At 40.2% G+C, this 144,179-nt stretch overlaps 3 protein-coding genes across 17 annotated transcripts in view; 1 reads left to right on the forward strand and 2 right to left on the reverse strand.

The window, feature by feature from the left end:
- Nucleotides 1-36,199: 36,199 nt before the first annotated feature.
- ClpX (Caseinolytic protease chaperone subunit) lies at nucleotides 36,200-98,387 on the reverse strand. 2 transcript variants are annotated; one of them, XM_070099142.1, is made up of 13 exons: nucleotides 98,301-98,387; nucleotides 92,990-93,182; nucleotides 86,299-86,529; nucleotides 80,534-80,676; nucleotides 79,077-79,245; nucleotides 69,300-69,548; nucleotides 68,292-68,456; nucleotides 67,510-67,610; nucleotides 60,194-60,349; nucleotides 51,215-51,382; nucleotides 44,829-44,957; nucleotides 43,397-43,489; nucleotides 36,200-37,939 (listed from the first exon to the last, which is right to left on the reverse strand). In XM_070099142.1, the coding sequence occupies exons 2-13, from the start codon at nucleotides 93,069-93,071 to the stop codon at nucleotides 37,769-37,771; spliced, it is 1,857 nt and encodes a 618-aa protein (XP_069955243.1). In that variant the 5' UTR covers nucleotides 93,072-93,182; nucleotides 98,301-98,387; the 3' UTR covers nucleotides 36,200-37,768. The 2 variants fall into 2 exon arrangements, with proteins under 2 accessions (XP_069955243.1, XP_069955244.1); XM_070099143.1 differs by lacking the exon at nucleotides 98,301-98,387 and adding an exon at nucleotides 98,203-98,220.
- A 314-nt stretch (nucleotides 98,388-98,701) lies between these two features.
- Nucleotides 98,702-116,555, forward strand: LOC128704120 (vacuolar protein sorting-associated protein 33B). 4 transcript variants are annotated; one of them, XM_070099154.1, is made up of 8 exons: nucleotides 98,752-98,999; nucleotides 100,362-100,652; nucleotides 101,756-102,071; nucleotides 103,345-103,497; nucleotides 108,186-108,341; nucleotides 108,843-109,020; nucleotides 113,046-113,093; nucleotides 114,558-116,555. In XM_070099154.1, exons 3-8 carry the CDS (start codon nucleotides 101,908-101,910, stop codon nucleotides 115,707-115,709), a joined length of 1,851 nt encoding a protein of 616 aa, XP_069955255.1. In that variant the 5' UTR covers nucleotides 98,752-98,999; nucleotides 100,362-100,652; nucleotides 101,756-101,907; the 3' UTR covers nucleotides 115,710-116,555. The 4 variants fall into 4 exon arrangements, with proteins under 4 accessions (XP_069955253.1, XP_069955256.1, XP_069955255.1 ...); XM_070099152.1 differs by lacking the exons at nucleotides 98,752-98,999; nucleotides 100,362-100,652 and adding an exon at nucleotides 98,702-98,745; XM_070099153.1 differs by lacking the exon at nucleotides 100,362-100,652.
- Nucleotides 116,556-120,403: 3,848 nt separating this feature from the next.
- Nucleotides 120,404-144,179, reverse strand: part of LOC128704118 (uncharacterized) — a 44,131-nt gene continuing 20,355 nt past the window's right edge. For all 11 annotated transcript variants that reach the window (XM_070099163.1, XM_070099156.1, XM_070099167.1 and 8 more), the window contains 5 exons: nucleotides 129,276-129,380; nucleotides 126,667-126,753; nucleotides 125,028-125,529; nucleotides 123,744-123,874; nucleotides 120,404-122,787 (listed from right to left, as the gene is read on the reverse strand). In XM_070099163.1, the coding sequence (XP_069955264.1) occupies nucleotides 125,416-125,529; nucleotides 126,667-126,753; nucleotides 129,276-129,380 (306 nt within the window). In that variant the 3' untranslated portion in view covers nucleotides 120,404-122,787; nucleotides 123,744-123,874; nucleotides 125,028-125,415. The remainder of the gene's footprint in view (nucleotides 122,788-123,743; nucleotides 123,875-125,027; nucleotides 125,530-126,666; nucleotides 126,754-129,275; nucleotides 129,381-144,179) is intronic.

Consider the following 144,179-nt stretch of genomic DNA (forward strand, 5'->3'; position numbering starts at 1 on the left):
GCTGTCCGGAAACACTGCTGCGAATCCGACGCCGTCTGAAGACTTAGAGCCATCTGTGTACACAGCGGTGGCATGAGAATGAGAGTGGAAGTGATCAAGAAAAAGAGAGCGGGAAGCCACCGTAGGCAGTTGAGCTTTCGAGCAAGGGAGTGAGAAAGAACAGACCCGAACAGCTGGAACTTCCCAGGGGGGTAGGGAAAAGTGAGATGCTACATGAACATATAAAGGTGGTAACTGAAGGGAAGACAAGAGTGAAAGTAGGCGAAGAGAAAAGGGACGGAGCAAACAGGGGCGGCGAACGAATAAAGAATGTCTACTAATATCGGTGACCATTCTATAAATGGAAGGATTGTGTAGATCGTGAGAGCGTACATAGTAACAAAGGCAATGGGCATCACGGCGATCAGACAAGGATGGAACATTTGCTTCTGTATAGAGGCTCTCAACAGGGGAAGAGCGAAAAGCACCAAGGCACAAACGTAAGCCTTGGTGATGGATAGAGTTAAGGCTAGAGAGAGTAGCAGGAGAGGCCGCGGAATAAATCTGGTCACCATAATCGAGTTTCGATAAAACGAGGGCTGAATGTAGGCGAAGCAGAGTTCGACGATCAGCTCCCCAGGAAAGATGAGCAAGGGTTTTAAGAAGGTTTAGCCGGCTGTGACAAGTTGCCTTCAGAGAGGTAATGTGAGGTTTCCAGGTTAACCGACGGTCAAAGAGAAGGCCTAGAAACCTGACTGTATCACGTTCGGGGATACGGGAGCCATAGAGATACAAAGGATGATCGGAGATAACAGAGCGTCTAGTGAAAGTAATTTGGTGAGTTTTGGTACTTGAAAATTTAAACCCATGTGTGGTGGCCCAAGTGGAAACACGGTCGACCGCATGCTGGAGAGAAACTGCAATAAGGTGACAGTCAGCGCCTGCACAAGCAATAGCGAAGTCATCAACATAGAGTGATGACCAAATATTGGGTGGAAGAACAGAGGCCAAATCATTTATAGCAAGGAGAAAAAGTGTTGTGCTTAGAACACATCCCTGAGGGACACCTTCAGCTTGGACAAAGTCCGGGGAAAGAACATTATTGACTCGAACACGGAAATGTCTGTCAGTTAAAAAGTTCTTAAGGAAGGATGGTAGATTGCCTCGGAGGCCTAAGGAATGGGCCTGGGCCAAAATATTATACCTCCAAGTTGTGTCATATGCCTTCTCAAGGTCAAAAAATATGGCAATAACTGAGTGATTATTCGCAAAGGCATTACGAACATACGTATCCAAGCGTAGTAAGGGGTCTATGGTAGAACGACCCTTACGAAAGCCATATTGACTAGCGGAGAGACTGTTGTGAGTCTCTAAATACCACATTAAACGTCGATTTACGAGGCGTTCCATCACTTTGCAAACTGCACTTGTAAGAGCGATGGGGCGATAGTGGGAGGCATCATGTCCTGTAGTACCCGGTTTGCGGAAAGGGAGAACAATGGCAGATTTCCACAGCTGGGGAAGAACTCCTTGTGCCCAAATAAGATTGAAGAGGTGTAAGAGGACTACAAGGGCTGACCGATGTAAATGTTGTAACATACGAATATGAATGTCATCAGGCCCAGCTGCCGATGATCGGCAAGCTGAGAGCGTTGCCTCCAGTTCTTGAAGTGTAAAAGGCACATTATACTGTTCTTCTCCGAGAGAAGAAAAGTCCAAGGGTACTAACTCTCTGGCAGACTTTGAGGAAAGAAACGAGGGGCATAGATGGAGCCCTCGGGAAATACGGACCAGATGTGTGCCAAGTTCAATGGCAACGTCGAGAGGGTTTGCTATATCAACACCAGTGACCCGTAGAACAGGAGCCGGGTCAGGAGAGTATTTACCACTCAATTTCCTCACTTTTTTCCAGACTGCACTCATAGAAGAAGCAGAGGTGATGGTGGAAACATAGTCTCGCCAACAAGTGCGTTTAGCTTCACGGATGACACGGCGAGCGATCGCACGCTTCTGCTTAAAATCAACAAGTCTCTCAGCGGTTCTATTGTACCGGTACCTGCCCCATGCAGCACGTTTCAAACGTACTGCACGAGCACAAGCAGGAGACCACCAAGGCACGCACTTCTGAGAATGCCTGCCTGAGGTTTGGGGTATAGAATGAGAAGTTGCGGTATAAACTGACGTCGAGAAGATGTGTAGGAGCTCATCAATGGAGGATGAAGAAGGAACCTCACTAAAAGCAGTGAGGTGTGAGTAAAGATCCCAATTTGCCCGATCAAATTGCCAGCGAGGGCTACGGAAAGGTGGTGAATAGGAAGGAGAAGTAAGAATGATCGGAAAATGATCGCTGTCATGTAAGTCTGGTAGAACAGACCAGGTGAAGTCTAGTGCAGTGGAGGAAGAGCAGACTGATAGATCGATGCAAGAGAGAGTATGAGTACGAGGATCAAAATGGGTGGGAGTACCCGTATTTAAAACATGGAGGGGGTGAGAGGCGAGAAAAGCCTCCAACTGGATGCCACGTGAGTCACAATGAGACCCCCCCCCCCAGAGGAAATGGTGGGTATTAAAATCACCAAGTAACAGAAGTGGTGGTGGTAAGGATGAAACAAGAAAGGCAAAGTCTGGGATAGAAAATGCTCGAGAAGGAGAGAGATATAAAGAACATATTGTAAACCACTTATTCAAGTGGATACGGGCTGCAGTGTAATGCAGCGAGGTATGGACAAATAGTTGACAGTATGGAATATCATTGCGTAGAAGAAGGGCACTTTCATTAAAGGTCCCATCTGAGAAAGGATCCGAAGAATACAATAAATTATAGCCTGAGATAGGTTGGAAAACAGCCGAGCGTAATTTTGGTTCTTGTAAGCAAGCACCAACAGGGGAAAACCTGGAAAGCAACATCTGAAGCTCACCCCGATTACCCCTGAGGCCGCGGATATTCCACTGTAAATAGGCCATGATTGGCGATGAAGAAAATACCAGGAATCTGTAGGTAAAGGCACCTACGGACTAGAGGGGTTAGAAAAGTCAACGTGTGGTGGCATTGGAAGACGTTCAAGCAGCGAAGGAACGGAGCGTTGCGAAGAATGGGGTTGTGAAGATGGAGGAGAGGGAAGAGAAGGAACAGGAAGTGAATCAGTGTCCATTGAAGGTTTAGTCTCTGCAATATATTCTGAAATGGCTTCAAGTGTTTCTGAATTCAAAGATGTATGAGAGACCATATTGGAGATAGAAGGAGGAGGGTGAGTAAAGATTGGGACAGTAATGGACTGTACCAAAGTAGAGGGGGAGGGAAGAGTGTAAGGGACTGGAGATGAAGTGTGGGGGGGGGGGCAGAAGAGGCAGATTATTATTATTATAATCAAAAAGAAGCGCTAAGCCACAAGGGCTATACAGCGCTGCAGGGTAGGGAAGGAAGCAAGGGAATTGGATGGCAGAAGGGAGGGGGGATGATCAGCAGGTTACAGAAAACAGCGGGGCGGGGGATAGTACGGGGGTAGAGGGTAGCAAGAGATACAAGTAGAAAGGGCTGAAAGTATCAGAATTTGTGAAGTAAGTCAGTCGTTGTCAAAAAGTCAATGAGAGAGTCCGGATGAAAGGTGGGTCCATCAGCGAGAAGGGAAGGTAAAGAGAGAGCAGCGGGGCGAAGACGACGACAGAGGTAAATTCTGCGTGCTCGTTGATAAAGTGGGCAGTCCAACAGAATGTGGCTGACTGATAATGGAGCTTGGCAATTCTCACAGAGAGGAGCAAGACGCCTCTCCATGAGATATCCATGAGTAAGACGAGTATGGCCAATGCGAAGACGGGAGAGAGTAGTCTCCCAACCTCGACACTGGTGATAAGAAGACGGCCAGTAACCTATACTCGGTTTAATAGACTGAAGTTTGTTGCCGAGCATAGTAGACCAACGTTGTTGCCAACGGGTGTGAAGGTGGGAAGATATTACAGCAAAATAGTCCGTACATGGAATACCTCTATAAGAAACTGGTAGGTCATGTACTGCTGACCGCGCAGCAGTGTCTGCCTGTTCATTGCCCTGTACGTCAACATGACCAGGGACCCAACAAAAAACAATATCTTTATGCTTAGTAAAGATGCGGCGTAGCCAAAGTTGGATACGGAGGACTAAGGGGTGAGGTGTATCAAATTTTTGTATAGCCTGTAAAGCACTAAGGGAGTCTGAGACAACCACAAATGATGACACAGGCATAGATGCAATACGGATAAGTGCTGTAAGGATGGCATATAATTCAGCAGTAAAAATACTAGCTGAAGATAGTAAATGCCCTTGTACGACGCTGTCCGGAAACACTGCTGCGAATCCTACGCCGTCAGAAGACTTAGAGCCATCTGTGTACACAGCAATGGCATGAGAATGAGAGTGAAAGTGGTCAAGAAAAAGAGAGCGGGAAGCGACCGTAGACAGTTGGGCTTTCGAGCAAGGGAGGGAGAAAGAACAGACTCGAACAGCTGGAACTTCCCAGGGGGGTAGGGAAAAGTGAGATGCTACATGTACATAGAAAGGTGGTAGTTGAAGAGAAGACAAGAGCGAATGAAGGCGAAGAGAGAAGGGACGGAGTAAGCAGGGGCGGCGAACAAATAAAGAATGTCTACTAATATCAGTGACCATTCTATAAATGGAAGGATTGCGGAGATCATGAGAGCGTACATAGTAGCGCAGGCAATGGGCATCACGGCGATCGGATAAGGATGGAACGTTCGCTTCTGCATAGAGGCTTTCGACAGGGGAAGAGCGAAAAGCACCAAGGCATAAACGTAATCCTTGGTGATGAATGGGGTTAAGGCTAGAGAGAGTAGCAGGAGATGCCGCTGAATAGATCTGGTCACCATAATCAAGTTTCGATAAAATAAGGGTGGAATGTAGGTGAAGGAGGGTTCGACGATCAGCTCCCCACGAAAGATGAGCAAGGGTTTTAAGAAGGTTCAGCCGGCTGTGACAAGTTGCCTTCAGAGAGGTAATGTGAGGTTTCCAGGATAACCTACGATCAAAGAGGAGGCCCAGAAACTTGACTGTATCACGTTCAGGGATACGTGAGCCATAGAGGTACAAAGGATGATCAGAGATGACAGAGCGTCTAGTGAAAGTGATTTGGTGGGTTTTAGTGCTGGAAAATTTAAACCCATGTGTGGTGGCCCAATTGGAAACACGGTCGACTGCATGCTGGAGAGAATCTGTAAGGAGGTGACAGTCAGCGCCTGCACAGGCAATAGCGAAGTCATCAACATAGAGTGATGACCAAATATTTGATGGAAGACTAGAGGCCAAATCATTAATAGCAAGGAGAAAAAGTGTTGTGCTCAGAACACATCCCTGGGGGACACCTTCAGCTTGGACAAAGTCCGGGGAGAGCACATTATTAACCCGAACACGGAAATGCCTGTCAGTTAAAAAGTTCTTAAGGAAGGATGGTAGATTGCCTCGAAGGCCTAAGGAGTGGGCTTGGGCTAAAATATTATACCTCCAAGTTGTGTCATATGCCTTCTCAAGGTCAAAAAATATGGCAATAACTGAGTGGTTATTCGCAAAGGCATTACGAACATACGTATCCAAGCGCAGTAAGGGGTCTATGGTAGAACGTCCCTTACGAAAGCCATATTGACGAGTGGAGAGACTGTTGTGTGTCTCTAAATACCACACTAAACGTCTATTTACTAGACGTTCCATTACTTTGCAAACTGCACTGGTAAGAGCAATGGGACGATAGTGGGAGGTTTCATGTCCCGTAGTGCCTGGTTTGCGGAAAGGGAGAACAATGGCGGATTTCCACAGCTGTGGAAGAACTCCTTGTGACCAAATAAGATTGTAAAGGCGTAATAGGACTGCAAGGGCTGACTGATGTAAATGTTGTAGCATACGAATATGAATGTCGTCGGGCCCAGCTGCCGATGATCGACAAGCTGAGAGTGTTGCCTCCAGTTCTTGAAGTGTAAAAGGCACATTATACTGTTCTTCTCTGAGAGAAGAAAAGTCCAAAGGTGCTAACTCTCTGGCAGACTTTGAGGAAAGAAATGAGGGGCATAGATGGAGTCCCTGAGAAATACGGACCAGATGATTGCCAATTTCATTGGCAACATCTAGTGGGTTTGCTATATCAACACCGGCAACCCGCAGAACAGGAGCCGGGTCAGGAGAATATTTACCACTCAGTTTTCGTACTTTTTTCCAGACTGCACTCATAGAGGAAGCAGAGGTGATGGTGGAGACATAATCTCGCCAGCAAGTGCGTTTAGCGTCACGGATGACACGGCGAGCGATCGCACGCTTCTGTTTAAAATCAAGGAGTCGCTCTGTGGTTCTATTGTACCGGTACCTGCCCCATGCAGCGCGTTTCAAACGTACTGCACGAGCACAAGCAGGAGACCACCAAGGCACGCATTTCTGAGAATGCCTGCCCGAAGTTTGGGGTATAGAATGAGAAGCTGCGGTGAAAACGGAGGACGAGAAGAGGTGTAAAAGCTCATCGATGGAGGACGAAGAAGGAACCTCTTTAAAAACAGTCAGGTGTGAGTAAAGGTTCCAATTTGCCCGATTAAATTGCCAGCGTGGGGTGCGAAGAGGTGGCGAATATGAAGGGGAAGTAAGAATGATTGGGAAATGATCACTGTCATGTAAGTCCGGGAGAACAGACCAAGTAAAGTCTAATGCGGCGGAGGAAGAGCAAACTGAGAGATCTATGCAAGAGAGAGTATGAGTCCGAGGATCAAAATGGGTGTGAGTACCTGTATTTAAAACATGGAGGGGGTGGGTGGCAAGAAAAGCCTCTAACTGAATTCCACGGGAATCACAGTGAGACCCTCCCCAGAGGAAATGGTGGGCATTAAAATCACCAAGTAACAGAATCGGTGGCGGTAATGACGAAACAAGGAAGGCAAAATCCGGAATAGATAATGCCCGAGAAGGAGAGAGATATAAAGAACAGAGCGTATACCACCTATGTAAGTGGATACGGGCTGCTGTGTAATGCAGCGAAGTATGAATAAATAGCTGATGGTACGGAATATCAGTGCGGAGAAGAAGGGCACTTTCATTAAAGGTCCCATCAGGAAAAGGATCTGAAGAATACAATAAATTATAGCCTGAGATGTGAGAAATAACAGCAGAGTGTAATTTTGGTTCCTGTAAGCAAACACCAACAGGGGCAAACTGGGAGAGTAACATCTGAAGCTCACCCCGATTTCCCCTGAGGCCGCGTATATTCCACTGTAAAAAGGCCATGATTGGCAATGATAAAGATACTTGAAATCCGCAGGTAAGGGTTCCTACGGACTAGAAGGGTTAGAAAAGTCCACATGCGGAGGCAGTGGAAAATGTTCAAGCAGCGAAGGAACGGTGCGCTGTGAAGAAAGGAGTTGCGCAGATGGAGCAGAGGAGAGAGAAAGAGCGGAAGGTGGATCAGTGTCCATTGATGGTTTGGTCTCTGCAATATATTCAGAGATTGCTTCAAGTGTTTCGGAATTCAAAGATGTCGTATGGGAGACAATATTGGGAATGGTAGGGGGAGGATGAGTAAAGATTGGAACTGTATTGGACTGTACCAAGGTAGGGGGGGGCGAAAGGGTGGAGGGAACTGGAGAAGCGTGGCAGGGGACAGAAGAGACAGGAACCTGGGAGGTGGCAGAAGAGGAAGAAACTTGGGAGGGAACAGGGGAGGAAGGTACATTACGAGGAGGAGGGTGAACCTCTGCACTTGTAACTGAGCCAGTGAGAGGGGAAGAACTAGGGACAGAGACAGGGAGGGTAAAATGAGGAGGTGGAAGATGGGTAGGAGGTGTTACCGGACCTTTTTTTGACTTTTGAGAAGTAGAGGGACGATTGGGAAGAGGTGTCGTACGAGGTCTCGTCGATACTGAGGCTTGTAAGAGAGAACTCGAAGAAGCGAGATTAGACTGAGGCGTTGAAGTAGGGACGTCTGAGCCGAGGACAGCAAAAGGATTAGATACAGGAGTGATTATGGGAGAGGTAACCACAGAGGTGGGTGTAGAAGATGGGATACCAGAAGTGGGGGGACGTTTTGAAACACGGGAATAAGAAACACGTGGGAGTCTCCCTTGGAGGCGGAGATGAGAAACTGCCATGGCATAAGGGAGACCTTCTGTCTCTTTGAGGTAACGGATTTCCCGCTCGTTTAAATAGACCTGACAACGGCGAGAGTACGAAGGGTGAGCCTCATGACAGTTAAGGCAAGAGGGAGATCGATTGCAAGACGTATTAGAATGGTCATCGGCACCACAGACTGGGCATTCGGCGATAGATCTGCAATATTTCGCTGGATGGCCAAATCGCCAGCAATTTCTACACTGTTGTGGTGTAGGGATCACCTTTCGAACTTGTAACCGATGTCCTGCTATATAAACGGAGGATGGGAGTTCTCGGCTGTCAAAAGTTAAACGAGCCACATTGCTAGGGTATCGTCTCCGCCCACGGGCAGGAAGAACGTAAGTGTCTACCTTGAGGATTGGGAGATCTTGGAGTTCCAGCTGTTCTAGAATGTCGGTGCCACATGTCTGGAAATTTTGTTGAACTATGGTATGGGGTAGAATAACGGTACCACTACAAGAATTGAGGGAATGATGTTTTTCAAGGGTGACAGGAACAGTATCTATATGGGAAAGACGAGAGAGCTCACGAGCCTGGGTAGCATTCTGTACGGTAATGATGCGCGTACCGCTCTTAAGAGCATGAAAAGAAATATCTTTACCAACATGGCGTAGGAGTGCCTTGCCAATACTATGGTCAGAAAGATAGGCAGTAGAGGAAGTTGGTCGTAAAGTGAAGAATTTAGTCCACTGTTCAGTCTGAAACTGAGCGTGGAAAGGTAGTGAAGGACGTGTCGATCGTTTCTGAGAAGAACGAGAAGGTGAAGGTGGAGAAGTATCATCAGCAGGTAATTGTCGTTGACGTTTAGGCGTGGGACCAGAGTTGGTCCGACGTGGAACGGGTCGGCGATTTGAAAATTGCCGCACCGTAGAGGGAGAGGCCGGAAGCATAGTCAGAGGAGAGCGAAGGTCTGATAAATCGAAGGAGTCAGTCGAGGCCTCAGTACCTGAAGCGGGTGAGGAAACAGCACCGGCAATAGGTACAGAGGCATGAGGAATGTCTGAAGAGTGGTCCAAAGACGAGGCGGGGTCAGAACGGGGTGCGGTATCAAGAAGGGGCCCGGGGGTACCAGGTTCATGGACTAGGGCTGCCATGGTTAGGTTACTTCTTTCTTTTTGTTTTTAAGAAAAAAAAAGAAAGAAGAAAAGAAAATAAAAATAAAAAAAAGAAAAAAAAAGGGGGGACCGGGGAGGGATAGTTCCTAGGAGGAATGAAAGGGCCAGAAATCTCCCTCCGCGCCCAAGAGGACTCGACACCGCTAGTAGCGCAGATGCAGCATGGAACCCGTGCCATACCCTACCCTTCATGCCAGTAAACCAGCAATCTGGGATAGCAACCTCACATCTGCCGAGCTACCTCGGTGGACAAAAGAGAGGGCGGCCGGATATCCGCCACAAAGCATACCTCCTTCAGCCACCACCCCCGGAATCCGAAAGGTGGCTTCCAGAGATACACCCGTCGCCCAAAAGACACCCAAAGCTACTCCGGGATACCGGAGAGGGATCGGGACATCCCTAGGCAATCCAGATTCCACGGCAAACTACGCCACCGCCAAGAAACCTCAACGGAATGGGATGGACCCCGGTGTCCTTTCCCCCACCTAGGAACTAGCGCGCCTGTGGGAGAAATCACGAAGGCTAAAAAGAGGAAGGGCAAAAGGGAGGGGTGAGGAGGAGGAGGAGGAATGGAAAAAGGGGAGGATGGGGAGGATGGGATAGGGGAGGGGAGAATGGGGGGTAATTAGGTTCGGTCTGAGGAAGAAGACCGACAGGGCTAATTCCTCAGACCAAGAGCCTCTTCACCACGCTAAGGAGCCCCCCTTGAAGAGGAGAAGAGGCAGAAACCTGGGAGGTGGCAGAAGAGGGAGAAACTTGGGAGGGGATGGGGGTGGAAGGCATAGTACGAGGAGGAGGGTGAATCTCCACACTTGTAATAGAGCCAGAGAGAGGGGAAGAACTAGGTACAGAGACTGGAAAGGTAAAGTGTGGAAGGAAGGGGCAAAGAAGATTTGAGCAATGTGGATTTTTTAGACTTCTGAGTAGAGGGGCGATTGGTATTAGGTGTCGTACGAGGTCTTGTCGATACTGGGGCTTGTGAGGAAGGACGCAAAGATGTGAGAACAGACTGAGTTGTAGCCGGGACGTCAGAGCCAAGGACAGCAAAAGGATTAGATGCCGTAGTGGCTATGGGAGGGGTAACAACAGAGGAGGCTGCAGAAGATGGGACCCCAGAAGTGGGGGGATGTTTGGAAACACGAGAATAAGAAACACGGGGTAGTCTCCCTTGGAGGCGGAGATGAGTAACTGCCATAGCATAAGGGAGACCTTCTGCCTCTGAGGCAACAGATTTCACGTTCATTTAAGTAGACCTGGCAACGGCGGGAGTACGAAGGGTGAGCTTCATTACAATTAAGGCAAGATGGAGGTTGACTGCAAGATGCATTAGAATGGTCGTCGGCACCAGAGACTGGGCATTTGGCCATAGATCTGCAATATTTCGCTGGGTGACCAAAACGCCAGCAATTTCTACATTGTTGCGGTGTAGGTATCACCTTTCGAACTTGTAACCTATGTCCCGCGGCATATACAGAGGACGGGAGTTCTCGGCTGTCAAAAGTTAAACGAGCCACATTGCAAGGGTAACGTCTCCACCCCCGGGCAGGAAGGACATAAGTGTCTACTTCGAGGATTGGGAGATCCTGGAGTTCCAGCTGTTCAAAAATGTCATTGCCACATGACTGGAAATTCTGTTGGACTATGGTATGGGGCAGAATGACAGTACCACTACAAGAATTGAGAGAAAGATGTTTTTCAATAGTGATAGTAGTAGTATCGATATTCGAAAGGAGAGAAAGATCATGAGCTTGGGTAGCATTCTGGACCGTGACGATGCGTATACCGCTCTTGAGAGCATGAAATGAAATATCTCTACCAACATGACGCAGGAGCTCTTTGCCAATACTATGGTCAGAAAGGTAGGCAGAAGAAGAAGTCGGTCTTAAAGTAAAGAATTTAGTCCATTGTGTGGTCCGAAACTGAGCGTGGAGAGGGAGTGCTTGACGTGTCGGTCTTTTCCGAGTAGAATGGGAAGGTAACGAAAGAGCATCATCAAGAGATTGACGTTGGCGTTTAGGAGTAGGACCGGAGTTGGTCCGGCGTGAAATGGGCGGGCGATTCGAAAATTGCCGTACCGTAGAGGGAGAAGCCGGAAGCATAGTCAAAGGAGAGCGGAGTTCAGACAAATCGAAGGAGTCGGTCGAAGCCCTGGTACCTGAAGCGGGTGAGGAAACAGCACCAGCAAGAGGTACAGGGGCATCAGGAGTGTCCGAAGAGTGGTCTAAACACAAGGCAGGGTCAGAATGGGGTGCGGTATCAAGAAGGGGCCCGGGGGTAGTGGGTTCATGGACTAGGGCTGCCATGGTTAGGTTACTCCTTTGCTTTTTGTTTTTAAGAAAAAAAAAAAGAAAGAAGTAAAGAAAATAAAAATAAAAAAAAGAATAAAAAAAGGGGGGAGCAGGGAGGAATAGGTCCCAGGAGGAATGAAAGGGCCGGAAATCTCCCTCCGCGCTCAAGAGGACCTCAGCACCGCTAGTAGCGCAGATGCAGCATGGAACCCGTGCCATACCCTACCCTTCATGCCAGTAAACCAGCAATCCGGGATAGCAACCTCACATCTGCCGAGCTACCTCGGTGGACAAGAGAGGGCGGCCGGATATCCGCCACAAAGCATACCTCCTTCGGCCACCACCCCCGGAATCCGAAAGGTGGCTTCCAGAGATACACCCGTCGCCCGAAAGACACCCAAAGCTACTCCGGGATACAGGAGAGGGATCGGGACATCCCCAGGCAATCCAGATTCCATGGCAAACTACGCCACTGCCAAGAACCTCAACGGAATGGGATGGACCCCGGTGTCCTTTCCCCTACCTAGGAACTAGCGCGCCTGTGGGAGAAATCCCAAAGGCCAAAAAGAGGAAGGACAAAAGGGAGGGGTGAGGAGGAGGAGGAGGAATGGAAAAAGGGGAGGATGGGATAGGGGAGGGGAGAATGGGGGGTAATTAGGTTCGGTCTGAGGAAGAAGACCGACAGGGCTAATTCCTCAGACCAAGAGCCTCTTCACCACGCCAAGGAGCCCCCCTTGAAGAGGTCAATTTCACATATTGGTAGTTTCTGGTATAACTGCCACCCCTTCACAATATATCACTGTGTTCACATATTTATTTCTATTATAATCTGGGAAGAATTAAATCTACAAGGGACATACAGCACTTGGGAAGCATTCACATTCAATCCAAGGGCAACAAGATATTTGTTCCTTGAATTAAGTGCCCCTTGCTGGCATAAAGACCTTTCCCTTGAGAGGAACACCACAATAAGTTAAAACAACCTGTAGGAGGAAGAAATCTCAGATTGTATTTATTAGTTTATATATAATTTTGAAACCAAAATATAAAATTTAACCTTTGAATTGTAATGCATATTTACTTTGTTGAATGAGCAAAGGGTCACTTCAAATTAGCAATCCACTGCTAATTTTAAATGCAATTCTAGTTAGATAATGTTTTGCAAAGCTTTGAAGAGAAATAGCTGTAATAATGATTATATATACTATCACAAAAGCAGCATCAACTATTTATAATCTACTGAAGAGTCAGAATGGCAGCATTGTATATAAAAGGCCAAAAGATGATAAGAACCTATTTTGAGAATACATTTCAATTAATGTGTCCAATCCATAGTGTATTAATTCACCCTTAAGGGAGGTTCCTTGAAGCCAGTAAGGTTCTTGATTCAAGGGATTGAATCTACCTCATTAACGCTAGTCACCGACGCCATAGAATGTTATACTGAAAATTTCTAAAACATTAGCATACATGATAGTGAACCAGGCGAAGCACCAACAACACAGGAGTCACATGATCCCACTGTCTATCCATTTTCATCCCAATATGGCATTCTTTAGGTCACCATGCATCACGCCTCACTCTCCACATATATAGTCTTTTTAACCTCTATGTTAGAAGTGATCAAGGTCCCAGGACAAATATTTTCTATGTCCCAGTGTTTGCTTACGTGTTTTTCTAAACCAGTTTGTCGATATCTATTACCGAGTATTATACCAACTTAAAAATTCCAAAATAACAAAGTAAACATTTCTGGCACTAAAGCATCCACTGTTTCTTAATGTTCCCAGGCCTCTCCTACATTACGGTTGCCTTATATTTTGAATTCATAATCACAAAAAAATAGATTTTCTCATATTATTATTATTATAATCATAAAGAAGTGCTAAGCCACAAGGACTATACAGATTTTCTCATAAAATGTAACCAGGAATGATCGGTCATGGTTTACATTGCACCAATACTTGAATCAGACCTATTAAAACCAACCAAAATCATCTTTCTGCAGCATGTTTTCCACTCTTTCAAATAAAACCATAAAAAACATCAGGGGAAACACTGCAGTTGCTACTTTAACCATATACAAAGTTTTGCTTTCCCCGTCATGCACCACAAGGGGCAGGATTTTTGTTTATACTCTGCACGCTCACCGCACAGGCCCATTCCTTCATATGTATGCCAAAATTTGCTGCTCACAGCTTATCAAGAGTGAGCCAAGCTCATGAGGGACCCTGGCCTTAATGACAGTTTGTGATGGCCATTGAAAGGGTTAAGGAACCTCCCTAGAGGGTTTTAAAGCCCAAAATTGCTTTCAAACTATTTTAGTTGCCATATACATAAAACATTTACGAGTATAGCTCAATTTAAAGGACACATTACACTTGTTATGAGATATATCCATTTTACTAAGAGTAGAAAATAAATTTATTATATTCTTACTAATGAACATGCACATTACCAAATCAGGAATTTATAAATTAAATGTGATATATTTACATAGACCTAAAGAATAAGTGCAATACAGTCAATGTGGGAATATGAATTTTAAATAAGCCTGTAAAAGTAAGTTAAGTGTCAATTATAATTTCATTACGTGAAAGTTATGCAGGGATATTTTAGGATGTACAGCACTTAAATTTAGATTGAGAAAACAAGTTAGAATGTTAACTATGGTAATTTTGGTCACAGCATGTACAGCTACTCTAACTGGATATATAGTATACTGATGTAATAATTATCAGTGTTTTGTCATTATCTTCCACACAATTACAAGTCTCGCCCTTTAAAATTGGAAAAGGAGAAGTTCCTGTGTTCACGGTGTTGGGAGGTACTCGCCTAGGATGGTAAGTGTTTTGAAGGAAGAAAGATACTTCAGTACTTTCCAGTCATAGAGATAACTATTACTGCTACTACACTATCAACTTATCTACAGCAGTATAAGTAGCTTCATAGACTAGGGTAAGGTACTGTGCTTCACAATCACACAACAAATCAGTCTTCCACTCAGCCCTGTACATTGCTACTGCTTAAGTGACATTCACATTTATTGTTTTTCCTCAGAATAGGTGCTCTTCTAGGTTATCTAAAAATTGAGTACATTTTCATTACTCCATCCATCTAATCATTATTATTATAATAAAAAAGAAGTGTTAAACCTACAAGGGTCATACAGCGCAACAGGATCTACTTAATCGATGTTACTACAAATGAAATTTTGTTGTATTCCACCACTTAACTATCCCTATTGACAAACAACCTGCATACAGGAGACAAATATATATTTGTCTATGTGCATGTTATTTGTGAACTGTTCCAGTCACAGTATTGTGCTTCTTTTATATCTATATAGTATATATATATTTTTTCAATGCGTTAGCCATCTCCCACAGAGGCAGGGTGACCCAAAAAAAGAAACACTTTAGCCATCATTCACACAATCACTATCTTTACAGAGGTGCCCAGATACAACAGTTTAGATGTCACTCCAAACCCCTCTTTTAAAGTGCAGGCATTGCACTTCCCACCTTCATTATATTCTCTTACTACACCTGTTCCTCAACTACTTATGTATACTAATCCAGCTCTGAATTTTTTCACTTACCACCAGTTTCAAACCTGTGCATAAGAATTAGAATAACCACTCCTTTGAATAAACCTACAAGTGCATCCCTGCCAATCTCATTCTTTCCAATCAGGGCTCTCATTGCATTAGTCAATTTAAACTTTGCCCAAATTTTTTCCTGGCAACTGCACACCCCAGTTTTTTAAACTACAGACTAGAACTTTAAATCCTGATTTACCACAATTGCCTTTTGTATTATTATTCACTGATACACAAGTTCTTCAGAAAATGTCACTTGCATAAATTCTCATACTCCAATCATTTGTACAATGAACCACCACAAGGACACAATGCACTGAATTAGTGAATTTGTTATATAAATGACATTTATATAACACATTCAGTGCATTTAAATATTTATGATTATTATTATTATAATTAAGGGAGAAGCACTAAACCCATAGGATTATACAGCACCTGTGGGGGGGATTCAGGAAAGTAAATATTTATGAAAAATAGTAAACTTATAGGAGTCCTTCATTACAGCAAGGTACAGAAGGGGGTTCTCATCTCGAGCAGATGTGCAGTAGCCAGAATGCTAAGAAATGTAAAAAGTAAAATGAAGAGTTCAGTAGCTAGATTTTGGTGAGGGGGTACAACACCTTGGTAGGGTATGGCCAGTGTGGTTTAAATGCCAAAACCAGAACCTGCATTGAAGTGAGACTTTCAGATGAGGATAAGACAAACATGTCAGGATGTTTGAAGGAGAGGCTGCAAAGAGTAGGCATATTTTGTTAAATAGGTAAATCATCAAAGCTGAACTGTCCGTAATCTGGCATGTTACATTAAGGGCACCCAGCCCCGTGTAGCTGGGTGCCCTAATAAGGACTATAGGTCAGTTTTGTGTGACCAATCAACAGTCCCGAGAGCAGTTTCCTACAACAATGAAGGAAGGATGGCTAGAACCCAAACTATGGTTTAAAAAGCAGCTATTGCACACCAATAGCATTGGTGATCTCGCAAGTGCAAAGGAAGGACTAGGAGGATGAATAATGGTGTTTGCCTGTGTAAAGTTGGGTCTCCAGGTGTAGTTTGTAAGTAAGTCTTAATGACTTACCTTGATAATCAAGAGGGTTAGTGATTGGCAAGATTTTTTTTAATGTGACAACCATGAACTGGATACAAGTGGAGTGTTTGCACTGTAACAAGAGCATGACTACAGAAATTTCTGTTAGGCATATGTTTATAATTAATTTAGGTTAAGAAAGATAAGTTTGTCACTGTTCACAATATGGCTGAAGACAGTTGCATATAACTGCACTTGAAATGCATGCATTACTATGATTAAGAAAGTATGAGTCCAAATCAGAAGTCTTTCAGGAAAGGAATACTAGTTGAGAAGGCTAATCACATGATTTCCAAGAGTAGGAGAAATAAAGATGAACACTTGAAAGATGAGGTAGACAAAAGCCTGAGGAATGGGAGGCAATTAGCTTTGAATAAAGGGGAGAACAAACTCAATTCCTTAGATCAAGAGCCCCTTCTTTGATAGGATGGATGGGGGAAGATCATCCAAAGTAACAGACGCATAAACCTTTGATAATGGCTAATATCTAACAAGGGAAGTGTAAGAAGTAAACTGTAATGGGCATTTTTCAAATCGACCATCTCTTAACCTCTTTGCTCCTTTTATGTACCTGGTACAGTACGGAGCAATATCTGTTTAGAGTCCAAGATTGTTGATTACACATTTCTGACATTCAGAAGTTTAACCCCTCAAGGAAGGTGCTTTAATCTAAGGAGTTTAACTTGTCCTTCCTTTTTCTTTGATCAAACCTGATTGTTCTCATTTCCCAAGGTGCTGTGTAACCCTTATTGGTTTAATCACTCTCCCCCAATGTAATAATAAAGTTCATGCTGAAGTCTCTGGTGTACATATTACATAAAAACTCTTTTGAGTCACTGTGTGATCTGAGAAAAATATCACGTCTCTTAAGCCCAGCTCCCTCTACACAACTTGAGAAATAGTACAGTGTGTGGCAAAAGTTTTTAATACAGTTAAATATCAGCACTGAAGAGAAGACATTCAGAATTATTGCATGAAATTAATATCCCAATTTCAATGAGTGGCAAATTTGCATCTACATAACTTAAAACCAATTCGTCGTTTCCACTAAATGATACACCATTCTCTAGTTACCTCAGACAAATATCCCAAAATGCACCATCATTTCAAGTTTGAAGCCACTCACAAAGTTGCTGAATTCACAAATTACACTTGTTTCAGTTTACATTTAAAAATATGTTTCTAACTACATATGTACTGTAATCTTGGGACGCTAAATTTGAATCTAAACTTAATTTTGGCCCCACACAATTTTTGTTAAATAGAACCCCACTGTGAATGATTTGACCAAGTCCTAGCCATCATGGAGAAGAGATCCTAGTGGCTTTCTTTATGCTTAACAATATTTTATTACGTGTAAATTACATTTTGTATACTGCAGAAAGAAAGAAGTAAAGAGATAGGGAAACTTGATTATCAGGTTGATGACTGACTACTGGTGGACACTGGTCTTCAGTATCATTTTCCTGCATAAGTGAAAAATTTGAAAACAGGCAGATATTTGCATGGCTGGAAATTTTTGTCATGTATCTGTTTATAGCTAATTTAGGTTAAGAAAGATAAGGTTCCATCACTGTATGTACCACAGTTAATATCCATGTTTCGCCTTTTAAATTTAGTAATATATACAGGAGAAGGGGTTACTAGCCCCTTGCTCCAGGCATTTTAGTTGCCTCTTACGACACGCATGGCTTACGGAGGAAGAATTCTGTTCCACTTCCCCATGGAGATATGAGGAAGTAGACAAGAACAAGAACTAGAAAGAAAATAGAAGAATACCCAGAGGGGTGTGTATATATATGCTTGTACATGTATGTGTAGTGTGACCTAAGTGGAAGTAGAAGTAGCAAGATGTACCTGAAATCTTGCAAGTTTATGAAACAGAAAAAAGGACACCAGCAATCCTACTATCATGTAAAACAATTACAGGCTTTCGTTTTACACTCACTTGGCAGGACGGTAGTACCTCCCTGGGCGGTTTCTGTCCACCAACCTACTACCTATAATACCTATGGTTGTTGGTAACATACATCATGTGGTTCTTAAACCTTAAATAGCCAAAATATTTTTCATAAGAAAAAACCTTACATGATAGACTAAAGCTGAGATTTGTGATCAGCACAAAACAACCAATTTGGTTTATAAATTAGAGAAAAAATGCTTAGTGACTGGATTTAGGAGAAACTAAAGAAATATGTGCCACTTAATTTCCTTGTGATATGTAAGAAAGGCTTATCTTACTATAAAAATGTGAGCAGGAAGGAAAACCTACAAACAAGTGTACCTATAGTCATGGATGGTTAATCATTTCGGAGTATTCAATGAGCTTCCATAAAGTTCAGTGCTGAGAATTCCTCTGCTGACCATACAGCAACAGAGAATTTTCATGGTGTGACCTGATAAGGCCATGCCATGCCTCTCCAGTAATGCCAAGCTACTTAATTAAGCAGCAACCACCAGAAGTTAAGGTAAGAATATTCACATTGCTTGACTATTAGGTTATGCTAAGTTAAATCCTCTATCAAACTCTAATAACATACTTTAGTGTGACCATAACATCTACATGCCTTTTAAAATCATTGTACAATACATAGTTTATTGTTTAAGGTGAATTATGTATTTTAAACAAAAATTGTTTGACCTTTTGTGGAAGTGGCATGGAATGTAACCCAATTTTTTCCCATATGATGTTCACTTCACCTTTCATGTTTTCAAGTAGAACTCAGTTTTTCTGGAACATAACTATCATGAAAGATGGTTGTCTGCTGTATTCAAAATACAAAACATTAACTCTTACTACCGTGCATACTACATATACAAGACCATACAAATATAAACTGAGTTCTAAAGCTCTTTCCAGAAAGCTGTAACAGAATTCACAGGCACAATACAAGAAACAAACACCTCTTTGATGTCCCCAGTGTTCAACTCGACCCAAGTTAAAACTATGTGCATATAAGGCCCCAAAATCTGGAAAACTACCAGAAGATTCCAAAAGTTTTCCCCATCTTCCAACAACTTAATGTGATTCACAATAATAGTATATACAAAGTCAGACACACTAAAACCTGCCTACTGAGTATTCTTCCAGCACTCACTTTTGTATACCCATAAATTGTACCACTGTATGTTACAATCCTTTCATTTTCAAATACCAGCTGTAACAGTAAAGTGTTATTACTGATAATATTCACTGTACTTAAATTAATTTACATTTATATTATCTATGCATAGTATAACTATCCAGTCCTCATTCTCCAAGTACTGCATGACCACTCTGGGTTATCACTACCCCATAAATACAGTATAAGAATAATACATGTCAATAACTTTGAAGCTTTTGTGCTCTTTGAAGTCTGTCAGGAAGAGAGCGGCCAGTTTCATCAAGATACTGCGAAGACAGGTAGAGCAAGAAATGGAGTAAACAATGAAGGTATCAGTAATGAGGAGAAGTACAAACAAGATTAGTGTGAAGGGTATTAAGATGATGAAAAGCAAGTTTGACAGCTAAAGGATGGAGGGTGCTGGTAAAATTTTGAAGATTGGAAATGCAAGGAATAGGAGATTTCACAGGACAAGCATACCTAAAAAGAGAGAGAGAGAGAGAAAGGACAAGAAACAGCTGGAGTCTGGTACTGAAGGTTTGGAATCTCCTTAATTTATCAAGCGACACTTAAAATTGGTTTCTGTTGGCAAAATAAACTACATTCAATGAACTTTTCATTCACTAACACACAATCACTATATCTGCAGAGGCACCTAGTTTAGATGTCACTATAAACAACCAATATCCTAAACCCCTCCAGGCATTGTACTTCCCACCTCCACTCCACTCCACTTCCACTCAAATCCAGCTAACTGGTTTTCCTGAATCCCTTCACAAAATAATACCCTGCTCACACTCCAACAGCTCATCAAGTTCCAAAAACCATTTGTTTCCATTCACTCCTATCTAACATGCTCACACATGCCTGCTGCATGTCCAAGCCCCTTACACACAAAACCTCTTTTACTTCCTCCCTCTAGCCTTCCCAAGGATGACTCCTACCCCTCCACTACAAATTTATACACCCTCCAAGTCATCCCATTTTGCTCTATCCTCTCGAAATGACCAAACCACCTCAACAACCCCTCTTCAGCCCTCTGAATAATACTTTTAGTAACTCCTCACTTCCTCCTAATTTCCACACTACGAATTCTCTGCATGATATGTATACCACATATTGCCCTTCGACACATCTCAACTGCCTCCAGCCTTCTCCCTGCTGCAGCATTTACAACCCATGCTTCACAACCATAAAACAGTGTTGGTACCACTATATTCTCGTACATTCCCTTCTTTGCCTCCATAGATAATGTTTTTTGTCTCCACAGATACCTCAATGCACCACTCAATCAGGATATCATTATATATAAGACGAAAAGGGGTTTTAATATTATTATTATAATCAAAAAGAAGCGCTAAGCCACAAGGACTATACAGCGCTGCAGGGCAGGAAGGAAGCGAGGGCATCAGGTGGCAAAAGGGAGATGGATGAGCAACAGGTTACGGATAACAGCGGGGCAGTGGATGGTGAAAGGGTAAAGGGCAGCAAGAGACTGAACCAGAAAGGGCTGAGGGGAGTGTGAAAAGTATCATCAGAGTTTGTGGAGTAAATCAGTCGTTGTCAAGAAGTCAATGAGAGAGTCAGGATTAAAGGAGGGTCCATCAGCAAGAAGGGAAGGTAAAGAGAGAGTAGGAGAACGAAGACGACGTTGGAGGTAAATTCTGCGTGCTCGTTGATAGAGAGGGCAGTCTAACAGAATGTGGCTAATCGATACTGGAACTTGACACTGCTCACAGAGAGGAACAGGGTGCCTCTCCATGAGATACCCATGAGTAAGACGAGTGTGGCCAATGCGAAGGCGGGAGAGAGTGGTCTCCCAACCTCGGCACTGATGACAAGAAGACGGCCAGTAACCTATGCTCGGTTTAATAGAATGAAGTTTGTTACCGAGCAGAGTTGACCAACGTTGTTGCCAACGGGTGCGAAGGTGGGTAGCTATTGCAGCAAAATAGTCTAGAAATGGAACACCTCGATAGGAAATTGGTAGGTCATATACTGCTGACCGCGCAGCAGTGTCTGCCTGTTCATTGCCCTGTACGTCGACATGACCAGGGACCCAACAAAAAACAATATCTTTATGTTTGGTAGAGATACGGCGTAGCCAAAGTTGGATACGGAGAACTAGGGGATGAGATGTATCAAATTTTCGTATAGCCTGTAGAGCACTAAGGGAGTCTGAGACTACTACAAATGATGACACAGGCATAGATGCGATACGAATAAGTGCTGCAAGAATGGCATACAGTTCAGCAGTAAAAATGCTAGCTGAAGATAGTAAATGCCCTCGTACGACGCTGTCCGGAAACACTGCTGCGAATCCGACGCCGTCTGAAGACTTAGAGCCATCTGTGTACACAGCGGTGGCATGAGAATGAGAGTGGAAGTGATCAAGAAAAAGAGAGCGGGAAGCCACCGTAGGCAGTTGAGCTTTCGAGCAAGGGAGTGAGAAAGAACAGACCCGAACAGCTGGAACTTCCCAGGGGGGTAGGGAAAAGTGAGATGCTACATGAACATATAAAGGTGGTAACTGAAGGGAAGACAAGAGTGAAAGTAGGCGAAGAGAAAAGGGACGGAGCAAACAGGGGCGGCGAACGAATAAAGAATGTCTACTAATATCGGTGACCATTCTATAAATGGAAGGATTGTGTAGATCGTGAGAGCGTACATAGTAACGAAGGCAATGGGCATCACGGCGATCAGACAAGGATGGAACATTTGCTTCTGTATAGAGGCTCTCAACAGGGGAAGAGCGAAAAGCACCAAGGCACAAACGTAAGCCTTGGTGATGGATAGAGTTAAGGCTAGAGAGAGTAGCAGGAGAGGCCGCGGAATAAATCTGGTCACCATAATCGAGTTTCGATAAAACGAGGGCTGAATGTAGGCGAAGCAGAGTTCGACGATCAGCTCCCCAGGAAAGATGAGCAAGGGTTTTAAGAAGGTTTAGCCGGCTGTGACAAGTTGCCTTCAGAGAGGTAATGTGAGGTTTCCAGGTTAACCGACGGTCAAAGAGAAGGCCTAGAAACCTGACTGTATCACGTTCGGGGATACGGGAGCCATAGAGATACAAAGGATGATCGGAGATAACAGAGCGTCTAGTGAAAGTAATTTGGTGAGTTTTGGTACTTGAAAATTTAAACCCATGTGTGGTGGCCCAAGTGGAAACACGGTCGACCGCATGCTGGAGAGAAACTGCAATAAGGTGACAGTCAGCGCCTGCACAAGCAATAGCGAAGTCATCAACATAGAGTGATGACCAAATATTGGGTGGAAGAACAGAGGCCAAATCATTTATAGCAAGGAGAAAAAGTGTTGTGCTTAGAACACATCCCTGAGGGACACCTTCAGCTTGGACGAAGTCCGGGGAAAGAACATTATTGACTCGAACACGGAAATGTCTGTCAGTTAAAAAGTTCTTAAGGAAGGATGGTAGATTGCCTCGGAGGCCTAAGGAATGGGCCTGGGCCAAAATATTATACCTCCAAGTTGTGTCATATGCCTTCTCAAGGTCAAAAAATATGGCAATAACTGAGTGATTATTCGCAAAGGCATTACGAACATACGTATCCAAGCGTAGTAAGGGGTCTATGGTAGAACGACCCTTACGAAAGCCATATTGACTAGCGGAGAGACTGTTGTGAGTCTCTAAATACCACATTAAACGTCGATTTACGAGGCGTTCCATCACTTTGCAAACTGCACTTGTAAGAGCGATGGGGCGATAGTGGGAGGCATCATGTCCTGTAGTACCCGGTTTGCGGAAAGGGAGAACAATGGCAGATTTCCACAGCTGGGGAAGAACTCCTTGTGCCCAAATAAGATTGAAGAGGTGTAAGAGGACTACAAGGGCTGACCGATGTAAATGTTGTAACATACGAATATGAATGTCATCAGGCCCAGCTGCCGATGATCGGCAAGCTGAGAGCGTTGCCTCCAGTTCTTGAAGTGTAAAAGGCACATTATACTGTTCTTCTCCGAGAGAAGAAAAGTCCAAGGGTACTAACTCTCTGGCAGACTTTGAGGAAAGAAACGAGGGGCATAGATGGAGCCCTCGGGAAATACGGACCAGATGTGTGCCAAGTTCAATGGCAACGTCGAGAGGGTTTGCTATATCAACACCAGTGACCCGTAGAACAGGAGCCGGGTCAGGAGAGTATTTACCACTCAATTTCCTCACTTTTTTCCAGACTGCACTCATAGAAGAAGCAGAGGTGATGGTGGAAACATAGTCTCGCCAACAAGTGCGTTTAGCTTCACGGATGACACGGCGAGCGATCGCACGCTTCTGCTTAAAATCAACAAGTCTCTCAGCGGTTCTATTGTACCGGTACCTGCCCCATGCAGCACGTTTCAAACGTACTGCACGAGCACAAGCAGGAGACCACCAAGGCACGCACTTCTGAGAATGCCTGCCTGAGGTGTGGGGTATAGAATGAGAAGCTGCGGTATAAACTGATGTCGAGAAGATGTGTAGGAGCTCATCAATGGAGGATGAAGAAGGAACCTCACTAAAAGCAGTGAGGTGTGAGTAAAGATCCCAATTTGCCCGATCAAATTGCCAGCGAGGGCTACGGGAAGGTGGTGAATAAGAAGGAGAAGTAAGAATGATCGGAAAATGATCGCTGTCATGTAAGTCTGGTAGAACAGACCAGGTGAAGTCTAGTGCTGTGGAGGAAGAGCAGACTGATAGATCGATGCAAGAGAGAGTATGAGTACGAGGATCAAAATGGGTGGGAGTACCCGTATTTAAAACATGGAGGGGGTGAGAGGCAAGAAAAGCCTCCAACTGAATGCCACGTGAGTCACAATGAGACCCCCCCCAGAGGAAATGGTGGGCATTAAAATCACCAAGTAACAGAAGTGGTGGTGGTAAGGATGAAACAAGAAAGGCAAAGTCTGGGATAGAAAATGCTCGAGAAGGAGAGAGATATAAAGAACATATTGTAAACCACTTATTCAAGTGGATACGGGCTGCAGTGTAATGCAGCGAGGTATGGACAAATAGTTGACAGTACGGAATATCATTGCGTAGAAGAAGGGCACTTTCATTAAAGGTCCCATCTGAGAAAGGATCCGAAGAATACAATAAATTATAGCCTGAGATAGGTTGGAAAACAGCCGAGTGTAATTTTGGTTCTTGTAAGCAAGCACCAACAGGGGAAAACCTGGAAAGCAACATCTGAAGCTCACCCCGATTACCCCTGAGGCCGCGGATATTCCACTGTAAATAGGCCATGATTGGCGATGAAGAAAATATCAGGAATCTGTAGGTAAAGGCACCTACGGACTAGAGGGGTTAGAAAAGTCAACGTGTGGTGGCATTGGAAGATGTTCAAGTAACGAAGGAACGGAGCGTTGCGAAGAATGGGGTTGTGAAGATGGAGGAGAGGGAAGAGAAGGAACAGGAAGTGAATCAGTGTCCATTGAAGGTTTAGTCTCTGCAATATATTCTGAAATGGCTTCAAGTGTTTCTGAATTCAAAGATGTATGGGAAACCATATTGGAGATAGGAGGAGGAGGGTGAGTAAAGATTGGGACAGTAATGGACTGTACCAAAGTAGAGGGGGAGGGAAAAGTGTAAGGGACTGGAGATGAAGTGTGGGGGGGGACAGAAGAGGTAGAAACCTGGGAGGTGACAGAAGAGGGAGAAACTTGGGAGGGGACGGGGGTGGAAGGCATAGTACGAGGAGGAGGGTGAATCTCCACACTTGTAATAGAGCCAGAGAGAGGGGAAGAACTAGGTACAGAGACTGGAAAGGTAACGTGTGGAGGTGGAAGAAGGGAAGGAAGGGGCAAAGAAGATTTGAGCAATGTGGATTTTTTGGACTTCTGAGTAGAGGGGCGATTGGTATTAGGTGTCGTACGAGGTCTTGTCGATACTGGGGCTTGTGAGGAAGGACGCGAAGATGTGAGAACAGACTGAGTTGTAGTCGGGACGTCAGAGCCAAGGACAGCAAAAGGATTAGATGCCGTAATGGCTATGGGAGGGGTAACAACAGAGGAGGCTGCAGAAGATGGGACCCCAGAAGTGGGGGGATGTTTGGAAACACGAGAATAAGAAACACGGGGTAGTCTCCCTTGGAGGCGGAGATGAGTAACTGCCATAGCATAAGGGAGACCTTCTGCCTCTTTGAGGCAACGGATTTCACGTTCATTTAAGTAGACCTGGCAACGGCGGGAGTACGAAGGGTGAGCTTCATTACAATTAAGGCAAGATGGAGGTTGACTGCAAGATGTATTAGAATGGTTGTCGGCACCACAGACTGGGCATTCGGCCATAGATCTGCAATATTTCGCTGGGTGACCAAAACGCCAGCAATTTCTACATTGTTGCGGTGTAGGTATCACCTTTCGAACTTGTAACCGATGTCCCGCGACATATACAGAAGACGGGAGTTCTCGGCTGTCAAAAGTTAAACGAGCCACATTGCAAGGGTAACGTCTCCGCCCCCGGGCAGGAAGGACATAAGTGTCTACTTTGAGGATTGGGAGATCCTGGAGTTCCAGCTGTTCAAAAATGTCATTGCCACATGACTGGAAATTCTGTTGGACTATGGTATGGGGCAGAATGACAGTACCACTACAAGAATTGAGAGAAAGATGTTTTTCAATAGTGATAGGAGTAGTATCGATATTCGAAAGGAGAGAAAGATCATGAGCTTGGGTAGCATTCTGGACAGTGACGATGCGCGTACCGCTCTTGAGAGCGTGAAATGAAATATCTCTGCCAACATGACGCAGGAGCGCTTTGGCAATACTATGGTCAGAAAGGTAGGCAGAAGAAGAAGTTGGTCTTAAAGTAAAGAATTTAGTCCATTGTGTGGTCCGAAACTGAGCGTGGAGAGGGAGTGCTTGACGTGTCGGTCGTTTCCGAGTAGAATGGGAAGGTAACGACGGAGCATCATCAGGAGATTGACGTTGGCGTTTAGGAGTAGGACCGGAGTTGGTCCGGCATGAAATGGGTGGGCGATTCGAAAATTGCCGTACCGTAGAGGGAGAAGCCGGAAGCATAGTCAAAGGAGAGCGGAGTTCAGACAAATCGAAGGAGTCAGTCGAAGCCCCGGTACCTGAAGCGGGTGAGGAAACAGCACCAGCAAGAGGTACAGGGGCATCAGGAGTGTCCGAAGAGTGGTCTAAACACAAGGCAGGGTCAGAATGGGGTGCGGTATCAAGAAGGGGCCCGGGGGTAGTGGTTTCATGGACTAGGGCTGCCATGGTTAGGTTACTCCTTTGCTTTTTGTTTTTAAGAAAAAAAAAGAAAGAAGAAAAGAAAATAAAAACAAAAAAAAGAATAAAAAAAGGGGGGAGCGGGGAGGAATAGTTCCCAGGAGAAATGAAAGGGCCGGAAATCTCCCTCCGCGCCCAAGAGGACTCGACACCGCTAGTAGCGCAGATGCAGCATGGAACCCGTGCCATACCCTACCCTTCATGCCAGTAAACCAGCAATCCGGGATAGCAACCTCACATCTGCCGAGCTACCTCGGTGGACAAAAGAGAGGGCGGCCGGATATCCGCCACAAAGCATACCTCCTTCAGCCACCACCCCCGGAATCCGAAAGGTGGCTTCCAGAGATACACCCGTCGCCCAAAAGACACCCAAAGCTACTCCGGGATACCGGAGAGGGATCGGGACATCCCTAGGCAATCCAGATTCCACGGCAAACTACGCCACCGCCAAGAAACCTCAACGGAATGGGATCGACCCCGGTGTCCTTTCCCCTACCTAGGAACTAGCACGCCTGTGGGAGAAATCACGAAGGCTAAAAAGAGGAAGGGCAAAAGGGAGGGGTGAGGAGGAGGAGGAGGAATGGAAAAAGGGGAGGATGGGGAGGATGGGATAGGGGAGGGGAGAATGGGGGGTAATTAGGTTCGGTCTGAGGAAGAAGACCGACAGGGCTAATTCCTCAGACCAAGAGCCTCTTCACCACGCCAAGGAGCCCCCCTTGAAGAGGAGGGGTTTTAATAGTTATAAAGAAAATCAGGAATTTTATTCACTACTTTGTGTGTGTGTGTGTATGTACAGTGTATATAAATATAATATGCACTTTCCTAAATTCTGTACTTTTAATTCATTTCAACAAACTTGCATGGATGGCACAAATATAAATGAAGTATAAAGGAACTAAAACTACATCACTATATATAAAAAAAAAATGAAGGAAATGTAGCAACTGAGAAATCTTGAATTATATTTTAGCTCCACAAATATTAGGGGAGATTAGTAGGATGATTTGAGTGTCTGCATGTAATTATCTATTGGCAGGATTGAGTTCTGGTGCCTGGGCACACTCCTTTTAATGTCCAGCTGACTGATATGATTTAGCTGTCATATGTAAATACTTTAGCTATTTATGCTTGTGAGGCAAGAGCTCTAGCTTTTGGGCCCACCTCTTATCTTTCAGCTGACTGACATGAATTAACATTTGTATGGAATAAATGTTTAGTGTCACTATCATCCTCAATGAAGATGCCTCTACACCAGTGAAGGTCTCTTAATCAAAGGAATTGGAGTTACCTTAACCTTCCCTGAATTACATCTGATTGACACTCATTCTCCAAGGTGCTAAAATCCCTATAGTTTTGGCACTCCCAATGAAATAAATAAATACTGTAACTCATGCCACACTACCCTTACATTGAAATATTTCTGCAGCTTAACTGAAGTGTTTGCTATTATAGCATTTACCGCCTGCTTGTGACTTCATGTATAATTACCCACGTGTAAATATTGAACCTACTTGACTTTGCAGGAAGAACATTCTGGCTTCTGAGTATGTAACTGGAAAATGCCAGGAAGGAGAGAAGAAATTCATACCTAGAAGCAGAAGCACAGACAAGAACAGAATGAACCTGATACCAATGAAAGAAATGTTAGATCATGCTGATGACTAACATTTTTCACTGACTGTCCTGTTCATCAGAAACCTTCACTGCCTAGTCTGTTCTTCTCTCTAGTAGTGTCACTTTTAATGCAATTCCCTCTTTGGCTTCTAAACTAAAACTGATTTGTTACAATCGTTCACTGGAAAACAAATAGTCTATTTAAAGGACGGACTGATATTTTGCATGTCATCATTTCCCCAATAGTTCTTTGTTCCTTCAGTGACATAAAGCAGAAGTTTTCCATTCTTTGTGATACCCCTTCCTCAAAGGATGTTCCTTGAAACCAGCGAGAGGCTCTTCATCCAAGAAACTGAACCCTGGGTATTATTATTATTATAATCAAAAAGAAGCGCTAAGCCACAAGGGCTATACAGCGCTGCAGGGTAGGGAAGGAAGCAAGGGAATTGGATGGCAGAAGGGAGGGGGGATGATCAGCAGGTTACAGAAAACAGCGGGGCAGGGGATAGTACAGGGGTAGAGGGTAGCAAGAGATACAAGTAGAAAGGGCTGAAAGTATCAGAATTTGTGAAGTAAGTCAGTCGTTGTCAAAAAGTCAATGAGAGAGTCCGGATGAAAGGTGGGTCCATCAGCGAGAAGGGAAGGTAAAGAGAGAGCAGCGGGGCGAAGACGACGACAGAGGTAAATTCTGCGTGCTCGTTGATAAAGTGGGCAGTCCAACAGAATGTGGCTGACTGATAATGGAGCTTGGCAATTCTCACAGAGAGGAGCAAGACGCCTCTCCATGAGATATCCATGAGTAAGACGAGTATGGCCAATGCGAAGACGGGAGAGAGTAGTCTCCCAACCTCGACACTGGTGATAAGAAGACGGCCAGTAACCTATACTCGGTTTAATAGACTGAAGTTTGTTGCCGAGCATAGTAGACCAACGTTGTTGCCAACGGGTGTGAAGGTGGGAAGATATTACAGCAAAATAGTCCGTACATGGAATACCTCTATAAGAAACTGGTAGGTCATGTACTGCTGACCGCGCAGCAGTGTCTGCCTGTTCATTGCCCTGTACGTCAACATGACCAGGGACCCAACAAAAAACAATATCTTTATGCTTAGTAAAGATGCGGCGTAGCCAAAGTTGGATACGGAGGACTAAGGGGTGAGGTGTATCAAATTTTTGTATAGCCTGTAAAGCACTAAGGGAGTCTGAGACAACACAAATGATGACACAGGCATAGATGCAATACGGATAAGTGCTGTAAGGATGGCATATAATTCAGCAGTAAAAATACTAGCTGAAGATAGTAAATGCCCTTGTACGACGCTGTCCGGAAACACTGCTGCGAATCCTACGCCGTCAGAAGACTTAGAGCCATCTGTGTACACAGCAATGGCATGAGAATGAGAGTGAAAGTGGTCAAGAAAAAGAGAGCGGGAAGCGACCGTAGACAGTTGGGCTTTCGAGCAAGGGAGGGAGAAAGAACAGACTCGAACAGCTGGAACTTCCCAGGGGGGTAGGGAAAAGTGAGATGCTACATGTACATAGAAAGGTGGTAGTTGAAGAGAGGACAAGAGCGAATGAAGGCGAAGAGAGAAGGGACGGAGTAAGCAGGGGCGGCGAACAAATAAAGAATGTCTACTAATATCAGTGACCATTCTATAAATGGAAGGATTGCGGAGATCATGAGAGCGTACATAGTAGCGCAGGCAATGGGCATCACGGCGATCGGATAAGGATGGAACGTTCGCTTCTGCATAGAGGCTTTCGACAGGGGAAGAGCGAAAAGCACCAAGGCATAAACGTAATCCTTGGTGATGAATGGGGTTAAGGCTAGAGAGAGTAGCAGGAGATGCCGCTGAATAGATCTGGTCACCATAATCAAGTTTCGATAAAATAAGGGTGGAATGTAGGTGAAGGAGGGTTCGACGATCAGCTCCCCACGAAAGATGAGCAAGGGTTTTAAGAAGGTTCAGCCGGCTGTGACAAGTTGCCTTCAGAGAGGTAATGTGAGGTTTCCAGGATAACCTACGATCAAAGAGGAGGCCCAGAAACTTGACTGTATCACGTTCAGGGATACGTGAGCCATAGAGGTACAAAGGATGATCAGAGATGACAGAGCGTCTAGTGAAAGTGATTTGGTGGGTTTTAGTGCTGGAAAATTTAAACCCATGTGTGGTGGCCCAATTGGAAACACGGTCGACTGCATGCTGGAGAGAAACTGTAAGGAGGTGACAGTCAGCGCCTGCACAGGCAATAGCGAAGTCATCAACATAGAGTGATGACCAAATATTTGATGGAAGACTAGAGGCCAAATCATTAATAGCAAGGAGAAAAAGTGTTGTGCTCAGAACACATCCCTGGGGGACACCTTCAGCTTGGACAAAGTCCGGGGAGAGCACATTATTAACCCGAACACGGAAATGCCTGTCAGTTAAAAAGTTCTTAAGGAAGGATGGTAGATTGCCTCGAAGGCCTAAGGAGTGGACTTGGGCTAAAATATTATACCTCCAAGTTGTGTCATATGCCTTCTCAAGGTCAAAAAATATGGCAATAACTGAGTGGTTATTCGCAAAGGCATTACGAACATACGTATCCAAGCGCAGTAAGGGGTCTATGGTAGAACGTCCCTTACGAAAGCCATATTGACGAGTGGAGAGACTGTTGTGTGTCTCTAAATACCACACTAAACGTCTATTTACTAGACGTTCCATTACTTTGCAAACTGCACTGGTAAGAGCAATGGGACGATAGTGGGAGGTTTCATGTCCCGTAGTGCCTGGTTTGCGGAAAGGGAGAACAATGGCGGATTTCCACAGCTGTGGAAGAACTCCTTGTGACCAAATAAGATTGTAAAGGCGTAATAGGACTGCAAGGGCTGACTGATGTAAATGTTGTAGCATACGAATATGAATGTCGTCGGGCCCAGCTGCCGATGATCGACAAGCTGAGAGTGTTGCCTCCAGTTCTTGAAGTGTAAAAGGCACATTATACTGTTCTTCTCTGAGAGAAGAAAAGTCCAAGGGTGCTAACTCTCTGGCAGACTTTGAGGAAAGAAATGAGGGGCATAGATGGAGTCCCTGAGAAATACGGACCAGATGATTGCCAATTTCATTGGCAACATCTAGTGGGTTTGCTATATCAACACCGGCAACTCGCAGAACAGGAGCCGGGTCAGGAGAATATTTACCACTCAGTTTTCGTACTTTTTTCCAGACTGCACTCATAGAGGAAGCAGAGGTGATGGTGGAGACATAATCTCGCCAGCAAGTGCGTTTAGCGTCACGGATGACACGGCGAGCGATCGCACGCTTCTGTTTAAAATCAAGGAGTCGCTCTGTGGTTCTATTGTACCGGTACCTGCCCCATGCAGCGCGTTTCAAACGTACTGCACGAGCACAAGCAGGAGACCACCAAGGCACGCATTTCTGAGAATGCCTGCCCGAAGTTTGGGGTATAGAATGAGAAGCTGCGGTGAAAACGGAGGACGAGAAGAGGTGTAAAAGCTCATCGATGGAGGACGAAGAAGGAACCTCTTTAAAAACAGTCAAGTGTGAGTAAAGGTTCCAATTTGCCCGATTAAATTGCCAGCGTGGGGTGCGAAGAGGTGGCGAATATGAAGGGGAAGAAAGAATGATTGGGAAATGATCACTGTCATGTAAGTCCGGGAGAACAGACCAAGTAAAGTCTAATGCGGCGGAGGAAGAGCAAACTGAGAGATCGATGCAAGAGAGAGTATGAGTCCGAGGATCAAAATGGGTGTGAGTACCTGTATTTAAAACATGGAGGGGGTGGGTGGCAAGAAAAGCCTCTAACTGAATTCCACGGGAATCACAGTGAGACCCTCCCCAGAGGAAATGGTGGGCATTAAAATCACCAAGTAACAGAATCGGTGGCGGTAATGACGAAACAAGGAAGGCAAAATCCGGAATAGATAATGCCCGAGAAGGAGAGAGATATAAAGAACAGAGCGTATACCACCTATGTAAGTGGATACGGGCTGCTGTGTAATGCAGCGAAGTATGAATAAATAGTTGATGGTACGGAATATCAGTGCGGAGAAGAAGGGCACTTTCATTAAAGGTCCCATCAGGAAAAGGATCTGAAGAATACAACAAATTATAGCCTGAGATGTGAGAAATAACAGCAGAGTGTAATTTTGGTTCCTGTAAGCAAACACCTACAGGGGCAAACTGGGAGAGTAACATCTGAAGCTCACCCCGATTACCCCTGAGGCCGCGTATATTCCACTGTAAAAAGGCCATGATTGGCAATGATAAAGATACTTGAAATCCGCAGGTAAGGGTTCCTACGGACTAGAAGGGTTAGAAAAGTCCACATGCGGAGGCAGTGGAAAATGTTCAAGCAGCGAAGGAACGGTGCGCTGTGAAGAAAGGAGTTGCGCAGATGGAGCAGAGGAGAGAGAAAGAGCGGAAGGTGGATCAGTGTCCATTGATGGTTTGGTCTCTGCAATATATTCAGAGATTGCTTCAAGTGTTTCGGAATTCAGAGATGTCGTATGGGAGACAATATTGGGAATGGTAGGGGGAGGATGAGTAAAGATTGGAACTGTATTGGACTGTACCAAGGTAGGGGGGGGCGAAAGGGTGGAGGGAACTGGAGAAGCATGGCAGGGGACAGAAGAGACAGGAACCTGGGAGGTGGCAGAAGAGGAAGAAACTTGGGAGGGAACAGGGGAGGAAGGTACATTACGAGGAGGAGGGTGAACCTCTGCACTTGTAACCGAGCCAGTGAGAGGGGAAGAACTAGGGACAGAGACAGGGAGGGTAAAATGAGGAGGTGGAAGATGGGTAGGAGGTGTTACCGGACCTTTTTTTGACTTTTGAGAAGTAGAGGGACGATTGGGAAGAGGTGTCGTACGAGGTCTCGTCGATACTGAGGCTTGTAAGAGAGAACTCGAAGAAGCGAGATTAGACTGAGGCGTTGAAGTAGGGACGTCTGAGCCGAGGACAGCAAAAGGATTAGATACAGGAGTGATTATGGGAGAGGTAACCACAGAGGTGGGTGTAGAAGATGGGATACCAGAAGTGGGGGGACGTTTTGAAACACGGGAATAAGAAACACGTGGGAGTCTCCCTTGGAGGCGGAGATGAGAAACTGCCATGGCATAAGGGAGACCTTCTGTCTCTTTGAGGTAACGGATTTCCCGCTCGTTTAAATAGACCTGACAACGGCGAGAGTACGAAGGGTGAGCCTCATGACAGTTAAGGCAAGAGGGAGATCGATTGCAAGACGTATTAGAATGGTCATCGGCACCACAGACTGGGCATTCGGCGATAGATCTGCAATATTTCGCTGGATGGCCAAATCGCCAGCAATTTCTACACTGTTGTGGTGTAGGGATCACCTTTCGAACTTGTAACCGATGTCCTGCTATATAAACGGAGGATGGGAGTTCTCGGCTGTCAAAAGTTAAACGAGCCACATTGCTAGGGTATCGTCTCCGCCCACGGGCAGGAAGAACGTAAGTGTCTACCTTGAGGATTGGGAGATCTTGGAGTTCCAGCTGTTCGAGAATGTCGGTGCCACATGTCTGGAAATTTTGTTGAACTATGGTATGGGGCAGAATAACGGTACCACTACAAGAATTGAGGGAATGATGTTTTTCAAGGGTGACAGGAACAGTATCTATATGGGAAAGACGAGAGAGCTCACGAGCCTGGGTAGCATTCTGTACGGTAATGATGCGCGTACCGCTCTTAAGAGCATGAAAAGAAATATCTTTACCAACATGGCGTAGGAGTGCCTTGCCAATACTATGGTCAGAAAGATAGGCAGTAGAGGAAGTTGGTCGTAAAGTGAAGAATTTAGTCCACTGTTCAGTCTGAAACTGAGCGTGGAAAGGTAGTGAAGGACGTGTCAATCGTTTCTGAGAAGAACGAGAAGGTGAAGGTGGAGAAGTATCATCAGCAGGTAATTGTCGTTGACGTTTAGGCGTGGGACCAGAGTTGGTCCAACGTGGAACGGGTCGGCGATTTGAAAATTGCCGCACCGTAGAGGGAGAGGCCGGAAGCATAGTCAGAGGAGAGCGAAGGTCTGATAAATCGAAGGAGTCAGTCGAGGCCTCAGTACCTGAAGCGGGTGAGGAAACAGCACCGGCAATAGGTACAGAGGCATGAGGAATGTCTGAAGAGTGGTCCAAAGACGAGGCGGGGTCAGAACGGGGTGCGGTATCAAGAAGGGGCCCGGGGGTACTAGGTTCATGGACTAGGGCTACCATGGTTAGGTTACTTCTTTCTTTTTGTTTTTAAGAAAAAAAAAGAAAGAAAAGAAAATAAAAACAAAAAAAAGAAAAAAAAAGGGGGGACCGGGGAGGGATAGTTCCTAGGAGGAATGAAAGGGCCAGAAATCTCCCTCCGCGCCCAAGAGGACTCGACACCGCTAGTAGCGCAGATGCAGCATGGAACCCGTGCCATACCCTACCCTTCATGCCAGTAAACCAGCAATCTGGGATAGCAACCTCACATCTGCCGAGCTACCTCGGTGGACAAAAGAGAGGGCGGCCGGATATCCGCCACAAAGCATACCTCCTTCAGCCACCACCCCCGGAATCCGAAAGGTGGCTTCCAGAGATACACCCGTCGCCCAAAAGACACCCAAAGCTACTCCGGGATACCGGAGAGGGATCGGGACATCCCTAGGCAATCCAGATTCCACGGCAAACTACGCCACCGCCAAGAAACCTCAACGGAATGGGATGGACCCCGGTGTCCTTTCCCCTACCTAGGAACTAGCGCGCCTGTGGGAGAAATCACGAAGGCTAAAAAGAGGAAGGGCAAAAGGGAGGGGTGAGGAGGAGGAGGAGGAATGGAAAAAGGGGAGGATGGGGAGGATGGGATAGGGGAGGGGAGAATGGGGGGTAATTAGGTTCGGTCTGAGGAAGAAGACCGACAGGGCTAATTCCTCAGACCAAGAGCCTCTTCACCACGCCAAGGAGCCCCCCTTGAAGAGGTGAACCCTGGGTAGCCTTCCCTTCCTAGGATCAAACTTGAATGCTTCCAATTCCTCAGATGTTGTATGACCCACAGAGGTTTAGCTATCCATCATGATCACCTCATTATTACTGCAGTTATCCCTGAAGCATGATATTCACTAAAAAAAAAAAAATAATAATAATGATTTTAGCTTCATATATTCTCCAATGCCTTGACCCAACAAGACAACTGAAGTACTGCATTTATCATATCACCTGACACATCACCCACTATATCTGTTGCCCTCCTTCCTTTGGTGTACAATCTGCTGATGAAGTCTCCAACTGGGAGCCAAAATATAGTCTCAATTCCATTGCTGTTTTCTTGTATACACGTGGGATACCCTTCGGCATACACTAGGAACAAGATGGGACTCAACACTAATACTTGTTAAACCCAAAAAGTTACACTACAGTCTTAACATTTCATCCTTTATACAGCAGTAGCTCAGATTTCAATTGTTCAACTTTCCCTTATCCATGTTACTGTTCTGCCTGTTACCCCAACTTGCTTCTTCAGTTTAATAAGTAGTTTTTTATGTGACTCCACATAAAAGGCTTTGTTACATTCTGAGAATATGCAGTCCATGCATCCCTCTCCTTCCTGACCTGTCTTATCAGTGGTACCCAACCTTGGGTCCTGCCTGAGGGTAGATAAAAAAGGTTGTTTCAAGTTAGCAAGGTAAAAGTTAAAAAGTGGAACCAAGAGCTTAAGCTAACCTCCCACAAACTCGAATAAGTAATTACACACCCACCATATGTATGTGCATACTTTATGAAGATCAGCATTTTGTATACTACACCATACAAACCTAAATAAAAATAAATAAGGATTACAACTAGTCTTTTGCACTGTTAAGCCACATGGCCTTTTTTGATGCTAGCAGCTATAGCATATACTCACAATATAGGTACTCCTCTTCTATTTGAGGTTTCTCTAACATCATAGAATTAGTGACTCTATCCTTATCATACATGCACAGCATGACTTTTTTCCTAAGGCTGCAGCTTGTTGGAAAGTACAGTACTAAGGTTTAGATACTGACAGCACAACAGTAACACAGGTAGTTCTCATAGTATTTTTATTATTATAATTATTATTATTTTGGGAAGCACCAATTTGATGACAAACCCACAGTCATCACAAACATTGCTAAGCATTCTAGTGAAGGTCATTTTTACTCATGGTAAAATTAGTTCTTTCAAAATTGCTATATAAAACCCATATAAATGAGTAGTTACAGTAAATCCCTAACTTAATAGACTAATACGCAAAAGAAGGTGGCTTGTAATGGCTATAGTAGTGGACAGAGACAAAATTGTTTTGCTGTAATTGTGACATAATTCACAATTCTGCAACCAACATTATTTATTTATGAACCAATTGACCCAGCGGATTTTGTCCCAGAATTCCTAAGTGGACTAAATCAATGTTTATTAAATTGAGAGTTTATTTTTTTATATCACACCGACCACTTCCCAAAATAGTGCAAATACTGACTAACATAAAAGAATGTGTAGTCATAAAACCCTGTATTAATTCAAACCTTTCAGTTGATTTCAGAAAGTGAGACATACTTTCAACATGGGCATGTCAAATCATTACTGTACATAAAACTGAAACTTGCCTTGGCCTGTCCTACACACATGAGGTGCTGTCTGCATCTAGGTTGGTTTCTGTGTGTACATTTGTGGAAAGATGTACATATGTTTAATTGCATTTACAATTCTGAGAATTACCTTTCAAACTTAGCTACTGGAATTATTCTGCCATGATATCTCTTAGTAATTAGTCAAAAGATCATTCGTTTTAACCACAACTTCACAAGAGGACTACATGTTTAAATACTTTTAGATATAGTGTGTCAAGATATTAAGTTTATATTACTTGGCTAGTCCTTAATCATTTGAGCTGCACCTATTCCCTGACTTTACACAAACAAGCCTGGATCACATTTCTTCTTTTGCACTAAGCCAAACATTTCCTGTTCCAGCTTTTTTGCAACATTTAAAAAATACCTACTTCAAAAATCATAAATGAAAAATAAGATTAAACCAGTACTGTATATATATTTTTTTTTCAACAAGTCGGCAGTCTCCCACCAAGGCAGGGTGACCCAAAAAAGAAAATCCCCAAAAAGAAAATACTTTCATCATCATTCAACACTTTCATCTCACACACATAATCACTGTTTTTTCAGAGGTGCTCAGAATACTGTATATATAAATATATATTTATTTTCTAACTAGAACACCTTCAGGAAATATTAATAATATTAGAATAAAATTGTTTAGAGGCCACAGCATTGGTAATAGTTGAACCACCAGACCTGATTAACTGGCAATCTCACCTATTTCTAAGCACTACATAAACCATGGCTAATTTTTTTTTAACCTAACAGTCACTTAGCAGCATTTTTGCAATCTGTTTTAGAAATGTAAGGAATAAAGGATTACTTTTCTCACAACCCCAAGCACAGAATGCACTCACAAATTCTCAAAATGTACCTATGTGGCAAGCTACCACTGCTCTTACTAAACTATCCACACAATCAGAAGCAAATACTAATTAATAGTATGTGAATATAGTTATATACATGTAGGAGAATGTATTAGCTAAAGCTGCCCATTGCTCCTTCACTTGGCCTGAGCCAGTGCTTGCTCCTCCTCTTGATCATCCTCAGACATAACTGGTTGACCGTGGATGTAAATGGGTGATGCTTCTCCCCTCACCGCTTCAGCAGTCAGGTGCACACTTACAATATCTGAGCCCGGAACTTCAAACATGGCATCCAAGAGGAGATTTTCCTGGAAAGATTATATAAATTATCATTAGAATTTCTCCCTAAAGAGAAAACATTCCTTTATGTTCACAAGGAAGTGTTAAATACATAAGGGTCATACAGTGCTGGGGGAATGGTAGTAATCAGGTGCAATCCAAGGGATGGTAGAAAGCCCCAATTCCTAGGATCAAGTGCCCTAAGATCAAGGCTCCCTCCATCCCTTTGAAGGGAGAGAAAGCTTAATTTTCTTTCAGCAAGACTACTTCCCAGTCAAAGTAGTCTTAGACAGGAATGTGTAATGTCACCATGGTTGTTTAATATATTTATAGATGGGGTTGTAAAAGAAGTAAATGCAAGGGTGTTGGGGAGAGGGGTGGGATTAAATTATGGGGAATTAAATACAAAATGGGAAGTGACACAGTTACTTTTTGCTGATGATACTGTGCTTATGGGAGATTCTAATGAAAAATTGCAGAGGTTAGTGGACGAATTTGGGAGTGTGTGTAAAGGTAGAAAGTTGAAAGAGAACATAGAAAAGAATAAGGTGATGAGGGTATCAAATGATTTAAAGAAAAATTGGATATCAAATTGGAGAGGAGCATGGAAGAAGTGAATGTTTTCAGATATTTGGGAGTTGGCGTGTCAGTGGATGGATTTATGAAGGACGAGGTTAATCATAGAATTGATGAAGAAAAAAAAGTGAGTGGTGCATTGAGGTATATGTGGAGGCAAAAAGTGCTATCTATGGAGGCAAAAAAGGGAATGTATGAAAGTATAGTAGTACCAACACTCTTATATGGGTGTGAAGCTTGGGTTGTAAATGCTGCAGCAAGGAGGCAGTTAGAGGTAGTGGAGATGCCCTGTCTAAGGGCAATGTGTGGTGTATATATTATGCAGAAAATTCGGAGTGTGGAAATTAGGAGAAGGTGTGGAGTTAATAAAAGTATTAGTTCAGAGGGCTGAAGAGGGGTTGTTAAGGTGGTTTGGTCATTTAGAGAAAATAAGTCAAAGTAGAATGACATGGAGAGCGTATAAATCTGTAGGGGAAGGAAGGCGGGGTAGGGGTCGTCCTTGAAAAGGTTGGTGGGAGGGGGGTAAAGGAGGTTTTGTGGGCGAGGGGCTTGGACTTCCAGCAAGTGTGCGTGAGCGTGTTATAGGAGTGAATGGAGGCGAATGGTATTTGGGACCTGATGAGCTGTTGGAGTGTGAGCAGGGTAATATTTAGTGAAGAGATTCAGGGAAACCGGTTATTTTTATATAGCCGGACTTGAGTCCTGAAAATGGGAAGTACAATGCCTGCACTTTAAAGGAGGGGTTTAGGATATTGGCAGTTTGGAGGGATATGTTGTGTATCTTTATATGTATATATTTCTATATAGCCAGACTTGAGCCCTGGAAATGGGAAGTACAATGCCTGAACTCTAAAGGAGGGGTTTCGGGATACAGTGGACCCCCGCATAACGATTACCTCCGAATGCGACCAATTATGTAAGTGTATTTATGTAAGTGCGTTTGTACGTGTATGTTTGGGGGTCTGAAATGGACTAATCTACTTCACAATATTCCTTATGGGAACAAATTCGGTCAGTACTGGCACCTGAGCATACTTCTGGAGTGAAAAAATATCGTTAACCGGGGGTCCACTGTATTAGCAGTTTGGAGGGATATGTTGTGTATCTTTATACGTATATGCTTCTAAACTGTTGTGTTCTGAGCACCTCTGCAAAAACAGTTATTATGTGTGAGTGAGGTGAAAGTGTTGAATGATGATGAAAGTATTTTCTTTTTTGGGGATTTTCTTTCTTTTTGGGTCACCCTGCCTCGGTGGGAGACGGCCGACTTGTTGAAAAAAATTTTTTTTTTTAAAAACAAACCAAAACAGATTTAACTAAAATCATTCCCTGATACATGATATATATCATATCAGAGGTATAAAAAAGGATATCCATATTTGCCAAACTAGTGATAATTAGGTTCTCATTCAGTTTCATACAAAATGCTGTAAATACAATATGCAAATAACCTTCACATAGGAGAATGAAACTTATGACGATGCTTCTGTCCCACTTTGACCATTAACTAGTCACACGCTAACACGTGAAGGTAAGGAGCCAGTACAGTAGGGCCCCACTTTATGGCGTTTCGCTTTACGGCATTCTGGTAATAAGGACATTTCAAATTATGACCAAAACTCGCTATACGACTCCCCCCAACTGACTTTTTAATACAGTCACCACGCCCCACCTGGTTTGTTTACATTCTTTGTGAGCACCACATCTCTCCATTATGTCTGGAAACTTTTCAAAATTTCAAATGTTTTTAAAAGCATTTCATATTTTATATATGCTCTGATACTTATGTATACCTGTACCTAAATAAACTTGCACATTGTGCTGGCATGCAGGTACACATTAACCCATAAACGGTCCAAACGTATATACTGTATATGTTCTCTCCCGTAGTGCTCCAAATTTTTGGAGAAAAAAGAAAAATCTTTTTTTTTTAATAGGAAAAAAGAGCATATGGAACCCAGGCATCCCCAATTATTTTAATATGGTGCACAGTGAGTGCGCACACCCATTCTCTCATGTCTAGGCGACTCAGGCTTATCGTGGCAATGTTGAATGTATGACAAATAAAACATATATATACATTTGGGGCACTAGCGGTAAACATGTATATATACGTTTGGACCGTTTACGGGTTAAAATCAGTAAGTGTATCTTATGTCTTGAGACACTATTAATAATGATAATAATAATCACTGAGTCTCATTAAATGTTGTATATTACGTTAATATGCACATTTTCAATAATCTATGATATTTTTTCAAAATTATATAATAAACACGATACATAACATATCAACATGATAAATACATCCCATAGTAGAATAAATTAACATATATATCAGATGTGGTAGCCAGACGACTTGTACAAGTGATGGCAAGAATAAAGTTTTCTCTAGTCCAACATCAGAAAAAATGTGTACACTATAATATTACTGAGAGTAACTGTAGAAAATTATTCCTTTCATATGCCTCACTCATTTCTTCTAAAAATGGTGTTACATGAGAATGGAAGTGTTGTTCTTTATTTATTCTACTGTATCATCGTGGAGATAACCTGTACACAAACCAGACGCGTTTGCCTTGTGTGTTTACATAACTCCATGCCTGTCCTCTCTCATGTACTCATTCTCTCTCTCTCTCTCGTTTACTCACCTCTGACCCTACATAAAGACTAAAAATATTTTAGGGTAAGTAATGAATGAACTGTATATGCATTTTATCACTCTGAGACACTTAAATGTCATAGAATATTATGTGTGGGTGGAGTGGCCTGGTATGGTAGCCTGGCTGGCTACCATACATACCACACTTGATTTCTTACAATAAATACTACTCATCTCACCCTACATTAAGACTACAATTTTTTTTTTTTTTTTTTCAACAAGTCGGCCGTCTCCCACCGAGGCAGGGTGACCCAAAAAAAAGAAAGAAAATCCCCAAAAAGAAAATACTTTCATCATCATTCAACACTTTCACCACACTCACACATTATCACTGCTTTTGCAGAGGTGCTCAGAATACAACAGTTTAGAAGCATATACGTATAGAGATACACAATATATCCCTCCAAACTGCCAATATCCCAAACCCCTCCTTTAAAGTGCAGGCATTGTACTTCCCATTTCCAGGACTCAAGTCCGACTATATGAAAATAACCGGTTTCCCTGAATCCCTTCACTAAATATTACCCTGCTCACACTCCAACAGATCGTCAGGTCCCAAGTATCATTCGTCTCCATTCACTCCTATCTAACACGCTCATGCACGCTTGCTGGAAGTCCAAGCCCCTCACCCACAAAACCTCCTTTACCCCCTCTTTCCAACCCTTTCGAGGACGACCCCTACCCCTCTTTCCTTCCCCTATAGATTTATATGCTTTCCATGTCATTCTACTTTGATCCATTCTCTCTAAATGACCAAACCACCTCAACAACCCCTCTTCTGCCCTCTGACTAATGCTTTTATTAACTCCACACCTTCTCTTAATTTCCACACTCCGAATTTTCTGCATAATATTTACACCACACATTGCCCTTAGACAGGACATCTCCACTGCCTCCAACCGTCTCCTCGCTGCTGCATTTACCACCCAAGCTTCACATCCATATAAGAGTGTTGGTACTACTATACTTTCATACATTCCCTTCTTTGCCTCCATAGATAACGTTTTTTGACTCTACATATACCTCAACGCACCACTCACAAATATTTTAAGGTAAATAATGAGTGTACTATATGAATATTTTACTTTTTTATTGGTTTATAATGCCTAGTTCTGTTGCTAACGATATATGTTAGTGTAAACTTGTTATCTAGTATTTACGTGCATTTATAAGTGGAATAAAAGGGCGTTCCACTTTACGGCGGTAGCCTGGAACCTAACCTGCCATATAAATGGGGCCCTACTGTATATATACTGGCCCTCTTACCTTTGTGTGTTAGTGTGACTAGTTAATGGTCCAAGTTGGACGGAAACATCATCCTAAGGTTCTTTCTCCTATGTGAAGGTTATTTATGTACTGTTCCAGACACAGTGTTGTGCCTTTTTGTTATTTGCTGTATATACAATCTTTTTAAAATAGGCTTGAAACTAGAGACATTAATCAAGTTGATATTACACAGTAAAATGCAATAATTTAAGACTATACAATGCAGTATACTGACTATCATTAACCAGAAAAAAACATTCTCCGTGGTATGAAGTGACATAAATCATAGCCCCAATCATTCAAAACTTCTTTAGCTCCCTCCCTCCAATCCTTCCTGAGTTGTCCTCTATCCCTCCTCCTGTATACTCCGGATTTATACACCCTCCTATGTTCTCTCAATTACACCTTGTATATTCCCAAAATCTTCAGTGGAATACAGCCACTTTGTCAAAAGAAGAAGACAATCCCCAAACTGTCTTTGACCTGTTATGTTATCTTCTGTTCACATCACACACTAACTTCAAACTTGACATCACTGCCTAATCCTCACTGTATTCATTTAATATATGTTAATATTAGACTCTTGAAAGTCAACTGTTAACCCTAGCTTTCATCCATATCTATTAAATTAGTTAAAGACTGATCTTCAGCACTGACTAAAATGATCAAACAAAGTTTTGGAATATTTTTTTTCAAATATGATTGGCGTGAGAAATACCAAGATGACCATAATAACTTCAGCCTATTGGATTAACAACAAGAGCATCCATAAGATATTCATGGATTTCAAGATAATGACAGAGTAAATATGCAACAACTGCACATGTGATATTAATGACAGGAATTAAAACATTTGAACAGTCAGAGAGATGTACTAGTTTTTTTTTGAAAGTTTGTTTAATCCTTCCATTCACCACTTCACACCCAACAGTTCTTTATACTTTCATGAATTCATTCCCCCACAAATTGGTAAACTACCTACCATGATAGCACGAAGACCTCTGGCCCCTGTCTTCCTCTCCATTGCTTGATGGGAGATGGCTTCCATGGCATCAAGAGTAAAGCTCAACTCTACCTGCAATAAAAGAGCCTCAGGTAATTTTGTACTTTGAGATTTTAACGAGGAAATAAAAACATTAAGACATCATTAGCAGAGTACCCCCTTCTAACTTTTTAAATTAAACACATAATATCATACAAGAAAAGTGTGTATGTATAGAGTATTAACAAAAAGCTAAAATACTGCTTCAAAAACCCCAAAATGATTTAAGCAATATTAGTAATTTTCATATAAAATAATTTTAACTACTAAATAAACTATTTAAAGGTTGCAAAGTCAAAACAAGAGTTTTCTGAAAACTTTATTGATAAGGATTATTTACAATGTTCATTATTAAAGTATGCTGGCCCTCTCTAAAATCACAACCACAAAATAGGTTGTCCCTGTAGTTTAGGACATTCCTTAGCCATCTAGGAAGTAACGAACACTCATTCCACAGGGTTTCATGGGGTAAATTCCATCACAGCTCGTGGATGGCACCCTAAAATCGTTGGAGTCGGCTGACATCCTTTCTTTATCAGATCATGCTCTATAACAGCCCAGGGATTCTCAGTGGGGTTCAAGTCTGGGGAATATCCTGGAGAGTCACCAAAGAAGAGTACCTCACAAGCATGAAGCCAATGGACAACAGATTTTGTGGTCTGGCAACGAACACTATCTTGCATAACAACCTTGTACTACACCATGAAAGATTCGGGCAATCAATAACAGCAATTTTAAGCATGTTATTACAGGCAACATTAGTGGGGATGTTTTGTAAGGCTTCCCTGGACATGCTTTTGGTGTGGGGATGTTATCAACAGTTCTCAAGGCACTGACCCAACCAGGTCCTCACTGGACACTTGTAAACATCAATGGCTTCTACTATTTCCTGCACTTCATGGCCTGCCTTATGTAATCTGAAGATATGTGCAATTGTCTCACATGTCAAGTGACTCACTCCTGCCCATATTAATCTGTCAATAACCAAGAATGCCTGACAAACTTTGACCTCGATCACATAGCACAGGAGTACCACACAAGCCTAGAAGGCACTTAAGATGCAGCCAGTAGCCTTTGGGAATCCTGCGACATCCTGCTCCAAGTTGCTAGGACAAAATAACATTTTGTCTTGTTGTCAAACCTACCAGAGTAGGGTAGTACTTTGGACATCGAAGTATGCTGGATTCCTTTCACCTGGTGTACTTTAATGACAAATACTATATGTATAAGTGTAAATAAGCATCTGAACTTGTACGTGGGGCATTTGCCCACTCTCTTGTTGAGTACAATATCTGCTTTGAGCTTCCTGCTACTGTACAACATTATGACTTCCATCACACCTACTGTACATATTAATCTATGATCATCTTACCTTGTCCATTCCGAAGAGCATCTGGAACTGTGGGACGAGAGCATTCTTGGGCTCGGTTAGGATCTTCACCAGCATGGAACCAGTTAATGAGTGGAATGGCACTAGTACAGGAAAACGACCCACAAACTCCTACATAAAAAAATAAACAATCAGCATCAGCATTACGTGGGGCCAGCAGTAACAGCCTGGTTGATCAGACCCTGATCCACAATGAGGCCTGGTCTCAGACTAGGCGGTGGGAGTGTTGACCCCCGAAACCCTCTCAAGGTAAACACCTCTTCTCACTTTCAAGAGGTGAGGAGACACTTACCCAAAGATAGAATATAGAAGGGCATCATTATAATATTCAAGCAACAAAATGCTAACATTGCAAGGGTCATTCAACACTGAGGACAAGAACCTTAGATATAATCAAATCAAAGAATTTAAAAAATGCATACAATTTCTCATTTCTTTCACCTGTTTTTCATATCATACATTTATGACTAGTACAGTGGTACCTCGAGTTATGAACTTAATTCGTTCCAGAAGGCTGTTTGAGTGCTGATACCAAATGAAATTAATTTGTTCCCATTTCAGACTCCCAAAAATACTTTTACAAAAGCACTTACAAAAATATACTTACATAATTGTTCGAGTTGGGAGCTGTCCGAAACTCGAGGTACCACTGTACTACTATTACAGATTAGCTATCCAGCACGTTTTACTTTTTATATATTGTATAGTACAGTACTTTTATACAAAGCATTTATACTTTAAATTTTTTTTTTTTAACAAGTTGGCTGTCTCCCACCAAGGCAGGGTGACCCAAAAAGAAAGAAAATCCCCAAAAAGAAAATACTTTCATCATCATTCAACACTTTCACCACACTCACACATAATCACTGTTTTTGCAGAGGTGCTCAGAATACAACAGTTTAGAAGCATATACGTATAAAGATACACAACATATCCCTCCAAACTGCCAATATCCCAAACCCCTCCTTTAAAGTGCAGGCATTGTACGTCTCATTTCCAGGACTCAAGTCCGGCTATATAAAATAACCGGTTTCCCTGAATCCCTTCACTAAATATTACCCTGCTCACACTCCAATTGCTCGTCAGGTCCTAAATACCATTCGTCTCCATTCACTCCTATCTAACATGCTCATGCACGCTTGCTGGAAGTCCAAGCCCCTTCCCACAAAACCTCCTTTACCCCCTCCTTCCAACCTAGTAAAAATTATTCTTTTTAGTAATTATTACAGGAAAAGGGGTTACTAGCCCATTGTTCCTGGCATTTAATTTGACTTTTACAACACGCAAAAATTTTTTTTAGCAGACCATCTTGCAACCAGGCAAATTAGTAATTTTCATTCATCAAAATTTTTGTATTCTGAAGTGTGAGGGGGCATTCTGAGTGGCTAGAAAGAGCATTTTCTGATAAGTAAATATTGGCAGCGACCACCAAAATTCTTTCTGAGTATACCAGGAAAAGTGTACGGTAGGGTTATAATTGAAAGAATTAGAGGTAAAACAGAATGTAGGATTGCGGATGAGCAAGGAGGCTTCAGAGTGGGTAGGGGATGTGTAGATCAAGTGTTTACATTGAAGCATATATGTGAACAGTATTTAGATAAAGGTAGGGAAGTTTTTATTGCATTTATGGATTTAGAAAAGGCATATGATAGTGGATAGGGGAGCAATGTGGCAGATGTTGCAAGTATATGGAATAGGTGGTAAGTTACTAAATGCTGTAAAGAGCTTTTATGAGGATAGTGAAGCTCAGGTTAGGGTGTGTAGAAGAGAGGGAGAATACTTCCCAGTAAAAGTAGGTCTTAGACAGGGATGTGTAATGTCACCATGGTTGTTTAATATATTTATAGATGGGGTTGTAAAAGAAGTAAATGCAAGGGTGTTCGGGAGAGGGGTGGGATTAAATTATGGGGAATCAAATTCAAAATGGGAATTGACACAGTTACTTTTTTGCTGATGATACTGTGCTTATGGGAGATTCTAAAGAAAAATTGCAAAGGTTAGTGGACAAGTTTGGGAGTGTGTGTAAAGGTAGAAAGTTGAAAGTGAACATAGAAAAGAGTAAGGTGATGAGGGTATCAAATGATTTAGATAAAGAAAAATTGGACATCAAATTGGGGAGGAGGAGTATGGAAGAAGTGAATGTTTTCAGATACATACTTGGGAGTTGACGTGTCGGCGGATGGATTTATGAACGATGAGGTTAATCGTAGAATTGATGAGGGAAAAAAGGTGAGTGGTGCATTGAGGTATATGTGGAGACAAAAAACGTTATCTATGGAGGCAAAGAAGGGAATGTATGAAAGTATAGTAGTACCAACACTCTTATATGGGTGTGAAGCTTGGGTTGTGAATGCAGCAGCGAGGAGGCGGTTGGAGGCAGTGGAGATGTCCTGTCTAAGGGCAATGTGTGGTGTAAATATTTTGCAGAAAAAATCGGTGTGTGGAAATTAGGAGGTGTGGAGTTAATAAAAGTACAGTGGTCCCTCGTTTTTCGTAATTAATCCGTTCCTGGAGGAGCTACTATAAACGAAATTTACGATTTGCGAATCAATTTTCCCCATAAGAAATAATGTAAATACAATTAATCCGTTTCTGACACCCAGAAGTATTAAAACAAAAAAAATTTTTACATGAAATATACATGTAGTACATAAACAATACAATGGGAAATGATGAATGAAACATTAACAGCATAACACTTACCTTTATTGGAGATTCTTCTTAGTGTATGGGAGACTGGAGGAGGAGAGAGATTGGATTGTTTACAGTTTGGAAGGGAAATTCCCTTCCAGCAACACCTCAGGTACCAATTGCTTCTCTGGGGTTGCTTCTCTTCTCTGTTTCTTAATGCCACTAGGACCACCTTGAGAGTCACTCTAGTCCTGTCTCACAAAGTAACTGTGGAGAGAGCTCTGTTTCTGGCATCTCTTTAACACTTCCCTAAAATGGCCCAAGACTTTGTCACTGTACATATTTCTCACCTTCTTTACCACAGGCTTGGCACTAGGAGCTTTCTTTGGAGCCACGGTAGCTTATTTAGTACTTGCAAGCACTGAAATGAGTGGAATATTATGAAATATTTCGTAGGAGCTCTTGAGGGGACCTTCACTCACTGGTAAACAATGCCAGACTGGCTGGGTAAGGAGGCCTCCCCGGCTCACACCGTGCGTACGCGTCCCGGATGAACTACTATTTGCGAGTCAACCCATGAAAAGCGAGTCCATGTTTATACGAAAATACCCCTATGATTGGCGAAATTTACGATTGCCGAGAACTACGAAAAGTGAGGGACCACTGTATTAGTCAGAGGGCTGAAGAGGGGTTGTTAAAGTGGTTTGGTCATTTAGAGAGAATGGATCAGAGTAGAATGACATGAAGAGCGTATAAATCTGTAGGGGAAGGAAGGCGGGGTAGAGGTCGTCCTTGAAAAGGTTGGAAAGAAGGGGTAAGGGAGGTTTTGTGGGCAAGGGGCTTGGACTTCCAGCAGGCGTGGATGAGAGTGTTCGATAGGAGTGAATGGAGACGAGTGGTATTTGGGACCTGATGCTCTGTTGGAGTGTGAGCAGGGTAATATGTAGTGAAGGGATTCAGGGAAACCGGTTATTTTTATATAGCCGGACTTGAGTCCTGGAAATGGGAAGTGCAATGCCTGCACTCTAAAGGAGGGGTTCGGGATATTAGCAGTTTAGTGGGATATATTGTGTATCTTTATACGTATAAGCTTCTAAACTGTTGTGTTCTGAGCACCTCTGCAAAAACAGTGATTATGTGTGAGTGAGGTGAAAGTGTTGAATGATGATGAAAGTATTTTCTTTTTGGGGATTTTTTCTTTCTTTTTGGGTCACCCTGCCTCAGTGGGAGACGGCCGACTTGTTAAAATAAGAAAAAAGAAAAAAATAATACTCAATAATAATTACCAAGTCTCATTAAATGTCATATATTACGTTAATATACACATTTTCATTAATCCATCTAGTGTGACTTTGTCAATGGTCCCCCTATCCACAGGGTGGATAGGGGGGCAATGTGGCAGATGTTGCAAGTGTATGGTGTAGGAGGTAGGTTACTGAAAGCAGTGAAGAGTTTTTACGAGGATAGTGAGGCTCAAGTTAGAGTATGTAGGAAAGAGGGGAATTTTTTCCCAGTAAAAGTAGGCCTTAGACAAGGATGTGTGATGTCACCGTGGTTGTTTAATATATTTATAGATGGGGTTGTAAGAGAAGTAAATGCGAGGGTTTTGGCAAGAGGCGTGGAGTTAAAAGATAAAGAATCACACACAAAGTGGGAGTTGTCACAGCTGCTCTTTGCTGATGACACTGTGCTCTTGGGAGATTCTGAAGAGAAGTTGCAGAGATTGGTGGATGAATTTGGTAGGGTGTGCAAAAGAAGAAAATTAAAGGTGAATACAGGAAAGAGTAAGGTTATGAGGATAACAAAAAGATTAGGTGATGAAAGATTGAATATCAGATTGGAGGGAGAGAGTATGGAGGAGGTGAACGTATTCAGATATTTGGGAGTGGACGTGTCAGCGGATGGGTCTATGAAAGATGAGGTGAATCATAGAATTGATGAGGGAAAAAGAGTGAGTGGTGCACTTAGGAGTCTGTGGAAACAAAGAACTTTGTCCTTGGAGGCAAAGAGGGGAATGTATGAGAGTATAGTTTTACCAACGCTCTTATATGGGTGTGAAGCGTGGGTGATGAATGTTGCAGCGAGGAGAAGGCTGGAGGCAGTGGAGATGTCATGTCTGAGGGCAATGTGTGGTGTGAATATAATGCAGAGAATTCGTAGTTTGGAAGTTAGGAGGAGGTGCGGGATTACCAAAACTGTTGTCCAGAGGGCTGAGGAAGGGTTGTTGAGGTGGTTCGGACATGTAGAGAGAATGGAGCGAAACAGAATGACTTCAAGAGTGTATCAGTCTGTAGTGGAAGGAAGGCGGGGTAGGGGTCGGCCTAGGAAGGGTTGGAGGGAGGGGGTAAAGGAGGTTTTGTGTGCGAGGGGCTTGGACTTCCAGCAGGCATGCGTGAGCGTGTTTGATAGGAGTGAATGGAGACAAATGGTTTTTAATACTTGACGTGCTGTTGGAGTGTGAGCAAAGTAACATTTATGAAGGGATTCAGGGAAACCGGCGGGCCGGACTTGGGTCCTGGAGATGGGAGGTACGGTGCCTGCACTCTGAAGGAGGGGTGTTAATGTTGCAGTTTAAAAACTGTAGTGTAAAGCACCCTTCTGGCAAGACAGTGATGGAGTGAATGATGGTGAAAGTTTTTCTTTTTCGGGCCACCCTGCCTTGGTGGGAATCGGCCGGTGTGATAATAATAAAAAAAAAAAAGCTTCTCTCTTTTATGTGCGGGTTATTTGTGTATCGTTCCAGTCACGGTATTGTGCCTTTTTTTGTTATTTATTTGTGTATCCATCTATGATATTTTTTCAAAATTATATCATAAACGCAATATGTAACATATAAAGATGATAAATACACCCCACAGTAGAATAAAGTAACAAATATGAGATGTGGTAGCCAGACAAATTGTACGAGTGACGGCAAGAATAACGTTTTCTCTAGTCCAACATCAGAGAAAGTGTGTTACTGGGGGGTAACTGTAGAAAATTATTCCTTTCGTATGCCTTTACTCAGAGCGTTATTTCTTCTAAAACTGGTGTTACACGAGAATGGGAGTGCTCCTCTTTATTTATTCTACCATATCAACATAGAGACAACTTTTACACAATGTAACATGTACACAAACCAGACTTGTTCACCTGGTTTGTTTACAAAACTTGCGTACGCCTGGATTGTTTGCTTAACTCCGTGCCTGTCCTCTCTCATGTACTCATTCTCTCTCTCTCATTTATTCGTTTTATCTCATTTGCTCACCTCTGACCCTACATTAAGACTACAAATGTTTTAAGGTAAGTAATGAGTGAACTGTACATGCATTTAATCGCTCTGGGACACTTAAACGTCATAAAATATTACGTGTGGGTGGGGTGGCCTGGTATGGTAGCCTCGCTGGCTACCATACATACCACACTTGATTTCTTAAAATAAATACTACTCATCTCACCCTAGATTAATACAACAAATATTTTAAGGTAAGTAATGAGTGTACTACATGTGTATATTACTTTTTTATTGCTTTTAATAGGTAGTTCTATTGTTAACTTAATATATGTTAGTGTGAACTTGTTATCTAGTATTTATATGTATTTATAAGTGAAAAAAAGGTGTTCCACTTTACGGCGATTTATGCTTTACGGCAGTAGCCTGGAACCTAACCTGCCGTATAAGTGGAGCCCTACTGTATATGAGAAAGAGACCTTTCCAACAGAACAAATTGCAGTTTCACAAACATGTCAACACTTACAGGAATCATTCCAAATTCAATGAGGTCCCTTGCTTCTACTTTGGTTAAGAGAGCATCTTTTTCCTGATTGTCTTCCTCTGCATCTGTGCTGGCAGTTAGGTGAGCCACATCTGCCTGTGATGCTGCTCGCCGACCAACTGACTGGCCTCCGATGCCGAAGCCTAGGTACTGCAGAGAAGCACAAAAAATTCTGATGAGATACTTAAGAAAAAATAAGTTTCAAAGATGATGAGGTTTGCTTCATAAGATTTGAAATATAGATCACTGATAAATAACTAAATAAGTTTATCTTAACTCTGATGGTCTTCCAGTAAACAACGGGGGAAAAAATATTCAGAGCCAACAACTGTATAAGCTATTCCTTAACCTTAGATTGATGTCGAATGTTAGGTCAGTTTATGAAGTACAAAGCCAATGATTCCACAAGGGTCATTAAGGTTGCAATTCACATGTACACTACCACTCAAGAAAACCTTAATCCCTAAAATAGGGATTAAACTTATCAAGGAATGGAAAGGATTTGATCCAAGACAAGGCTAGCTAAAAACTCTTCCCACTAAGCATATTTCTATACAATAGGAAGGTCATTTCACGGCACCACTGCAACTACAAATGCAGGTTTTTATGGACAAATCTCACACCAACATAGCTATGGAGAGATCTAACTCAAGTCCCTTTAAAGTCATTTTTTGCAAAATTGTAACATGATCATAAACAACTCGGGAAAGGACAAGACCTGACCCATGGCAAGACAATCCTTAAATTAAGCAAACACTTTTCCCATTGTACAATGTCAGCCTAAGAAAATTCATTACACTAGGTATACCTCTATATACTACTATGAAAGAAAGCCTGGGACACCACTATGACCATAAGAGCAGGCCCTTAAGAAGGAATCTCACACTAGCATACATTAAAATAAACAAGTCACAATCACATTTCAATGTTACAGTCACACATCTGACGGTCTTAAAGCGACATACAGAAAGTGACTAGGAAAATAAGCTGAGACTCCTTTTTTATTTTTTTTTTTTTTAACAAGTCGGCCGTCTCCCACCGAGGCAGGGTGACCCAAAAGAGAAAGAAAATCCCCCCAAAAAATACTTTCATCATCATTCAACACTTTCACCTCACTCACACACACTCACTGCTTTTGCAGAGGTGCTCAGAATGCAACAGTTTAGAAGCATATACATGTAAGATACACAACATATCCTTCCAAACTGCTAATATCTCAAACCCCTCCTTTAAAATGCAGGCACTGTACTTCCCATTTCCAGGACTCAAGTCCGGCTATATAAAAATAACTGGTTTCCCTGAATCCCTTCACAAAATATTACCCTGCTCACACTCCAACAGCTCGTCATGTCCCAAATACCATTTGTCTCCATTCACTCCTATATAACATGCTCATGCACGCTTGCTAGAAGTCCAATCCCTCTCCCACAAAACCTCCTTTACCCCCTCCCTCCAACCTTTTCAAAGATGACCCCTACCCCGCCTTCCTTCCCCTACAGATTTATACGCTCTCCATGTCATTCTACTTCGATTCATTCTCTCTAAATGACCAATCCACCTCAACAACCCCTCTTGACTAATACTTTTATTAACTCCACACCTCCTAATTTCCACACTCCGAATTTTCTGCATAATATTTACACCCCACATTGCCCTTGGACAGGACATTTCCACTTCCTCCAACCACCTCCTCGCTGCAGTATTTACAACCCAAGCTTGACTCTTTGGTTATGTACAAATAAATTCTCAAATGCTGGGTGTCTTTACAAATAACAATATTATTTAGCGAATTACACTAAACTTTGCATATAATGGACTTCAGAAATACGTAACAAAATCTACTGGGTTAATCGATTTGGAAATAATGGACAAAGTCAGTTATAGAATTGTAAATCATTGTTACAATCATGGAGACAGAGAGTAGGATAGCAGATGAACAAGGAGGCTTTAGGAAAGGTAGGGGATGTGTTGACCAAGTGTTTACAATGAAACATATAGGTGAACAGTATTTAGATAAAGGTAAAGTGGTTTTTGTGGCATTTATGGATTTGAAAAAGGTGTATGACGGGGTGGATAAGTGGCAATGTGGCAGCTGTTGCAAATGTATGGAATAGGAGGTAGGTTACTGAAAGCAGTGAAGAGTTTTTATAAGAACATAAGAAAGAAGGAACACTGCAGCAGGCCTACTGACCCATGCAGAGCAGGTCCCCCCCCTGGATTAGCCCAATGACCCACCTAGTCTGGTCACTTCCACTTAAGGAAGGAGCACGGCATCAGACCTAGTAGCACAAGCTAGTCAGGTCCAACTCTCATCCACCCACACCCACTCACGTATTTATCTAACCTATTTTTAAAACTACACAACGTTTTAGCTTCTATAACTGTACTCAGGAATTTGTTCCACTCATCCACAACTCTATTACCAAACCAGTGCTTTCCTATATCCTTCCAGAATCTGAATTTTTCCAACTTGAAACCAATGCTGCGAGTCCTGTCTTGGCTGGAAATTTTCTGCAAACGTGTGAGCATGTTCAATAGGAGTGAATGGAGACAAATAGTTTTTAGGACTTGACGTGCTGTTGGAGTGTGAGCAAGGTAACGTTTATGAAGGAATTCAAGGAAACCAGCAGGCCATACTTGAGTCCTGGAGATGGGAAGTACAGTGTCTGCACTCTGAAGGAAGGGTGTTAATGTTGCAGTTTTATAACTGTAGTGTAAGTGTGCCTCTGGCAAGACAGTGATGGAGTGAACGATGATAGTTTTTCTTTTTTGGGCCACCCTGCCTTGGTGGGAGACAGCTGATGTGTTAATAAAAGAAAAAAGTTACAATCACAGCAATCTCTTCTCTCTACACCACAAATGCCATTACTGGCCACCTGCTCTCCCCAATTAATCCATTATATGGAGAGTTTGTGTTGTATATGCTTCTAAACTGTTGTGTTCTGAGCACCTCTGCAATAACAGTGATGATGTGTGAGTGAGGTGAAAGTGTTGAATGATGATGAAAGTATTTTGTTTTGGGGGATTTTCTTTCTTTTTTGGGTCACCCTGCCTCGGTGGGAGACGGCCGACTTGTTGAAAAAAAAAAAATGGAGAGTTTACTTTATTATGGTTTGTCCTTACTTCTACTTCTGTCTTTTCATGCCTAAACTGTATATTTGTTAACAAACTATAAGATAACTTATTCCTTTATTCTTTTCACACCTTTATTTCTTAAATTATTTGATAAATCACAGTGCAGAATTCTTCATTAAATCACTGAGAATTTCTGATGGGAGTCTGCATTCACATTACAGTGAAAAAATTATTCTCATGTTTCTTAAGGCTATCACTCAGTCTATGATAAAATATAGAGATTATTATTATTATTATTATTATTATTATTATCAAGGTGGAGAAACTTAGCAAATGCAATGTGTGGAAAAGATTCTGTAGGTACTGTACAACAACAATTGTGAAACAAGTTGAATCATAAGCCTCCCCCCTCCCCAAAAACATGAATCATAGAAAAAAATACCATCTACCAGTAATTAAATGGAGAGAGAGAAATGAACAGAAATTTCTAGAAAGAGAAAGACATTCATGATATTTAAAAGAAAAAATAAGATAAAATTTAGCTCACAGGAAAAAATACATTGCCTGTCATTGCAACAAGCCATGCACAGACCAACAATTATTTTCATACACATTAGAGAAATATGGATGAAGACTGCCTATGTAGGAAAATGGTGTGCATGATATGCATAAAAGTACTTTAATCTTAAATTGGAAATGGTAAACAAGGAAGAAAATTAAAGCAAAAACAAAAGATAGAGCGAATGTAAAGCAAACACCAAAATGGAAGACAGCTATATCTGAGTCCTGGAGGTGGAAGTACAGTGTCTGCACTCTGAAGGAGGAGTGGGGATGTCGCGGTTTGGAGGGTCATCTGAGCTGCAATGTTATTGTGCTTCTGGCACGACAGCAACTGAATGAGTGACAGTGAAAGTGTTTTCTTCTTCATCGGGGCATTCTACATCAGTGGGACACAGCTGGAGTGTTAAAAAAAAAATTTGAGAGTATGCAGCGTATTGTTGCATCATACAGTTGTCTCCTATTTTGGTATTTTGTCTATAGACCTGTCCACAATCTGGGTAGTAGACAGTGGAGTTGTATATTATGCATCATCAGTTTGTTGAGTGCTGGGATCAGAAAGTAGATAAAACTGACCATCACCAAGAGGAGGGACACATCCATTTCTACTGCCTTGAGTCACTAATATCAACCATTTATTAATGATGGTTATACAAATGTACAAGTGATTAAAAATAATAAAAAAAAAATATTTCTTAAAACTGTTCCAGACTTACTTGAAACTGTAGCATGAAAAAAAGAAAGTGTAAACACGATATGAGAATATTTCAGACAAGCACGTTTATGCGTTACAGTTAACACAACTGCTTAATTTAGAGGTAAAATAATAAGCAAAGGCAAGAGTTCAATGACAGATTCATACAACAATAACTCTACATTGATTATATTGTATATGCATTTTATTAGAAAACTACTGTCTATGGCAAATACCTATGTCCATCTCTATCATGTCCACCTTTTCCCACACTGAAGGCAAGGGGTTACAGGCAGTCTTCCTCAAACATTTCAGGTGCTAACAATCTTGATATCTGCAAGTATCAACACCTAAAACATTTTCCAAAGACTTCTGATTTGGCTATCACTTATGATTTTTTGCAGATATAAACACACAAAAGACAATAACAAAACCCTTAGCATTGAGTCAAACAAGGAAGAGTAGGAATGAAGAAACTGAATACTGTACATAATAGTCAAAAAAGAACCTATGAAAAGAGAAACTAGCAATATTGAAGAACAGTTTGGTTTAAGATAAGAAAAGGAAAAGGTAACCCTTAGTTTCTCAACTTCCATCAGTGGCTGGCCAACAACAGTAGAATATTTCACAAAATTTTAATGAATAATAAATAAAAATCTAAAATTAAGTGAAGGCACTAATCTTATTTTCAATTTAGAACACATACCCAACATAGAATTAGTTTCCATTTCGTACTTAAATGATTGTAAAATGTATGATTGCTACAAGTCAAATTGCCAGTTTAAAATTATGAAGATGAAGTTTTATGGATGACATGACTGCACACATGCTAAACAGTACTTATGTACTGTACTGTATTATAATCCATACATAAGAAAAAACTTCAACTAGCATCTGTTGTGTCACAGACTTGCTCACAACACACATGCAGTACTTCAAATGCTGTTTATGTTATGAACACAGCAGCCTTCAACAGAGTAATAAATGTTGAAAATGGTATAAAATACCAACAAGGTAATAATTAAGACATGCACAACAGATAGGTATCTTTATTATATCATGTCACCCACTGCTGCTGTATTTAACTGGAGAAGCCTACTGTGTAGGCTAAACATTTCAACAATAACAATACCCAACTGCTGCATATGTGTCTTAATCATTAAAGTAATAAATCGCATTCTTATTTCTCCTATCCAAAATTCAGTCTTGCAGAATCTGAGTGAAAATATAAAATTTTATTATTTATTAACACAATGGCCGATTCCCACCAAGGCAGGGTGGCCCGAAAAAGAAAAACTTTCACCATCATTCACTCCATCACTGTCTTGCCAGAAGGGTGCTTTACACTACAGTTTTTAAACTGCAACATTAATACCCCTCCTTCAGAGTGCAGGCACTGTACTTCCCATCTCCAGGACTCAAGTTCGGCCTGCCGGTTTCCCTGAATCCCTTCATAAATGTTACTTTGCTCACACTCCAACAGCACGTCAAGTATTAAAAACCATTTGTCTCCATTCACTCCTATCAAACACGCTCACGCATGCCTGCTGGAAGTCCAAGCCCCTCGCACACAAAACCTCCTTTACCCCCTCCCTCCAACCTTTCCTAGGCCGACCCCTACCCCGCCTTCCTTCCACTACAGACTGATACACTCTTGAAGTCATTCTGTTTTACTCCATTCTCTCTACATGTCCGAACCACCTCAACAACCCTTCTTCAGCCCTCTGAACAACAGTTTTGGTAATCCCGCACCTCCTCCTAACTTCCAAACTACGAATTCTCTGCATTATATTCACACCACACATTGCCCTCAGACACGACATCTCCACTGCCTCCAGCCTTCTCCTCGTTGCAACATTCCTCACCCATGCTTCACACCCATATAAGAGCGTTGGTAAAACTATACTCTCATACATTCCCCTCTTTGCCTTCAAGGACAAAGTTCTTTGTCTCCACAGACTCCTAAGTGCACTGCTCACCCTTTTCCCCTCATCAATTCTATGATTCACCTCATCTTTCATAGACCCATTCGCTGACACGTCCACTCCCAAATATCTGAATACATTCACCTCCCCCATACTCTCTCCCTCCAATCTGATATCCAATCTTTCATCACCTAATCTTTTTATTATCCTCATAACCTTACTCTTTCCTGTATTCACTTTTAATTTTCTTCTTTTGCATACCCTACCAAATTCATCCACCAACCTCTGCAACTTCTCTTCAGAATCTCCCAAGAGCACAGTGTCATTAGCAAAGAGCAACTGTGACAACTCCCACTTTATGTGTGATTCTTTATCTTTTAACTCCATGCCTCTTGCCAAGACCCTCGCATTTACTTCTCTTACAACCCCATCTATAAATATATTAAACAACCACGGTGACATCACACATCCTTGTCTAAGGCCTACTTTTACTGGGAAATAATCTCCCTCTTTCCTACATACTCTAACTTGAGCCTCACTATCCTCATAAAAACTCTTCACTGCTTTCAGTAACCTACCTCCTACACCATACACCTGCAACATCTGCCACATTGCCCCCTTATCCACCCTGTCATACGCCTTTTCCAAATCCATAAATGCCACAAAAACCTCTTTAGCCTTATCTAAATACTGTTCAATTATATGTTTCACTGTAAACACCTGGTCCACACACCCTCTTCCTTTCCTAAAGCCTCCTTGTTCATCTGCTATCCTATTCTGTCTTATTCTTAATTCTTTCAATAATAACTCTACCAGGCTGGCAACTTCACAATTTTAAGGATGTTCATGGATGACTGCAATAATTTCACCAGTGAGGGGGTGCACTCTATATTGTACGCACACTGAATCACATAAACAAAATGAATCAACTTTAAACGTGTATTTTTACATTAATTTTTTAAAAAATTCTCCACGGGGAAGTGGTGAAGAAGCCTTCCTCTGTAAGCAATGAGTGTTGTAAGACGAGACTAAAATGATGAGAGCAAGGGGCTAGTAACCCCTTCTTCAGAAATCACTAAATGTAAAAAGAAGAAAAACTTTATGTGCCTTAGTTGGAGATGGCCAGTGTGTTATTTTTTTTAAATATGTTCTTTATAATACCACTTTTATTGTTGTTTAATATGTATATGGTAATGCAATTTATGATGAAAGATTTTAGAAGGAGGTCCAGGTATTCTCTATGTGAAGGATCCATTTCTACTGCAGTGTTTGACACGATGAAAATAAATGGTATAAAATACCGACACAATGGAAACATAAACACATATGCAGTTTAATGTGATCCTTTATTGACAATGTTTCACCCACACAGTGGGCTTTTTCAAGTCACACACAGATCTACCTGGGGTGGAAGGTACGGGAGTATTTATAGTCATGTTCAGAATGTTGAGGTCAGGTGGAGAATGCCGCATCTGATGCGGCATTTATAGTGAAAGGAAATACTGCATAACTCAGATTTAATGTGACAACCCATATGAAAATCGGTAATAAAATAATTATCATAATGGATGCACCGGTTTCCCTGATTCAGGGAAACCGGCAGGCCGGACTTGAGTCCTGGAGATGGGAAGTACAGTGCCTGCACTCTGAAGGAGGGGTGTTAATGTTGCAGTTTAAAAACTGTAGTGTAAAGCACCCTTCTGGCAAGACAGTGATGGAGTGAATGATGGTGAAAGTTTTTCTTTTTCGGGCCACCCTGCCTTGGTGGGAATCGGCCGGTGTGATAATAAAAAATAATAAAATAATGGATGCACATGTTCTTGTTCCTGAAAACTTCTTGAAGTTGTACTTTTTAAACCAAACAAGAGAATGGTGTCAGATTTCAAAAATGCAACATTTCCACACATGCATTAGTCAGAAGAGATAAACATTATGGTACTGTATTAAAATTAATGCAAATTTTCTCAAACACTTTTCCTATTTTCTCACTTTTATAGGACTCCAAGTGACAATCTTCATTGAAGATATGGATACACGTGCAACAACTGTGTATCTCACACAGTTGTTGCACATATCTAGTTCCTTGCATATATAAAAATACCCAGCTGTTGCACGGGTATCTAATTCTTCAACTTGTCGATATCATGTACCATTAATGTTATAATACAATCTTCAATCTTTCCATCTTTAGATGGAAAGATTGTGTCAATGCCTTCACTTTTTTTTTCTTAGACAAACTAGTAGGTGGATTTTTTTTTTTTGCATATTTAAAGTTATTTTTAAAATGCCTTTAACACTTAATGGGAATTGAAATACAAGGGCAAGATAATACAAAGCCCCCTGCTCTCCTCTCCTCCTGCCCCTGAAGGCCGAGACATACCTAAAGGAAGCAAGAAGACAAAATTGGCAGACAGGAAGTAAATTCACCATTATAAAAAAAAAAAATGGCATGTGAAAAATAAACCAAAATTCAGTTAAACTAAACAAAAGCTCTATTTTACTAATGTATTTACCCATGCCTTCACTATGGACAAATTCAACCAACATTTATAAGCTAGACTGGGCACTTCACACACAGCTAAATACAAACTTACATATGACTGTATTAGTAAAGTAAAAAATAAATGAAACATTCAATTTGACATGCCTGCATGAAACCTGCAAACACAATGTACCTGTACAGAAATCAACTTACATGAAAGTTCTTACCTTCTCGTTATTTCTTCTTGATATGACACGGTCGAGACCATTGAAGGCTCCAGAGGCAACAAAGAGAATATTGGTAGTGTCCACTTGCACGGTTTCCCCACGCAGCTTCCGTGGAGAGTTGCGCTCTGGCACGTTAACAACAGTGCCTTCAAGCATCTGCAGATGAATAACAAATCAATAAACAACAACAAAAGCTATAAATTTCTAAGTTCAGTACTAAGAAAAAATGGTATGAATTTTTTTTTTTACTGTAGTTCCTTGGGCTATGAAAACCTTTCTACAGGTTTCAATGAACAGTAAAATGCTTTACTAGTAAAGTATATGGATAAGGCAGTTTTCATGCACTATAGTACATTTCTCATGGGCTAAATGTGTATACACACACACACCAATGAACCACCAAATTTGCAAACTCTGTAATTTGGACATTTTAATTATCCAACTTTTTTTTTTAATGCGGGGCCAATCATGAATATCTTATCTATTCACAAGCTTACATTTTCTTTTGGGGGATAGGGGGGACTATCAAAAATATTTTAACTTGAAGCCTTTAGCTCTTCTTTTCATACCTAAACATCTACTGCTGTCTAAACTGCCTATACCCAATTCTTATGTTTACCAGGCTCCAGTGTATTTCTAATTCAGTACCACAATTTCCTGAAGCTCTGCTTTTGAGAGATCAAAAACCTAAAGGTATCAGATTCTGTTTCTTTACATTAAACACTTCCTTTCTCTCTTATCATTTGCATATTCAGTGTTGCTCCTAGCCCTGTTCCTTTAATGTAAATGAAATAAATTTACTTCTCCCAATATACAGTAAACCTTCAATTTGACAAACCTCCATTTGATGAATTCTGGAAATCTGGGACAAAATTCACTGGGTCAGTTACCAGTGATTACAAAACAAGTGACAGTCTGTTAGTTACAGAATAATGTTACTGTTATGATCATGGCAAAACAATTTCATCTCTATATGCCTCAACTATTACTACCTGCTACCCACTCTCCCACATTACTTCATTAAATCAAGTGTTTACTGTATTTATACCACATCAGTCCTTTTCCAACAAGGTAGGGTGACCCACAGATGGAAATATTCACCATTTTTTATTAAAAAATTAAATACAACTAAAACTCAATTTAATGAATGAATAAGGATGAGACTAGTGTGCCACAATAACAATAATGGCATGTCTGCAACCAATGGATGCTATCCTGTGTTTCTGAATTAAGAGATTCAGCAGATCTAATCTTATACTTCTTAAGTCTGTTATATCAAAGATATACTGTATTAATATAAAGGCTATGTTGCTAAGCAAGCACTGGGAAAATCAGCAATCAATTCTGGCAGACAAAAAATATTGATTTTTTTTTATGCCATGCGTGTTGTAAAAGTCAACTAAAATGCCGGGAACAATGGGCTAGTAACCCCTTTTCCTGTAAAGATTACTAAAAAGAATAAGAAGAAGAAAATTGTCAAAGTGGGAAGTCTGAATGTGCATGGATGTTGTGCAAATGATAAGAAAGAGATGATTGTGAATGTTATGAATGAGAAGAAACTGGTGGGGGGGGAGAGTTTCAATGGAGAGGAATAAATGGGATTAGGTCAGGGGTTTCAAATAGAGTTAGAGCTAAAGAAGGAGTAGCAATAATGTTGAAGGATAAGCTATGGCAGGAAAAGAGGGACTACAAATGTATAAATTCAAGGATTATGTGGAGTAAAATAAAGATTGGATGTGAAAAGTGGGTTATATTAAGCGTGTATGCACCTGGAGAAGACAGAAGTGTAGAGGAGAGAGAGAGATTCTGGGAAATGTTGAGTGAATGCGTGGGGAGTTTTGAATCAAGTGTGAGAGTAATGGTGGTTGGGGATTTCAATGCTAAAGTGGGTAAAAATGTTATGGAGGGAGTAGTAGGTAAATTTGGGGTGCCAGGGCTAAATGTAAATGGGGAGCCTTTAATTGAGCTATGTGTAGAAAGAAATTTGGTAATAAGTAATACATATTTTATGAAAAAGAAGATAAATATGACTCAAGAAATCGTAATGACACAATTGCAAACAAACCATACCCCCGGCCGGGATTGAACCCGCGGTCATAGTCTCAAAACTCCAGCCCGTCGCATTAGCCACTAGACCAGCTAGCCACAATAAGATTCATCCAACTAGGTATATTTCTACACCATAGGAAGGTTAGCACAGGCACCACTGTGACCACAAATGCAAGTTTTTACGGCAGTGAAGGGACTTGAGATAGAGTTCGTCACGGCCACGCTAGCTGGAGATTCGTCTGTAAAAACTTGCATTTGTGGTCACAGTGGTGCCTGTGCTAACCTTCCTATGGTGTAGAAATATACCTAGTTGGATGAATCTTATTGTGGCTAGCTGGTCTAGTGGCTAATGCGACGGGCTGGAGTTTTGAGACTATGACCGCGGGTTCAATCCCGGCCGGGGGTATGGTTTGAGGATAAATAAATATACAAGGTATGATGTAGCACGTAATTAAAGTAGTTTGTTAGATTATGTATTGGTGGATAAAAGGTTGATGGGTAGGCTCCAGGATGTACATGTTTATAGAGGGACAACTGATATATCGGATCATTATTTAGTTGTAGCTACAGTTACAGTAAGAGGTAGATGGGAAAAGAGGAAGGTGGCAACAACAAGTAAGAGGGAGGTGAAAGTGTATAAACTAAGGGAGGAGGAAGTTCGGGCGAGATATAAGCGACTATTGGCAGAAAGGTGGGCTAGTGCAAAGATGAGTAGTGGGGGGGTTGAAGAGGGTTGGAATAGTTTTAAAAATGCAGTATTAGAATGTAGGGCAGAAGTTTGTGGTTATAGGAGGGTGGGGGCAGGAGGAAAGAGGAGTGATTGGTGGAATGATGAAGTAAAGGGTGTGATAAAAGAGAAAAAGGTAGCTTATGAGAGGTATTAACAAAGCAGAAGTGTTACAAGAAGAGTAGAGTATATGGAGAGTAAAAGAAAGGTGAAGAGAGTGGTGAGAGAGTGCAAAAGGAGAGCAGATGAAAGAGTGGGAGAGGCACTGTCAAGAAATTTTAATGAAAATAAGAAAAAAATTTGGAGTGAGTTAAACAAGTTAAGAAAGCCTAGGGAAAGTATGGATTTGTCAGCTAAAAACAGAGTAGGGGAGTTAGTAGATGGGGAGAGGGAGGTATTAGGTAGATGGCGAGAATATTTTGAGGAACTTTTAAATGTTGAGGAAGAAAGGGAGGCGGTAATTTCATGCACTGGCCAGGGAGGTATACCATCTTTTAGGAGTGAAGGAGTGAAGAATGTAAGTGTGGTGGAGGTACGTGAGGCATTACGTAGAATGAAAGGGGGTAAAGCAGCTGGAACTGATGGGATCATGACAGAAATGTTAAAAGCAGGGGGGATATAGTGTTGGAGTGGTTGGTACTTTTGTTTAATAAATGTATGAAAGAGGGGAAGGTACCTAGGGATTGGCGGAGAGAATGTATAGTCCCTTTATATAAAGGGAAGGGGGACAAAAGAGATTGTAAAAATTATAGAGGAATAAGTTTACTGAGTATACCAGGAAAAGTATACGGTAGGGTTATAATTGAAAGAATTAGAGGTAAGACAGAATGTAGGATTGCGGATGAGCAAGGAGGCTTCAGAGTGGGTAGGGGATGTGTAGATCAAGTGTTTACATTGAAGCATATATGTGAACAGTATTTAGATAAAGGTAGGGAAGTTTTTATTGCATTTATGGATTTAGAAAAGGCATATGATAGAGTGGATAGAGGAGCAATGTGGCAGATGTTGCAAGTATATGGAATAGGTGGTAAGTTACTAAATGCTGTAAAGAGCTTTTATGAGGATAGTGAGGCTCAGGTTAGGGTGTGTAGAAGAGAGGGAGAATACTTCCCGGTAAAAGTAGGTCTTAGACAGGGATGTGTAATGTCACCATGGTTGTTTAACATATTTATAGATGGGGTTGTAAAAGAAGTAAATGCAAGGGTGTTTGGGAGAGGGGTGGGATTAAATTATGGGGAATCAAATTCAAAATGGGAATTGACACAGTTACTTTTTGCTGATGATACTGTGCTTATGGGAGATTCTAAAGAAAAATTGCAAAGGTTAGTGGATGAGTTTGAGAATGTGTGTAAAGGTAGAAAGTTGAAAGTGAACATAGAAAAGAGTAAGGTGATGAGGGTATCAAATGATTTAGATAAAGAAAAATTGGATATCAAATTGGGGAGGAGGAGTATGGAAGAAGTGAATGTTTTCAGATACTTGGGAGTTGACGTGTCGGCGGATGGATTTATGAAGGATGAGGTTAATCACAGAATTGATGAGGGAAAAAAGGTGAGTGGTGCGTTGAGGTATATGTGGAGTCAAAAAACGTTATCTATGGAGGCAAAGAAGGGAATGTATGAAAGTATAGTAGTACCAACACTCTTATATGGATGTGAAGCTTGGGTGGTAAATGCAGCAGCGAGGAGACGGTTGGAGGCAGTGGAGATGTCCTGTCTAAGGGCAATGTGTGGTGTAAATATTATGCAGAAAATTCGGAGGGGTTGTTGAGGTGGTTTGGTCATTTAGAGAGAATGGATCAAAGTAGAATGACATGGAAAGCATATAAATCTATAGGGGAAGGAAAGAGGGGTAGGGGTCGTCCTCGAAAGGGTTGGAAAGAAGGGGTAAAGGAGGTTTTGTGGGTGAAGGGCTTGGACTTCCAGCAAGCGTGCATGAGCGTGTTAGATAGGAGTGAATGGAGCCGAATGATACTTAGGACCTGACGATCTGTTGGAGTGTGAGCAGGGTAATATTTAGTGAAGGGATTCATGGAAACCGGTTATTTTCATATAGTCGGAATTGAGTCCTGGAAATGGGAAGTACAATGCCTGCACTTTAAAGGAGGGGTTTGGGATATTGGCAGTTTGGAGGAATATGTTGTGTATCTTTATACGTATATGCTTCTAAACTGTTGTATTCTGAGCACCTCTTCAAAAGCAGTGATAATGTGTGAGTGTGGTGAAAGTGTTGAATGATGATGAAAGTATTTTCTTTTTGGGGATTTTCTTTCTTTTTTTGGGTCACCCTGCCTCGGTGGGAGACGGCCGACTTGTTGAAAAAAAAAAATAAATAACACATTTTAAAGGTAGTAGGTTGGTAGACAGCAACCACCCAGGGAGGTACTACCGTCCTGCTAAGTGAGTGAAAACGAAAACCTGTAATGGTTTTACATGATGGTAGGATTGCTGGCGTCTTTTGTCTGTCTCATAAATATGCAAGATTACAGGTATGTCTTGCTACTTCTACTTACACTTAGGTCACACTACACATTCGTGTACTCACCTAGTTGAGGTTGCAGGGGTCGAGTCCAAGCTCCTGGCCCCGCCTCTTCACTGATCGCTACTAGGTCACTCTCCCTGAGCCGTGAGCTTTATCATACCTCTGCTTAAAGCTATGTATGGATCCTGCCTCCACTACATCGCTTCCCAAACTATTCCACTTCCTGACTACTCTGTGGCTGAAGAAATACTTCCTAACATCCCTGTGATTCATCTGTGTCTTCAACTTCCAACTGTGTCCCCTTGTTACTGTGTCCAATCTCTGGAACATCCTGTCTTTGTCCACCTTGTCAATTCCTCTCAGTATTTTGTATGTCGTTATCATGTCCCCCCTATCTCTCCTGTCCTCCAGTGTCATCAGGTTGATTTCCCTTAACCTCTCCTCGCAGGACATACCTCTTAGCTCTGGGACTAGTCTTGTTGCAAACCTTTGCACTTTCTCTAGTTTCTTTATGTGCTTGGCTAGGTGTGGGTTCCAAACTGGTGCCGCATACTCCAATATGGGCCTAACGTACACGGTGTACAGGGTCCTGAACGATTCCTTATTAAGATGTCGGAATGCTGTTTTGAGGTTTGCTAGGCGCCCAAATGCTGCAGCCGTTATTTGGTTGATGTGCGCTTCAGGAGATGTGCCTGGTGTTATACTCACCCCAAGATCTTTTTCCTTGAGTGAGGTTTGTAGTCTCTGGCCCCCTAGACTGTACTCCATCTGCGGTCTTCTTTGCCCTTCCCCAATCTTCATGACTTTGCACTTAGTGGGATTGAACTCCAGGAGCCAATTGCTGGACCAGGTCTGCAGCCTGTCCAGATCCCTTTGTAGTTCTGCCTGGTCTTCGATCGAGTGAATTCTTCTCATCAACTTAACGTCATCTGCAAACAGGGACACCTCGGAGTCTATTCCTTCCGTCATGTCGTTCACAAATACCAGAAACAGCACTGGTCCTAGGACTGACCCCTGTGGGACCCCGCTGGTCACAGGTGCCCACTCTGACACCTCGCCACGTACCATGACTCGCTGCTGTCTTCCTGACAAGTATTCCTTGATCCATTGTAGTGCCTTCCCTGTTATCCCTGTTTGGTCCTCCAAGCATATACGTGTATATACACACCCCTCTGGGTTTTGTGCTATTTTCTTTCTAGTTCTTGTTCTTGTTTATTTCCTCCTATCTCCATGGGGAAGTGGAGTGTTGTAAGAGGCGACTAAAATGCCAGGAGCAAGGGGCTAGTAACCCCTTCTCCTGTATATACGTATTACTAAATGTACAAGGAGAAACTTTTGTTTTTCCTTTTGGGCCACCCCACCTCGGTGGGATATGGCCGGTGCGTTGAAAGAAAGAAAGACATAACACATTTCTAATTAATAACACCTGGGATTGTGAAAACAATCTTCACTCAGGAAAAAGAAGAGACAATAACTGCTCTCAGGTGTGTGAATAATTACTTCTACAGGCAATTGAGGAAAGGCTAGATGAAGCATCTAAACCCACCTACCACGGGCGGAAATTGAACCCGCGGTCAGAGAGTCTCAAAACTCCAGACCGTCGCGTTAGCCACTGGACCAGCTAGCCACAATAAGATTTGTCCAACTAGGTATATTTCTACACCTATACTTAGTTGGACGAATCTTATTGTGGCTAGCTAGTCCAGTGGCTAACGCGACGGTCTGGAGTTTTGAGACTCTCTGACCGCGGGTTCAAATCCCACCCGTGGTATGGTTTGTTTGCAATCGTGCCATTATGATTTCATGAGTCATGAAGCATCTACTATGGTTACATACATCTGCATTTAACACATTCTATGTACTTTTCATGTAGTGTATACAAAATCAGATCAATATTTCATTCAACAAATTTCTTTCTTTGGTGAAAAGCAATGAGAATATAAAGAAATATTTCACAAAAACAGGCAATGAAATATTGTGGGTAGAGGCCTCTAATAAGAGATTTGTGAATGGCAAAAAGATAATGAAAAACCCCAACTATATCAAATAAAATGCTGACCTTGAGCATACCCTGCTGAACTCCTTCCCCACCTACATCTCGCAACTGGTGAATCCCCGGCACTGCTCCAATCTTATCCACCTCATCCAAGAATACAATACCTAGTAATAAAGGAAGAATTGCTGACAATATGTTAGGTAAAAGGGCACGTGCAACTAATGTGACATTTTATTGTAGCAATGTTTTACTCTCCAGGAACCTTCTCAAATTGTTACTAACTTGACAAAGCTCCTGGAGAGCGAAACGTTGCCACAATAAAATGTCACATTAGTTGCATATGTGTCCTTTTACTTAACAATACAATACTTGTATAGACAATACAAACAAAACTTGAAAAGTATTATACTATATAACAAATAAGTGTGGAAATTAAAAGACAATGTGGGGTCACCTAGGGTACAATGCAGAGGGTTCAGAAAGGGTTGCTGAGATAGTCTGGAGAGGAAAAAAATTGGGAAAGAGGGTGTATAAATCTAGGATGGAATGGTTGGAGGGAAGAGATAAGAGGCTTTGAGTTTTAAGGGCTTGAATTGTGATGTCAACACACTTCTGGAAAGACAGTGATTGAACGAAAAAACACAGAATATATACATGAAATTTTTATCCTCTGTATGACAATGATAAGGATCTCGTCAAATAGACATGTTATCCAAAAAAGTTTTCTGCAAATATGTCTTTTCTTCAGTATTGTTGGTAGTATACCATTTGGATACAATTACAAACAAAAACAAATTGGTAAAATATTAGATTTCACCACTTACTGAAATGTTTTAAAAGCTTACCAGTCTGTGCCTTCTCTACATTGTAGTTAGCATCCTGAAGCAATTTTGCAATCACAGATTCTATGTCCTCTCCCACATAGCCAGCTTGAGTCAGAGTCGTGCAGTCACAAATAGCAAAGGGAACATCCAAACACTGAGCTATGGTCTGAGCTAATAAAGTTTTACCTGTAAAATTAAAACATAAATCATACATACAAAAAATGCTAACCTTGCAACTCTATCCATAAACATTACAAGTGGTACAGTAGGACCTCCATATCCATGGGTGCAGTTTCCATGGTTTCAGTTATCCACAGTTTACCCTGGCCTGAAAATAACCCTTAATTTTGCTTAATAATGACACCAAAGTGCAAGAGTAGTAATGGTGACAGTTCTTCAAAGCCTAGGAGAAATTGTGAAGTGCTTCCCATCAGTGAAAAAGTGCTAATTTTCGACTAATTTTGTGTAATTTATCAATTAAACTTTCAATAAAAGAAAAATTACTTAAATATAGGGTTTGCTACTATCCGCGGTTTTGGGTACCCACAGTAGGTCTTGGAATGTATCCCCTGCGCATACAGGGGTTCTACTGTATTTGGAAAACAGCCACCTAGCATGAACATGCTGATTCAAAGAGCAATTGTCATTATTATTTTTAACCAGCATTTTTGGACTTGCATCATACTCATTGTTACTACATGGAACATGTGTATACATATATCAGTATACCCTCATATGTGGTACACATGTTCTTGAAAACTACCTGTAACACAAAACTGTGTTTTTGTTTTTTTAAACACTCTGGCAGATAAAGGATTCTCTACTGTACTGTCTTCTGGCCAGCAGAAGGTTACAAAGAAAAATAATGTAAACTACTTCCCCTCAGAAACAAAGTTCATTCAGTTTAGACTTCTCTGTATGCTGGAGTATAAGAATGATCTGAAGTGTAACATTACTACTAGTACCCTAAGACAAGAATCCATTTATAAAGAATTTTTTCCCCATTTATGTAATGAACATCCACTATACCTGATCCAGTGGGGCCAAGAAGCAGGATGTTACTCTTCTCTAGTCTTAAATTGTGAGTGGTTGCATCAAGGATGTCAGAACCATGGGAGTTACTGGACATGGGCCGTTTTGACTGCTGCTTTTGCTGCTGCTGCTGCTCCATTTGTTGCTGAGGGTCTTGCTGTTGCAAGTGCTGGTGTTGGTCTGTATTCTGGTAACCAGTGACTCCTAATGCATGGCTCTGGCTGATGCCCGCAATGTGCAGCAAATCTGACAGAAAAACAATTAACATAGGTAAGACATTTCTGAATTTCAGACGAGACAAACAACATGCTGCAGCAATGCTTATCATGAATAAATACTATCTTAAATTAGTCCTGAAATATTTGCAGGTTAATATTTTAATACAAAAATAACCTAAGCTGAAAAAATGAAATTCCACACTACAGTGAATAGTATAACAATATGAATATTAGCAGCTTAAACTCATGAATCGCAGAACATGCAGAGCATGTTGAAACCCAGAACTCTTGCTGAAGTCACAGGGCTGTGATAGGCTATTTTACCTTTTTTTAACACATCAGCCATTTCCCACTAAGGCAGAGTGACCCGAAAACTTTTATCATCACTTAATCCATCACAGTCTTGCCAGAGGTATGCCGATACTATAGCTCAAAAATGGCAACATATCACCACCCCTCCACAAATTATGACCACAAACCATCTTTTACTCTTAACACCCAGGGCCAACTTGGATAGCCAAGCTGGCATTTCCTTATTAACTATGAATGTTTTTAACTTCTGTAACTCAGAAAACCTCAGCATTTCTTTTAGCTCAAGTGACCAGGATTAAGAACTAGTTTCTATACTAAAATACTCTGTACACTTATCTTTTTATTCAGCCACTGGCCATTACCCATTCAAGGAGGCTGACCTAAAGAGACTTAATCATGCCACTCTCTAGCTGTCTTTTCCAAAGAATATAGATATCAGTCCATTATTATTTATATTCATGGAGAAATATTACATTAGTAGTAATCATATAGCACTCTGAATAGGAGATAATCAGGTTTGATCTAGGGAAGAAGATGGCTTCAATTCCTTTAATCAAGAGCCTTTCACTAGAATTAAGTCACTCACCTTGAAGGGCATCAATTTCAATGTTGGCCCACTGTACTAAACAATCCCTATTCCACTTTTAGATCACAGGTATACTTCTCAATCTATGAAATTCATCTGGCTTGCTAGTCTATTTAAAGCCTGTCACAAAAAATGAAAGCAACAGCACACAAAGTACCAGAGTGCTTGTCTATGATTCAAGCCTGTAGTTTAAGGGTCCTTTCTTGGTAGCTATTTGAAAATATTGTAGTGGCACAATGTTAGCCATGTTTATCAATTTACCCTTAGTAAGATCTCTTGATTTCCAGAGGTGACATCATAACTGTTCTGCTAATTTTGTTAATCTATTATGATATCCTGTCAGGTCATGTTACTTTTTTTTTTTTTTTGTCAATACCCAATAGGACAGAAGTTACTTCATGTCATTTCTGGATATTTTAAGGAGCTCAATTTCATTTTCCTGGCATAGATTCAATCTGCTTCAGCTGATGTATCCTCTAGTGTAAACAGACATGGAACTCTATATTTAGTAGCTAATGCATCTCATCCAATTTTATTTTTTCATCATTCTTGATTGTCCTGATTCTGTCTTCAACATTTAGTTCGACTATTACAAACCTGAATAAAAGATTTGGCTCCATATTCCCCTGGTATATTCTGGCATCTCTGAATCCCGAGTAGGTCTCTGGAAACCCTCCAGCATTACGCATTATTCCAGTCTTTACTGTAAAACTATTTAACCTAATTTGGAATGAAGTGTTTGTTTTTGTTTTCATGCAAACTGCAGAGCACTCAATATAGTAATTTGTCTATATCTGTCATTTATAATATTTTATTCCATTTTTCTTTCTCTAAAATACTGTTATTAGATCATTTTCTTTTAATGTTTTTAATGCAATCAAGCCTCTTTAAATCATAGCATGCAATTTATGTTATTTCCAACATATGTAACAAGATCAATTAGCGAGTTTAGATGATTTACAGATAGGTTCTCCTCGACTTATAATGGTTTGGCTTACGATATTTTGACTTTACAATGATGCAAATTAAGGAGATGAAAATTAAGATAATTGCCCATAATGAAGGTGGGAAGCCTGTAACTTCTATTCATTTATTTACTTTTCAATACTGGTATTTACAGTAATTATTTGTTAATTTATTTATTCACTGACAGTAGTTATTTACTTGCACCTGTATGGCATTCTTTTTGCTTAGCAATTGCTAAATCTGGATCAGTACTGACACTATGTTACCTTTCCTTGCTTAAGTCATCTGTTTAATTGTGCCGATTCATTAAAAACATGTCACTGTATCGAGGAATTTTGTTGATATTTTGTTTACTACTCCAGTCTCAATTGCTATCAACGTTATTTCCTTGTATTGAAATCTATAATTACAATTTTGTTCTTATTGTTTAACTGGTATTTTCAACTACATATATGTAAATATAAGTTATTTAATGTTAGGTTAGCCTAACCTAGGCTAACCTGGAAGAATTATATAATGTTTGGCACTGTCAATAATGTAGAAATTGACACAGTAATACATTATGTAAAAAAAATGAATGCTCTATTTGGAGTATAAGCTTAATTCAGGAAAGACAACTAGAAAGAATGTGATTTTTTTTTTGTTTGGGCCATCTGCCTTAGATTAAAATAGCCTGTTTTAAGAATAATACATACTGGACACATACCTAATGTCCCAATTTCTAGCAGCAATGAATAAAAGCTTAGTGTTAGATGCTAAGCTGACAATAATAAAAAGTACACAAGCAAATAATGTAGTTACTAAGTAAAACAAGCTGAGTAATAAATGTAGCAAAATATAACTCAAAAGTTGCAATTGTATCAAAATATTTTTACTTAATATTGCTTTTTGCTATCATTGCCAATAATGACTGTTATATGTTATATACCTATGTAACCCTAAATGTTTTTTATTAACCCGTAAACGGTCCAAACGTATATATACGTTTTTTCAACATTTGAAAGTATGTAAAAAAAGTAGATCTTTTTGTTTTTCTACATTTGAAAATGTGTAAAAAAGCTTTGATCTACTTTTTTTGTTATATTTGAAAATATGTAAAAAAACTTAGATCTACTTTTGTAGCAGTACACGTGAACGTAGATCTGCTTGGACCATTTACGGGTTAAATGCATCAAACACCATTTTGCAATATATAAATAATACAATGGGTTAGCTCATTCAATGATGAAAGTCCTCTTGCAGGGTTGAGCTAGTCTCTCAAAAAGTTGATTATCTTTGGCTATTGCACTCAAACAGCAAAAGTGTACTATTTGTCTTACCTTGCACAACTGTTTTCAATGACTTCTGTGATATTTTCTCACTACTCTTCTATGTGTATAGTGCATATTTACTTATCCAACATCCATTTTTCCTAGTATTCCATATGCCTGCAGTGGCAACTGTGGCAATTAACTTCAAACCAGCACAGGGAATTCTTTGTTCCTACAAGGCATTTAGTGACTAAAAGCAGCTACATCTGCATTAAGCCAACTCTTCCCATGAGGTCTTGAGGATATTCTTATAGAAAACAAATCATCAAAGGATACCACCAATGTTAGTATGTGCAATGTACAGGTAGTATCATGTCAAACATCAGGCATAAGGGTGACCAAATCATGCATCGAACTGTATATCTTCAATCAAAAAGAAAAAGATTCCAAAGTGCATATATTAAATTAGGTTGAGGAAAGAAGTTAAGGTTTACAGAGTGCTTGGATTAATAAGTCATTCAGTGTTCATCAATAAAAGGAGTACATACACCCACAAACCAAAATTAACTATTCATAATACAAATAAATCACAACAACATGCATAAGATAAAATGATAAATACTCACAATTAAATAAAAACATTCAACTGATTAACTTTAATAAAACAAGACATAAAATTTTCCCAAAGTTCCCATACAAGTACCGTGGCAATAATGAAATCTCCACTGACCACAAACAAACCATCAAAATATGTGTCAAAGCCTGTGGCCCACATTAATGGAGGGAAGTAGGGAGCACTTAACCTGAAAGGGGTCATACAGCACCTGGAGGAATGGGAGGTAATCAGGTTCAATCAAAGGGAAGGCAATCAGGTTTAATCCAAGGAAGAGGAGTTCAGGTTCAATCCAAGGAAGCAAAATCCAGGTTCAATCCAAGGAAGGGGAGTCCAGGTTTAATCAAAGGTTTAATTTCTCAGATCAAAAGCCTTCAACAGTATCATGGTACCTTCTATGATGGGTCAAGCTACAGAGAAAGGGGTAAATGGCTGTGAGCAAGAAGTGAGCACCTTATCCTTAATTTGCAAAATCATTTTTTAGAAATGATTCTTGTGAAAGGAGGGGTCATTCACTTCATGCCAAACCTTGTACAGCTTGGTTTGACCAACTGGACCTCCCATTTCCCAGAAGGCTGCTAGTATTATTAACTCATCTCCCACTGAGGTAAGGTGACCTAAAGAATAACACATTAACTCGACTGCCGTCTTTTCGGAAGAGCGCTGACATCACAATCAGATTAACCCATGACTCCAACATCCCCACCCTCTTTCAGGGTGTAGCACTGCCCTTCTTACTTCCAGGACTCAAGTCTGGCTAACCAATTTTCCTGAAACAAATCATGAAATTTACCCTGCTCACACTCCAACAGCAAGTCCATTAAAAGACATTTGTTTTTTGTTCTTGTATCTCCTGCTGCTATTTTTTCTTTTAACATGTCAGCCATTTCCCACCAAGGCAGGGTGACCCAAAGAGAAAGAAAAAAAAAAAGAAACTTTCATCATTCAACACTTTCACCATCAATCATACATAATCACTATTTTTGCAGAGGCGCTCAGATATGACAGCTTAGACGTCCCTCCAAACTGCCAATATCACAAACCCCAGTTTGGGATATTGGCATTGTACTTCCCATTTCCAGGATTCAAGTCCAGCTAACTGGTTTCCCTGAATCTCTCCACAAAATATCACCCTGCTCACACTCCAACAGCTCGGCAGGTCCCAAAAACCATTCATCTCCATTCACTCCTAAGACACTCATGCACACTTGCTGGAAGTCCAAGCCCCTCGCCCACAAAACCTTCTTTACCCCGTCCCTCCAGCCTTTTTGGGGACAACCCCTACCCTGCCTTCCTTTCCCTACAGATTTTACATCTCCAAGTCATTCTACTTTGCTCCATTCTCTCTAAATGACCAAACAACTTCAACAGCCCCTCTTCAGCCCTCTGAGAAATACCTTTAGTAACTCCACATCTCCTCCTAACTTCCACACTACGAATTCTCTGCATAATAGTACTTACATCAAATATTGCCCTTAGACATGCCATCTCAATGCACCACTCGCCTTTTTTCCTTCATCAATTCTATGGTTAACCTCATCCTTCATAAACCCATCTGCTGGCAAGTCAACTCCCAAACATCTGAAAACATTCACTTCTTCCATACTCCCACCCTCCAATGTGATATCCAATTTTCCTTTATCTAAATCGTTTGATAAAGTCATCACCTTACTCTTATCTATGTTCACTTTCAACTTTTTACCTTTACACACCCTCCCAAAACTCATCCACTAACCTTAGCAACTTTTCTTTAGAATCCCCTGTTGCTGTTATGTTTTTTTTTTTTAACAAGTTGGCCGTCTCCCACCGAGGCAGGGTGACCCAAAAAAGAAAGAAAATCCCCAAAAAGAAAATACTTTCATCATCATTCAACACTTTCACCTTACTCACACATTATCACTGTTTTTGCAGAGGTGCTCAGAATACAACAGTTTAGAAGCATATACGTATAAAGATACACAACATTTCCCTCCAATTGCTAATATCCCAAACCCCTCCTTTAGAGTGCAGGCATTGTACTTCCCATTTCCAGGACTCAAGTCCGACTATATGAAAATAACCGGTTTCCCTGAATCCCTTCACTAAATATTACCCTGCTCACACTCCAACAGATCGTCAGGTCCCAAATACAATTCGTCTCCATTCACTCCTATTGAACACACTCATGCACACCTGCTGGAAATCCAAGCCCCTCGTCCACAAAACCTCCCTTACCCCTTTCTTCCAACCTTTTCGAGGACAACCCCTACCCTGCCTTCCTTCCCCTACAGATTTATACGCTCTCCATGTCATTCTACTTTGATCCATTCTCTCTAAATGACCAAACCACCTCAACAACCTCTCTTCAGCCCTCTGACTAATACTTTTATTACTCCACATCTTTTCCTAATTTCCACACTCCGAATTTTCTGCATAATATTTACACCACACATTGCCCTTAGACAGGACATCTCCACTGCCTCCTCGATGCAACATTCACAACCCAAGCTTCACACCCATATAAGAGTATTGGTACTACTATACTTTCATACATTCCCTTCTTTGCCTCCATAGATAAAGTTTTTTGTCTCCACATATACCTCAACGCACCGCTCACCTTTTTTTCCCTCATCAATTCTATGATTAACCTCATCCTTCATAAATCCATCCACCGACAGGTCAACTCCCAAGTATCTGAAAACATTCACTTCTTCCATACTCCTCCCCAATTTGATATCCAAATTTTCTTTAAATCATTTGATACCCTCATCACCTTACTCTTTTCTATGTTCACTTTCAACTTTTTACCTTACACACACTCCCAAATTCGTCCACTAACCTTTGCAATTTTTCTTTAGAATATCCCATGAGCACAGTATCATAAGCAAAAAGCAACTGTGTCAATTCCCATTTTGTATTTGATTCCCCTTAATTTAATCCTACCCCTCTCCCAAACACCCTAGCATTTACTTCTTTTACAACCCCATCTATAAATATATTAAACAACCATGGTGACATTACACATCCCTGTCTAAGACCTACTTTTACTGGGAAGTAGTCTCCCTCTCTTCTACACACCCTAACCTGAGCCTCACTATCCTCATAAAAACTCTTTACAGCATTTAGTAACTTACCACCTATTCCATATACTTGCAACATCTGGCACATTGCTTCCCTATCCACTATCATATGCCTTTTCTAAATCCATAAATGCAAAAAAAAACTTCCCTACCTTTATCTAAATACTGTTCACATATATGCTTCAATGTAAACACTTGATCTACACATCCCCTACCCACTCTGAAACCTCCTTGCTTGTCCGCAATCCTACATTCTGTCCTACCCCTAATTCTTTCAATTATAACCCTACTATACACTTTTCCTGGTATACTCAGTAAACTTATTCCTCTATAATTTCTACAATCTCTTTTGTCCCCTTTTCCTTTATATAAAGGGACTATACATGCTCTCTGCCAATCCCTAGGTACCTTCCCCTCTTTCATACATTTATTAAACAAAAATAACAACCACTCCAACACTATATTTCCCCCTGCTTTTAACATTTCTGTCACTATCCCGTCAGTTCCGGCTGGTTTACCCCCTTTCATTCTACGTAATGCCTCACGCACCTCCCCCATACTCACATATTGTTCTTCACTCCTAAAAGATGGTACACCTCCCTGGCCAGTGCATGAAATTACCGCTTCCCTTTCTTCGTCGACATTTAAAAGTTCCTCAAAATGTTCTCGCCATCTACCCAAAACCTCCATCTCCCCACCTACCATCTCCCCTACTCTGTTTTTAACTGACAAATCCATTCGTTCTCTAGGCTTTCTTAACTTGTTTAATTCACTCCAAAATTTTTTCTTATTTTCATTAAAATTTCTTGACAGTGCCTCTCCCACTCTATCATCTGCTCACCTTTTGCACTCTCTCACCACTCTCTTCATCTTTCTTTTACTCTCCATATACTCTACTCTTCTTATAACACCTCTGCTTTGTAAAAACCTCTCATAAGCTAACTTTTTCTCTTTTATCATACCCTTTACTTCATCATTCCACCAATCACTCCTCCTTCCTCCTGCACCCACCCTCCTATAACCACAAACTTCTGCCCCACATTCTAATACTGCATTTTTTAAACTATTCCAACCCTCTTCAACCCCCCCACTACTCATACTTGCACCAGCCCACCTTTCAGCCAATAGTTGCTTATATCTCACCTGAACTTCCTCCTCCCTTAGTTTATACACTTTCACCTCCCTCTTGCTTGTTGTTGCCATTTTCCTCTTTTCCAGTCTACCTCTTACTCTAACTGTAGCTACAACTAAATAATGATCCAATATATCAGTTGCCCCTCTATAAACGTTTACATCCTGGAGCTTACCCATCAACCTTTTATCCACCAATACATAATCTAACAAGCTACTTTCATTACGTGCTATATCATACCTTGTATTTTATTTATCCTCTTCTTCATAAAATATGTATTACTTATTACCAAACCTCTTTCTACACATAGCTCAATTAAAGGCTCCACACTTTCATTTACCCCTGGCACCCCAAATTTACCTACTACTCCCTCCATAACATTTTTACCCACTTTAGCAGTGAAATCCCCAACCGCCATTACTCTCACACTTGGTTCAAAACTCCCCATGCATTCACTCAACATTTCCCAAAATCTCTCTCTCACCTCTACACTTCTCTTCTCCAGGTGCATATACACTTACTATAACCCACTTTTCACATCCAACCTTTATTTTCCTTGAATTAATACATTTATAGTCCCTCTTTTCCTGCCATAACTTATCCTTCAACACTATTGCTACTCCTTCTTTAGCTCTAACTCTATTTGAAACCCCTGACCTAATCCCATTTATTCCTCTCCACTGAAACTCTCCCACCCCCTTCAGCTTTGTTTCACTTAAAGCCAGGACATCCAGCTTCTTCTCATTCATAACATCCACAATCATCTCTTTCTTATCATTTGCACAACATCCATGCACATTCAGACTTTCCACTTTGACAATTTCTTCTTCTTATTCTTATTATTGCTGTTATTATAATAATATTTATGGGAAAGCATTAAACCCACAGGGGGTCATACAGTGCTTGGAGAATGGGAGGCAATCAATTTACCCTAATAAGGGAAGGGTAGTTCCAATTCCTCAGATGACGAGCCCTTCACCAGCACGAAGGCACTCCTTCCCTATCAATGAAGGACCCCAACATGGCTAAAGCATCCACAGAACTCCATGTCCTTATGCAGGTGTGGAGAAGAGTATGTCCCTCCTAAATCTTGTGCCACAGGATGCACTGGACTGCATATCATAGCATCCCAAGTTCAAATGACTGGTGAACTGGGATCTTGACTCTCAAGAATGAAGATCATAATCAGGTGGCAGAGCCTGGCACTTTGGCTTCTCTAGCCACTGCCAACAAAGGCATATCAGGGTTAGTCCTGGAAGAACTAACTTAAATAACACAAAGGCACAATACCATGACTGGAACAAATCACAAATAACCCGCACATAGGAGAGAGGAGCTTATGACAACGTTTCGGTCCGACTTGGACCACTTACAAAATCACACTAACAGAAAGGAGAGAAGGAGGGAGTATATACAGGCCAGCAGACACGGATGGGACAAGAGAGGTAGTGCTGGCCTATATATACTCCCTCCTCCTCTCCTTTCTGTTAGTGTGACTTTGTAAATGGTCCAAGTCAGACGGAAATGTCATTGTAAGCTCCTCTCTCCTATGTACAGGTTATTTTTGTAGAATTAATTTAAATGATAAGTACTAAACCAAACCTTTTCAAACACATATACTAGATTACCAAGTCTTACCCCTATTGGTAAGTCCCTGAGGTATAGTTGCTGAGTCAAGGTGTAGAGGATCGGTTTTGGTCTGTGGTATATTATGGTAGATACGTTTGTAGTGATTGTACACAGCTACACTTAACACCTTCTTGGCTCGGTCCTGACCAACAACATGCTTGTCCAAGTAGTCAAAGATCTGAAGATTAAAAATAAGGAACTTTATTTATATGTTAAGCTAATAAATATACAAATTCTTTACTTACTCTTACAAATGCAGAGCTGCTTGCTTATAAAAATGGCCTATATTGCTAACTAGGTATAGCTTGATTATATTACAGTATAACAATTCAGTTTAGAAACCATGAGCTCTAACCCCCATTTGAAACACAATGCGTATACATTTTCCATAAAATGAGGAAAAAATCCTAAACCTTTTCTTTCTTCTAACCCCCTTATCTCTTGCTCTATAACACTACCTCCTCCCTATCCATCTTTCCATCCATCCATCTTCTCACTCTTACTCCGTTATTTTTATTTACACATGTTTTTGTAGGGTTAGGTTATGAGTTCCTACCTTTATTTACATGCTAAGAGCTATTACCTACTTCAGCTCATTTGAAAGCTTTATTATGAAACATACAAATAGGGAACAAGACGAAGTCAAAACCATCTGTGGGACAGTGATTTAATTTGATCGACTGACTTAATTTCATCAATGTTATTTTGCTGTACAAACGTGTTTCAGAGTTGAGTCATTCCAGGAATGAACAATCTCAGATTAAGTGATGTTCTGAAGAATGGTACAGCCTGAGAGTAGTTGGTATTTCCTCTCTAGGATAAGTAAATGTCAGAGCACAGTCATCTGCACAGGCATGGGATTCTGGGATGAGTTAAAGGTCATTGAAACTGAAATAGGCATTCCACAACAATGGCCCAAGCACACTTCCCTGTGGAACACTGGCACCCATTCAGTGTCTTGTTGACTTTGTCCCATCGAAAACTATGGAGGCAAAGTGCAGAGCCAGACTCCTAGTGCTTGCAGTTTGGCCAAGAGTTCCTGGTGCTATACTCAGTCAGAAGTGCCAGCAATGTCCAATGATACTACACAGCTGGTCTTAGATTCATCCAGCAACTGGTGCCACATAGTGAAAAAGTTAAACAGCAGATCAGAAGCAGAGCAACCTTTTCTGAAGCCATAATGAAAGTCACAAAGAAGCAAGTGGTAGTCAAAAGATGTTGTCATTTACTCCGAGATTATTGTCAAAAGAATCTTGCCAGTAACTGACAAGAGGGACACTGTTCTGTAGCTGCTCTGCTCTTTATTTTGAGAACAAGAACTACTCCCTTCCATCCCTCATCTTTCAAAATCACAGAATACTCCTACCTCTATTGTTTACATAACAAAATAGTGTTGAATTTATAGTGTAGTTCATATTAGACAAAATTTAAGAAATAAACTGACATAAAATCATCATGGTACCAACCTTCTTCGGGGGCGGCGGAGGTCTACGGCTAAAGCTGGTCCTCTGATCATCTCTCTTTTCTTTTTTCTTCCGCTTAGAGTCTGCCTCCGACAAAACAACAAAGAAGTGGTGGCATTTCTCACACTTTACAAAACGGGTAGAAGCTGCCAAAAAGATAAAGAAAAAACAAGTTCTGTGAGCCTGAAGTACAGTACTTCTGGCAACTTTCAACACTATTATACATTGTATATCAAATATTTCACTACAATAAAGCTCCCATTTACTTTTCCTGTGGACTGGTCAAACCGAGGCAGGGTGCCCCAAAAAGAAAAATGAAAGTTTCTCTTTTTAAATTTAGTAATTTATACAGGAGAAGGGGTTACCCGCCCTTTGCCCCCGGCATTTTAGTCGCCTCTTACAACACGCATGGTTTACGGAGTAAGAATTCTGTTCCACTTCCCCATGGAGGTAAGAGGAAATAAACAAGAAGTAGTAAGAAAATAAAAGAAAACCCAGAAGGGTGTGTATATATATGCTTGTACATGTATGTGTAGTGTGACCTAAGCGTAAATAGAAGTAGCAAGACGTACCTGAAATCTTGCATGTTTATGAGACAGAGAAATGACACCAGAAATTCTACCATCATGTAAAACAAGTACAGGCTCCGGTTTTACACTCACTTGGCAGGACGGTAGTACCTCCCTTGGCGGTTGCTGTCTACCAACTACCTAGGTATACTCTATACATATATAGTATTTATTTACTGATACAGCATACATTTTTAACTCAATAGCCAAGTCCAACTAAGACAAGGTGGGGAAAATAAAAAAAAAGCACATTCACCATCATTAACCCTTTGACTGTCACAACCCCAAATCCTGAGGTGTCTCCTGGTGTTGCAAAATATTTGGAAAAAAAAAAAAAAAAAAAAAAAAATCTTATGAAATGATAGAGAATCTTTTCCCGATGGTAATGGCACCAAAAGTACGAAATTTGATGGAAAACAAAGCTTACAGAATTACACTCTCGCAAAGTTAATGACCTCGGCGATATTTACGAATCAGCGATTTCGCCCACTTTGAGCCCTATTTTCGATAAATTCCATTGTTCCAGTCAACCAAACTCATAACTATTTCTTTGGAATTCCATTTGTTCTATTGATTGAGTACAAGAAACTGTCCATTTACCAATTTCAACTACCCAATAAAGTGGTCAGAAATTGGCAATTTGGCCAATTTCACGCAAATTAAAAAATATGCTAATTTCAAAACAGTGTCCAGAATGAACAATGCAGACATTCCTGGCTCTAAAATAACATTTTCTTTATTCATCAGTCACATCTCCAGGCTCCTCTGATTTTACTCTTGCTTTCTATTTTGAATTTTTATTCAAAAAAAAAAAATAGAAGATTTACTGTTATGCAGACTACTGCAATATTGTAGAAATTATATAAATAACATCAACCCATTCATGACTACATATCAGAATGGATAGTTGGACATTTATTGGACAATAACATCATTTGTTTACTCTTGAACATCAGCAAAAATCAAACATTTCCTCTACTTTGAGCTACAGTACAAGGTCCTTTTCATAGTAAAACCAATCAAAATCACCTCTATTTCTATAATGTTTTCCATTCTACCAAATATGACTACAAAAATGAGAATACTGTATAACCATAAAAACTACACAAAAATACACCTCAAGGTCGGCGTTTTAATCCAAAAACACGGTCGGAGTTTTTTTTCTCATTATGCACTGCATGCTGCAGGATTTTTTTTTGTCCTTGGAGGCAAAGAGGGGAATGTATGAGAGTATAGTTTTACCAACGCTCTTATATGGGTGCGAAGCGTGGGTGATGAATGTTGCAGCGAGGAGAAGGTTGGAGGCAGTGGAGATGTCATGTCTGAGGGCAATGTGTGGTGTGAATATAATGCAGAGAATTCGTAGTTTGGAAGTTAGGAGGAGGTGCGGGATTACCAAAACTGTTGTCCACAGGGCTGAGGAAGGGTTGTTGAGGTGGTTCGGACATGTAGAGAGAATGGAGCGAAACAGAATGACTTCAAGAGTGTATCAGTCTGTAGTGGAAGGAAGGCGGGGTAGGGGTCGGCCTAGGAAAGGTTGGAGGGAGGGGGTAAAGGAGGTTTTGTGTGCGAGGGGCTTGGACTTCCAGCAGGCATGCGTGAGCGTGTTTGATAGGAGTGAATGGAGACAAATGGTTTTTAATACTTGACGTGCTGTTGGAGTGTGAGCAAAGTAACATTTATGAAGGGATTCAGGGAAACCGGCAGGCCGGACTTGAGTCCTGGAGATGGGAAGTACAGTGCCTGCACTCTGAAGGAGGGGTGTTAATGTTGCAGTTTAAAAACTGTAGTGTAAAGCACCCTTCTGGCAAGACAGTGATGGAGTGAATGATGGTGAAAGTTTTTCTTTTTCGGGCCACCCTGCCTTGGTGGGAATCGGCCAGTGTGATAATAAAAAAAAAAAAAAATGGTGCACACTGACCACACAGACCCATTCTCTCACATGTGGGCCTACCAGCTTTCTCCTGCTTGATTTGAAGCCACTAGAATTTTTGAGTATACATGTATATACGTCAAACACATTGGCTCGTAAGACGTATATATACGATCGAAACAGTCAAAGGGTTAACTCAACTGCTGTCTTTCCAGATGCGTGTTGACTTCACAAGATTACCCTCCAACTGCAACAGCCCCACCCCTCCTTCATGGAGCAGGCACTGCCCTTCCCACCTCCAGGACTCAAGTCTGTTAAACAGTTTCCCTGAATCCCTTCACAAAAGTTTCCTTACTCATACTCCAACAGAATGTTCATTAAAAACCATCCAACATTATATGCAATTTATCATTGCTTAGATTTATTGTTACCCATATCACTTTGTTCTTTTCTACATTCACTTTAAATTTCCTTCCTTTAATTACCAAGCTCATCCACCAGCCTTTGGAATTTCTCCTCAGAATTCCCTAAAAGAACCGCATCACCAGCAAAAAGTAACTGAGATAACTCCCACTTTCTATCAGATCCAATGTCTTACAATCCCATACCCCTTCCTAACAACCTAGCATTTACTTCTTCACAACCTTATGTATAAATACATCAAGCAGCCATGGTGATTTCAAGCATCCTTGTTGAAGCCCTACTTTCACTGGAAAATAGTCCCTCATCTCTTCTATGTCCCCTTACCTGAGCTTCACTTTCTGCATAAAAAACCAACTTCTTTCAGTAACCTACCTCCTATTCCATACATCTGCCACACAGTTGCCCTATCCATCTTATCATGGTTCCATATCTGCCCAATGAAGGGTGATCAAAAAAAGGAAGAAACACTTCTACCGCAACTCATTCAATTACAATCTTACCACAAGAATGTTGACATTATAGTTTAAAAGGTCATACTTTGCCATGGGAAAGGGAGGTACAGGGAATCAGGTTTGATCTGAGTAAGAGGACAAATCCCATTCCTTAGATGAAGAGCCCTTCATCAACATTCAAAGTACGTACCTCCCCTGAAGGGTGAAGTAGCAATCCTTGGAACTATAAGATACACTTCAATTTTGTTTGAAAATATTTTAATATGACATTTCCCAAACTCTCCTCCAACTTTATTTTGCCAATTTTATTTATCTAAGTTCATTTGTTAATTTTCATCTTTCCTCATGTAAGCTTTTAAAACTTACAGCTGAATTTGGAAACTGGAGTAAACTACACTATCACAGAAAGGATATTCCCTAATGAAGTATTTTAAATTTAGTGAGATTTTCCATTTTGTTCACCTAGTAAATGGATATTATTATTATGAGATTAATTAATAAAGGAAACAAAACAAAATGTTCTTTGAAGGCAAAGAATTAGGGGGGATATGATTGAGGTGTATAAATGGAAAACAGGAATTAATAAAGGGGATGTAAATAACGTGCTAAAAAATATCTAACATAGACAGGACTCGCAGCAATGGCTTTAACCCTTTCAGGGTTTCCGACGTACTAGTACGCCTAAATTCTAGCGCCTTCAAATTTAGCGAGAGAAAGCTGGTAGGCCTACATATGAAAGAATGGGTCTATGTGGTCAGTGTGCACAGTATAAAAAAATCCTGCAGCACACAGTGCATAATGAGAAAAAAAAAACTCTGACCGTGTTTTTGGTTAAAAACAGTGACTTTGCAGTGTATTTTCATATGGTATTTATGGTTGTATTCTAGTTTTTCTGGTCTCATTTTATAGAATGGCAGACATCACCAAAATTAAGATGATTTTGGTTGGTTTCACAATGAAAAGTACTTTAAAATTGAGCTCAAAGTAGCAGAAATGTTTGATTTTTACCAAAGTTCAAAAGTAAACAAATCATGCCACGTGTCCAATACACGTCAACTGGTGAGTCTAATATTCTTTCACAAGCACATTGATATTATTTATACCATTTCTACACTAATGCAGTAGTCTGCATAACAGTAAATCTATTTTTTGTGAGAATAAAAATTCAAAGTGGAAAGCAAAAGAAATGTAAGAGGGGCCTGGGAATGTGACTAATAAACAGAGGAAATTATATTTTAATGCCAGGAATGTCTGTCTTATCTATTCTGAACCCTATTTGGAAATTGAGATCTTTTGAAATTTGTGTGAAATTGGCAAAATTGCTAAATTCTGACTGCTTTATTGGATAGTTGAAATCGGTAAATGAGTGGTTTCTTGTACTCAATCAATAGAAAAAATGGAGTTCTAGCGAAATAGTTATGATTTTTGTCGACTAGTACACTGGAATTGGCCGAAAATACGGCTCAAAGTGGGCAAAATCACCGATGCAAAACCATCGTCGAGACCGCTAACTTCGCAAGAGCATAATTCTGTAAGTTTTCCATCAAATTTCAAACTTTTGGTGTCATTATGATCGGAAAAAGATTCCCTAACTTTTCATAAGAAAAAATAATTTTTCCGAAAAATTTTCGACCCTGAGAACGAGTTTAGGAGAGGGCCTCTCAACCCTAAAAGGGTTAAATTGGAAAAATTCAGATTCAGGAAGGATATAGGAAAGCACTGGTTTGGTAATACAGTTGTGGATGAGTGGAACAAACTCCCGAGTACCGTCATAGATGCTAAGATGTTGTGTAGTTTTAAAAATAGGTTGGATAAATGCATGAGTGGGTGTGGGTGGGTGTGAGCTGGACCTGACTAGCTTGTGCTACTAGGTCGGATGCACTGCTCCTCCCTTAAGTGATGTGTCTGACCTCAGTAGGTCAAGGCATTGGCTTAAGCCGGTGGGAGAATTGGAGCTGCCTCATATAGGCCAGTACACCTGTTGCAGTGTTCCTTCTTTCTTATGTTCCTGAATCTGACAAAAAAAAAAAAAAAAAAAAAAAAAAAAAAAAAAAAAAAAAAAAAAAAAAGCCATCTTAAAAACTCATTACTAGTCTTTCTATTTTACTCTACTTTGCATCATCCTTATTCCTGTAGTTTATCACAATGACATGCCTAAGATGATACTAGACAGCTGTAGCAATGACATTTTTCATTATTAAACACATGGTACAAAGTGCAAAGATTTTCGGGCAAAACTAAATTTATAGTTGGGTACTCAATAGGGCTGAGCTTGTTTCACAAGCTGCAGAGTTATAATTCTCTTTGTTGGTCATGACTGTTATGTTATTTTGCAAAAGCAAAACAGAAAAGTCTACTCTCCAGTTAGTGTTTTCTTTATCTACTCAACCAAAAATTGGAGTTACTGTACCGGAAACAAGGACTTAACAATTATGAAACCACTATACTTACAAACAAATGTTTCCACGTGTGTACATGGGTCACCACATTTAGGGCAACATAACTGGTTCTTCTCATTCTTTTTTTTCTCTGTGTCCTTATCATTACCATCGTCACCACTGCCACCATCTGTTGGGGGACCAGTAGAGGTCTGGCAGCACAGAGGAGCAGAAGATATAGGTCGTACAAACACCCAGGAACATCTCTCAGGCTGACATTCTGTCATTCGCACAAACATCAAACCTGAAAAGACCATCAAGCAGCATTATTATTATTATAATCAAAAAGAAGCGCTAAGCCACAAGGACTATACAGCGCTGCAGGGCAGGAAGGAAGTGAGGGCATCAGGTGGCAAAAGGGAGATGGATGAGCAACAGGTTACGGATAACAGCGGGGTAGTGGATGGTGAAAGGGTAAAGGGCAGCAAGAGACTGAACCAGAAAGGGCTGAGGGGAGTGCGAAAAGTATCATCAGAGTTTGTGGAGTAAATCGGTCGTTGTCAAGAAGTCAATGAGAGAGTCAGGATTAAAGGAGGGTCCATCAGCAAGAAGGGAAGGTAAAGAGAGAGTAGTAGAACGAAGACGACGTTGGAGGTAAATTCTGCGTGCTCGTTGATAGAGAGGGCAGTCTAACAGAATGTGGCTAATCGATACTGGAACTTGACACTGCTCACAGAGAGGAACAGGGTGCCTCTCCATGAGATACCCATGAGTAAGACGAGTGTGGCCAATGCGAAGGCGGGAGAGAGTGGTCTCCCAACTTCGGCACTGATGACAAGAAGACGGCCAGTAACCTATGCTCGGTTTAATAGAATGAAGTTTGTTACCGAGCAGAGTTGACCAACGTTGTTGCCAACGGGTGCGAAGGTGGGTAGCTATTGCAGCAAAATAGTCCAGAAATGGAACACCTCGATAGGAAATTGGTAGGTCATATACTGCTGACCGCGCAGCAGTGTCTGCCTGTTCATTGCCCTGTACGTCGACATGACCAGGGACCCAACAAAAAACAATATCTTTATGTTTGGTAGAGATACGGCGTAGCCAAAGTTGGATACGGAGAACTAGGGGATGAGATGTATCAAATTTTCGTATAGCCTGTAGAGCACTAAGGGAGTCTGAGACTACTACAAATGATGACACAGGCATAGATGCAATACGAATAAGTGCTGCAAGAATGGCATACAGTTCAGCAGTAAAAATGCTAGCTGAAGATAGTAAATGCCCTCGTACGACGCTGTCCGGAAACACTGCTGCGAATCCGACGCCGTCTGAAGACTTAGAGCCATCTGTGTACACAGCGGTGGCATGAGAATGGGAGTGGAAGTGATCAAGAAAAAGAGAGCGGGAAGCCACCGTAGGCAGTTGAGCTTTCGAGCAAGGGAGTGAGAAAGAACAGACCCGAACAGCTGGAACTTCCCAGGGGGGCAGGGAAAAGTGAGATGCTACATGAACATATAAAGGTGGTAACTGAAGGGAAGACAAGAGTGAATGTAGGCGAAGAGAAAAGGGACGGAGCAAACAGGGGCGGCGAACGAATAAAGAATGTCTACTAATATCGGTGACCATTCTATAAATGGAAGGATTGTGTAGATCGTGAGAGCGTACATAGTAACGAAGGCAATGGGCATCACGGCGATCAGACAAGGATGGAACATTTGCTTCTGTATAGAGGCTCTCAACAGGGGAAGAGCGAAAAGCACCAAGGCACAAACGTAAGCCTTGGTGATGGATAGAGTTAAGGCTAGAGAGAGTAGCAGGAGAGGCCGCGGAATAAATCTGGTCACCATAATCGAGTTTCGATAAAACGAGGGCTGAATGTAGGCGAAGCAGAGTTCGACGATCAGCTCCCCAGGAAAGATGAGCAAGGGTTTTAAGAAGGTTTAGCTGGCTGTGACAAGTTGCCTTCAGAGAGGTAATGTGAGGTTTCCAGGTTAACCGACGGTCAAAGAGAAGGCCTAGAAACCTGACTGTATCACGTTCGGGGATACGGGAGCCATAGAGATACAAAGGATGATCGGAGATAACAGAGCGTCTAGTGAAAGTAATTTGGTGAGTAATTTCGAGAGGGTTTGCTATATCAACACCAGTGACCCGTAGAACAGGAGCCGGGTCAGGAGAGTATTTACCACTCAATTTCCTCACTTTTTTCCAGACTGCACTCATAGAAGAAGCAGAGGTGATGGTGGAAACATAGTCTCGCCAACAAGTGCGTTTAGCTTCACGGATGACACGGCGAGCGATCGCACGCTTCTGCTTAAAATCAACAAGTCTCTCAGCGGTTCTATTGTACCGGTACCTGCCCCATGCAGCACGTTTCAAACGTACTGCACGAGCACAAGCAGGAGACCACCAAGGCACGCACTTCTGAGAATGCCTGCCTGAGGTTTGGGGTATAGAATGAGAAGCTGCGGTATAAACTGATGTCGAGAAGATGTGTAGGAGCTCATCAATGGAGGATGAAGAAGGAACCTCACTAAAAGCAGTGAGGTGTGAGTAAAGATCCCAATTTGCCCGATCAAATTGCCAGCGAGGGCTACGGGAAGGTGGTGAATAGGAAGGAGAAGTAAGAATGATCGGAAAATGATCGCTGTCATGTAAGTCTGGTAGAACAGACCAGGTGAAGTCTAGTGCAGTGGAGGAAGAGCAGACTGATAGATCGATGCAAGAGAGAGCATGAGTACGAGGATCAAAATGGGTGGGAGTACCCGTATTTAAAACATGGAGGGGGTGAGAGGCAAGAAAAGCCTCCAACTGAATGCCACGTGAGTCACAATGAGACCCCCCCCAGAGGAAATGGTGGGCATTAAAATCACCAAGTAACAGAAGTGGTGGTGGTAAGGATGAAACAAGAAAGGCAAAGTCTGGGATAGAAAATGCTCGAGAAGGAGAGAGATATAAAGAACATATTGTAAACCACTTATTCAAGTGGATACGGGCTGCAGTGTAATGCAGCGAGGTATGGACAAATAGTTGACAGTACGGAATATCATTGCGTAGAAGAAGGGCACTTTCATTAAAGGTCCCATCTGAGAAAGGATCCGAAGAATACAATAAATTATAGCCTGAGATAGGTTGGAAAACAGCCGAGTGTAATTTTGGTTCTTGTAAGCAAGCACCAACAGGGGAAAACCTGGAAAGCAACATCTGAAGCTCACCCCGATTACCCCTGAGGCCGCGGATATTCCACTGTAAATAGGCCATGATTGGCGATGAAGAAAATATCAGGAATCTGTAGGTAAAGGCACCTACGGACTAGAGGGGTTAGAAAAGTCAACGTGTGGTGGCATTGGAAGATGTTCAAGTAGCGAAGGAACGGAGCGTTGCGAAGAATGGGGTTGTGAAGATGGAGGAGAGGGAAGAGAAGGAACAGGAAGTGAATCAGTGTCCATTGAAGGTTTAGTCTCTGCAATATATTCTGAAATGGCTTCAAGTGTTTCTGAATTCAAAGATGTATGGGAAACCATATTGGAGATAGGAGGAGGAGGGTGAGTAAAGATTGGGACAGTAATGGACTGTACCAAAGTAGAGGGGGAGGGAAAAGTGTAAGGGACTGGAGATGAAGTGTGGGGGGGGACAGAAGAGGTAGAAACCTGGGAGGTGACAGAAGAGGGAGAAACTTGGGAGGGGACGGGGGTGGAAGGCATAGTACGAGGAGGAGGGTGAATCTCCACACTTGTAATAGAGCCAGAGAGAGGGGAAGAACTAGGTACAGAGACTGGAAAGGTAACGTGTGGAGGTGGAAGAAGGGAAGGAAGGGGCAAAGAAGATTTGAGCAATGTGGATTTTTTGGACTTCTGAGTAGAGGGGCGATTGGTATTAGGTGTCGTACGAGGTCTTGTCGATACTGGGGCTTGTGAGGAAGGACGCGAAGATGTGAGAACAGACTGAGTTGTAGTCGGGACGTCAGAGCCAAGGACAGCAAAAGGATTAGATGCCGTAGTGGCTATGGGAGGGGTAACAACAGAGGAGGCTGCAGAAGATGGGACCCCAGAAGTGGGGGGACGTTTGGAAACACGAGAATAAGAAACACGGGGTAGTCTCCCTTGGAGGCGGAGACCTTCTGCCTCTTTGAGGCAACGGATTTCACGTTCATTTAAGTAGACCTGGCAACGGCGGGAGTACGAAGGGTGAGCTTCATTACAATTAAGGCAAGATGGAGGTTGACTGCAAGATGTATTAGAATGGTTGTCGGCACCACAGACTGGGCATTCGGCCATAGATCTGCAATATTTCGCTGGGTGACCAAAACGCCAGCAATTTCTACCTTGTTGCGGTGTAGGTATCACCTTTCGAACTTGTAACCGATGTCCCGCGACATATACAGAGGACGGGAGTTCTCGGCTGTCAAAAGTTAAACGAGCCACATTGCAAGGGTAACGTCTCCGCCCCCGGGCAGGAAGGACATAAGTGTCTACTTTGAGGATTGGGAGATCCTGGAGTTCCAGCTGTTCAAAAATGTCATTGCCACATGACTGGAAATTCTGTTGGACTATGGTATGGGGCAGAATGACAGTACCACTACAAGAATTGAGAGAAAGATGTTTTTCAATAGTGATAGGAGTAGTATCGATATTCGAAAGGAGAGAAAGATCATGAGCTTGGGTAGCATTCTGGACAGTGACGATGCGTGTACCGCTCTTGAGAGCGTGAAATGAAATATCTCTGCCAACATGACGCAGGAGCGCTTTGGCAATACTATGGTCAGAAAGGTAGGCAGAAGAAGAAGTTGGTCTTAAAGTAAAGAATTTAGTCCATTGTGTGGTCCGAAACTGAGCGTGGAGAGGGAGTGCTTGACGTGTCGGTCGTTTCCGAGTAGAATGGGAAGGTAACGACGGAGCATCATCAGGAGATTGACGTTGGTGTTTAGGAGTAGGACCGGAGTTGGTCCGGCAGGAAATGGGTGGGCGATTCGAAAATTGCCGTACCGTAGAGGGAGAAGCCGGAAGCATAGTCAAAGGAGAGCGGAGTTCAGACAAATCGAAGGAGTCAGTCGAAGCCCCGGTACCTGAAGCGGGTGAGGAAACAGCACCAGCAAGAGGTACAGGGGCATCAGGAGTGTCCGAAGAGTGGTCTAAACACAAGGCAGGGTCAGAATGGGGTGCGGTATCAAGAAGGGGCCCGGGGGTAGTGGTTTCATGGACTAGGGCTGCCATGGTTAGGTTACTCCTTTGCTTTTTGTTTTTAAGAAAAAAAAAGAAAGAAGAAAAGAAAATAAAAATAAAAAAAAGAATAAAAAAAGGGGGGAGCGGGGAGGAATAGTTCCCAGGAGGAATGAAAGGGCCGGAAATCCCCCTCCGCGCCCAAGAGGACTCGACACCGCTAGTAGCGCAGATGCAGCATGGAACCCGTGCCATACCCTACCCTTCATGCCAGTAAACCAGCAATCTGGGATAGCAACCTCACATCTGCCGAGCTACCTCGGTGGACAAAAGAGAGGGCGGCCGGATATCCGCCACAAAGCATACCTCCTTCAGCCACCACCCCCGGAATCCGAAAGGTGGCTTCCAGAGATACACCCGTCGCCCAAAAGACACCCAAAGCCACTCCGGGATACCGGAGAGGGATCGGGACATCTCTAGGCAATCCAGATTCCACGGCAAACTACGCCACCGCCAAGAAACCTCAACGGAATGGGATGGACCCCGGTGTCCTTTCCCCTACCTAGGAACTAGCGCGCCTGTGGGAGAAATCACGAAGGCTAAAAAGAGGAAGGGCAAAAGGGAGGGGTGAGGAGGAGGAGGAGGAATGGAAAAAGGGGAGGATGGGGAGGATGGGATAGGGGAGGGGAGAATGGGGGGTAATTATGTTCGGTCTGAGGAAGAAGACCGACAGGGCTAATTCCTCAGACCAAGAGCCTCTTCACCACGCCAAGGAGCCACCCTTGAAGAGGCATCAAGCAGCAAAACATAACCAAATGACAAATATTAAAGATGTATGCAAACAACCAAATTAAAAATAAAATGCAAGATTTAACCCTTAAACTGTCCAAACGTAGATATATGTTGACGTGCGGCAGGCTCCGAATGTAGATCTATGTTTTTTACACGCTTTCAAATGGGGAAAATCAAGGTCGGAGGGCTACGCACATGAACGTAGATCTACATCTGGACAGTTTAAGGGTTAAGTTTGCCTCTATGTATGTATGTAGGAAATTTTTAATTATGGTCAATAACATGAAAGATAAACTGAACAAAATTTAACCAGGTTACAATTATATCTTATCATCATAAACTGCATTAAATTTGAACAGCCAGGCACAAATTCAATTCAATTCAAAGTTTATTCTCTATAAAGATTACAATGTTGAATTTACAGAATTTGGTTGTTGTGTGGTTTACATATAGTTAAATAATGATTACAGAGTGTACCACTAGAACGCCTAGCATGGCTAGGCATTTCGGGCAGACTTAGTTTAATTCTTTATTTTAAAATATTACAAATTATGACAAATTATGAGGTTGTGCTGTTGATGAAGAATTAAGACACATGTGCAACACCTGGGTATCTTTATTTGTAGACGTTTCACCATCCTGTAGCTTTATGAATACAAGGCCATATGCATTATGTCCTTGTATTCTACTGATAAAGTCACTGGATGGCAAAACATCTACAAATAGAGATACCCAGGTGTTGAGCACGTGTCTAATTTTTCATCTTGTCAGTATTGTATACTATTCATACACAGTTTTGCTGTTAAAACTTACCATTCCTATTTATAATACTATTAGCATTCCTGAAGGACAAAAGTCGCCTTAATGACCGAGCTCCCCATCTGACGCTAGACATAGTTGCTCTATTGCAGACAATGTAGCAGCTCCCTGATTTGAGGTTCAACTATAATATGGACAAATTAGGAAATCTAGGTCTTTTGTGCCTTCTTCTGATGAAAATTTTACTCTGTGAAAAGAAAAATACTGTGATTAATTCTCAAAGGTAAGAAAATTGTTTGTGTGATCATGTGCTAACCAAGCAATTTGGAGACAATGAAAAGTCTCAAGAAAAAAAAAGCATAATTAATATTTTCTGCACAAATTTAATGGCAATACTGTGCAATACAGTAGATAAGAAAAGCACACACAAAATATTGATGCTTAAGGGAATACAATGCTGTATTACAAGTCCTCCATTATTAATACTGAATTTCCTTCTATTTGAAAAAAGGAAACCCACAATACAATAACTATTTCTTTTTACACTGGGGTCCTTTTTTAAGTCTTTTCCAATGATACAGCTTATAACAATAGACTAACACCTAAGTACAGTGGACCCTTGAGTTTCGTAAGCCTCGTGTTTAATTGCTTGTTTAATGCCTGGTGAACAGAGGCAGCAGGTATAAGGAGGTTTGGTCATAAGTCTGCCAAACTGAGCCTTTTTGGTAATGAGGATGAATGCTCTTCCATTAAACTATCAGAAGTTGTGCAAACTGTTCTTTTAGTACACAAATAAGCCACACTTAGGAGACTGAAACTTATGACAATGTTTCAGTGCAACTTGGACCATCACGTACCTTTCAACCAGACAGATCTGTTTGTGGCTTGATAAAACCCACTGTGTGGGTGAAACATTGTCAATAAAGGATCACACTAGTTAATGGTCCAAGGTGGACCAAAACATCGTCATAAGATTCTGTCTCCTACGTGAGAGGTTATCCGTGTATGCTGAAGTCACATTGTGTTTTTTTATTCTTTCTGTTGTTAGAACACACAATAAATTAAATAACTCTCTTCATATCTTGACTCAGTGAACACTGTACCACTGGTGAACAAGCCAGCAGATGGAGTGATCAACAAAAGACCATCTGAGAATTCGGGAACGGGAGTATCAGTAGAGATCAAGTGATTCCACTACTACACTACTGCCTATTCAGAAACTATAATCAACAGGAAGCACTAAACACACAAGTCATACAGCACCTGGAGAACAGGAGATAATCAAGTTTGACCCCTAAATCCTTCACTATTAGAGTGCACTAAAACAATATTTAAAGCAAGGTTTAAAATACAGTGGAACCCCAGATGGTCGAAAACAGATTTGTATGAAAACTGAAGTCATATTTCCCATAAGAAATAATGTAAATCCAATTAATCTGTTCCAGACACCCAAAAATATTAACAAAAAAATTCTTTATAGAGAATAACTATAGTGTTGCAGCTCTTCAGTGGTTAGCTCTTCCCTGTGGTTGTCCACCAACTCTTCCACATCCTGGCCACTCACATCCAACCCCATGGACTTCCCCAAAGCCACAATAGATTCCACAACATGCATAGGGTTGTCAAGTTTACACTAACTTATATGTATTAAGTTAGTAATAGAACTAGGCATTAAAAACACAATAAAAAGTAAAATACATACACAGTACATTCATTACTTACCATAAAATGTTTGTAAAGTTTTAATGTAAGGCGAGAGGTGAGTAGTACTTATTTGTAGGAAGTCAGGTGTAGGTAGCCGATAGATGTAGGTAAGTAGTCTGCCTGGGCTACATACCTACACCTACCTACATGGCTACACGATATTTAATGCAGCCCAGAGCCATATTATTACCATCGACATACAATGTTCACTGAGTTTAATCATTTCTAACAACTACCTTTAGATGCCATCATAAACAAAGGAAGAAATAATGAATAATTCAAACCGAGAATTGTAAACAAAAGCGTTATGTATTAAGGGGGGTGAACTGGCCCAATGCAGATTCATACATGTTTTCTCTGGTGTTGGACCTGAGAAAATGTAAAATTTTCCCTCCACCCGACTATCACCCTTCCACAGAATATAAACTGCATGTTTATATGCTAATGTGTTTCTTATTTAATTCTGAAGAAAATATCATAGATGGATTAATTAAAATGCTTATAGTAACATAAAATAAGACATTTAATGTGCCCAAGAGTGATTATTATTATGTATTAGTATTATTACTATGGCGTTAAGACCAGAGGGACACTCTTAGTGAACGAGTAAGGACACATCTGGTACGGATGATTTCTGAGTGGACGTACAAAAATGGGGAAAATTTCGCCAAAAAAGTGGTTGAAAACTGAATTGTATGATAACCAGACCGGACAAAAACTGAGGTTCCACTGTATCTTGAATTCTATAAATTACACAGTATTTTGAAATGCAGATAAAACAAACAATGTTGGAAATTCACACCAATATTCTGGAAGATTTATGACATGCCTTACTGCTAGAAATTTAGAATTTCTGTAATATGTCCCGAAGTTGCCATGGATGGCAAGCCTTACTGACAAATATGGTGTAAAAATGCTATATGTAGAGCAAACCTTTACTTAAAGATTATGTTTTGCCCTAAGCAAAGCTTTATGACTTGATAAAGCTCTTACTTAAACAAAATAAAGCCAATATACAAAGGTTTACTCTGCCTTAAAGCCCCCTAAAGTTAAGAGAAACTTTAAAAGTTACATCATCTTGAGTGGCTTCTTCAAAAGTACATGAATGGGCAGGTCATATACCGTAATACAGTAAATGGTAATATTAACCCCTTAGTCAGGATTGTCAGAAACATCTGACAGCAGGAAGGCAAACAAAGTAAACCTCTCAACATAATCAAAAGTTTGATACAGAAAAATCCTACTACTCCTGTGGCTTCTAGCTGATAAATTATATCACTTCTCCTGTTGCAACCTGTGGCTGCTTCTAGACTGCACTTTCCTTAAACATTTCCAGAATACAGTACTACACTGTGTTTAAGCACTTTTCTTTAAACTTTGCTGCAGAAACTTTCCCAATTTATCATTAATGAAAATATTTCCTTTAAAAGCTGACCAATTAACAGAAGAGGAAAAGTTTGCACAATTAGCATCAGCTGTCATAAAATGTAAAACTGTATTTTAACTACACCGATATAAACTCAGTTTGCAAATTATCCTTCACAAACACAAAATAAGGGTTCATGTGCATCCACTGCCACAGGAATGTTGAAAGCTTAGAGTCCTTACCTATCAAGTTTCATTTCTTTGTATCAATCATCATTCATCAATCCTCCTAACATGATGGTTCTTGACCCTATCAGTATAGAGTATACAAAATCTCCACATAACAAATAATGTAATGTGTGGAAACATCCACATAACAAATAATGTGTGGAAACATCCACATAACAAATAATGTGTGGAAACATCCACATAACAAATAATGTGTGGAAACATCCACATAACAAATAATGTGTGGAAACATCCACATAACAAATAATGTGTGGAAACATCCACATAACAAATAATGTGTGGAAACATCCACATAACAAATAATGTGTGGAAACATCCACATAACAAATAATGTGTGGAAACATCCACATAACAAATAATGTGTGGAAACACCCTCAGCCACACAGTGGTAGTACCAAAATGGGCTTGGGGGCTCCTGCCCCACAAAATTCCCTCAGCTCCCCAAAGTCCCCCAGTCTCCCCCATCCAACCAGACATCCTTCACTCCCTCCCGTACAGAAATTCTGGCACTGTCCCTGCAGTCATCTAAACCACTAATAATAACGATGATTAGTAATAATTTATTTTACAATAAGACAGTTAATACAAAAGCATCTTACACGTAAAAGCTTGCTATTAATGTAAAACACTTTAAGCAGACCAAGCGGCTTATTTCCATTGGGGTCCTTGTAATATCTTAATATTTTAAGCATAGCTTGAAGTTACAGTAGAAATCAGTCATGATTATGACCTTCAAAATTAAAACAATTAAGTAACTTAACTGTGTGAAAATCAGTTACGATAAATGGAGATATAACAGGAATAACATGGAGTTATTGACATGAACATTATTGAGAGGATTAGCTTACAATAACAAGTACATGAATGTTAACTATACAAGAAATAACTCTCCTCTCTATTTGTAGCTTCATTTATTAAGGGAGGAGAGTGATTTCTTGTCTAGTTAACATTCATGTACTTGTTATTGTAAGCTGATCCTTTCTTTAATATTAATGTAAATACCTCAAGTTCACTTTATTCCTATTGTATCTCCTTTTACTGTAACTGATTGTCACACAACTGAGTTAGTTGTTTTAATTTTGAAGGTTATAATCATGACTGATTTCTACTGTAACTTACAGCTAAGCTGTAAATATTAAGATATTACAATGACACCAATGGAAATAAGTCACTTTGACTATTTTGGGTAATCCTTGGTAATTTACACATATATTAAACTATGTATAATAATTGTACTAATGTGTGGCTGTACCTAATTAAAACTTAATTACACAGAATTCATACATTGTTACAAATAAATTGAAATCTTTACATTGATCAATACATTATGACAGCTGTTAAGAGGCAACCATGGACAAGTGTTATAAATGTTCAAAAGCTTCATAACCTCGAATTAAAAAAAAGTGGCATTGTACCTGTGATACAACTTTGATGAATTTCCAGTGACTAATAATTAATAATAATAATAATAATAATAATAATAATAATAATAATAATAATAATAATAAATAAATAATAAATAATAATAATAATAATAATAAAAAATAATAATAATATTTCTTTGTAAAGGTTACAATGTGTAATTACAATTTTTATTTGCTAAGTACAAAGATAGTCACTATCATACCTATTTAATACTACTTAAAAACTGTGGCCGCAATGACCTAAAAACTGATTTTTTGACCAAAATAAAGCACATATAAGACACAAACACAAACAAGTACACACACAAGACTTAACAACCTTCACATTAAAACATTTCAAGGTAAACCACTTTTTTTTACCCCATCAGATCTTACAAGGGGAAGGAAAAAATCACACTGCATTAAACTATCGTGAGTCGTGATATTAAGAACCAAGTTGTATATATATAAAAAATATATATAAATATTTTTCACGTAATGTTAAAACTGGTTTTGAGGACAATAATCACAAGAACGGTGACCCACACTTCTCCTGCCCCATAACCATACATCTTCCCCCGTGAGCCAGCACAAGACACGTGACCGTGACCTCGGGAGGTCATAAATCGAGCGGAAATAATTACTTTGTGCCTTATTAATGTGAGTTGTGAGAAGCAGCGACGTAGGTGCTCCTGTCAGCACTCCTCTCAGCCACCATTACCGTGCTTTTAGCATCCTATTTTATAACTTTATCCCCATGTAGCAGATAATATTATAATAAACTTTGTTAAAATTTTGTTGTTTATACTTTAATAATTTTTATATCTGCATCTCTTTTATAATTGTAGCTTAAAAAATAATAATATATGCTATTTATAAACCTAAAAGATTTGATTGATGCGATTAGATACGTGACATATTAAATATTTTATTAATAAATATAAATTATTAATAAAGATTGAAACAAAAAGAATTAAACAATGTTGTAAGAATGTATACTTGAGTTTATATTCTTCAATATCAAGGTATATATAATATGAATCGCAGACACCAGCTGAGTGATGTCAACAATCTGTTGTGTAAATAAAAGTAAGAAATAAATATTTGGCAATACCATCAAGATGTGGGGAAAAAACACCACTTATGTACAGCTCACGACCTTTATTTGAAGGGGAGTTTTGCTACTAGTGACTTCTGCAGTCCTAAGGACTGTATAAGACACTGGTGGCGAAACGTTTCCTTTCATGAGGATCTTAAACTGGACGTTTGTGTCTTAAGGAAAAGTTTGACTTCTTCTTCTTCTGTTGGGTTTCAGGGGCACTGAGAAAAGTTTGACTATTCAGGTACAATTATATACTCTTTGAATGGGTACGGGAATAAATTCGTGGGTAGCGGTGGTTTTGATAAGGACCTGCCTTGTGTATGGGCCAGTAGGCCTTCTGCAGTGTTCCTCCATTTTTATGTTCTAATATATGTGTACATTACTAGAATAACCTAAAAAAAAAAATCAAGCAAGGTGACTTATTACCATTGGGATCTTTAGTGAGCCTACTCATCTATTTGTCAGTATTTTATACCATTAATATGACTCAGTATAGTGGTAAATATAGGTACGTCTAAGATTACACTTGATTCCTTTTCGTTTACGTTAAGTAAATTTATTTAGGTGCAGGTACACAAATTATTATAATTAACATATGTGTAAATTACCTAGAATACTTTCATGCATTAACATAAAGGAGCACTGCAGCAGGCCTTCTGGCCCATGCTAGGCAAGTCAAAGTCACACCAGCTCAATAAGGAAGGAGGATTGCAGTAAGGCCTACTGGGCCAATCTGGTCAGGTCCAACTCACACCCATCCACACCAACTCATGTATTGGTCTAACCTATTTTTAAAACTCCACAATGTTTTAACTTCAGTGGCACTACTCAGGAGTTTGTTTCACTCATCCACAACTCCTACCAAACCAATTCTTTCCTATATCCTTTCTAAATATAAATTTTAATAACTTGAAACCATTGCTGCCAGTCCTGTCTTGGTTACATATTTTTAGCATGTTATTTACATCCTCTTTATTTATTCCTATTTCCCAGTTATACACCTCAGTCATATCCCCCCTTAATTCTACGCTTCTCTAGAAAGTGCAGATTCCGAGCCCTCAGTCTATCCTCATAGTAAAGATTTTTGATATGTTGGATCAACTTTGTCATCCTTCTTTATGTGTTTTCCGGGGCATTTATATTTATTGTGTAATACGGTAACAAGATCTGTTCAGCATAATTTAAATGAGACCTAACCATTGATATAAAGAGTTGATAAATAACCTGAGGACTCTTGTTCTTTATACTTCTTGATATGAAACCAAGAATTATGTTGTCTTGGTTTTAGATTATTCTAACCAAAATTCCTAAATCTATTTAGTTTATAAGTGTCCTGGTTATTTTCCTTTCCAATGCTTAGAACCTCTGCATTTGTCTATATTAACCTACATCTGCCACTTCTCTGACCACTGCATCAATCTATTCTGATGTTCCTGTAGAGCTCTAGTGTCCTCGCCAGAATTAATTTGACAGCCTATTTTAGTGTCGTTGGCAAACTTGCTTATGTCGCTGTTTATTCCCTAATCTATGGTGTTAGTTGCCAGTGACCCTGAAACCCCCCAACAAGAAGAAGAGAAGAACTGAGCCCCCTACTTTTCTCTAGTGATGGAGAACGCTCTGATCCCTGGGAATCCGGAGGCAGGGCACAGTACTGCTTGTACCGTGGTGGTCCTTAACTCCAAAAACACCACTTGCTTATTGACCTCATACCACTATGGCCCATCTGTTGAGTGGTCCTGACATGCTGAACATGTTATTTTTTATTAATATCTCTCAAAATAATAATTTGTGTAAAATATAACTTCAAATATTTACTTTAGCTGCTTGGCAGAACTCAGCCATTTACTTATTTCTTATCATACGAGTGCTGGATCACCCAAGATGTGACGGATGTGTAAGTAAGCGGGCCACCAGCAACAATAGCCTTGTTAACCAGGCAAGCACCAGACAAGGTTGACCCAGGGCCAGGCTCCTGGAGTAGGAAAACTTTCAAAACTAAACATTTAAAATATTACATTAAATCCAAAATTACATCAAGAGATTTTTTGATAGTGTTTATGAAGTTGTGTGGAGATAGTTGTTTTTATCCTTCATGTAGGTTGTTCCAGATTTTGGGTCCTTGATTTGCAGGGAATGTTGGCTCACTTTACTGAGTGCTTTTGTCAGAGACCAGACTTGCTATGCTTTTGCTGAAATGTGTTAGGATGTTAAGTTTATACCCTATTCATTCAGTGATTCTGGGGCTTGCCGTCCCCACAGCATGGTTTCATACCAGGCCTCATAGGGAGGAAAGGAAATAGTGGAGGATGACTTGCCAGAGTGCAAAACAGTTAACAGGTTTCCATTTCACACTTAACAAAACATTAGTACCTCTCTGGATAGTCGCTGTCTGTGGTAGTAAATCTGTGAAAATGATATACAGTGGACCCCCGCATAATGATCACCTCCGAATGCGACCAATTATGTAAGTGTATTTATGTAAGTGCGTTTGTACGTGTATGTTTGGGGGTCTGAAATGGACTAATCTACTTCACAATATTCCTTATGGGAACAAATTCGGTTAGTACTGGCACCTGAACATACTTCTGGAGTGAAAAAATATCGTTAACCGGGGGTCCACAGTAATTGTAATCTTATATGTACAGGAGGGTCCCACTTATACAGTACGTCAGGTTTTGGGCTACTGCTGTAAAGTGAAAATAACTGTAAAGTGAAATATAACCTTTTTTACTTTCCAATGCATATAAAAAGCCTGATATTTAGTGAGCAATAGAGCTAGACCTAAAAAATGCACATACAGTAAAATATTTTTGTCCTTAGCTTATAGCGAGTGGTGAATATATTTATTGTAGGATGTCTGAATAAATGAAGAATGGGTATAACTGAAAACTGCTGCATTAGTGAAATGCTGTAAAGTGGGGCCTGCCTGTATTACAAATATGTACTATAATCCCTGTAATGGAAAGACTAATGTAAAATTTCATTCCTGGTGTGCAGAAGTTATCTTTAGGGGCATGCAGTAAAAAATTGCTCAAGATGTAGATGGAATGTACATAAAATCTGGGACTAAGAGGCAGTGAGGGACAAAGAGGAGTCTCTCATTTGCAGAATATTGAGCCAAGTCTTGAAATCTCTTTAAAATAAAGAAAATGTCTCAGCCTCAAAGTTTAGGGATAGATGTAGAAATTCTTCGTCGTCTGAGCAGGAATCGTTTGGTGAGAGTTCTAGAGGATGCACCTGGGGCCAAAGATTTGATCATTGATGGTGATCTTATGAAGATGCTTGACCGCATCTCTGGAGCAACACTTTTAAGGTTAGTGTGAATTCAGCTATAATCTTCAGGCAAAGGTAGTGTGTTGTAATTCATTGGTAGAATTCATACCTATGAGAGTAACAATTAAAAAAAATAGGGCAAGAGTTATGGTCATTTTTGCTTTGTATAGTATTTCTTTCTATTTTGATACTGCCAAAAAATTTGCCAGTCTTTGCAAGGTACTGTAATTATTATAATTATATTACATGCTCCCAAATTGTGTGAGAAAGAGCATTATTTCTAACTGCGGTTTCTATCCTCGCCCATGGTATGGTTTATTATCTTATTTTGCCAGGAGGATATTTTATGCCTGCCTTCTTTTTCTCTAAAGAGTTGTCCACAGATTTCTGTATTCAGTTATTTAATTTTAAATAATTACATAAGCCATTGATTTAATGAATCTTAATTTAGTGGACTTTGGAAATTTGGGACAATTCTGCTCTACCAGTTGATTTGGAAACAACAGACAAAGTCTGTTGGTTACAGAGTTGTCATATGTTATGATCTCAGCAAAATACTCCTGTCTCTTCCTCTCTCTCAACCACAGTCACCATTACCAGGCACCTGTTCCCCTCTATTACTAGTTTCTTAAACCTAAGGTTTACTTTTACACCATTGTTAATCATCTGTATTTTTAAATTGACTTGATACAGTACCATAACTTATACCAAATTTGCTGCCCATATTTACCTAGCAGCCCAGTTTGCTGCCCTTGTTTACCTAGCAGTAAGTAAGTACATGTATCTGGTTTTTGTGTGTTAGTTGACTATTGTAGGTAACTTCCTGAGGATAGTCAGATGTTTGGTTAGGACAGGCTCAAAAAGCCGAGGACTTCCTGGAAATTTAAAAACAGTTATTTGATAATCAAATATTAAATTAATAAAATACTGAGGACTCACTATGAGCATAACTCTGCTTCTTAAGCTACAAATTAATAATTAGAGGTACAGATACTCCTTGCTTTACGATAATTAGACATAGGATATTTTGACTACGATGGTGCAGTAGCAAGGCACATTCTGCACTGTACAGTACCGTACATTTATTGATAGGATAAACTTGTATTTATTTATTTACTCTTCAGTACTGGTATTTAGTAATTATTTGTTTATTTACTTATTCAGTGACAGTAGTTATTTACTTATCATATCATACGATATTTTCAACTTTAGTGGGTTCTTCAGAACATAACCCTATCGTAAGTTGAGAAGCACCTATATTGTTAACCAAAACCACTTTATATATTTCTTGAACACCACCTTTTCATTTTTAGGAGCCATGGAGTAGAAAAAATGTACAGATTAGACCGTCTGCCGCCTCCTGTGCAGAGCGCTCAGCGTGTGTATGTGGTGCAGCCGTCTCTAGTAGCTCTCAAATATGTGGCGGATCATGTGCATTCTGATAAGCTCAATCATCCAGATATAAAGTAGGTTGCAACTGTAGTACTTACTGTACTTTTTTATTTTGACAAACTGGATGTAGAGCAGAGATGATGGATTAAGGTTTAATCTACAGTACTGTAATGTATTGATATGAAATCAATTTTTTTTTTTATCCTTCACAGTTACAAGCTTGCCTCGCATGGGCCAATAGGCCTGCTGCAGTGTTCCTTCTTTCTTATGTTCTTAATTATTTGTTAGATGACTGTAATTAGGCTGGCCATTTCCAAATCTCCAAAAAGGAGGACACATCCACTACATGTATATACTATATACATAGATATAATGAATCCTAGGTAGTAGGTTGGTAGACAGCAACCGCCCAGGGAGGTACTACAGTCCTGCCAAGTGAGTGTAAAACGAAAGCCTGTAATTGTTTTACATGATGGTAGGATTGCTGGTGTTCTTTTTTCTGTCTCATAAACATACAAGGTTTCAGGTACGTCTTGCTACTTCTACTTACACTTAGGTCACACTACACGTGCGTGTACAAGCATATATATACACACACCCCTCTGGGTTTTTTGCTATTTTCTTTCTAGTTCTTCTTCTTGTTTATTTCCTCTTATCTCGATGGGGAAGTGGAACAGAATTCTTCCTCCGTAAGCCATGCGTGTTGTAAGAAGCGACTAAAATGCCAGGAGCAAGGGGCTAGTAACCCCTTCTCCTGTATAAATTACTAAATTTAAAAAGAGAAACTTTTGTTTTTCTTTTTGGGCCACCCTGCCTCAGTGGGATAAGGCTGGTTTGTTGAAAAAAGAAAGAAAGAAAGATATAATGAGTGTACTTAGTATATATACAAAATGAATCTGCATTTTTACTTCATTGTATTATAACAGCCAAAATATGCAAATTACTAAATTCTAGTACGTTCTTACCGAATTAATTGCTAAAGCCTTAAGCCTGGAGATTTAACCTAAATCAAACATGTTGTATAATGAGTTGAAATGTATAAAAAGTTGTAGAAAATACAGTGGTACCTTGCCTTACGAGTTTAATTTGTTCTATGACCCAGCTCATAACTCAATTTGCTCGTATATCAAATAAATTTTCCTCATTGAAATTTATTGAAATGCCATTAATCTGTTCCAGTGGAATTCCTGGCTCTCAGGAGACAGGAGAAAATACTTCAATATAACACTAATATCAACTCTATGGCTTATTTATCTATCACAATTGATCTAATATGACATAATAAACAATATAAATAACATAGAAACATGATACATACTCTAGAATGAATAAAATATGTCATTATGTGATGAGTGGTGGCGGCCACTCCCAAGGTAAAAATAATTCTTGCCCTTTTGAGGTCTTATTATAAGAGAAAACAGAGTGTATGTGAGGCTAACTGCACTAGATCACTAGTTTCATAAGGAAGACTCTGAAACAAAAGCGATTTTCTCGGATTTTTTTTTTCTCCTGAATCAGGAGACCTGCCTACATTTTGGGTGAATATCTCGGAAGTAAATCAGTGTAAATGCCTCGTGCTTTCTCTGCGAGAAGGCACGAGGCCCAAAGTACATACTACGCTTGTACTGCCTCGCCAAGCCGACTACACGCACCCCTCGCTCGTGTTTTCTATGATTTCATGCTTTAATTCAATGGACATCATCCTCCTCCTCTTCTTCTCAGCACTGTCCTTTGCACTTACGTTCTTAGGAAACATGGTTAGAAAAAAGAAATTTGGCAAAATAACTGCACAAAACACAAGCACAACACAAGAGAGATGCTTCCACGGCGAGGTAACCATGTGCACTATTGTGGCATTCGCTGCACCAACTAGTGGCGGCGTATCTGAAGCTCGCTCATAACTCGGATTTTGGCTCACAATTCAAAGCAAAAAACCAACCGAGCAACGGCTCGTAACTCAGAAAACTCGTAAGTTGGGGCACACGTAAGTCAGGGTACCACTGTATACAAAATACATATACAGTGGACCCCCGAGTTTCGTGATTAATCCGTTCCAGAGAGAGCCTGCCGAAAGTCAAAATTCACGAAACTCGAAACCATTTTCCCCATAAGAAATAATGGAAATAAAATTAATCCGTTCCAGACACCCAAAAATATTAAAATAAATTTTTTTTTCAAATTAAATAAAGATTTCTATACTGAAATCAATGAGAAATCAAGTACATACATATAAAAAATAATAATAACATTACACTTACCTTTACTGAAGACTTCTGAGTGGATAGAAGACGGGAGGAGGGGATAGGAGGAAGGTGTACACTATTGTTTGGAAGGAGAATCTCCTTCCATTAGGACTTTAGGTAGCAAGTCCTTATCTGGGGTTACTTCCCTTCTTCTTTTAATGCCACTGGGAACAACTCGAGAGTCACTGGACCTCTGTCGCACAAAATATCTGTCCAGAGAGGTCTTTTTCTGGTGTTTCTTTAAGATTTCCCTGAAGTGGGACACAGCACTGTCATTGTACATGTTGCAGATATGGCTTGTTTCAGCTTGGTCAGGGTGATACTTTTTAACAAAACTTTGCAACTCATTCCACATTCCACACATGTCCTTAATCACTGAAGAAGGAACCTCCTTCACTCTCTTTTCCTCCTCCTCTGAAGCAAGATCCTCGGCTGTGGTCTGATGCTGTTCCAGTTGAAGCTCTTGCAGTTCATCAGTGGTTAGCTCTTCCCTGTGGTCCTCCACCAACTCTTCCACATCCCCGTCACTCACCTCCAACCCCATGGACTTGCCCAATGCCACAACACCTTCCACAACAGGCAGAGGGTCAGCAGGGACAGGGTCTGCCTCAAACCCTTCAAAATCCCTCTGGATCGTGTTCCTCACTTTATTTACCAAAGAGCTTGCACTGGCTTTCCTTGGGTCCACGATGACTTATTTAGCAGTTGCCAGCACAAAAAACAATGGATTATTGTGAAATGTATTGTATGAACCCACGGGGTGATGGTCACGTGTTGGTAAACAGTGACACACTGAGCGTGAATGGCATGGGAGACTGGCTTGGTGTGCGTGGTGACGGGCGGACGGGTACCGGACAGTCGCCGAAACACGAGTCTAATCACGAAACTCGAGGCCAAATTTTGCCAAAAAAACTTGCCGAAGGTTGAATTTCACGAAACTCGATGCTGCCGAAACTCGAGGGTCCACTGTATCTAGGAGAATTATTTATTTGTCAAATGTCACCATAATGTGATGAATGCTATTTTGTGGTATTTTTTCTGTTTACCCTTAAACTGTCCAAACGTAGATCTACGTTGATGTACGTAGCACTCCAAACGTAGATCTACATTTTTTCCACATAAGAAGGCATGTAAAATCAAACGTAGATTTACGTTCGGAGTGCTACGCACGTCTAAATAGGTGTACGTTTGAACAGTTTCTGCGTTAAAGTCAAATTTTCCTCATTGCGGCCTTCAGCAGACTGACCGTCACAGACTCCAATGGGTACTTGATTGATAGTTTGACTTGTCTCATATACTGTGGCTCTGCGTGTAATGTTGCCAATGACAACTACATAAAATTAAAATATAAATGCATCACTGGTTATTGTGGCCTTCAGTTCCCACTGTTTTAGTATATGTGAGGTAATTTGTATAATTCTTTTTTTAGACAGGCCCTAAAAAGAAGGACAAATTAATGTCCTACTTGAGGTGGCGCAGGACGCAGGACAGAGGACAGAGTGCACAAAAGCAGGACTGTCCTCCCTGCAGGACATCTGACCACCCGAACTGTAATACATCAACTCTATGTCACTTCAGTTTTAGGTTGAATTTTGTCCTTAAGGAAGCAAATAATAAAAGTTATTGCAATCACATTTATTTTTTTAACACACCAGCGGTCTCACACTGAGGCAGGTGACCTGAAAAAGAAGAAACAAAAGTTTACTTCATTGTACATTTAGTAATTTATGCAGGAGAAGGGGTTACTAGCCCATATGACACACATGACTTATGGATGAAGGATTCTTTTTCTACTTTCCCATGGATATTAACATTCATACTGTCCCATTTTCATTTACTTCATCAATATTTTATCCAATGCTTATATATTTCCAATAAAGGGTATATATAATAGCTGTAAAAGTACAATTATTATCATTATAGTTTTTTTTGTTGTTGTAGTGAAGTAATTATATAAACATTATTATGTAAATATTTTGGATAACACAAAGAACTAGTGAAAAATAGTCTTAAATGTTTAGCTTCTTGTGTGTTTTAGTTCAACAGAAATTCTCCTGTCTAAAAGGTTTTATGAGGAGATATACAAAGCACCAACAGTCTTCATTATTACTACAATATTCAGTCTGTCCTCATGGTTTACAACTTGAAAACAATGTACATGTACTGTATTTACTCAGTATGTTATAAAACATGCTTATTAATATCCCTTTATATAGTACCTACAAGTATGATGTGTCTTGTTTTGCATTCAAAACAGTGTGCAACTGAAAAGGATGTACAGTATTTGAACACACGAGAGGGAATAAATAGGTCCAGAAACATAATGTTTATCGTCAGTATGTCAGCACTGTGTGTGACTTTCAGAACGAGAACAGACTGCAGCATTACTCTGTGTTAAAATAAAGATTTCTTTGTACCCAGAAGGAAAAAAGCTAGATTATTGGAGAAGGGTGTGCATGGGAGCACTGCATATAACACTCCATTAGTTCACTCTCAAGCTTATCCATATACTCTCTCAGCATTCATTTGGTGATAGTGCCTCGCCTTGTGTCATGGGTAACGCCACTGTTGGAGGAAGAGGGTTTGTATGGGGCTGTTACACTCCATGAGTTTACCCCTGACTTCATCCCACTTGATGATGATCTCCTTTCCTTGGAAATGACCAGCTTCTTCAGGTAGGTCCTGGCACTGATGCCCTATTTTCTATACATCTCTGTATGTGCTGTACCAGTATACTGTATACTGTCAGCTCCAGGAAAAACATAGAAAATCTCAAAAATATAATTATTTTGTTATTACTGTGTATGCATCAATTATTTCTACACATTTTTCAGCAAAGAATGATAAACTTAAAATGATAACTAAGGAAAAGCATGCATATATAGCATATACTGTGCTGTACATTATTTTTCTGAATATTGTTAGACATATTGAATATCTTGTCATAAATATAACTAATTGGTAAGGATAGTGAATTTAAAGAAATGTTAAAAATATATGAAAATACTGTTCAGTGTATTAGAAAATGAAAGTTGACCTTTTTAAATCGCATATGTTTTGTGTATACATTTTATAATAATGTTCAAATTATTGCTTGTATTTAATGTATTTGATGTCTTTTAAAAGATAAATGAGAATTTATCTGTCAATTATAGTGGCCAGTATTGCATTTTCAGAAATGCTTTCTTGGAAGGGGATTTTTCTGGATGTATAAGTGTGGCTCGTGCAATCAACACCCTGCAGGGTCTTTATGGTCGCATTCCAAATGTAGTTGCTCATGGAAGAGCAGCTAAGGCAGTCATGAATGCCCTTGAAGTTCTAAAAGAACAAGAGTCACCCAAAAAAATGCCTCAGGTATGTGGACTTTTGGATATTTACTATCTTATTTATTTTTAGGGGTTACCATAATTTAATTATCATCAGTAAATAGTAATAAGTACAGTATGAAGAAGTGGTTTCCAGCCAGTTGTACACATACAGTTAGCAGCACAAGTACAACAGGGGTTCATATAAAACTAGTGCATGAAAATTATCCATATTGTTCAGACAAAGGATGTTATGGTGTTAAGTGACATGTATATAAAAGAGATAATTGCCTTGTCTGACACATCTTTACTGAAGACACTAATTTATACTTCTATTTTTTTTTTTTTTTTTTTAACAAGTTGGCCGTCTCCCACCGAGGCAGGGTGACCCAAAAAAGAAAGAAAATTCCCAAAAAGAAATGCTTTCATCATCATTCAACATTTTCACCACACTCACACATAATCACTGTTTTTGCAGAGGTGCTCAGAATACAACAGTTTAGAAGCATATACGTATAAAGATACACAACATATCCCTCCAAACTGCCAATATCCCAAACCCCTCCTTTAAAGTGCAGGCATTGTACTTCCCATTTCCAGGACTCAAGTCCGACTATATGAAAATAACCGGTTTCCCTGAATCCCTTCACTAAATATTACCCTGCTCACACTCGCACTATTTATTTATACTAAAAGATATTTTAAAGATCAAGTGTTGCAAGAACAAAATACTGAAAGTGATTTTGTACTTCCTGTGAGCAGTGTATCTCAATAAACAGACTCAGATGTCAGACTGAAGCTGCAGATCTAGTCAAAAGTTAAAGAAATATTATACTGTATTAATACTTTTTTTATGTGAAGAAACATTACATTATATTTTGCACATAATTCTCTAGGTTTAGTAATACAGTATCATACCTGTGGAATCTACAGGGCAGTACTGCACGGTATTTAATTTCAGAGTAGCTTACTGTGTTAAAGCTTGATAGGACTGTAGTGTGTTCAGTTAAATTTAAGACAATATACAGAGAAGTTACTGGTATGAATCCTGCAGGTGGGATTAACAATGCCTACACTCTGAAGGAGGGGTGGGGTGGGGTGAGGATGTTGCTATTCAGAGGGGGTATGTAAAGTGTGATGTCCACACACCTTTGGCTATTCAGCTGTTGAATGAATGATTATGAATGTATGTTCTTTTTATTTGGGAAGGGGGTCATATTACCTTGGTGGGAGATACCTGGAGGGGGTTTCGGGGGTCAACGCCACAGCAGCCCGGTCTGTGTCCAGGCCTTGTGGTGGATCAGGGAATGATCAACCAGGGTATTACTGCTGGCAAAAGTAGTGAAAAAATAAGAGTAATAATTTTATTTCTAAGTAGATAAATTTGTTTCAGATTGTGGTTAACAGTAGTAATTTTGTACATGGAAAAAACCCATAGTTATATAAAGCATTTCAGGCATACTTAAACTAGAAGTCATACTAATGAAGCATAAGAATGTATCATAGAGTATATACAACACAGATATAAAGTAAATCCTCTAATTAATGGACTAGTGGGAGAGAATGGGTGGACAGTAATGGTCATTAGGGTGGAGATGAGCTTTGCTGTGATCATAACAATAATGAACAATTCTGCAGCCAGCAGGGTTTGCCCTCTTCTCTCTGAATCAGTTAGCCCAGCACATTTTGTCTTGTATCTCCAAAGTCCATTAAATTGAGGTCCATTAACCCGTAAACGGTCCAAACATATATATACGTTTTTTCAACATTTGAAAGTATGTAAAAAAAGTAGATCTTCTTTTTGTTTTGTTTTTACATTTGAAAATGTGTAAAAAAACTTTAATCTACTTTTTTTTTTTTGTTATATTTGAAAATATGTAAAAAAAACGTAGATCTACTTTTGTAGTACTACACATGTGAACGTAGATCTGCTTGGACCGTTTACAGGTTAAATCAATGGTTTGCTTATATAAATGAAAAGCACTTCACATGGCAATACTAAACCTTATGAATGTAATGGTAATTTAGTGAATACACTTGAACACAAAAGCAATTACTAATGAAAAAATATTTTTGGTTTAATGAACTTTGTGTAGATATTGAGGTATTCCTTATTTTTACTAGCTGACTTTATTTTTAACAACTCTTGAAAGCTGTCTAAAGAAACTTCTGTAATAGCCAGTTATGATCTTGTGGACTTTCCTCATATACAGCCTCTCCTCACTTAGCGAGGTACTCGTTTACCGACAACTCAGATTTACAACGGGCTCTCTGACCAGTGTGAATACCTATATAATGTACACTATATTAGAGCTGATTTTCTCTATTCTGTTAATTACAATATATAGTACAGTACTGTATAAACATTTAAAAATATACCAGAAATGTTATAAATGGTGCAAAGATGACATTAAAACAATATCAAAGATGGTCGGTGCAAACCCACTACTATCATAGTACGTATGCTCCTCACTTAGTGAAGAATTCGTTTACCAACATGGTCTCAGGAACAGAACTCCGTCGTTAAGTGAGGAGAGGCTATATACTTTAACAGTGTCTCATTTCATGATGTTGATTCATTACCAATCACCATGTCTGTAGACGTCTAACTCATCATTTAAGTATTGTAATTTGCTCGCCTACCCCATATTTAATATCTTTGTCCTCTACCATTCTGCATGTATTTCTTTATTAAGTCATAAATAACAAAAAGGCACAATACCGTGACTGGAACGATACACAAATAACCCGCACATAAAAGACAGAAGCTTACGACGACGTTTCGGTCCGACTTTGGACTTTGGACTTTTGGACTTTGTCAATGGTCCAAGTCGGACCGAAATGTCGTCGTAAGCTTCTGTCTTTTATGTGCGGGTTATTTGTGTGTGTTTTATTAAGTCATATTTGGGTGCCTCTTCAAAGTCAGTGATTATGTGTGAATGATGGTGAAAGTGCTACTTTCTTTTTTAGGTCACTTGCCTTGGTGGGAGATGGCAGGTAGCACTCTAAAAGAGAAATGAGTATGTTGCAATTTGGAGAGCATTTCGAACTGTGATGCCAGTACACATCTGGCACGAATCTTGCATGAATGCTGGTGAATGTGTTTCGTTTCTTTGGATCACCCTTCCTCAGTTGGAGATGACAGATGTGTTATGAAGATTCACCAGCTTGGACTTTTTGATATTTTTATTTATTTATTAACACATTGGTTGTTTCCCACCAAGGCAGGGTGGCCCGAAAAAGAAAAAACTTTCATCATCATTCACTCCATCACTGTCTTGCCAGAGGCATGCTTACACTACAGTTATAAAATTGCAACATTAACACCCCTCCTTCAGAGTGCAGACACTGTACTTCCCATCTCCAGGACTCAAGTCCTGCCTGGCAATTCCCTGAATCCCCTCATGTTACCTTGCTCACACTCCAACAGCAGGTCAAGTCCTAAGAACCATTTGTCTCAATTCGCTCCTATCTAACACGTGAATGCTTACACACAAAACCTCTTTGACCCCCTCCCTCTAACCTTTCCTAGGCCAACCCCTTCCCCACCTTCCCTCCACTACAGATTTATGCACTCTCAAAGTCATTCTGTTTTGTTCCATCCTCTTTACATATCCAGACCACCTCAGCCCTCTGGATGATAGTTTTGGTAATCCCACACCTCCTCCTAATTTCCAAACTATGAATTCTCTGCATTCACACCACACATTGCTCTCAGACATGACATCTCCACTGCCTCCAGCCTTCTCCTTGTTGCAACATTCACCACCCATGTTTCACACCCATATAAGAGCATTGGTATAACTGTACTCTCATACATTACCCTCTTTGCTTCCATGGACAAAGTTCTTTGTCTCCACAGACTCCTCAGTGTACCACTCGCCTTTTTCCCCTCATCAATTCTATGATTCACCTCATCTTTCATAGACCCATCTTTCTCTTGTCTTTTCTCTGTATTTGCACAGATCATCTCCAGTACTTCAATGCTAATTTCACTTTTAAACTTTATCCCATTTTTTTCCTATTTTGTAAGGTAAAAGAAAATCTAGCACTTTGTTCTTTACTTCATTACAGAAAGTAGTGAATGAATTCAACACAGTGTGCAGTATAAGAAATTTAAAGGTAAATGCTTTTAAATATAAGGCCACTATCCATTAATGGCCAAATGTCCATGTAAATGGTACAGAAACAGCCACCAGGTAATATGCAGTACATTCATGGCAAGCTCTCCACCTCTTAGTGCTTGGCAGATTTGACTCCTGGTGAGAGTGAGGTTATTAAATATTTACATGTATGTCTTGCCTAGGTAGTAGGTTGGTAGACAGCAACCGCCCAGGGAGGTACTACCGTCCTGCCAAGTGAGTGTAAAACGAAAGCCTGTAATTGTTTTACATGATGGTAGGATTGCTGGTGTCCTTTTTTCTGTCTCATAAACATGCAAGATTTCAGGTACGTCTTGCTACTTCTACTTACACTTAGGTCACACTACACATACTTTCTTTCAACACACCAGCCGTATCCCACCGAGGAGGGGTGGTCCAAAAGGAAAAATGAAAGTTTCTCCTTTTACATTTAGTAACATATACAGGAAAAGAGGTTACTAGCCCCTTGCTCCCGGCATTTTAGTCGCCTCTTACAACACGCATGGCTTATGGAGGAAGAATTCTGTTCCACTTCCCCATGGAGATAAGAGGAAATAAACAAGAATAAGAACTAGAAAGAAAATAGAAGAAAACCAAGAGGGGTGTATATATATGTGCTTGTCCATGTATGTGTAGTGTGACCTAAGTGTAAATAGAAGTAGCAAGACGTACCTGAAATCTTGCATGTTCATGAGACAGAAAAAAGGACACCAGCAATCCTACCATCATGTAAAACAATTACAGGCTTTCGTTTTACACTCACGTGGCAGGATGGTAGTACGTACCTCCCTGGGCGGTTGATGTCTACCAACCTACTACCTATAACTACACATACATGTACAAGTATATATATACACACACCCCTCTGGGTTTTCTGCTATTTTTTTTCTAGTTCTTGTCCTTGTTTATTTCCTCTTACCTCCATGGGGAAGTGGAACAGAATTCTTCCTCTGTAAGCCATGCGTGTTGTAAGAGGCGACTAAAATGCTGGGAACAAGGGGCTAGTAACCCCTTCTGTATACTATATTACTAAATGTAAAAGAAGAAAGTTTTGTTTTTCCTTTTGGGCCACCCCGCCTCGGTGGGATACGGCCGATGTGTTGAAAGAAAGAAGAATGTATGTCTTTATTTGTAGAACTGTTTTTTATTATCAAAAGGATGGGAGGACATTTAAATTCTTAGATGCATGAACCTCAACATATCTTATGTATGTTCACCTTTAAATGGCATAAAATTGAAAACTACTCCAATAATCAGGAGTATTGTGCAATTTTTCAAGTATGACACAAGATTTAATGGGGTCTTAATTCCATATTATGTGTGCTTTTTTTATTGTCATGAAAATTATAATGTTTTTTGTTATTTTCTGTACATACCTGTAATGCATTTAACTTTTATTGATTTTCTTCTGTGTTAGTTTAATTACTTTCCATGTGTTTTTCAGGCACCAGAGATTGGCCATCTCTTCATATTTGATCGTGATGCTGACTATGTAACCCCGCTTCTCACTCAGCTGACATATGAAGGTGTATTAGATGAATACTTTGGCATTCAAGCTGGAGTTGTGGAGTTTCCAGCAGATGTTGTGGGGCAGGATAATCCTCGGAAGGTGCCACTCAATAGCAAAGACACTATTTATGACAATATACGCAACAGACATTTTGCTGGAGTATCAAGCTACCTGATCACAAGGGCTCGTGAGGTTAAAGCAAAGAAGGATCAAGCTCAGAATATGACTACTGGGGAAATGAGAGATTTTGTGGCAAATGAACTGCGTACACTACAGGCTCTGCAAGCAACACTTGGACTGCATTTAAAAGCATGTGAAGCTATCACAAAATCTATGAGGCGAGATTTTGAGACTCAGCTTTCGACAGAGCATGGATTAGTGACTAGAGCAGGGAATTCAGGCAAAGCTCAAAAATTTTTAAAAGATTGCTTGGCTCGCATGTTACCTCTTGCAGGTAACCTCCGTCTACTCTGCCTCTACTCACTCACGCAAGATGGTATCTCCCGTCGAGAGTATGAAGATATTGCATCTCAAGTTTTGACAGCTCATGGCCATAAACACCTGATCACTCTTCATCATCTTCGTCAGCTTGGGATGCTTGCTGTTGCTGACACATCAAGTGTCAGTACTGTGAACAATGCTCCCTTACAGGATCGTTTAGCACAAGTAACTTCTTTGTTACCTAAAAAAGGGTTTGGCTGGCGCTCAGCTGCAAAACGTTTACGCCTCATTCCAGATGCTGATGAGCCAGTTGATCTCCACAATCCCACTCATATGAGCTATGTTTATAATGGTGCATACACACCAGCTATTCCAAAAGTGGTTGGTGATGCTTTATCTGGACGAGGTGTCCAGTATCTCTCAGACAACTTGAAGGTCTTACCTGGGACCACAACAATCACTACACCACCTGCAGGCTCCCCAAGTGGTCCTCGTGTGGCACTGGTGGTGGTGTTGGGTGGAATAACATTCGCAGAAGTTGCAGCATTCAGGCTGCTGGCATTGACATCAGCAACAAGAATTATCTTGGCTTCCACTAACACTGCTACTGGTGCCCAGCTTGTAGCAGCTGCTGTCCATGAATGATTGTTTTAAGCTTTCATGTATTCATTTACCATATACGTGCTTGCAAATCTTTTTTTTATAGCAGTAAAGTGGAGAATGGAGATAAACAGAAAATCAGTACATAGTCTCTCTAAAAAAAAAAGATACTCAGTATTAGTAAAAGTCTTCAAAAATATTCATATATACTCATATCATGCCTAAGACTTTTACATCACCCAAATGCTTCATGATTGTTGTGTGTTCACATAAGTACATTGATTTCTATCTGTTCACACCAGGAGCAGCACCATCTGTACTGAGAGGGCTTAGGGGTGACTATCTGATTGGAAGGAGGGGCTAGGAGATTTATTTTGAAGCATCATTGTTATACTTATTTTATCTAGGGGCTGGGGGAATTCTTTAGGGGTTGAAACCCCCCTGAGCCTTTACCTTGGTGCTGCCCTTGACTCACAGCATACCTAAAGTTTGGAGAGGAAACTTTAGACTATATTAAGAGTTATCCTGGACCATTATCAAGTCACAAATATTCCAGATTATTATTACATGTATTATATTTAAAATAAGTGTTAAAACTGCATAAGTCATACAGCAAGTAGTCTAGATAAATGATCCAGGCCAGACTGAAACATCATCTTAGGGTTTCCTCAAATTATGATTTAATTAGGAATTGTTTCAGCCACAGTACTGTGACATAGTCCTCACTCAGTTGTATGCTCAGTGCCTCTTTACTGTGTAATCTCTCATTTATCCCCTGGCATACTCTTCATATTATTAGACTTTTAGTGACACATTAACTCATTTTTACTAAATATCACTGATCACATACACAAAACTCTTCACTCCATCATTAAAGAACAATGAAGGGATTACTGGACTTTTATTTTAGACCCTTGTGGTTACTCAGGAGCCTGTAAAGCCCATTGAATCTCTGCAATTATTTTATTTAAGCCTTGTACTGTTTGATGATTGTGAGGCTCTTATATTGTATTATTTGGATGCTCAGATTATTAATTTGTATACTGGATTTGTTAAAGAAGGATTTGTAGACAATTGTTATTGGGTTTTGAAAAAGTGCTTCCTATCAATTTTGAGGAAGGGTTATGTAAAATTGGCAGATTTATTTGATTTAATTACTAGGAAAGTCCCTCTCTAACAGATTTGCTTAAACTACTGTTACCACTGACAGTCAGTTTTTAAATGTTTAAATTCTGTATCAAATAATGGCTAATAATGCAATTAAGAGAAAATATCTGTGACTAGGATAGCCCCCACACATCAGTGTCCAGTGTGTGTGTGTGTGTGTGTGTGTGTCAAGTCTTATTTTGAGCTTTTAACCCTTTCAGGGTCCAAGGCCCAAATCTGGAGTCACGCACCAGTGTCCAAGAATTTAAAAAAAAAAAATTTGTTATTTTTTCTTATGAAATCGTAGAAAATCTTTTTGTGAAGGTAATAAAACAAAAAGTACGAAATTTGGTGGAAAATTGACGAAATTATGCTCTCGCGAATTTTGATGTGTCAGCGATATTTACGAATCGGCGATTTTGCCGACTTTGACTCCCATTTTACGCCAATTACATTATTCCAATCAACCAAATTCTTAGCTATTTCACTAGTATTACTTCTATTCTATCGATTGAGCACAAGAAATCGCCAAGTCAACTGTTTCAACTACAAAATAAAGTGATCGGAAATTGTTAATTTGGCCAATTTAACACAAAGTTCAAAATATTCCAATTTCAAAATAGGGTCCAGAATAAACAATGTAGGCATTCCTGGCACTAAACTAACATTTCCTCTGTTCATTAGTTATGTTTTGAGGCTTTACAAATAAATTCCATTTTGATTTTTTATTCACATAATGAATTTTTATTCACACCAAAAAATAGAAGATTTACTCTTATGCAATACTGTAATAATTGTATAAATATCATCACCATATTTGTGAATGTATATTAGACCCACCAGCTGACGTGTATTAGATGTGTGAGGTAGTTTGTTTACTCTTGAATATCGGCAAAAATTTAACATTTCCGCTACTTTGAGCTCAGTTTCAAGCCATTTCCAGTGCTAAAACCAATCTGTAATATGTCTTCCATTCTATCAAATGAGACCAAGAAATCGCAAATACAACTATAAAAAAACATACGAAAAAACACTGCAAAGTTGCTGTTTTAATCGAAAAATCATGATTTCAGTTTTTTTCTCTCATTATACACAGTGTGCTGCAGGATCTGTTTTATATGGTGCACACATACCACATAGATGTATTCTCTCATATCTAGGCCCAAATGTACCACTCACAGTTTATCAGAGTGAGCTGAGCTCATGGCGTAGATCTACGGTTTGGACACTCACCGTAAAGCCGTAGATCTACGGGACGGACCCTGAAAGGGTTAAAGTAGGATGGTGCATGTTTAATGGGATCTTTTCCTGCATCTTAAGTAACTTAGAATATATCACTAACACTAAATATTTTTAAAAGAATCAAGCACTCTAATTTTGTTATCTATGAAGTGACCCCCTTGTGGTGGACACCATTTTTGCCAGAAAATGATGGGGGGTTGTGAGTTGCATGAATGTTATGGGCAAAACTAGCAGCTGTTTCCTATGCAGTTCTCTTCAAGGGGAGGATATAGTCATGTTAATGAAGGACTTTGGCTCCAAGTAATTCAAGTTAACTTCTCCCAACTTGGATCAGACCTAATTATCTCTTATTTCCCAGGTGCGTATGACCTCTGTGTGGTTGGTACTTCCCCATGAAAATGTAATAAAACCAATGCAGGGACTGACTAAGTTGCCTGCAAATCCAAGGACACTACAGTGTAGTGAACCTTTGTTGTTTAAATGGGGTGGAAAACGTAGCATCACATCTTATAATGCCATAGTATACGAAGAGGTAAGAAATGTCACGTGGCCAGGCCTGTTCCCTCTATGACAAGGTTTATTTCTGCCTATTTCATACTCCCACATAACTCACCATCCTGGCCCTCCTATGACCCCTTCCATTCCTACTACCCTGATATACAATGACCTCCAGGTGCTCTCTTTATATACACCTCCTTTGCCTCCTCTCTACATTAAATAATCCTACTAAGAGCTCTTCTACCTCCCCTACAATACGATGGTGGAGCCAGAGACTCACATATCCACTTTTTCCATATTAAAAGTTTCTGGCTGTACCAGTCTTGTGATGCAAGATGACTCACGAAATCGTAATGACACGATTGCAAACAAACCATACCCCGGCCGGGATTGAACCCGCGGTCAGAGAGTCTCAAAACTCCAGCCCGTCGCGTTAGCCACTAGACCAGTCTAGTGGCTAACGCAACGGGCTGGAGTTTTGAGACTCTCTGACCGCTGGTTCAATCCCGGCCGGGGTATGGTTTGTGATGCAATACAGTACTGTCATTTTGTTGTATTTTCTATGTCCTCTGTTTGAAATAAGCACAAAAATATGGGTCAGAAGAAAAAAATTGATCTTGCAGATTACTAAGTATAATAGATGGATAAAATTAAATTTTCACAGGTGATGAAATGCTTTTCCAAGTCAAGGTTACACTACCTTTGCTTTAGCATATAAACATTGTAATGATCACATATTTCAGTATGCTTTACTAACCCCTCAAGGAAGGTTCCTTGATGTTGGTGAGGGGTTCCTTATCCAAGATATTAGTCCTGACCTCCCCTTCCTTGGATTGAATTTGGTTGTCTCCCATTTTCCCAGGTGCTGCATGATTCCTATAGGATAAACACTTTCCCCACAACTACAATAATACTGTATTTACCAGCCATTATTTTCACTCATAAAATTAAACTTTTGATATCTATAAAATTGAAATTTTATGTTGTTAACAGTGGAAAGCACAAGGTCTTTTTTTCATTGACAAATTTGTAGCACCCCAGAAAATTGGTCAAGCCTACAAAAAGTGTAAGTCACTTGGCTGTGTGGTTTACATGGCATGCATGAAAAAGTATTTACACCGTTGTCACATTCTAATGTGTGCTTGTTTACAATCTGTTATATGCCTTTACTTAAAACCATTCCTTCATTCAGATATACTGTACATTAGTATACAAATTACCTGAATACATAAAAAAGCACTTCGAAAGTTTAGATTTATTTTTTGTATGGTGACCTGTATATACTCTGCTCCAGGGGGTCCCAAACAGTCATGATCCAAACTAAAATTCTAAGAAATTGAGTAATTGTGTCTAATTTTTTCCAAATATTTTTATTAATATTGTTATAAATATGTGATTTTCTGGTATTCTAAGTAAGTATCAGTACCATTTGCACTGTGAGGTGAATGAGATTTTTTTCAGGGACATTAAGAAGTTTGAGAACTACTGCTCAAGTATATAAGCCAGTATTACATCATTGTTTGTTATGAATAACTAAAGTGCAATGAACACTTGTCACTGCTCAATAATAACCCACAGGGAGACAGAATCATAGGAGGTTGATTTTGTATATTTTGACCAACTAATGGGATTCTCTTCAGATGATCCCAGAGAGGGGTCAAAATATCCAGATCAATCAATCTCCTGTGTTTGTCTCCACATGGGTTATTATTGAGTACTGTTTCATATGTATACACTTAAGGAAAATGATGTTACTATATTATAATAATTATGTATGATAAAGCTGTATTAAATTTATAATTTGTATATTTTTAAATACTGTGCCTTTCATGGAAAATTTGGATATTAAACTATTATACATTCTATAGTCTTTATTTTTAAAATTATATTTTTTTATTTTATTCTTTAATATAACAGTTGAAAGACATACTGTACTCTGATCACAAGAGCATAATAACATTATACTTCTCACTTACGCAGATTTAAAAAAATATCTGATAACATTACGTGTGTGAATTATATCTATGTGGAAATACACAGCACTATACAAGCAACCAACATACTGATACACAATATACAAGTTACAGAATATGGTCCAGTAAATACTATGTAGCTTCTTAGGAATAAAATAACAATTTCATCAATAACTAATACATGTTCTGTAAATGTATGTATCAAACACTTGAGAATTATCTTTACCACTTAATTGTTGATGCTTACACAAACAAATCCTGTTGACCTTCAAATTTTTTTTACTCAATATTCATAAACTATCTGTTGTCAACCAACAGAAAATACTCTTTATCTGTTTGAACATACTGTACTGTACTTTAACTGGAGCTTTCAGTCTGTATGATGGAGGAAATGTGAAACTTTGAAGAATGTATGTATTGTGTCACCTTTAACATTTGAGGGTTCCTATTTAATGTTACAACTTTGAACGTAACTGACAAAAATTTATATAATCATGTTAAGACAACAGTTAACCCGTAAACAGTCCAAGCAGATCTACGTTCACATGTGTAGTGCTACAAAAGTAGATCTACGTTTTTTTTACATATTTTCAAATACAGTGGACCCCCGGTTAACGATATTTTTTCACTCCAGAAGTATGTTCAGGTGCCAGTACTGACCGAATTTGTTCCCATAAGGAATATTGTGAAGTAGATTAGTCCATTTCAGACCCCCAAACATACACGTACAAACGCACTTACATAAATACACTTACATAATTGGTCGCATTCGGAGGTGATCGTTATGCGGGGGTCCACTGTATAACAAAAAAAAAATAGATCAAAGTTTTTTTTACACATTTTCAAATGTAAAAAAACAAAAAGAAGATCTACTTTTTTTACATACTTTCAAATGTTGAAAAAACGTATATATACGTTTGGACCGTTTACGGGTTAAAAGACAAGTAAAACTGAAAATAGTCTTAAACAGTATCTATTATTATAATTACTATTTTTTATTTTATTATTACATTCATGGAAGGCACTAAACCTGTAAGAGGATGCTAACAGTAACTTTATAAAATTTTAATTTACTTCAATTGAAACTATATACAAAATATACAAGGTCTTTTTTATTCATACAAATATGTGGCCCAACAAAAAATAAAATTATGCAGTCTACATACTACAGTGGACCCCCGGTTAACGATATTTTTTCACTCCAGAAGTATGTTCAGGTGCCAGTACTGACCGAATTTTTTCCCATAAGAAATATTGTGAAGTAGATTAGTCCATTTCAGACCCCCAAACATACACGTACAAATGCACTTACATAAATACACTTACATAATTGGTCGCATTCGGAGGTAATCGTTATGCGGGGGTCCACTGTATTTTGTGCTGAGTACATTTGTAATGTATACTGTATATATATACCTCATCACTCTGCCTTGGCATGAAATGATCACTGAGGTAAAAAAAAAATAAAAGTACCTCAAATGAATAAAAATTGCAAATGGTAAGCTTATTCCCTAGTACTGCACATTATAACTGTGTTCCATAACATTTTAATTCTTTACCCAGGTGAGCATTATAAAGTACTGTACTGCATAATGATAATGGCTGAATGTAATAATAATAATGAATATACAGATAATGATTAAAAAAAACTGGCCACAACATATTAAGTTATAAAATGGAATGCACAAATGGCAATAAAGTTTTTAACACATTTGCAAACCTGAAATGCAAATGAAATATCCTACAACTAACCAGGATACAAATCCAAAAATACCTGGATGCTAGGTGCTTAAGGTGGTGCTACATCGTGTTAGCATTTTTTTTAACACACCGTCCATCTCCCGAGGCAGGGTGATCTAAAAAGAAAAACGAAAGTTTTTCTTTTTACATTTAGTAATTTATACAGGAAAGGGGGTTACTAGCTCCTTACTCCCAGTATTTTAGTCACCTCTTACAACACACATGGCTTAGAAAGGGAGAATTCTTCTCCACTTTCCCATATTAGCATTATTTCTATCAATCGTAGGAGGTTGTGGTTGCCTAGTCACAGCTCATCTTAGGAGGATGTCTTGTAAGTAAAGACCAAATAAATAACCAGGAAAACCCATGGCAAGATTCCAGCAATGACCAGTAGAATAATCTTGGTGCGGGGCCACCAGGGTGCATTGCGAGGTATAAGATTTTGCCACACAGAAGTTTGGTGTTCTGTACTGTTACCTTGATCTTCTCTTCCACTCTCTGGGCATGCACATAGATCCTCATATCTGTAAGAGAGATTGTAATCAGTAGGTGACAAACTCTAACTTGTAACATGAAATAATTAGAGAAGAATATGGTATTCATTTTTTCTTGTATGATCTAAAAACTAGTGCGTACTGTATTTTCCTATTGGCTTTTTCTCTTTATTAAGAGAAGTAATAATACTATGAAGCAATAATAATATCTACAGAGTATTTCAGTTGCTAACACACTTAAAGTATTATGAATAAATAATATTACACTAGAAATTATCATGGGTAAAAATTATCAGCTGCAGTGACCTATACAGTGCTACATCACAACAAGAGAATGTATAAATCTGTTATGGAGTAATTTTGCAAATAGTAGTATGTAGAGAAAATTGATACAATCATTGACAAAGTCCTTCAATGGGAAGGGATGTTTTAGTGCTAATGAATGGCTCTTAATCCAAACCTGATTGCTTCATTCCCAAGCCACTGTATAATACTTGGAAATTTAATGTTACTCCATGAATTATGGTAATAAAAGTATAAATAAGCAAAAGTTGAGTTGGAACAAACTAAATGAATAATCTGTAAGTTCTGCATATAAATAGGAATACAGTATAGTCCAAGCGAGGGGGCTTAGACTTCCAGCAAGCATGTGTGAGTGTGTTAGATAGGAGTGAATGGAGATAAATGGTTTTTACTACTTGACATGCTGTGGAGTGTGAGCAAGGTAAGATTTATGAAGGGATTCAAGGAAACTGGCAGGCTGGACTTGAGTCCTGGAGATGGGAAGTACAGTGTCTGCACTCTGAAGGAGCGGTGTTAATGTTGCAGTTTTATAACTGTAGTGTAAGCGCACCTCTGGCAAGATAGTGATGGAGTGAATGATGAAAGTTTTTCCTTTTCGGGCCACCCTGCCTTGGTGGGAGACGGCCGATGTGTTAATAAAAAATAATGTACAATATAAAGTACTGAACCTGAATAGATCATACTTGCGCGCCTTCCATGGTTTGAATGCTGAATGGTGTTGGACGTGATCATGAGTGTGGTTAAGATTGGAAGGTATGATGACAATTTCACTGTTCTTGCCATACAAATGTTGGCAAGAATGGCACACGTGTACCTGCAGATATAAAACACAGGATGTAGGCTAATAATACCCAAGGTGTCTTTCCAGGGAATGTCTCGATGCTGATTTAGGGCTTTTGATCCTAGGATCAAACTTTATTATTTGCCATTCCCCAGAAACTGCATGACCATTATGGGTTTAATGGTTCCCCATAAATATAACATGGCCCTAATGGTTTAGAATGTATTTCCCTATAAATATTATAATAATAACAGGCAGAGAGCATTTAATAAATATTTTAAATTTTGTATTTATACTGCACATCATAAGACACAGTGACTAGCAAACACAAATATGTATACAGAATTTTTTTTTTTTTCAACAAGTCGGCCGTCTCCCACCGAGGCAGGGTGACCCAAAAAAGAAAGAAAATCCCCAAAAAGAAAATGCTTTCATCATCATTCAACACTTTCACCACACTCGCACATTATCACTGTTTTTGCAGAGGTGCTCAGAATACAACAGTCTAGAAGCATATACGTATAAAGATACACAACATACAGTGGACCCCCGCATAACGATCACCTCCGAATGCGACCAATTATGTAAGTGTATTTATGTAAGTGCGTTTGTACGTGTATGTTTGGGGGTCTGAAATGGACTAATCTACTTCACAATATTCCTTATGGGAACAAATTCGGTCAGTACTGGCACCTGAACATACTTCTGGAGTGAAAAAATATCGTTAACCGGGGGTCCACTGTATAGTAAATACCATAATACTATATGTATACATGTATGTTGTGTATCTTTATACGTATATACTGTACTTCTAAACTGTTGTATTCTGAGCACCTCTGCAGAAACAGTGATTATGTGTAAGTGAGGTAAAAGTGTTGAATGATGATGAAAGTATTTTCTTTTTGGGGATTTTCTTTCTTTTTGGGTCACCCTGCCTCGGTGGGAGACAGCCGACTTGTTGAAAAAAAAAATGTATAGAAGTAGGGCTTAAAGATGTGCCAGTGAGGGGCTTTTGATCCAAAGAACTAGACTTGCCTCCTCTTCCCTGGATCAAACCTGAATGCCTCCCAGTTGCTGTATGACCCCTTTGGGTTTAATGTTTCCTGTGATTTAAAAAATGAAATGATGAATATAAAATACAAGTTATTAAAGTACAGTACAGTAATGGCATTAACACTGTACTTACCTTGCTGTCTTCTTGACTGGTATTGTGATTTTCATTGTTTTCCTTTCTTACAGGACAATCTTTTACATTATCTTGCTCTGAGATGTTTTGCTGTGTTGTTGACTTTAATTTATCTCTTTTTTCTGTTTTAAGATTTCCAGTTTGATTATCTTTGGACTTGAAATCTTTTGCATTTGTCTCTTTCTCCATATTCTGTACATCTGGGTTTACAACAATAGTCCGAGAGTCCACTGCAGACTCAGCCATTACCTAAAGTTCCTTATAATTTACATTTGTTTTAATAAAAATCTATCTGCCCCATTATATTCTAATCTGGCAAAAGACTAACATATTGAAAATTTATATTATAAAATACTACTACTACTGGTTGCCTTATGAGTGGCCTTGACTAGATCTTATCCAGACCAGACAGTGTGAAGTAGATGGCTGACCATGCTACAAATGCCACGATGATAACCAAGAGCATCCAACCCTTTGGTTTGACCCAAGTTACCAGCTCAACCTGTAGAGGATGAAAGATGAAATTGTACAACTGCAGTTTATGCCAACTTTTTAAATTATAGTACACAGGTATGTGATAAATATTACTTTTTACACTTAATTAAAACTAAATAAAACAGGGCATACTATGTCAGTTTTTTCATCCATGATATAAATTTTTAAATACAGTACAGTCCCTCCTCACTTAACGACGGAGTTCTGTTCCTAAGACCAAGTTGATAAACGAATTCATCGCTAAGTGAGGAGCATACTATAATGGTAGTGGGTTTGTGTCAACTATTTTTTATATTGTTTTAATGTCACTTTTGCACCATTTATAACATTTCTGGTGTATTTTTAAATGTTTATACAGTAGTGTAATGTATAATGTAATAAATAGATTAAAGGAAATCAGCTCTAATATACATTATATAGGTATGCATACTGGTCAGAGAGCCTGTTGTAAGTCTGAGGCATCAGTAAACGAGTACGTTGCTAAGTGAGGGGAGGCTGTATACAGTACATTTTCCCTTATTTGGACAGACAGATGAAGTGTGCCTTACGGGTATTACAGTATAGAGAAATATATATACAGTACTGTAAAAAAAAAATACCAGAAATTTATCTAATTTGAAAATATGTATTCGCAAGCAAGTTATCTGTAGTGGAGGGGAGAAGGGGTAGGGGTCATCCTAGGAAAGGATGGAGGAAGGGGGTAAATCAAGTTTGGTGTGCAAAGGGCTTGGACATACAACAGGCATGTGTGAGTGTGTTAGATAGGAGTGAATGGAGACAAATGGTTTTTGGAACTTGATGAGCTGTTGGAGTGTGAGCAGGGTAATATTTTGTGAAGGGATTCAGGGAAACTAGTTATCCGGACTTGAGTCCTGGAGGTGGGAGGTACATTGCTTGCACTTTAAAGGAGGGGTTTGGAGTGACATCTGAACTGCCTCCACAAAAACAGTGATTATGTGTGAATGATGATGAAAGTGTTTCTTTTCTGGGTCACCCTGCCTCAGTGGAAGATGGCCGACATGTTGAAAAAAAAAGTTATCAACTAGATATATTTCAGCCACTATGCAGTCTGAGAAAGGTGTCCTAGCTTTTCATAACTCCAGCTTCGTGTAAGTCAATGCACACAAAAGGAATAGTGACTGACCTTGGTTTTTGGTGCTGATGATGAACATGTGCAGGTGTCTTGCTTCTCAATGCATTGGCATGAAGTCTGAGGTAACACACTATCACCCTGTAAAACAAAGACAAGGCAATGTTATATAGTATCTGAAGTTCCTCATGGGGAGTATAACCCTTATGGGTTAAGTGTTCCCTATTGTATAATAATAATAATTTTTTGCAATATGCTGGCTGTCTCCCACTGAGGCAGCATGATGCAAAAAAAGAAAAACTTTCACCATCAATAATAATAATAATAATAATAATAATAATAATAATAATAATAATAATAATAATAAAAATAAAACTTTATGACTCATTTGGGCTTAATGCTTTCTTGAGAATATAAAACCCCTCAAGAGAGGTTCCTTTGTGCTAGCTAGGGGCTCCTGACCCAAGGTATTGAACCTAACTTTCCCATCCTTGGATCAAACCTGATTTCCTCCCATGCATTCAGGCACTGTATGACCCCAATGAGTTTAGTGCTCCTCATGAATGCAACTATCAATATAATACAGTGGACCCCCGGTTAACGATATTTTTTCACTCCAGAAGTATGTTCAGGTGCCAGTACTGACCGAATTTGTTCCCATAAGGAATATTGTGAAGTAGATTAGTCCATTTCAGACCCCCAAACATACACGTACAAACGCACTTACATAAATACACTTACATAATTGGTCGCATTCGGAGGTGATCGTTATGCGGGGGTCCACTGTAATACGTAATGAATTAGGAAGAAGCTGCTAGACAGTAGGCCTACCTGAGACAGGACAATATGTAAATTATTTTTTATGAATACATATAAGAGCAGGATGTACCCAGGGCAAACTATAGAAAATAAGACAGTACTTGGGAGCAGAATTGTAGGCTTACATGGAGAATAACAAACACAGAAACTAGACATATGTCAAGAATGAAACAGCTGTCCTATACGTTAATAAAAATGTCTACATGAAGTATAAAAACAGGCCTAAGTGCAAAATATAATAGACCTACATGGGATATAAAACAGGGCTACAAGGAGTAGAAAACAGTTTGTCTATATGGAATATACCCTTGTCGGTGTAGCACTTTATTCGATTGTATAATAATAATACAGTGGTACCCCGAGTTTCGTACAGCTCCCAACTTGAACAATTATGTAAGTGTATTATGTAAGTGCTTTTGTAAGTGTATTTTTGTGGGTCTGAAACTGACTAATCTAATTTACATTATTCCTTATGGGAACAAATTTGTTCGGTAGCTGCACTCGAGCAGCCTTCTGGAACAAATTATGGCCGAAACTCAGGGTACCACTGTACATGGAATATAAAAGTAGGGCTACATGCGCAGTAAAATGGCAGACCTACATGAATGAAAAAGGATCTACATGAAGTATAAAAAGTATAAAAGCAGGCCTATATGGAGAATAAAATATCTGGACTACATATTGCTCAATTGCTAGTGCACTCAGCTCACACACTGAGGTCCGGGGGATGATTCCTGTTACGGATGAAAAACATTTAGGACGTGTTTCCATAGGACACCTGCTGTCCACGTTCACCTATCAGTAAAACAGGTACAGTAGAACCCCAGTTTTCTTCCAGTCTGGTTATTGTACAATTCAGATTTTGACCACTTATTCAGCAAAATTTCCCGTTTTCGTACACCCGCTTGGAAATCGTCTATACCAGACATGTCCACCTGCCCGCGGGACATGGCTGCTTGTACGTTTGTGACTCAGTCTGCCTTTGTTACTTGTTCAGTGAGCATTACTCCGAGCCTTCTCTGCGATTAAGGACATTTGTGCAAAGTTTAGTGAGGTGCAAAGTTTTGTGGAGAAATATTACCGTAACAGAGCTGTTGCAAGCTGTGTCAGCAATATGTTCAATGACAATGCCATGTCCCATTTTAGGCAAATCTTAAAGAGACGCCAGAAACAAGCCTCTGGACAGATTTTTTGTGTGACCGGTCCAGTGACTTTCAAGCTGGTCCTAGTGCCAGGACAGGGCTTTGATACCTGAAGTCCTTTTGGAGGGGGATTTCCCTTTCAAACAATAACCTCTCCCCTCCTTGCCGTCTTCCATACGCCAGCAAGAGTCTTCAATAAAGGTAAAAGTGATTTTAATGATCATTTATCCATATCATTAGTGCTTTATATTTATTTCTCATTGTTTTCTGTATGTAAAACTATAGTTATTCTCTATAAAATTTATTTTTTGTTAATATTTTTGGGTGTTAGGAATGGATTAATTGATTATTTCTTATGGAAAATATTACTTCAGTTTTCGTACAAATCGGTTTTCGGCTGACTTGGAATGGAATAAAGACGAAACCCAGGGCTCCACTGTACCTGGGTGCTAGTTGACTGGTGTGGGTCGCATCCTGGGACAAAATTTACCTAACTTGTTTGAAATGCTCTGCATAACAAGCAGTTTTCTATATAGTACATATGTCACTGATGTCAGCTGGGCCTGTATACCTTGTACATGTAGAATAAAACATTAGACTTACATGGAGTAAAGAAGTAAGCATACATGGAGAATAAAACAGTAGACCTACATGGAGAACAGAATAGTAAACCTAAATACAAAGAATAAAACAATAACTTACTTGAATAATAACTGTCGTACTGCTTCCGACTGGAGCAGTCGGGTGGATATCCTGTTTCTGAGAGTTGCAGCAACTATCTTCCTTCATATACCCATCGTTTTCCATCTGTTAAGAAAATAAAATAAATCTGAGTGCTAATAAGATGGATTTGTAAAATAAATACTACCAATATTTAGTTTAGGATATTGGCAGTTTGGAGGGATGTCTAAACGGTCGTAACTGAGCACCTCTGCGAAGACAGTAATTATGTATGATGGTCAAAGTAAAGATAAAAGATAAAGATAAATCTTTATTTCTTTGTAAAGGTTAGTGTGTAATTACAATTTTGGTTTGCTAAGAAAGCCACTATCATGTTTATTTCCTTGCAAAGCTTACAATGTGTGGTTTACATACTATAAAATATTAATTCCAAAGAAGCCCTCTAGCATGCCTTGTATTTCAGGCAGTTTTTTCTTTCTTTTTGGGTCACCCTGCCTCGGTGGGAAACTGCCGATGTTTAAAAAAAAAATGATCTACTTTAGGAGCTTGTATGACCTCAGCCTTTCATTTTATTTTTTAAATAAAATCAAGCTATCCATACCCCTGGAAAAAACAGTTACTGTTTGTGCAAACTGTTATTCAGGATACATTTGCCCAAAAAAGAATACTTTTTAAGCCTCCCAGCATACATAAGGAGAATTACCAGTAGACCCCTGGCTGTCTTCAAGAAGTACTGGACAGGCACCACAGTTGAGCTGTGGTTCATACATCGGTTTACATGCATCCAGAAGTAACAACCTGGTTAATCAGGCCTTGGTTATGGACTAGGCTACAGGGGTGTTGACCCCCCAGAACACCCTCCAGGTAAGAATATTAGAGTCATCATTTATGCCTAGACAATCTAAGGCTAGTATTCAGTGTGTGTGGGTGTACAGACGAGTAAGACATTTGCAGTTTTTGAAGATCTTTATTGTTGAAACGTTTTGCCTACACTGCAGCCTTCATCAGTCAAATACAAAGAATGTACTGTGGGTACATACTTGCCATGTATGCGCTGATATAATGTTTATGTATGCCTATGCTCTCGTTTGTCAAAATAAACGTAGTGGCTAGGTAAAGATGATATAACCAGTCCATCAACCTCCGACCATACATAAGGGGGATTACCAATCGACCTCCGGCTGTCTTCAAGAAGGTGCTGGACAGGCACCTAAACTCAGTACCTGACCAGCAGGGCTGTGGTTCGTACATCGGGTTGCGTGCGGCCAACAGTAACAGCCTGGTTGATCAGGCCGCTGGGGCGTTGACCCCCGAAACCCTGTCCAGGTATACTTCAGGTAGGTCAGTCCCTCAGCCTGGATTATTATTATAATCATGGGGAGCGCTAAACCCGTAGGACTATACAGCGCATGTGGGGAGGAAGGTATTCAGGTTCAATTCAGGGAACCAGAGCACAGATCCAATTCCCTAGATCAAGAGCCCCTCCCCAGCATCAAGGAACCTCCCATGAGGGGTCTCAGCTTAGAGAAGAGTTCAACTCCTTAGTCTGGAACGATATGATGCTGAAGCATAAGAATGTCTTACTAAAGCATGAGAATGTCTTACTGAAGCATGAGAATGTCTTACTCATGTCTTACTGATGCATGAGAATGTCTTACTGAAGCATGAGAATGTCTTACTGATGCATGAGAATGTCTTACTGAAGCATGAGAATGTCTTACTGAAGCATGAGAATGTCTTACTTAAGCATGAGAATGTCTTACTGATGCATGAGAATGTCTTACTGAAGCATGAGAATGTCTTACTGAATCATGAGAATGTCTTACTGATGCATGAGAATGTCTTACTGAAGCATGAGAATGTCTTACTCATGTCTTACTGATGCATGAGAATGTCTTACTGAAGCATGAGAATGTCTTACTGAAGCATGAGAATGTCTTACTGAATCATGAGAATGTCTTACTGATGCATGAGAATGTCTTACTGAAGCATGAGAATGTCTTACTCATGTCTTACTGATGCATGAGAATGTCTTACTGAAGCATGAGAATGTCTTACTGAAGCATGAGAATGTCTTACTGATGCATGAGAATCTCTTACTGAAGCATGAGAATGTCTTACTGAAGCATGAGAATGTCTTACTGAAGCATGAGAATGTCTTACTGATGCATGAGAATGTCTTACTCATGTCTTACTGATGCATGAGAATGTCTTACTCATGTCTTACTGAAGCATGAGAATGTCTTACTGAAGCATGAGAATGTCTTACAGAAGCATGAGAATGTCTTACTGATGCATGAGAATGTCTTACTGAAGCATGAGAATGTCTTACTGAAGCATGAGAATGTCTTACTGAAGCATGAGAATGTCTTACTCATGTCTTACTGATGCATGAGAATGTCTTACTGAAGCATGAGAATGTCTTACAGAAGCATGAGAATGTCTTACTGAAGCATGAGAATGTCTTACTGAAGCATGAGAATGTCTTACTGAAGCGCGAGAATGTCTTACTCATGTCTTACTGATGCATGAGAATGTCTTACTGAAGCATGAGAATGTCTTACTGAAGCATGAGAATGTGTTACTGAAGCATGAGAATGTCTTACTGATGCATGAGAATGTCTTACTGAAGCATGAGAATGTCTTACTGAAGCATGAGAATGTCTTACTGAAGCATGAGAATGTCTTACTGAAGCATGAGAATGTCTTACTGATGCATGAGAATGTCTTACTGAAGCATGAGAATGTCTTACTTAAGCATGAGAATGTCTTACTGATGCATGAGAATGTCTTACTGAAGCATGAGAATGTCTTACTGAATCATGAGAATGTCTTACTGATGCATGAGAATGTCTTACTGAAGCATGAGAATGTCTTACTCATGTCTTACTGAAGCATGAGAATGTCTTACTGAAGCATGAGAATGTCTTACTTAAGCATGAGAATGTCTTACTGATGCATGAGAATGTCTTACTGATGCATGAGAATGTCTTACTGAAGCATGAGAATGTCTTACTCATGTCTTACTGATGCATGAGAATGTCTTACTGAAGCATGAGAATGTCTTACTGAAGCATAAGAATGTCTTACTGAATCATGAGAATGTCTTACTGATGCATGAGAATGTCTTACTGAAGCATGAGAATGTCTTACTCATGTCTTACTGATGCATGAGAATGTCTTACTGAAGCATGAGAATGTCTTACTGAAGCATGAGAATGTCTTACTGATGCATGAGAATCTGTTACTGAAGCATGAGAATGTCTTACTGAAGCATGAGAATGTCTTACTGAAGCATGAGAATGTCTTACTGATGCATGAGAATGTCTTACTCATGTCTTACTGATGCATGAGAATGTCTTACTCATGTCTTACTGAAGCATGAGAATGTCTTACTGAAGCATGAGAATGTCTTACAGAAGCATGAGAATGTCTTACTGATGCATGAGAATGTCTTACTGAAGCATGAGAATGTCTTACTGAAGCATGAGAATGTCTTACTGAAGCATGAGAATGTCTTACTCATGTCTTACTGATGCATGAGAATGTCTTACTGAAGCATGAGAATGTCTTACAGAAGCATGAGAATGTCTTACTGAAGCATGAGAATGTCTTACTGAAGCATGAGAATGTCTTACTGAAGCGTGAGAATGTCTTACTCATGTCTTACTGATGCATGAGAATGTCTTACTGAAGCATGAGAATGTCTTACTGAAGCATGAGAATGTCTTACTGAAGCATGAGAATGTCTTACTGAAGCATGAGAATGTCTTACTGATGCATGAGAATGTCTTACTGAAGCATGAGAATGTCTTACTGATGCATGAGAATGTCTTACTGATGCATGAGAATGTCTTACTGAAGCATGAGAATGTCTTACTGAAGCATGAGAATGTCTTACTGAAGCATGAGAATGTCTTACTGAAGCATGAGAATGTCTTACTGAAGCATGAGAATGTCTTACTGATGCATGAGAATGTCTTATTGAAGCATGAGAATGTCTTACTGATGCATGAGAATGTCTTACTCATGTCTTACTGATGCATGAGAATGTCTTACTCATGTCTTACTGAAGCATGAGAATGTCTTATAGAAGCATGAGAATGTCTTACTGAAGCATGAGAATGTCTTACTGAAGCATGAGAATGTCTTACTGAAGCATGAGAATGTCTTACTCATGTCTTAATGAAGCATGAGAATGTCTTACTGAAGCATAAGAATGTCTTACTCATGTCTTACTGAAGCATGAGAATGTCTTACTGATGCATGAGAATGTCTTACTCATGTCTTACTGAAGCATGAGAATGTCTTACTCATGTCTTACAGAAGCATGAGAATGTCTTACTCATGTCTTACTGAAGCATGAGAATGTCTTACTGAAGCATAAGAATGTCTTACTCATGTCTTACTGAAGCATGAGAATGTCTTACTGATGCATGAGAATGTCTTACTGAAGCATGAGAATGTCTTATTCATGTCTTACTGAAGCATGAGAATGTCTTACTCATGTCTTACTGAAGCATGAGAATGTCTTACTGAAGCATGAGAATGTCTTACAGAAGCATGAGAATGTCTTACTCATGTCTTACTGAAGCATGAGAATGTCTTACTCATGTCTCACTGAAGCATGAGAATGTCTTACTGAAGCATGAGAATGTCTTACAGAAGCATGAGAATGTCTTACTCATGTCTTACTGAAGCATGAGAATGTCTTACTCATGTCTCACTGAAGCATGAGAATGTCTTACTGAAGCATGAGAATGTCTTACAGAAGCATGAGAATGTCTTACAGAAGCATGAGAATGTCTTACTGAAGCATGAGAATGTCTTACTGAAGCATGAGAATGTCTTACAGAAGCATGAGAATGTCTTACTGAAGCATGAGAATGTCTTACTGAAGCATGAGAATGTCATACTGAAGCATGAGAATGTCTTACTGAAGCATGAGAATGTCTTACTGAAGCATGAGAATGTCTTACAGAAGCATGAGAATGTCTTACTGAAGCATGAGAATGTCTTACTGAAGCATGAGAATGTCATACTGAAGCATGAGAATGTCTTACTGAAGCATGAGAATATCTTACTGAAGCATGAGAATGTCTTACTGAAGCATGAGAATGTCTTACAGAAGCATGAGAATGTCTTACTGAAGCATGAGAATGTCTTACTGAAGCATGAGAATGTCTTACTGAAGCATGAGAATGTCTTACAGAAGCATGAGAATGTCTTACTGAAGCATGAGAATGTCTTACAGAAGCATGAGAATGTCTTACTGAAGCATGAGAATGTCTTACTGAAGCATGAGAATGTCTTACTGAAGCATGAGAATGTCTTACTGAAGCATGAGAATGTCTTACAGAAGCATGAGAATGTCTTACAGAAGCATGAGAATGTCTTACTGAAGCATGAGAATGTCTTACTGAAGCATGAGAATGTCTTACAGAAGCATGAGAATGTCTTACTGAAGCATGAGAATGTCTTACTGAAGCATGAGAATGTCTTACAGAAGCATGAGAATGTCTTACTGAAGCATGAGAATGTCTTACTGAAGCATGAGAATGTCTTACTGAAGCATGAGAATGTCTTACTGAAGCATGAGAATGTCTTACAGAAGCATGTGAATGTCTTACAGAAGCATGAGAATGTCTTACTGAAGCATGAGAATGTCTTACAGAAGCATGAGAATGTCTTACTGAAGCATGAGAATGTCTTACTGAAGCATGAGAATGTCTTACTGAAGCATGAGAATGTCTTACTGAAGCATGAGAATGTCTTATTGAAGCATGAGAATGTCTTATTGAAGCATGAGAATGTCTTACTGAAGCATGAGAATGTCTTACTGATGCATGAGAATGTCTTACTGATGCATGAGAATGTCTTACAGAAGCATGAGAATGTCTTACTGAAGCATGAGAATGTCTTACTGAAGCATGAGAATGTCTTACTGAAGCATGAGAATGTCTTACAGAAGCATGAGAATGTCTTACTGAAGCATGAGAATGTCTTACTGAAGCATGAGAATGTTTTACAGAAGCATGAGAATGTCTTACTGAAGCATGAGAATGTCTTACTGAAGCATGAGAATGTCTTATTGAAGCATGAGAATGTCTTACTGAAGCATGAGAATGTCTTACAGAAGCATGAGAATGTCTTACTGAAGCATGAGAATGTCTTATTGAAGCATGAGAATGTCTTACTGAAGCATGAGAATGACTTACAGAAGCATGAGAATGTCTTACTGAAGCATGAGAATGTCTTACTGAAGCATGAGAATGACTTACAGAAGCATGAGAATGTCTTACTGAAGCATGAGAATGACTTACAGAAGCATGAGAATGTCTTACTGAAGCATGAGAATGACTTACAGAAGCATGAGAATGACTTACAGAAGCATGAGAATGTCTTACTGAAGCATGAGAATGTCTTACAGAAGCATGAGAATGTCTTACTGATGCATGAGAATGACTTACAGAAGCATGAGAATGACTTACAGAAGCATGAGAATGTCTTACTGAAGCATGAGAATGTCTTACTGAAGCATGAGAATGACTTACAGAAGCATGAGAATGTCTTATTGAAGCATGAGAATGACTTACAGAAGTATGAGAATGTCTTATTGAAGCATGAGAATGACTTACAGAAGCATGAGAATGTCTTATTGAAGCATGAGAATGTCTTACAGAAGCATGAGAATGTCTTACTGAAGCATGAGAATGTTTTACAGAAGCATGAGAATGTCTTATTTTTACACCATTTTCAACATTTACCACACAATATCACAACTTTTGTGGACGAGACGACCGTAAATTTTAATTATTTCAACCCTAAAACCCTCAAAGGAGGTTCCTTGACGCTGGTGAGGGGCTCTTGATCTAGGGAATTAGATCTTATTACGGTAGGCTGGATTATATTGGGTTAGGCTGAGTTACATTAGTTGCCCGCAATATTAATGGTTTTTAATATTTCATTTTTTTAAACAAAATATACGCAAAAATTACTCTTTTTTTTTTTAATTTTCACGGACTATAACGATCTTCATTGCACAAGCCAACTAATAGTCATTTTAACTTATAAATTTAGGATAAACCCACACCCAGCTCTTAAACTAAATATGTACCAAAAATAGAGGTAGGCATTAAAATTAACTTGGGTTAGAACTAAACACTTACGTCTAGATTCACCCCTCTGGTTATTGGGAATAAAGTAAAAAGTGCTTAAAAAGTTAGCGCACTCAGCTCACACATTGAGGTCCGGAGTTCGAATCTCCTCCAGTACGGCTGGAAAATATTAGGGACGTGTTTCCATAAGACACCTGCTGTCCCTGTCCCTGTTCATCCATCAGTTTAAAATGGGCAGTTAGTGGACTGGCATGGGTTGCATCCTGGGACAAAACTGACCTAATTTGCGGGAAATGCTCAGCATAACAAGCAGCTTTCTATATAGTAGTATGTCATTGATGTCAGCTATGGTCTGTATACCTTGTATATGTAGTAAATAAAGATATTATTATTATTATTATTATTATTATTATTATTATTATTATTATCATTATTATGTTTAGTTCAGTTTAATATCTTTATTATGCACCCCATACCCATCCTGTGGGCGGTAATCAAAAGATTAGAGAGGTACATAATGGGTCCAGTGACTGGACCCCAAAGTTATGATAGCTGAACTAGTTACAAAGGTAATGAACTCTAGGTAGATCTGGTCACAATCATAACAAGTTACAACGGTAATGAATCATCCTCACTCCTATACATGGTTACAATCATGAACAATGTGATGTATCTTATCAGTTTCAAGGAACACAGTACAACAACAGTAGGTAAACACACAAATCAGTGTTTTAGACAAAAATAATGAACTTGTCCAAATCATTCTAAAAGTTCTTCGCCGTGTTATCTACAGTATCCTTTTCTGAAATTATTAAGTGGCCAATTTTTGTGCTGGTGTAGCCGTATGATGTCAACCAGCAGGAAGTACAGTCAATGACGCATTGTAACCAGGCGGTCACCAGTTGACTGTCCAGCATGACCAATGGCACAATTGCCCGCTTACATGGAACACCAAATCCCATAAAGATCAGAGGAGAGTTCATTTATGGCGATTCCGAACAATGGTATTAAGCCCAATTCAAAACGAATGGGCTAAATTACGAATCTATGAAGTGGTGTAGAGAAACTGCCAACCTATATACCTAAAGTTATGGACGTAAGACAATTTTGGGTCTCTAAGTACCACAAAAATCTTTCCGTAAGCAATATGTATTTCAGACGCAGCTGCAGGGAAAGGTATAATAATGGGACGGGTGTCGCCTCAACTCTTTATTATCAGATATATATTAAAAACCAAGGCTAGCGAAAGAAAAAAGATGACGTGCTCACAAGGTGACAGGACGATCTATTAAAATCACTGAAATCAAAAGTCTGAAAAGTGCAGGATACGCCAAATGATCAATGTGCAGAGGTGGACGAAATGCAGTCAGCGATTTCTCTGCCGGATCTCCACCACTGGACCAACGTTAGTAAAAATAAAGAACATAAAAATATAAAAACAGCTTCTTTTCACACTCAAACCGTATGCGTCATTCAGTACAAGATTAATATCATCATAGAAAAGCGCTAAAAGGTAGGGAGTGGGAGGATAAGTTCAATTCCTGATTTCAAGATACCTCCCTCGAGGAGTTCAGCGTAAGAAATGGTGAAGGCGCAGAAAACATCGCATTCCTGTTAAATACGAGTGATTCCTTAAACAGCTGAGGCAACGAGGCGGAAAGTACTGACAGATGGGGTCATCCTGAACATTCTAGTGGAAGACAAAGCACTGAACGGTCCAGTTGCAGAGCTCAGTTGTGTGACCAAACCATCAGCAGTTTCAGTATTCACTCAGAGTGGGTTGCAGTTCCACAACCGCCAACTCATGTCCCTCTAAATATATTAATGGGATGGATTAACATTCAAACGTATGATTCTGGTTGCGAAGATCACAAAGGTAAAATGGTCACTGGCACTGTTGCAAAAACAGTCAATTGGGTGACTGCTGAAAGCAGTTTTCTGTTCGCGCCGCAAACTTTCTTTTTATCGCCTTTTATCTTATATTTATATTTGTTTCTGTTATGGTATATTATAATTTATGGATACAAGACAACTAACCCAACTTAAGTGTTCTGCAAACCGTACGTGAAGTGACTCAATTGCTCGGAGCACTCAGCTCGCACACTGAGGTCCGGAGTTCGAATCTCCTCCAGTACCGCTGGAAAACATTAGGGTCGTGTTTCCATAAGACACCTGCTGTCCCTGTTCACTCATCAGTATAAAATGGGTACCTGGGTGTTAGTCGACTGGTGTGGGTCGCACCCTGGGAAAAAAAAAACTGACCTAATTTGCCCGAAATGCTCGGCATAACAAGCGACTTTCTAGTAGTATGTCATTGATGTCAGCTAGGCCTGTATACCTTGTACATGTACTTGTAGTATATAAAGATAATATTATTATTATATAGCTACTCGAGAGATAGGCAAGCCTTTGTTACTCGAGTAAATATATCTCCAACACACACTCCTTGAAGGAGTGTCTGGGAAAACCGCTCTATGAAGGACGACGACCGTCCCGCAATACTGACACAAAAGTCGATTCACTATGGTATAACGTATATATCCTGTAATTTTGAAATGACTTTCATATCTTGTATATTATCATTTGATCATAAAGATGGTATACAAATGTGTCTTAGTAAGACAAGAGAACCCAATGCGAATACATCAAAACTTTGGCTGTGTTAGATTCTACTACGCTATATTTTCAAAATTTATGGCATTAATAATAATATGCTTACCGTATATAATGTGGCAATTTAAAACAGCAGTCTCTAAAAGCAAAATATAAAAATTAACCTATATAAAGTGTACTTAATTTAGTCGGGTATGATGACTGACAAAGCTGAATGGGAATTAACTCACTACTTCCTTTATTTGATGGTCATATCCACCGCTCTGTGACTGCCACAGTACCACATACATTACTTATGCTACAACGTACAAATGAAAAAAAAAAGTCTTTAAAATACATAGCCAGGTCAGCTCGTAAAATCGAATGAAAGTTGAATAAATTTAGAAAATACATAGGAATGTACTATTTATATCAAAATGTTACATCCCATAGTGTAGTTACCCGGGATATTACATTTTACAAGGTTAGAGGAAGAAATGTTTACCTTAACATGTCCATCGCACAGCATGGATTTTAAATAAGGCAATGAAATCTTGTTCAAGAACTCCACTCTAGGCTCAATACTTAGAGAAATGCGCAAATATGTAACTTGCTACAGTTTCCTTCAAACGACTTTCTCGATAGCATTGAACTCTGCATCAACTGTGTCACGTTCAATAACAGCCTCTACCAGCAGTGACCTGAGGGGTCTCTTCAGTGTTATACTAGAGAATTTTTACGTGGAACACTTAGGTGAACGTTTCGATAACATTATCTTTAATAACGTCAAATGGGTGCGTTACATCAGCGATGTCCTCACCAACCCTAAAAGTGACAATGTCCACGAGCTATAGAGAAACATAACGTATATTGAACCTCTTATTATATCGACGACAAACTCCCATTCCTCAACTTCCTCATAAACAAGGTTAATAATTCACTAAAGAGTGCAGAAAACCTCTAAAGCGATCTCATTCACCTTTTACTCAAAGCATCGAAACCAAACGTAACAGACCTCTTTTTTTTTTTGTAAGCGCCTTCCATATCTACCGATTTCCAAAAGATTTTCGGACTTCCATTCCCCTACCTTGTCATACAGATATTACAAGAAACACGTACTTCAAATCATGAACTCTCCTAGCTGCCAAGTTGCTCAAACTGTTTCTATAGCACTCACCAGTCAATATCTGAGTCGGTAAGTACAACACATGCAACAGTTATTATGTATAACGTGCCTTAAATAATGGAGACAGTATTAGTAGTGGAGATATAGATGTGAGTTGAACAGTCCCCTAGCCTTTAATTAGGTCTGAGGTAATCACTCCTTAGCCTTACGAATTTCTTGATGCTGCGTATGAGTCTTAATTACATACTTGTCTGTACAAATACCCACACACAGGAGACAAACTTATAATGATGTATGCACAAGGCTTATTCCTCTAAGAAAAAGGAGTAGTAGATGTAAAATAGAAAGAGACAGGCGCTCCCTTTACAGGCGACGGAAAAGAATAACAGAGCGGCTAAAAGAGGTCAATATATCTGAAATGCGTAGGGAGTCACTGGTCAGAGAAATAGCAAGCATCGAACTTAAGCTAAAGGAATCTTATAGGAGTCAGGAATCGCGGGAAGAACTAAAAGCCATAAATGAAATCGAAAGAAACCCGAAGTATTTCTTCTCCTATGCCAAATCAAAGTCGAGAACAACGTCCAGTATTGGGCCCCTACTTAAACAAGATGGGTCCTACACAGATGACAGCAAGGAAATGAGTGAGCTACTCAAGTCCCAATATGACTCAGTTTTTAGCAAGCCGCTAACCAGACTGAGAGTCGAAGATCAAAATGATTTTTTTATGAGAGCCACAGAATTTGGTTAACACAAGCCTATCTGATGTTATCCTGACACCAAATGACTTCGAACAGGCGATAGATGACATGCCCATGCACTCTGCCCCAGGGCCAGACTCGTGGAAGTCCGTGTTCATCAAGAACTGCAAGAAGCCCCTATCACGAGCTTTTACCATCCTATGGAGAGGGAGCATGGACACGGGGGTCGTCCCACAGTTACTAAAAGCAACAGACATAGCCCCACTCCACAAAGGGGGCAGAAAAAGCAATAGCAACGAACTACAGACCGATAGCACTAACATCCCATATCATAAAAATCTTTGAAAGGGTCCTAAGAAGCAAGATCACCACCCATCTAGAAACCCATCAATTACACAACCCAGGGCAACATGGGTTTAGAACAGGTCGCTCCTGTCTGTCTCAACTATTGGATCACTACGACAAGGTCCTAGATGCACTAGAAGAAAAAAAGAATGCAGATGTAATATATACAGACTTTGCAAAAGCCTTCGACAAGTGTGACCATGGCGTAATAGCGCACAAAATGCGTGCTAAAGGAATAACAGAAAAAGTTGGTCGATGGATCTATAATTTCCTCACTAACAGAACACAGAGAGCAGTAGTCAACAGAGTAAAGTCCGAGGCAGCTACGGTGAAAAGCTCTGTTACACAAGGCACAGTACTCGCTCCCATCTTGTTCCTCATCCTCATATCTGACATAGACAAGGATGTCAGCCACAGCACCGTGTCTTCCTTTGCAGATGACACCCGAATCTGCATGACAGTGTCTTCCATTGCAGACACTGCAAGGCTCCAGGCGGACATCAACCAAATCTTTCAGTGGGCTGCAGAAAACAATATGAAGTTCAACGATGAGAAATTCCAATTACTCAGATGTGGTAAACACAAGGAAATTAAATCTTCATCAGAGTACAAAACAAATTCTGGCCACAAAATAGAGCGAAACACCAACGTCAAAGACCTGGGAGTGATCATGTCGGAGGATCTCACCTTCAAGGACCATAACATTGTATCAATCGCATCTGCTAGAAAAATGACAGGATGGATAATGAGAACCTTCAAAACTAGGGAGGCCAAGCCCATGATGACACTCTTCAGGTCACTTGTTCTATCTAGGCTGGAATATTGCTGCACACTAACAGCACCTTTCAAGGCAGGTGAAATTGCTGACCTAGAAAATGTACAGAGAACCTTCACGGCGCGCATAACGGAGATAAAACACCTCAATTACTGGGAGCGCTTGAGGTTCCTGAACCTGTACTCCCTGGAACGCAGGCGGGAGAGATACATGATTATATACACCTGGAAAATCTTAGAGGGACTAGTACCGAACCTGCACACGAAAATCACTCACTACGAAAGCAAAAGACTTGGCAGACGATGCAACATGCCCCCAATGAAAAGCAGGGGTGTCACTAGCACGTTAAGAAACCATACAATAAGTGTCAGGGGCCCGAGATTGTTCAACTGCCTCCCAGCATACATAAGGGGGATTACCAACAGACCCCTGGCAGTCTTCAAGCTGGCACTGGACAAGCACCTAAAGTCGGTTCCTGACCAGCCGGGCTGTGGCTCGTACGTTGGTTTGCGTGCAGCCAGCAGTAACAGCCTGGTTGATCAGGCTCTGATCCACCAGGAGGCCTGGTCACAGACCGGGCCGCGGGGGCGTTGACCCCCGGAACTCTCTCCAGGTAAACTCAGTCCGACTTGAACCATTAACTAGTCACATAGAGAATTATTATTATTATTATATTATTATTATTATTATTATTATTATTATTATTATTATTATCAAAGAAAGCGCTGAGTCACACGGAGAAGTGCGAAGGGAGGAAACATGTTGACGGGAGTGGCAGAACGGGAGTATTATTATTGTAGCAGTAATAATGGTAGTATGTAGTAGCAGAAATAGTAGTAATCATAGTAGAGGTAGTCTAATAATAAGAGAACAGGAGCACTACAATTAGGGTATGCTGAATTTTTATTCTTTATCTTATCTGCATTGGCTAGGTTAGGTTGGGTTACGTGATATAACCCTATAAAAAACATATTTTGACAAAGAAAATTGAAAAATTCTCTATTTCCTGCAAAGCTCTGACCAAAGGTAACAGAGAACGTTGAATTCTCAACGTTTATCACTCCTGGTGCAAGGATGGGCTGCAATATTAGTTACCATCTTTGATCTAAATCTCATTCAGGTTAAATTTGTAAATATTTTTTATACATTACTGTTATTAATGAATTAAGACACATGTACATCTAGGTATATATTCTGTAGACATTCCTCCAACCAGTGGCTTTATCACTACAATACAGAAGACTGAAGAGGTACATAAGATAAGATAACGTTCGGATTTTTAACCCCGGAGGGTTAGCCACCCAGGATAACCCAAGAAAGTCAGTGCGTCATCGAGGACTGTCTAACTTATTTCCATTGGGGTCCTTAATCTTGTCCCCCAGGATGCGACCCACACCAGTCGACTAACACCCAGGTGCCTATTTGCTGCTAGGTGAACAGGACAACAGGTGTAAGGAAACGTGTCGAAATGTTTCCACCCGCCGGGAATCGAACCCGGGCCATCCGTGTGTGAAGCGGGAGCTTTAGCCACCAGGCCACCGGGCCACCATGAGGTAATCAGTCCCTCAGCCTAGGAGCAGGTATTCAGTACGGTGCTGAACACCTGTGACCGATTACCTCATCTTCTACCTCTATTCTGTAGACGTTTCGCCACTGGTTGGCGAAACGTCTACAGGATAAAGATACCCAGATATTGCACGTGTCTAATTCATCATCTTGTAGGTATTATATATACCACTGGCATACACTTCTGTAATTTTTTTACTGTCAGTATAAAGTATATGTTGCAATAAAGAACAATATACAAATAACCCGCACATAGGAGAGAGAAGCTTAGAAGCTTGGATCATTTATAAAATCACGCTGTGACTTTGTAAATGATCGTAAGTTTCTCTCTCTCTCTCTCTCTCTCTCTCTCTCTCTCTCTCTGACTCTCTCTCTCTCTCTCTCTCTCTCTCTCTCTCTCTCTCTCTCTCTCTCTCTCTCTCTCTCTCTCTCTCTCCTTTTTAGTTTAATCTCTCTATGTATGGTTTATTTGTGCATATGTTGTAATTATTATGGGCTCACAACTGAGACTAATTTACATTTAACTTTGGATAGCCTAAGAAAGCTAAACAGACCAAGCGAAATCACAAACCCTAAAGGCACGCGAACACTAACTATGCCATATGGTGCAACTCTGTGCAACACTGCAGTCATCTTAATGATAAATCAAATTATATAAAACCTATTAAGGGTAATCACTGAGCAATTAGCTCAGTAATACAACAT

The sequence above is a fragment of the Cherax quadricarinatus genome, chromosome 66 (assembly GCF_038502225.1).
Source record: "Cherax quadricarinatus isolate ZL_2023a chromosome 66, ASM3850222v1, whole genome shotgun sequence".
NCBI classification, from domain to species: Eukaryota; Metazoa; Arthropoda; class Malacostraca; order Decapoda; family Parastacidae; genus Cherax; species Cherax quadricarinatus.

Coding starts and splice junctions, on each gene's coding strand:
- ClpX (XM_070099142.1), bottom strand. CDS start 93,071: ATGTCTAGCGTCAGATGGGGAGCTCGGTCATTAAGGCGACTTTTGTCC. Junction 69,549..79,076: donor TCAGGGACTTACCAATAGGG/GTAAGACTTGGT, acceptor TTTTTCTGTCAG/ATTTGCTGCACATTGCGGGC. Junction 51,383..60,193: donor CAAGAAGAAATAACGAGAAG/GTAAGAACTTTC, acceptor GCTTCTCTGCAG/TACCTAGGCTTCGGCATCGG.
- LOC128704120 (XM_070099152.1), top strand. CDS start 101,908: ATGTCTCAGCCTCAAAGTTTAGGGATAGATGTAGAAATTCTTCGTCGT. Junction 108,342..108,842: donor GAAATGACCAGCTTCTTCAG/GTAGGTCCTGGC, acceptor TTGCATTTTCAG/AAATGCTTTCTTGGAAGGGG. Junction 109,021..113,045: donor CACCCAAAAAAATGCCTCAG/GTATGTGGACTT, acceptor ACTTCATTACAG/AAAGTAGTGAATGAATTCAA.